Raw genomic sequence first — 134,823 nt, forward strand, 5'->3', positions numbered from 1 at the left:
TTCAAGAAAGTGTTATTTTTATCACGTTGTAAGTTGAAAATTCAAAACAGTCATACTCAGAGCCAAAAACGCTTTTTTGACACTTTTGGCACTTTTGACTGACAAAATGATTTTTTAGCAAAAATGCACCCAAAAGTCAAAGTTCTCATTTGCAGTTCAAGAAAGTGTTATTTTTATCCACATTGTAAGTTGAAAATTCAAAACAGTCATACTCAGAGCCAAAAACGCTTTTTTGACACTTTTGGCACTTTTGACTGACAAAATGATTTTTTAGCAAAAAATGCACCCAAAAGTCAAAGTTCTCATTTGCAGTTCAAGAAAGTGTTATTTTTATCACGTTGTAAGTTGAAAATTCAAAACAGTCATACTCAGAGCCAAAAACGCTTTTTTGACACTTTTGGCACTTTTGACTGACAAAATGATTTTTTAGCAAAAAATGCACCCAAAAGTCAAAGTTCTCATTTGCAGTTCAAGAAAGTGTTATTTTTATCACGTTGTAAGTTGAAAATTCAAAACAGTCATACTCAGAGCCAAAAACGCTTTTTTGACACTTTTGGCACTTTTGACTGACAAAATGATTTTTTAGCAAAAAATGCACCCAAAAGTCAAAGTTCTCATTTGCAGTTCAAGAAAGTGTTATTTTTATCCACATTGTAAGTTGAAAATTCAAAACAGTCATACTCAGAGCCAAAAACGCTTTTTTGACACTTTTGGCACTTTTGACTGACAAAATGATTTTTTAGCAAAAAATGCACCCAAAAGTCAAAGTTCTCATTTGCAGTTCAAGAAAGTGTTATTTTATCCACATTGTAAGTTGAAAATTCAAAACAGTCATACTCAGAGCCAAAAACGCTTTTTTGACACTTTTGGCACTTTTGACTGACAAAATGATTTTTTAGCAAAAAATGCACCCAAAAGTCAAAGTTCTCATTTGCAGTTCAAGAAAGTGTTATTTTTTCACGTTGTAAGTTGAAAATTCAAAACAGTCATACTCAGAGCCAAAAACGCTTTTTTGACACTTTTGGCACTTTTGACTGACAAAATGATTTTTAGCAAAAAATGCACCCAAAAGTCAAAGTTCTCATTTGCAGTTCAAGAAAGTGTTATTTTTATCACGTTGTAAGTTGAAAATTCAAAACAGTCATACTCAGAGCCAAAAACGCTTTTTTGACACTTTTGGCACTTTTGACTGACAAAATGATTTTTTAGCAAAAAATGCACTCAAAAGTCAAAGTTCTCATTTGCAGTTCAAGAAAGTGTTATTTTTATCACATTGTAAGTTGAAAATTCAAAACAGTCATACTCAGAGCCAAAAACGCTTTTTTGACACTTTTGGCACTTTTGACTGACAAAATGATTTTTTAGCAAAAAATGCACTCAAAAGTCAAAGTTCTCATTTGCAGTTCAAGAAAGTGTTATTTTTATCACATTGTAAGTTGAAAATTCAAAACAGTCATACTCAGAGCCAAAAACGCTTTTTTGACACTTTTGGCACTTTTGACTGACAAAATGATTTTTTAGCAAAAAATGCACCCAAAAGTAAAGTTCTCATTTGCAGTTCAAAAAGTGTTATTTTATCACATTGTAAGTTGAAAATTCAAAACAGTCATACTCAGAGCCAAAAACGCTTTTTTGACACTTTTGGCACTTTTGACTGACAAAATGATTTTTTAGCAAAAAATGCACCCAAAATTCAAAGTTTCATTTGCAGTTCAAGAAAGTGTTATTTTTATCCACATTGTAAGTTGAAAATTCAAAACAGTCATACTCAGAGCCAAAAACGCTTTTTTGACACTTTTGGCACGTTTGACTGACAAAATGATTTTTTAGCAAAAAATGCACTCAAAAGTCAAAGTTCCATTTGCAGTTCAAGAAAGTGTTATTTTATCCACATTGTAAGTTGAAAATTCAAAACAGTCATACTCAGAGCCAAAAACGCTTTTTTGACACTTTTGGCACTTTTGACTGACAAAATGATTTTTTAGCAAAAAATGCACCCAAAAGTCAAAGTTCTCATTTGCAGTTCAAAAAGTGTTATTTTTTCTCACGTTGTAAGTTGAAAATTCAAAACAGTCATACTCTGAGCCAGAAAACGCTTTTTTGACACTTTTGGCACTTTTGACTGACAAAATGATTTTTTAGCAAAAATCCACTCAAAAGTCAAAGTTCTCATTTGCAGTTCAAGAAAGTGTTATTTTTATCACGTTGTAAGTTGAAAATTCAAAACAGTCATACTCAGAGCCAAAAACGCTTTTTTGACACTTTTGGCACTTTTGACTGACAAAATGATTTTTTAGCAAAAAATGACTCAAAAGTCAAAGTTCTCATTTGCAGTTCAAGAAAGTGTTATTTTTATCCACATTGTAAGTTGAAAATTCAAAACAGTCATACTCAGAGCCAAAAACGCTTTTTTGACACTTTTGGCACTTTGACTGACAAAATGATTTTTTAGCAAAAATCCACTCCAAAAGTCAAAGTTCTCATTTGCAGTTCAAGAAAGTGTTATTTTTTCACATTGTAAGTTGAAAATTCAAAACAGTCATACTCAGAGCCAAAAACGCTTTTTTGACACTTTTGGCACTTTTGACTGACAAAATGATTTTTAGCAAAAAATGCACCCAAAAGTCAAAGTTCTCATTTGCAGTTCAAAAAGTGTTATTTTTATCACATTGTAAGTTGAAAATTCAAAACAGTCATACTCAGAGCCAAAAACGCTTTTTTGACACTTTTGGCACTTTGACTGACAAAATGATTTTTTAGCACAAAATCACTCAAAATCAAAGTTCTCATTGCAGTTCAAGAAAGTGTTATTTTTATCACATTGTAAGTTGAAAATTCAAGACAGTCATACTCAGAGCCAAAAACCTTTTTTGACACATTTTGGCACTTTTGACTGACAAAATGATTTTTTAGCAAAAAATGCACCCAAAATACAAAGTTCTCATTTGCAGTTCAAGAAAGTGTTATTTTATCCACATTGTAAGTTGAAAATTCAAAACAGTCATACTCAGAGCCAAAAACGCTTTTTTGACACTTTTGGCACTTTTGACTGACAAAATGATTTTTTAGCAAAAAATGCACCCAAAACTCAACGTTCTCATTTGCAGTTCAAAAAGTGTTATTTTTCTCACGTTGTAAGTTGAAAATTCAAAACAGTCATACTCAGAGCCAAAAACGCTTTTTTGACACTTTTGGCACTTTTGACTGACAAAATGATTTTTTAGCAAAAATCACTCAAAAGTCAAAGTTCTCATTTGCAGTTCAAGAAAGTGTTATTTTTATCACGTTGTAAGTTGAAAATTCAAAACAGTCATACTCACAGCCAAAAATGCTTTTTTGACACTTTTGGACTTTTGATGACAAAATGATTTTTAGCAAAAAATGACTCAAAAGTCAAAGTTCTCATTTGCAGTTCAAGAAAGTGTTATTTTATCCACATTGTAAGTTGAAAATTCAAAACAGTCATACTCAGAGCCAAAAACGCTTTTTTGACACTTTTGGCACTTTTGACTGACAAAATGATTTTTTAGCACAAAATCCACTCAAAAGTCAAAGTTCTCATTGCAGTTCAAGAAAGTGTTATTTTATCCACATGGTAAGTTGAAAATTCAAAAAGTCATATCAGAGCCAAAAACGCTTTTTTGACACTTTTGGCACTTTTGATTGACAAAATGATTTTTTAGCAAAAAACAGACTCAAAAGTCAAAGTTCCATTTGCAGTTCAGAAAGTGTTATTTTTTCCACGTTGCAAGTTGAAAATTCAAAACAGTCATACTAGAGCAGAAAACGCTTTTTTGACACTTTTTGACTGACAAAATGATTTTTTAGAAGAAAATGCACCCAAAAGTCAAAGTTCTCATTTGCAGTTCAAAAAGTGTGATTTTTTGTCACGTTGTAAATTGAAAATTCAAAACAGTCATACTCAGAGCCAAAAACGCTTTTTTGACAGTTTTGGCACTTTTGACTGACAAAATGATTTTTTAGCAAAAAATGCACCCAAAATACAAAGTTCTCATTTGCAGTTCAAGAAAGTGTTATTTTATCCACATTGTAAGTTGAAAATTCAAAAAGTCATATCAGAGCCAAAAACACTTTTTTGACACTTTTGGCACTTTTGACTGACAAAATGATTTTTTAGCAAAAAACAGACTCAAAAGTCAAAGTTCCATTTGCAGTTCCAGAAAGTGTTATTTTATCCACATTGTAAGTTGAAAATTCAAAACAGTCATACTCAGAGCCAAAAACGCTTTTTTGACACTTTTGACTGACAAAATGATTTTTCTAGCAAAAAATGCACCCAAAACTCAACATTCTCATTTGCAGTTCAAAAATGTGTTATTTTTCTCATGTTGTAAGTTGAAAATTCAAAACAGTCATACTAGAGCAGAAAACGCTTTTTTGACACTTTTGGCACTTTTGCTGACAAAATGATTTTTAAGCACAAAATCCACTCAAAATCAAAGTTCTCATTGCAGTTCAAGAAAGTGTTATTTTTATCCACATTGTAAGTTGAAAATTCAAAACAGTCATACTCAGAGCCAAAAACGCTTTTTTGACACATTTGGCACTTTTGACTACAAAATGATTTTATAGCAAAAAATGCACCCAAAAGTTAAAGTTCTCATTTTCAGTTCGAAAAAGTGTTATTTTATCCACATTGTAAGTTGAAAATTCAAAACAGTCATACTCAGAGCCAAAAACGCTTTTTTGACACTTTTGGCACTTTTGACTGACAAAATGACTTTTAAGCACAATATTACTCAATGGTCAAAGTTCTCATTTGCAGTTCAAAAAGTGTTATTTTTTGTCACGTTGTAAGTTGAAAATTCAAAAAAGTCATACTCAGAGCCAAAAACACTTTTTTGACACTTTTGGCACTTTTGACTGACAAAATGATTTTTCTAGCAAAAAATGCACCCAAAACTCAACGTTCTCATTTGCAGTTCAAAAATGTGTTATTTTTTCTCACGTTGTAAGTTGAAAATTCAAAACAGTCATACTCTGAGCAGAAAACGCTTTTTTGACACTTTTGACTGACAAAATGATTTTTAAGCACAAAATCCACTTAAAAGTGAAAGTTCTCATTTGCAGTTCAAGAAAGTTATTTTTTATCACGTTGTAAGTTGAAAATTCAAAACAGTCATACTTGGGCCAAAAATTCTTTTTTGACACTTTTTGTCACTTTTGACTGACAAAATGATTTTTTAGAAAAAATGCACCCAAAAGTTAAAGTTCTCATTTGCAGTTAAGAAAAGTGTTATTTTTTGTCACGTTGTAAGTTGAAAATTCAAAACAGTCATACTCTGAGCAGAAAATGCTTTTGACAGTTTTGGCACTTTTGACTGACAAAATGATTTTATAGCAAAAAATGCACCCAAAATTCAAAGTTCTCATTTGCAGTTCAAGAAAGTGTTATTTTATCCACATGGTAAGTTGAAAATTCAAAAAAGTCATATTCAGAGCCAAAAACGCTTTTTTGACACTTTTGGCACTTTTGACTGACAAAATGATTTTTTAGCAAAAAACAGACTCAAAAGTCAAAGTTCCAATTTGCAGTTCCAGAAAGTGTTATTTTTTCTCACGTTGCAAGTTGAAAATTCAAAACAGTCATACTTAGAGCAGAATACGCTTTTTTGTCACTTTTGACTGACAAAATGATTTTTTAGAAGAAAATGCAACCAAAAGTCAAAGTTCTCATTTGCAGTTCAAAAAAGTGTGATTTTTTGTCACGTTGTAAATTGAAAATTCAAAACAGTTATACTCTGAGCAGAAAACGCTTTTTTGACACTTTTGGCACTTTTGACTGACAAAATGATTTTTGTAGCAAAAAATGCACCCAAAATACAAAGTTCTCATTTGCAGTTCAAGAAAGTGTTATTTTATCCACATGGTAAGTTGAAAATTCAAAAAAGTCATATTCAGAGCCAAAAACACTTTTTTGACACTTTTGGCACTTTTGACTGACAAAATGATTTTTTAGCAAAAAAACAGACTCAAAAGTCAAAGTTCCAATTTGCAGTTCCAGAAAGTGTTATTTTTATCCACATTGTAAGTTGAAAATTCAAAACAGTCATACTCAGAGCCAAAAACGCTTTTTTGACACTTTTGACTGACAAAATGATTTTTCTAGCAAAAAATGCACCCAAACCTCAACATTCTCATTTGCAGTTCAAAAATGTGTTATTTTTTCTCATGTTGTAAGTTGAAAATTCAAAACAGTCATACTATGAGCAGAAAACGCTTTTTTGACAGTTTTGGCACTTTTGACTGACAAAATGATTTTTGTAGCAAAAAATGCACCCAAAATCAAAGTTCTCATTTGCAGTTCAAGAAAGTGTTATTTTATCCACATGGTAAGTTGAAAATTCAAAAAAGTCATATTCAGAGCCAAAAACACTTTTTTGACACTTTTGGCACTTTTGACTGACAAAATGATTTTTTAGCAAAAAAACAGACTCAAAAGTCAAAGTTCCAATTTGCAGTTCCAGAAAGTGTTATTTTATCCACATTGTAAGTTGAAAATTCAAAACAGTCATACTCAGAGCCAAAAACGCTTTTTTGACACTTTTGACTGACAAAATGATTTTTCTAGCAAAAAATGCACCCAAACCTCAACATTCTCATTTGCAGTTCAAAAATGTGTTATTTTTTCTCATGTTGTAAGTTGAAAATTCAAAACAGTCATACTATGAGCAGAAAACGCTTTTTTGACACTTTTGGCACTTTTGCCTGACAAAATGATTTTTAAGCACAAAATCCACTCAAAAATCAAAGTTCTCATTGGCAGTTCAAGAAAGTGTTATTTTATCCACATTGTAAGTTGAAAATTCAAAACAGTCATACTCAGAGCCAAAAACACTTTTTTGACACTTTTGGCACTTTTGACTGACAAAATGATTTTTTAGCAAAAAAACAGACTCAAAAGTCAAAGTTCCAATTTGCAGTTCCAGAAAGTGTTATTTTATCCACATTGTAAGTTGAAAATTCAAAACAGTCATACTCAGAGCCAAAAACGCTTTTTTGACACTTTTGACTGACAAAATGATTTTTCTAGCAAAAAATGCACCCAAACCTCAACATTCTCATTTGCAGTTCAAAAATGTGTTATTTTTTCTCATGTTGTAAGTTGAAAATTCAAAACAGTCATACTATGAGCAGAAAACGCTTTTTTGACACTTTTGGCACTTTTGCCTGACAAAATGATTTTTAAGCACAAAATCCACTCAAAAATCAAAGTTCTCATTTGCAGTTCAAGAAAGTGTTATTTTATCCACATTGTAAGTTGAAAATTCAAAACAGTCATACTCAGAGCCAAAAACGCTTTTTTGACACATTTGGCACTTTTGACTAACAAAATGATTTTATAGCAAAAAATGCACCCAAAAGTTAAAGTTCTCATTTTCAGTTCGAAAAAGTGTTATTTTATCCACATTGTAAGTTGAAAATTCAAAACAGTCATACTCAGAGCCAAAAACGCTTTTTTGACACTTTTGGCACTTTTGACCGACAAAATGACTTTAAAGCACAATATTTACTCAATGGTCAAAGTTCTCATTTGCAGTTCAAAAAAGTGTTATTTTTTGTCACGTTGTAAGTTGAAAATTCAAAAAAGTCATACTCAGAGCAGAAAACACTTTTTTGACACTTTTGGCACTTTTGACTGACAAAATGATTTTTCTAGCAAAAAATGCACCCAAAACTCAACGTTCTCATTTGCAGTTCAAAAATGTGTTATTTTTTCTCACGTTGTAAGTTGAAAATTCAAAACAGTCATACTCTGAGCAGAAAACGCTTTTTTGACACTTTTGACTGACAAAATGATTTTTAAGCACAAAATCCACTTAAAAGTGAAAGTTCTCATTTGCAGTTCAAGAAAGTTATTTTTTATCACGTTGTAAGTTGAAAATTCAAAACAGTCATACTTGGGGCCAAAAATTCTTTTTTGACACTTTTTGTCACTTTTGACTGACAAAATGATTTTTTAGAAAAAAATGCACCCAAAAGTTAAAGTTCTCATTTTCAGTTAAAGAAAAAGTGTTATTTTTTGTCACGTTGTAAGTTGAAAATTCAAAACAGTCATACTCTGAGCAGAAAATGCTTTTGACAGTTTTGGCACTTTTGACTGACAAAATGATTTTATAGCAAAAAATGCACCCAAAATTCAAAGTTCTCATTTGCAGTTCAAGAAAGTGTTATTTTATCCACATGGTAAGTTGAAAATTCAAAAAAGTCATATTCAGAGCCAAAAACGCTTTTTTGACACTTTTGGCACTTTTGACTGACAAAATGATTTTTTAGCAAAAAAACAGACTCAAAAGTCAAAGTTCCAATTTGCAGTTCCAGAAAGTGTTATTTTTTCTCACGTTGCAAGTTGAAAATTCAAAACAGTCATACTTAGAGCAGAATACGCTTTTTTGTCACTTTTGATTGACAAAATGATTTTTTTAGAAGAAAATGCAACCAAAAGTCAAAGTTCTCATTTGCAGTTCAAAAAAGTGTGATTTTTTGTCACGTTGTAAATTGAAAATTCAAAACAGTTATACTCTGAGCAGAAAACGCTTTTTTGACAGTTTTGGCACTTTTGACTGACAAAATGATTTTTGTAGCAAAAAATGCACCCAAAATACAAAGTTCTCATTTGCAGTTCAAGAAAGTGTTATTTTATCCACATGGTAAGTTGAAAATTCAAAAAAGTCATATTCAGAGCCAAAAACACTTTTTTGACACTTTTGGCACTTTTGACTGACAAAATGATTTTTTAGCAAAAAAACAGACTCAAAAGTCAAAGTTCCAATTTGCAGTTCCAGAAAGTGTTATTTTATCCACATTGTAAGTTGAAAATTCAAAACAGTCATACTCAGAGCCAAAAACGCTTTTTTGACACTTTTGACTGACAAAATGATTTTTCTAGCAAAAAATGCACCCAAACCTCAACATTCTCATTTGCAGTTCAAAAATGTGTTATTTTTTCTCATGTTGTAAGTTGAAAATTCAAAACAGTCATACTATGAGCAGAAAACGCTTTTTTGACACTTTTGGCACTTTTGCCTGACAAAATGATTTTTAAGCACAAAATCCACTCAAAAATCAAAGTTCTCATTGGCAGTTCAAGAAAGTGTTGTTTTATCTACATTGTAAGTTCAAAATTCAAAACAGTCATACTCAGAGCCAAAAACGCTTTTTTGACACATTTGGCACTTTTGACTAACAAAATGATTTTATAGCAAAAAATGCACCCAAAAGTTAAAGTTCTCATTTTCAGTTCGAAAAAGTGTTATTTTATCCACATTGTAAGTTGAAAATTCAAAACAGTCATACTCAGAGCCAAAAACGCTTTTTTTGACACTTTTGGCACTTTTGACTGACAAAATGACTTTAAAGCACAATATTTACTCAATGGTCAAAGTTCTCATTTGCAGTTCAAGAAAGTGTTATTTTTTGTCATGTAGTAAGTTGAAAATTCAAAACAGTCATACTCTGAGCAGAAAACGCTTTTTTGACACTTTTGACTGACAAAAAATAACACTTTTTTGAACTGCAAATGAGAACTTTAACTTTTGGGTGCATTTTTTTCTAAAAAATCAGTTTGTCAGTCAAAAGTGTCAAAAAAGCGTTTTTGGCTCTGAGTTTGACTGTTTTGAATTTTCAACTTACAACGTGACAAAAATAACACTTTTTCGAACTGCAAATGAGAACTTTAACTTTTGGGTGCATTTTTTTCTAAAAAATCAGTTTGTCAGTCAAAAGTGTCAAAAAAGCGTTTTTGGCTCTGAGTATGACTGTTTTGAATTTTCAACTTACAATGTGATATAAAATAACACTTTCTTTGACTGCAAATGAGAACTTTGACTTTTGAGTGGATTTTGTGCTTAAAGTGTTATTTTATCCACATGGTAAGTTGAAAATTCAAAAAAGTCATATTCAGAGCAAAAAACGCTTTTTTGACACTTTTGGCACTTTTGACTGACAAAATGATTTTTTAAGTAAGCAAAGAGAGGCGCTGTAGCTGTGTTCTTCAGACATTTTATCAAACAGTCTCTTTCCAAGTACTTCACCGTGCATGGCAAGCACTCTCATCAGGTTCCTAGCTCTGCGCAGTGTTGCCAGAGAGTACATGGACAAAGGTAATCGGAATGGAAAAAATATGTTTTCTGTCTTATCTTTTATCATGTTGAAGTTTTAATCTTCAGTGTTCAGTGTGTTGTAACCATCTTTTATAACTTGTAAAAGCTCATTCCCCTTTCACATTCCTTTAGATAAATTTATGGGTGCAGAGGCAGACCCCCCCTTCCCTCATATGGAAAGACATCAATCCTTTGTTTGCCAGTCAAGGAGCTGTGCTAAGAAACAGTAAATTTTGTCATGGACCAGATTTAAACCACTTGTGCTGAAGATCGGATCTGTGGGAACCAAGCTCTATTTACGTTCTGTAGGAAAGAAATCTTCCGCTTTTAGATCTTTCCATCCATGCGTGTTCAGATGTCGAGAGTGGTAAAGCAAACCAGGGATTCAACCGGATTAAAAATACACGAAGTTTATTGCCCTGACAATAGTTCTAACACAGATTAAAGACATTGTAGCAGATATCTTGATTCTCAAGTTAAAAGACCTACAGACGCACAAGTTACATGCGCATTACTTGTAGGTTTTTCTGAGAACAGTAGAAAACTTTAAAAACAGTCCTTTTAACATGTATTTGAATCTCCGCCCCGGAACACTCTGATTCGTCAGCCGGTATCCCTCGTGCTTCCACCGGCCAATAGATGAAGGTTGCCAACTCCAGATCCGCTCCGCCTTTCCGGGGGTGGGGGGCCCATTCACCGGTGCACACAATCCATGATCAAAAGAGTCCTCATCTAGTCCAAAATAAATCATACCAGCCAAACGAATACTCCATCACCGGCACGAGATCAGAGGTCAGCTTCATCCTCCACATGAGAACACGAATCTGAACACTTTCCCAAGGATAAGATGTTCAACCCAGATAGTAGAAATGTAGTCCATGACATATTTATTGCGTCTCTGAAAACTCCTAGATTTGCACAAAGAAGTCCTAGTTGCTGCTGCAACTACAAAGCACAAGTGAAGGTCACTGGAGAATAAGTCCTAAAAGAGTTCAAAATGAGTTCACTTTACACTAAAGATAAAACTGCAATATAATAAAGAATAAGATCTAAAAACATACATTTTATATAGTTCTCAGGTCAAGAAGAGGCTGACGTTTTGCTCCAGTGCCTGCTATGTAATTTCTGTTCTCCAAGCAGATGTGGTGGCCATTTTGCAGTGTGGACCTCCAAATATGGGCCGGCGGAAGCGGACGGTCCAGCTGTCGATGAATCCATGCATGATAAAAAACTTTCTTTTTAAAAGAAATATATATCTGAGATTTATCTGTTTTAATCTGTTTTAGAAATTCTGTTAGGGAAATAAAACTTTGTGGAACTTTTTCCAGTTGAATCCTGGTTTCACTCTCCTGACTTTTGAACACGCATAGGAAATCTGCAAAGCGAACAGATTTTTTCCTACAGAATAAACGCCTGATTGGAAGAAAAATGCGTCCTGTAAACATATGCTGTCAATGCAGCGGCTAATGTCAAACCGTAAAACTGCAAATCAAAACCCCAAATCAAAATGCATCAATTGAGAACCAAAACTGTCATGTTATGAGCGGAAAGATGAGACCAACTGTCGTTCATAACACTGTTTTAATCTCAACGGCAGCTTAACCATGTGCAGCAGGTACCGACACAATTCTTCTGCATAAAACATGCAACGTCTGACCCCTAGTGGTCAGTCCTCCACAGGTATGGTAAGTGCAAATGGGTAGACTGCCCTCAGTCCTAAAAGGGGTTTATTTTGCCCTTTTAATATTAGTCTCTAAATCTCTGAGGCACTTTGATCTCACGGCCCCTGGAGGTCATCTTCACTGGAGTAGCAGGCTGAATGGAAGGGCCTGGAGAAAGGCTCATCGAAGGTTGGCTCTGCGGCGGCTCTGGTGGAACCACTGCAATACCGCTGCTGTCCTTCTGTGGTGCAGTAGGGTTGATCTGAGGTTGATCCACAGAGTTCTGTCACTGGAACAGCCTGGAGATGTCGTCTGTTCCGACGGGCTATGTTTCAATTGTCCATCTCCACAATGTAAGATCTCGGCTCCTTGGAATTGCTGATGACCTTAGCAGGAGTTGTCCATCCTTTCTCCCCATCAAGCTTCACTCTAACATCTTGACTTAGGTGAAGTTCTGAAAGTGGTTGGGCTGAGTGTCTGCGGTTGTAGAAGAATTGATAGGAATCTTTGGCTGTTATGTCCTTCTGGCGGACATGATTTGGATTTATTGGACTTGGTATTAAAGTCTTTTCCAACACCGGAACGGTGGTTCGGATTTGTCTACCAGTCATGAGCTGTGCTGGACTGGCACCAGTCGCTGCGATTGGAGTAGACCGGTAACTCATGAGTACTAAGCAAGGATCTGGCTGTTTTAAAATATACTTTGCAGTTTGAACAGCCCTCTCAGCAGCTCCATTGGACTGTGGGTAATGGGGGCTCGAGGTGATGTGAGTGAACCCATACCTCTGTTTGAAGTCTTGGAACTCAGCGGACGTAAACTGCATCCCATTGTCACTGACTAGTTCTAACGGAATCCCCCATCTCACAAACATGTGCTTGAGCTTGTTGATTACTTGCTTACTGGTGATAGAGGTGAGAGAACTAATCTCAATGTCTCTGGAAAAATAATCAACTGCAACCAGATACATTTTACCTTCCAGCTCAAACAAGTCCACTGCAATCCTCTGCCATGGACCACTGGGGAGGGGAGTCGTAATCAGTGGTTCACGTCTCTGTGTAGGCTTATGTTCTCTGCAAAAGTTGCATGACTTTACTTTACTGGTGATTTGTGCTCCGATGCTAGGCCACCACACTGTTAGTTTGGCTCGCTCACGACATTTAGTAAGGCCCTGATGACCTTCGTGGAGCTGGTCCAAAACACCGGATCTGAGTGCTGAGGGAATCACTTGGCGATCTTCATACAGCATTAAACCATCTGACTCTGAAAGGTGGTTGTAGCTGCAAAGAATCTGTACAACGTTGAATTCTTACCCATCTTGCGGGGCCACCCTGTCCTCATGAATGTGATTACCTTCTGAAGGTCTGTGTCCTCTTTTGTTGCTTCACGGATTTCCTCCAGCTTGTTTGACTTGATTGGTTTGCTATCCACTACTGTGTTTACATATGCCTTTACTTGTTTTTCAGTCTGTGGCACAGAACTGTCTTTCAGTGGGTGTCTTGAGAGTGCGTCTGCAACAACCAGCTGTTTTCCAGGAACATGTTCAGCAGTTACATTGAATCGCATCAGACGCATTAGCAGTCTCTGGCATCTCAGTGGTGCTTTGTCAAGGTCATATGAGTTGATCAGTGGCACCAATGGCTTGTGATCAGTTTGTAAACGAACACTTCCCATGCCTTGGATATAGCGAGCAAAACGTTCACAGGCCCAGACTGATGCAAGACACTCCTTTTCTATCTGTGAGTATCGCTTCTCCGCATCAGTGAGAGTGCGCGAAGCAAAGGCAACAGGCATTAACTCTCCATTGTGGTCCTGTAACAACGTAGCGCCAAGACCATAGCTGCTGGCATCAGCGCTGACCACTGTAGGCTTGTTAATATCATAGTAGTGGAGTGCAGGTGCAGCCACCAACATTGTCTTTGCTTTCTTAAATGCTCGTTCCTGTGGCTCATCCCAGACCCATGCAGGGGAGGTGAGTGGATGTAACACTGTCAACAGGCCAGGTAGGAACTTTCCAACATAGTTTATGAGTCCAAGCACCTGGCGCAGCTGCTCCACATTTGATGGGCTGGACATCTTCGCGATCGCTTCCACTTTGCTCTCATCTGGCTTCACACCATCCGCTCCAATGAAGTGGCCAAAGAACTGCAGTTCAGTTTTCCCAAACACATCATGTGGAGGATCACTTTTCACCTCATTGACTCTTGTGACTAGTCCCATGCGCTTTGCCCCCCCCCCCGTTGGGCGGGTTTTTGCGGGGTCTGGCGGTTTTTAGATCACTTTTGGGCTGGAAAACTGTGACTCTATCTGGCAACACTGATCATCAACATCCAGAAACTCATTGGCTACCAAATAACTCTGAGTCTTACGTCAACATACCAGTTTAGAAGGTGAGTTTTTCAAACCTTTTACTATATTAAATGATCCAAGGTGTACTTTATGTAACCGGAGGACGCCAGCGCAGTCAGAGGAGCTCCACCAGTAGCTGCTAGGGAAAAAAGATGTTGGAAAGTAAGATTTTGCATGAAACACTATAGTCATTCATTGTAAACAATGTTCTCCTGTGCTAGCCATGCTAGCTAGCTCTAAACTAGCAGGGTTTCCGGCTCATTTCAGGACTTTTACGGATTAAACAAAGTCCATTTTTTACGACAGTGTCAGCATCGGTCATGTCAATCCTGGGAAAATTACCTGTGAATTGTCACTAGGATTAATCAAATATTTCATTCAAGAAGTAAATTAATGTATAACCTCAAAGGTTTCTCAACATTCCCCTTAGGGATTATAGAGGGAATTGAACAACATAGCAACATATTGCTGTGCCAAAAATTAGTAATTGTAAATGAACAGTCAATACCCCTGAACATGATACATATAGCAAAAATGGTTAGTCATATTCATGAGATGCATGTTCCTGGTAATTTTTATTTTTTTATGTTATGTTCTTGGAGCTAAGAAAGTGACATATTTCCTAGTTGGGAATCAAGTTAATCCCTATTTTTAAAAAAAAGTACAATTCTTTATGTTTTAGAAACATTTTTTATTTGAGGTACCAGAACTGTATTCCAAAACCATTTTATTCTCAACCTTAAATATTGCAGGTTCACAAAAAGTTAACTGTCACAAAATGCAGCTACTGAATATCATTTAAGGTGTGTGTGTATATATATCTGATATCAAGAAGTCCTACCAATGGCTAGAAAGGGCTGGCCTACAGGACAGCACTGAAGCACTCATCCTGGCAGCCCAGGAACAAGCCCTGAGCACCAGAGCAATAGAGGCTCAGATCTACCATACCAGACAAGACCCAAGGTGTAGGCTGTGCAAAGAGGCGCCTGAAACAATCCAGCACATAACTGCAGGGTGTAAGATGCTGGCAGGGAAAGAATACATGGAGCACCACAATCAAGTGGCTGGAATAATATACAGGAACATGTGTGCAGAATATGAACTGGAGACCCCAAGGTCAAAATAGGAAACACCTCCGAAGGTTGTAGAGGATGAGAGGGTAAAGATCCTGTGGGACTTCCAGATCCAGACTGATAGGATGGTAATAGCGAACCAACCAGACATTGTAGTGGTGGATAAAGAACAGAGGAAAGCCGTTGTGGTGGATGTGGCAGTGCCAAGCGATGGGAACATCAGGAAGAAGGAACATGAGAAACTGCAGAAATACCAGGGACTCAGAGAAGAACTGGAGAAAGCCTGGAAAGTGAAGGTGACAGTGGTGCCTGTAGTAATTGGAGCACTCGGGGCAGTAACCCCCAAGCTGGAGGAGTGGCTACAACAGATACCTGGAAAGACCTCAGACCTCTCAGTCCAGAAAAGCGCAGTGCTAGGAACAGCTAAGATACTGCAGGACCCTCAAGCTCCCAGGCCTCTGGCAGAGGACCCGAGCTTGGAGGAGAAAACCACCCGCGGAGGGTGAGAAGGGCGTTTTTTTTTTTTTTATATATATTCTCATTTTAGCTTTCTTAAATACATTTTTCTTTGTGTGCAGGATGCTGTGGACGTTGGATGACCAGGTAGAGGAGGAAACTGTTGGAGTTGTTGTTCCCTATGTGGCTTATCCTCTCTCTCTAAATCAGACCTGTCCCAACTGTTCAACCCTTGTGGGACATCGGAAAACCATGGACAATATATTTACATTTCTGTACTGATCTATGCATGTCATCACATGCAACAAAAACTAACATTATGAACAGATCTTCTCTGCCGTACAAAATACTGCACCCCCTTAAGAATATAAATGAGTACAGAGGATCTGTCTCCTCTGGTTCGGAACCATGTGTGAGGGACAATCAACAGGTTCTAATCCACAGATCTCAGTGCACAGGATGGTCCTAAAATTCAGCACTGATATTTTATATTGTAAGCGGCAAGCAACCGGGAGCCAATGAAGAGCTTTGAGGATAGGGGAGATGTGATCTCTTCTCTCGGTGCGGGTCTAGATCCTCGCAGTAGAGTTTTGGATCAACTCCAGATGAGACAGCTCCTTCTTATTCAGACAGGAAAACAGACTGTTGCAGTAGCTGTGTAGAAACAAAGGCATGAATAAGAAGTTCTAAATCTTCACATGACACCATTTTCCTAAGCTTTGAAATGCTCCTCATCTGGAAGAAATGGTTCTTGATCAGCTGTTTGGAGTGCTGCTCCAGTGACATCTCTTTGTCAAAAGTGTCACCTAAGTTTCTAAGGCTGGGTTTGACAGCCTGGACAAGAGAAACCAAGTGCCTCTTAATCCCTGGTAAAGCATCATCAGGGGCAATCATTAGTTTTTCTGTTTTCTCTGAGTTTAGCTGAAAAGAGTTTTTACAGAGCCATTGTTTTATCTGCATCAAGCAGTTCATCAGAGAATCCAGCTTGTGTGTCTCGGAGGGCTTAAAAGAGCAATATAGCTGGATATCATCAGCAAAGAAATGGTTGGAACCATCACTAAATTCCTGGATGATCCTTCCAAGGAGGTTCATGTTCAATAAAAACAGAACAGAGCCCTGAGGAACCCCACTCAGTAAGTCTGCTGACTGAGACATGTGGTTAGCCATTACAGTGAAATTCTGAGCAGATAAGTAAGAGAAAAACCAGTGGAGAACTGACCCTAACAAATCAGTCAGGTCCCTCAATCTTTCTATCAAGATCTGGTTGTCAACTGTGTCAAAAGCTGACGAAAGATCGAGTAAAACTAGGGAAGTGTATTTGCCAGAATCAAAATTCACTGGACACTTTCAGCAGAGCTGTTTCTGTGGAGTGATGTGTTACGAAAGCTTGACTGAAAAGCGTCATTGATACTGTAATTACCGGACTAATAAGCGCACCCGATTACAAGCCGCACCCATCCATTTCCATGTGTTTAACTTCTTTTGTACATACACAAGCCGCATGCATTACGCAACACGGTCAGCTTGACAAATCACATCCTGACTCCCAGACCGAGTGTAATTCATTAGCACACTGTGGGAGGAGACAGCTTTGCCTCAGGCTCATGTATTTGAATACACCCACATCTGCCAAACAGCATGCAGCTCTATTCTGTTCACAAGTTCCTCAGTTATGGTTTTTTTTATTTTAATTTTTTTAAGTTTTTTTTACTTATTGACAATCTAGGTATCATACATAAAATTACAAACAGTAACCATATAATCAACATTACATCCCTCAGTTATGATGAGGAAATTTACATCCGCGATACCCCATTTCCCATGAGTCTTAGGGGCTAAAGGCGGGTCTAACCCGGCTCGCCACACTGTTGCACGTGTTTAAGAATGAGCAAGGAACAGCAGTGGATGGAGGGGCGAACGGAAGAACAGCTCTCCTTCCGCTTGTGTCGCGGCAGCATTATGGGAGTAACAGGGCTGGTTAAAAAAACACACCAGTAAAATAATGCAGCGGCGACTGAAAAGCGCGCGCCTCAGCGTGATACGCGTGCCTCAGCGCTGCGCGTGCGTCAGAAGTTTCCTTCCGCTCCGCGGACGCCTCTGCGCTCCCCGCTCGCCAGGCGGGCTCTTTGTCTCCCCTTCCTATGTTCTCCGACACCCCTGGCCAGGGCGGCTCCAAGGAGGAGCGCTTCGTCCCCATTGCGCCGGTGGACCGAGCAAATCGTGTCTGTGCAGAGCAATCGGACTTAATACTGAACGTTTGTGGATGAGGGGCGGATGCGTTGTTACGTGTGGGAGCCATCAGACTGCCATCGGCAGTGTCTCCAGCTCACACACATGTCTCCAGCTCACACAGAGGCTGTGCACTGCAAATTTTGTCAATCTACCTAAGATTATTAATCTTAAAACTAGCTGTAAAATCTTATTGATCTTAATTTTAGATAAAAACAGCAGCACGTGTAAGATTATTAAACTTGTTTTAAGAAAAATATGCATTACCTGTCTTGATCAGTTTGTAAATCTAGAAAGTAGTCATTTTACATGCAAAACAAGAAAAAAACACTGCAAGCCTGATTTAAGGACAGGAAAACGTCCTAATTTAAGTTTATTAAACTTGTTTTAAGACAAAAATATGCATTACCTTTCTTGATCAGTTTGTGAATTTAGAAATTAATCATTTTCCATGCAAAACAAGAAAAAATACTGCAGGCCTGATTTAAGCACAGGTTAAGGTCTTAAGTTTATTTTAGATGTAACCATATTATCTGATATCCAAAAATGTACTTGAATACTGATGTTCAATAGCTCATCCAATATTTATAGGATAAACAATAGATACGTATTTTTGTTTTTAACTGCAATATCGTCATCAACATCATATTTGATCAAAACACTAATTTTGAAATGATATGATAACCAAGCTTGTTTACAGCATTTATAAACGTAAGCAAGATTAGGTATAGCTAGTTCATAAGCAAGAAGGTCTCTGTTAAAACAGTGTTTCATTAAACCTGGCTTCATGACAATGTTGTCTGTCTTGTCAACAATCCATTGTTACCACAAAATCTTTTGTGTAGGTCCAAAAGTAAGTATTGTTTTATTTGCAGAAATGATAATTAGTGACCTTTCACATACATATTTGTTAATATTGAGAACAAGCAACTTCACTCTAACAGCATGGTTATCTGATTTAAATTTAAATTATAAACAGTACTTTGCAATCCACAGATGATGCAATCATAATTCTACCGCGCTTGGTTTGGGCAATACCAACTCAATATTTTGTGCAAAGATCTATTTTGAATCGAAAGATTGTACAAATCAGACAATGATTATCTTCCTTAATAAAATAAGTTATTTGTTATATCAACCAAGGTTTACGTAGAATATTTGATCTTTTAAAATATGTATTTTTCATGTTTTGTCGTAATTTTTCAATGGAACATTCCGGCGGACATTTTTGCACAAGCAAAAATGGAAAAGTCCATTGTGACCAAAGGAAGGGGCATTATTTATGTTCAGAAGACTTGCTTAAGATAAACTAGTAGAGCCAACACGTTATATGCTGTTTTATAACTTATTTATTTTCATAATGATGGCATAAGGAAGTGTAACACAAAAAGATTAATTCTATTTATTGCATTTTTGGGATACCCTTTGAGTATTTTCATATTGTGACCGACCCAGCGCGAGGTAAGCTATATTAAATTATATGACATAGAATAAATCACCATTACGCTCCACGCAGCTGGTAAAGATTATAAAGTGGGTTTAAACATCTTGAGAAGCAAGCTAACGGAGCAACTAGCTAGCTTGCGCTAGCACTATTTTAGCTACTCCATCACTTTTTTGTAAGTATCCTGTATACATCATAAATATACTTTAAAATACAATGAATGAGATTTTGGTTCAGTTTAAATATGTTAAATTAATTTTTTGTTTAGTAAAAATGTATTTCAGTGTTAAGAAGTATGCTATTGTAGTAAGCTAACTTGAGTTATCGCTAGCCCAAAAGTGCTCAACTGTAACTCAGTTTTATGCTAGGGTTGCTAGATTGGGCAGTTTCCCACCCAAATCGGCCAGTTTGAAAGACTGTTTGTCATGTATGCTTGATGATCTTAAAGTTAGAATGAAAACTTGCTGTTATTAAAAATTGTGACTTTAACATTTTTAAGTTTGAGAGTTACTATTGTTGGCAGAAATTAAAACACAATTTTTGATCACTTCTAGTGAATAAGGATAGTATGCAAGTACAAGCTAGGCATTATAAAACTCTGCAGGAAATGTACAAAAAGTAGAAGCCCAAGCTGATCTTAACAGTTTTTTGATCTGGAGTTTCAGGCCAAACGAGCTTACATTGATTGTGGAGCCATAAGAGGAGATACCAGAGCTTCATCCATCGTGGATGTTTATCCAGAGAACTGCATCATGTAAGTATTATGTAAAAAGTATAAAGTAAAATTTTAAATGTATATATATTTTTCATCTCTTGGTTTGTCATTGCAGGTGCCTAGAGAAATGCATAGAGTCCTTGCTCCCCACTATGAATTCATTGAGGAAGTCAGAATGTGATGGGAGGATTGCTGCGCCAGGGTCATTTTACAGAGTATGAAAGAAGGCAATAAAGCCACCAATCAAAAGGGATAAAAGTAAGTTTATGCCTTTTTGATACATGTAGTTAGATGCGTGAATGCTTCTTCTCAGAAAACACTAGGTTCTATGTGTTTGTTCTTCAAGAAGTAAAATTTATTTTATTGTGTTTCAGTGGAAGCCAACTTTGCTCTGGTGAAGGCCCTTCCCATTCTCTTTCCCCCAGTGGCACCTCCATCAAAGAAACTGGGGTGTGCTAGTGAAGCTTTACTGCATGTTCAGTAGGTAAATTTTTATTTTTGCCCTAAGCAGATACATAAAGAAATTACTACATTGGAGATACTAAAGGAAAAACGTTTTTTCTGCTTTATAGTCAACAGAAGATCCAAACGTCTTCATCCAGAAGAGAGGCCTGTCAAGTCCAGTCTTGGTGTTCGATGGCAGCAGATGCACCGTTGCTATTGGTTTGATGCCAGTGACGTTTGAAAAAGAAAAGCTTCACGAGGGTCTGATTTTCTAAATGGCATATTATTACACACTACATCTGACCTACACAAATTGCATGGCCACCCTTCTGTCATTCAGACAGAGATCCTTCAGGATACAATTCACAAGTGGGACATCACCACCACATGAAAGAGCATTAAAGTAAAGAATTTGTTGGAAGATAAACTGCTTTTGCAGTTCAATGTTTATGTCTGTTCTTTAGATGAGTATTCTAATTGTGTTGTTAAAGAAATAGTTGTATTCCTAGTGCCTTTGGGTAAATTTGTATCACAAATCTCAGTTTGTAAGTTGAATAAAAGAATCGAAAAGTGAATTTGTTTTCATTCTTTTTAGTATTGAAACAAGAAAAAATATCTTTTGCAACAGCTTGTTTCAAGATGTATTTTCTGAATTTTAGTAGGCAATAAATTTTAATCAAGCCCCTATATCCTAGTTTCTAGTTTTTTTGTCTTAAATTACTGCTTAAAATAAGTGTTTTTGCCTAATTTCAAGATTTAACCGATTTACTATGGCTTAGATATTTTTACTTAAATCAAGACATCTTGTTAAGTAAAATTTACTAGCTGCATGGACAGATAATTTGACTTATTTTTAGTCAATTTCTACTCAAAACAAGTACTTTTTTCTTGAATTAAGATGGTGGTTTTTTGCAGTGTGAGCTTTTCAAAGCAACATTCCGTTCAGTCCTTAGAAACAGTTAAAACGACCACGTCAATTTGTGTTTCCAGTCGTGTCCCGACAAAATAAAGGCTGATGTTATTCCCACATATTTATGTGCAGCCCAGCTGCAGATTGCAGCTTTTCCGTCAGCAGCTGACCGGCTTTTCCAAACCCGTTGGTGATGGTGGATTCTTTCACGCTGCTTTTAACGATTGCTTTTAACTTGAAAGCTGCATCATATTGTAGTGGCGATCACGTACACGTTGGGTCTAATGGCACCAAAGGATTCTGGGATGCGGCTGGGCATGCGTGTTTCTTTTTGTTGAACTATGACTGAAATGTCTAAGACCTGAAGTTAGGTGCATGCTGTTTGGCTGATAAGAGGTGTGTTGAAAAATAAATGACTTGTTGCTTGGAGTTGGATAGAGAATACAAACCATGTACTGAGTCCGAAAGTACGTAAATGGCGGCCGCCAACTAAATCCATAAATTTGCCGCGTCACTGAAAAAGCCGCAGGGCTGTAAGGGCAGGAAAAAAGTAGCGGCTTATAGTCCGAAAATTACAGTACTCCTTTTATCCAAGAACTCTGACAATTGTTCAAAGACCACCTTTTCCAGAATTATTGAAAGAAATGGAAGCTTTGAGATAGGTTTATCAGGTCCAAATTAGACTTTTTCAGCAAAGGCTCCACTGTGGCATGTGTAACCCTTGTGTTATCCTAGGCACTTTAACATTGGGAGTTGGGTCATCTAGACCCACTAGACAGTGCTCTGAACCTTTTTTCTTCAATGATTTGTGATCTTCACTGGTGTCCATGGATTACATGAAATCTTTCCACCTTTATCCACCTTTGTCATGGTAGGGAGAACACGTCAATGGAAGGGGGGGGTCATCTAAGAAAGCACAAGGGTTAAAGCTTGTGCTCTAGCTAAGACCAGAGGAAAATTCATGGTTTCTGTGCATGTACATTAGAAATTATTTTTGAAGTGTGTGCATTATGTCCATAGGAAAAAACCCTTGAAGATGTGAGGCAAACAGTCAAAAACATGGATGTCTCACTAGCGTGAGTATTTTGTTTTTACAGAAGTGACTAACATGCTCTTATAAAACCAATGAAACAAAACATTTCTGTACTTTATTCTTTTTACTAATCCTGTTGTGAATCCGGCCCCTTCAGCCAGCTGCAGGGCGCCTTAAAAAGCCGTGATTTGTGATTTGTGATCTTCACTGGTGTCCATGGATTACATGAAATCTTTCCACCTTTATCCACCTTTGTCATGGTAGGGAGAACATGTCAATGTAAGGGGGGGTCATCTAAGATAGCACAAGGGTTACAAGTTTTAATAATAGTGACCAGGGAGTGTTGCGGGCAGAGAGGACGTTGCTCATGTCATAATTCGTGTTTACTGTTATGTTTAGAAAATACCACAGTTTTCATGCAAGTCATAATATTTTGTTGTACTGTAGTGTCGGTCACATGGACGTTTGGTCTGCTGTCGGAGTTCCGCAGGCTGCAGGGGTCACTGTCGGAGGTGGCGTCACAGGGAATTAAATCAATCCCTTTGCCTGCTCTGGTCAAAATAGGGTTGAGCATGGGTGTTTCTATTTGCCTACAGGTCCTTTCATCTGGCCGTTCTGTTGTTTCACCCTTAGTTATTTCTTCCTGTTGTGTTTACTTCTTTTTAGCACCATGAGTGTGGGAAGGGGAGAGGATTGTGTGCGATGTACAATGTTTAGTGTGTCAAACTAAAAATGCAGAGTACTTCTAATCATGTGTTTCTGCCTTTTTTGCAGCGTTGCTGCAGTGTGTGTCCGCCACATATAACATACCGGTCGGTGAGAATTTTGTCAGACGTCAAAGGTTGGCACAATAAAGGTTGGGGACCGCTGCTCTATCATACACTATTACTAAAGAAACTTTACTAACTCAACAGTTGTATGTTGATACATTGAAAGAGAATTAAGGGAATAATAAGTTGAATAACAGAAAATAATGACATAATGAAATAATAAACTTGTAACATAACATCGTCTGAATGGTTTTACTGATCAGAGTTATCCGGTAGTCAGGGATCGTTTTTAACATTCCCTGTGTCCGAATTACCGCCCTAACCACTATATAGTGCGGTCGCCATTTTGTAGGGCTGTCCAAATCCACAGTTCAAAAACTGAGTGGACTAGAAATTTCCCAGAAGTCTCTACGAAAAACCAGTGTGGATCGATGCTCAATCAATTGGCGAATATTGACCAGAATGCAGTGCGGTCGGACCAGAATGCACTGCATATGACCCACGATACATTGCGTTTGAATTATTCTAAAATAGCAGTTGGTTGGGCAAGGAAAACAACTGAAACAAGTAAGTATATTAAAAAGTATCTTGTATCTATTGTAAAATATATTTGTAAACACGTAAGATGATGTGTTTAATATGTTATATTCCTCAATCGACAACCTACATTATTTTGAAGCCCATCAATTTCGGTAATGCTAACGCTAACGCTAGCGTGATTTAGCGCCGAAGGCTAAAAACAAACGCTAGATATTACATCAAAAAGCAATGACTTCTAACCGTAGTCATAAGTTATTAACACATGTTTTAAATGTGTTTATATATGTAGGGACAGACGAGGATGAGGAAAATCTGATCCATCTGTGGATGGAGAAAGATAGCCTGTTTGCTTTCAGGCAAGCTCGTGCCGGATGGGAGTCAAGTCACTTGATGATCATGATCAGATTTGTCTTTGTTAATAAACAGTTAATCGTTGTCATATTGGGGTAAAGGTTTTTGTTGAAAGAGGAGAGGAGGAAAGAGCAAGAAGGGAGGAAGAGCGACAGGAAAGTCTGTTCAGCTTACTTGAGTTGAAAATATTGTTCAAAAATGTAATGTTGCCGTTGTTTTTCCAATTTGTTTAATAAATGCATTAACAAAAATGAATAATTTACATGTATTATTTAAATCTGAGCCATTTTTAACAATCTCAAAAGGATTTTCATATAAATATCAAATGTACATATTTACAATTTCGTTTTATATGTTAACATTTATTTTTACACATGTTAACAATAATTGTGGTCCTCCAGAGTCATGTGTGTCACAGTTGGAGCTGAAAGGAAAGCAGAGATTTGTCCTTGCAGACAGACGTGACTCTGCTCGTCCTGCATGTTCCTGGTGTCGTCCGGCTCAACATCTGTGGCTCCCAGCAGTCCCCTTTGCTGATGCACAGATTGTGCAGAATTGAACTTCAGGCAATGATTTTCATTGAAAAGGTTGGTTTTACTCCCAGTGCCCCCAGAAATATTGCTCTCCTCCTCATCTTTATAATGCCAAATGTTGTCTCTCCACCACAGAGCGTCTTCTGGAGTGGTTCTGGTTGTAAAAGGCCTCAACCACATTCCTCATGGGTTCCCTGTGGGGTGTCAGCAGCGTGATGGGATGTGCAATGCAGAGATACCCACCATCACCCAAAAGGATCCTTCAGGTGGGTTTGTTTGATTTACATAAATTGGGCTTTTACGTAGAACCCGTGAATCATGGATTGATCTTGGATTCCCAACAAAAATATCTATAAATTTGGCATTAGAGTCACAACCAGCCTGCATTTGAATGGATTAAAAAAGCTTCCTGTTAAAATAACAAGCTGCATTTTCTTTTAGGGCCTTTATTCTTATGTGGCAGCCATCGATGCTCCCCACGACCTTTTTTCGAAGGTGGAAGACCAAGCAAGCTGCTAAAAAACCAGACGTGACTAATGGCACTTCATTCCCACTGGGAAGCTGGATGACCCTGCTCCTCAGCTGGAGGTCCGCCTTCCTGTGGACAATGTCCCTCACAGTGGACCGTAGCATGTCAAAGGCCCTGGCTACCACACTGTAAGATGTGCCACACGCCAGCCAGAAAAGGAACCCGAAGCTGCTCCACTAGATGCTCGATGGTCCTGCGGGTCAACTGAAAATCCGGTCTTGTGTCGGACTGACCGTCAACGTGAAGAGCTAGGACAGAAACCTTTATGTTGGCAAAGCAGTAGAGACGTGGAAGACCCTGTAAAATGGAAAATTAATGTATTTCATTGAGGAAATGAAATCTAATTTTTTGAATGTTTCTATTTATTTTTGATGTCTTACATTTTAGTTTATGAAGTATTTTTAAATGCTAGAAAATCTTGTTTTTTTTTTACTGTGTGAAAAATGAAAGTATTTAATAAAAGAAAGTATTTTTGTTTTAAACAAGTGATATGGTTTGACTCTGAATAAAAAATACTAAACTTTGAATTCACAAGTGTTTCATGTAGTTAGACTATACAACTCATAATCCAATGTTGAAAAAGAATGTTAAAGTCTTACCCAGCAGATTGTGTAACCTTGAGCACAATTAGTGACAAATGCTTAAGTTTAACTTAAAAAAAACTTTAAGTTTAACTCACAGGTTGTTCATGTCTGGCCAGGGCATCCAGAGGAAATCTTCTGAGACGTCTGCTTCTCCTCCTTGCTGTCCTGTGATGCTGCATATCTGCTCGTTTTTGGTTTGATCTCACGAAAAACGTTTGAATTATTGCCAACAGGAACACGGACAGATTCATATTCAAAGCTATTTTCAGTAAGGCAGAAGAAAAAACTACTGAAAAAAATGCCTCCTCACAACAGCCCGTAAAACGTTCAGCGGCACAGAAATAAATATTGCCATGGACTAATGACTTGAGGTTTATTTCTGAACAAATACATTAAATCAACACCAATGTGTTTGTAATTTTATTATTTATAAATCAGCCACGTTTTCCATGATAAGAACACAGCAGATTCATAAACAGTCTTCGTAAAATGTTCATATTTATTATGTTTTTACTTTGACAAATAGGTGTCATATTCTCTGCATTAAATAGAAGTAGTTCGTCTCGAGACCAGGTGGTGGCGGTAATGCGCCACTTTGTTTCCGTGTCAAGCGCCTTATGAAAACACGTGAAAGAGAAAAGTAGTGAGCATGGTGTCCGAATTGCTTTGAAAATTCAGAGAACTATATAGTGCTGCACTATATAGGGTTTTAGTAGTTAGGGGTTAGGGTAGGAATTCGGACACGGCTATTGACATCATTTAGAGTTGTTTTATTTTGAAAATCTATCAGTACAGTTGTTTCAATGAGTTATATCACTAGAGGAGACACGCCCGCTTTAGAAGCCTGGCCGACGGTGGCGGAGCGTGACGCCATCTTGGTGAGGTCGACGACGCCCACATGACAATGATTTCTATTGCTTTTAGTGGTGTCTAAGTAGCTTTTATATACTATATATGTTTTTACAATTTATATATATTTATACATATATGTAAATATATTACATTTATATATATAATATATATATAGATACATAATTTGTTGTTGTTAAAGAAGAGAAACAGTCAGCCTTAAAAGCTCAAACTTTAATGAAAAGGCATTGTTGCAGGACTTCTTACTTTAAAAAAATTATTTGTAAAAATTTAGGAGTTTTAGACCTCTTTGACACGTAATTTAAATTATTTAGAAAAACCCAACAATAAGTCAATAATAATAATAATAATAATAATAATAATAATAATAATAATAATAATAATAATAAATCAATAGTAAGTCAATACAAACAATAAATAATAGCAATACATACATAATAAGTCAATAAATAATAAAATATAAGTCTGTTAATATTATTATTAATAATAATAATAATAATAAAATAAATATTCAAAAGAAGTCCAAAAGTGAACAATAGATTTACCCTAAAATAACGACAACAAATAAAAACAATAGATTTATACTGATTCATGTGAGTGATCAATTTGTGTAACACAGATGTTATGGTGTCGGGTTTCAAGCAAACAGTCTGGCCTCTCATCAAAATGTGTTTCCACAAAATGTTTTGAACAGTCAGACTGTATTACTGGTTGGTACCACAGTGATTCATCTGGGTTAGCTCTTTTTATTGCTAAGATCCACTTTTTCCTTAAGTCTGAATAGTGAACAGTTCAGTCACTGAGTCAGAAATTTTTAAATCTATATTACTATAATAGCCTAGTATGCTGTATACAGGTTTAGCAAAATAAAATGTACATTTATGTTGACAGCAAATTCTCCGTACATCATGCAGCATGTTGATAATAGCCCTGCAGCATCATGCATGTCAACATGTGTTCTATTAATGAAGCCCCTGCAGCATTAAAAGAAAAAAATTATAGTACTTATCTGTGAAATGATATACTTCCTCCTTCATGGACTCAGTTCTCTGATTTTGGCAGTTGAAACACAAACAATGAACTGGTATTATGCAAAAAATGTGTTCAAATGCATTCACTGCAGAAGTAACTTGACCTCACCAAGATGGCGGTGCTCTCCTCCCATGAGGAACCACGTGATGTCTCCTCTAGTGATATAACTCATTGAGTTGTTTAATTGAAAATGGAAACGGGAATTCAAAAAAAATTTTTTTCCAATAAACTTTATTATACATTTTTCTATTTCAGACATTCACAGTCACTTGCACAATAAACAATTGTTACTATCAAACACACATATAAGAACGAAAAAACAGTAATATTTTTAACAATGTGTGTACCTCTGTTTTTTTTATAGATGCTAATATACAAACCAAGTTAGGGTATACAAACGTTATAAATGCACATATAGAAAAAAAAGAAATAAAAATGAAATAATAGGCAAAGGCAAGGCAAAAACAATTCAAAATAATAATACTTTTGATATATTTTGATAAATGACTGTAGTTTTCTTGTTTTTGTTAGGAATGCATTTAAGACACTTATAATAATCAGAAAAATAATTCAAAAAAATACTAAACAAAGGGCATGTATTTTTCCATTTACATAAATGAATGAAATGTTTGCATAAAATAATAACAACATTAATGACATCAGAAATTCCCGGGTCCAGATTTTCCATATAGAAAAGAACATATCACATAAGGAAAAAAAGGGAATATTTAAAATTTTGAGTGACAACCAATTGTGTATATCAGACCAAAATATTTTAACCTGGTTCCAACTGTAAAAAAGATGTTCTAATGTTTCAGTTTCAGATGAACAGAATATGCATGGTTCCAATTTCAAAATTCAAAGATTCAAATTTGAATCTTTTATGTAAAAAATCTCCAACAGGGTAAATTTAAGATATTATTTTAAAATGCGTTTCTTTCATTTTAGGTGGAAGTGGGTACTTTGTGTAAAAAGAAAAAGATTTGTTCATTTGGGTGGTTTCTAAGTCGCATCTATTGTTTATACTAAAGTTGCAGAAAATTAATTGTTTCAAGGTTAGAGTTATTAATTTATTGTTGCACGGGAATTCAAAATACAGATCTAAAATACAAACATAAATACATAATGAAGACTAAAATAAATGCCAGACAGAAAAACATTTATCCATTTTCATTTTAAAGCAGATTAGTTGAAGTATTTTATTATGACAGTTCCAACAGGAAGCAGTTTGGCCGCCTCGCTGGCATTGATCTTGGTTGAACTTGTAGTATGTGGTAGTAACAGTTACTTTCAAACTGTTAGAAACTACTTTCTAACTGTTACCCGAGCGGATCGATAAAAGCTGCGGGCGGGAATCGAACGATGCATCCGCGCAGACAAGCCTTCGGGCTGAACCGGCCGGAGGGAGGCCGCCGCAGCTCAGCCACAAACTTTGGGAGCGCCGTGAGCTCCCTGCGCCGGGGCTCCACCGTGCTGCCTTCCGTGCTGACGTTCCTGGTGATCGTCGCGTCCGGAGGCCTGCTGATGATGATCGAGAAGGGAATGCTGAACGGCATGGAGACGCCTGCTCCGCGGGGCAACGGCGGGCGGCCGGACCTCATCCGGCAGAGACGCGGTCCGGGTGGCGTGGACGTGGAGTCGCAGGTAAATCCAAACTTCGACGTGCAGCGGGGATCCATAGCAGCGAGGAACAGCAGCTAAAGGGACCGTTCAGTGCCTGATAGCATTTACTGAGGGAAAAGAGAGTTTTAGCTACAACAAAAGTTATCTTTTTTCATGTTCTTGTCCACACTGCTAAAGTTACACAATTTATGTAACTAAATCATTGCTGTCATGCGATCAGTGGCGGTTCTACACTGACTTACTCCCTGGGCGAGTAACCCCACAGGCGCCCCCCCCCCCCCTCCGTACACCTACAAAATTTGACAACATCCTGTTGTGTTCCCTATCTTCTATTTAGCTATTTTACACAAAAAATGCATGACTTTTCTAGACTCGTATTACAGGGGGGTCAAACTAAGTCACACAGGGGGCCTAAGTTAAAAACACGCTTAAGGTTTTGGGCCGAAGAAGATAAACATTTACTGAACACACTAAAGCTAAACTTTTAAACCTTTTAAACTGAACTTTTTGAACATAAATATAAATAAAAGCAGGAACACAAGTTAAACCTTAAATAATATTTTGCTCCCCATAGAAATATATTCTGTCAAAATTATACAAATATGAACATGCTGCAGAACAAAACAAAGAAAGCCTGGAAATATTAATAAGAAATTACAAATCAAATAATTCCATTTTTTTTGCTCTTTTATCATTTTTTAGAGCATTTTTTTTATAGCCGGACTCCTGCTTCATTTTTAGCAATTATTTCTTAATGTGTGACGCCCTGTGTGTGTCTTTGTGAAACATATCAGAGGGATTAGATCTAAAAAAAAACTTATTGTGATTAATATGTTTAGGTCTTATAAAACATTAAAGACTAAATCATAAAACTCGTCAGTGGGATTACTCCAAAAATATTTGGCATTTCCCTAAATTTGTGCAACACCAACAGCAGAAATCCACCAAAAAAACTCAATCCATAAAAAATGGTCTGCGCTCATCCCCCCTCCCCCTCCCCTTCCCTCTGACACATGCGGCTCCGTCTCTATGACGGGAGGCGCAGCTGCGGCCCAGAGTTGATTGTCAGATAGAAAAAGACTCCCAATCACCTGTTAGTGTGATTCAGCCAGCCACCGGCGAGTTGCGCCCCCTTCTCGAGTTTTTTGACTAATGTTCCAAAGACTACCGCAAAGAGGTGTGGCCGCAAGCGTCTTGCAGCAGAGGGCGGTGGTCACGTGCGTGTCGGGTCTTTCTTTTTATAAGAAAAAATTTCTTATAAAGTTGCCACATCCAAAACTAACTGAAAAACTGCGCAAAGTATTGTGGGAAATAATCCCCATTGCCTGCTTTTGTCGAAATTGAGTTGAGCACGGGTGTTTGTTCTGCCCAATTCCTTTTCATGTGCCTGTTTTACGTTGTTTCACTCTGAGCTATTTCATCTAATTTTTTTTTTTTTTTTTTTTTTTTTGCACCATAAGTGTGAAGAGCAAATAGGATGAAGACATTCTTAAGAGTCTGATGTGTCAATGTAAAAGTGCTAAGTGTCGGCAGCTGAAGCAATTTCAAATTAAAAGCTACAAGCTTCCTCTTTGAATATCGTAGCACAATATGTAGCACAATATGAGTAACGCAAGCATCGGGCACAGCAAATGCCGCCCCCTATGAAGTGCCGCCCTGGGCGACCGCCCATATCGCCCATATCTAAAACCGCCACTGCATGCGATTAATTATTTATAATATGTAATTAAGGAATGTTGAAGTCCAAATTGACTTCCCTGGGTTCTTTAATTTGGAGTCAGAAGGACCCTGTAGAATTCAGCGCTGCCATTACCCCTTCTTTGGAGGCAACCTGCTCAATTCTGCCCCAGTCAGGCTCTATTTATCCCTTGTGCTATCTTAGATGCCCCCCCCCCCCCCCCTTCCATTGACATGTTCTCCCTACCATGACAAAGGTAGATAAAGGTGGAAAGATTTCATGTAATCCATGGACACCAGTGAAGATCACAAATCATTGAAGAAAAAAGGTTCAGAGCACTGTCAGGGACACACTTTTTTCTGCAATACTGCTGCGTCATTCACTAGCAGACCTTATGTGCAGAAGTGATTGGTTCTGGACACATGACTCCTATTGTGAAAATCATAACCTCAGCTGCAAAGCAAAACAGCACAGGATGTTCAAGGTGCTATTGGAGATGTCTGCTGAATATGGTGAATATGAATATGGTGAATCTGAACTTGCATTTTTGACCGACATTACTGGAAAACAAAACCAGTTGAACTGCAAGCTGCAAGGCTATGACAATAATGTGCTGAACAGCTTCATGTTGTCTAGTGATGTAAGTTTTTAACCTAATTAAACCTAAACATGCCACCCTGTTACTAATCCAGTTGATATGGTTCTTCATCTGTGTCTAAGTGATATAGAAGAATTGTTTTTATATTTAAAGCTCTAAGCAAACAAACAGTTGTCTATATAAAAGACCTTTTCACAATTGTGCACTTTTAGCAGGTCTCTGAGTACATATGACCAATGTATGGTGGATGTTCACAGACTTTGTTTAAAATTGAAGGTGACAGTCTTTGGATGCAGTGATGCTTTTTTAAGTTAAGCAGTGATGCTCCAAGTCAAACATGTCATTTCCTGTTGCCATCAGGTGGCGCTACACCTGTTCCGGATTCTTCCACTGCAGATGTGTTCAGAGTCAGACTACAATCATGCACATCAATTTTAGATCAGATTAGATTATACATGGCTGAGTAATGGCCATTTGTCTTTTCGTGGCGTGTTTTCGAAATGACCTCCTATTTCGACGCGCTGCCACGGTCACAAACATCTTAAAAGCTTCGCAATTTAACATCGGACATGGGTCTAGTTTACAAAACCAAAGTTTGGAGTCATTATTCACAAATCTCAAGGAGTAGTTCGTTCTAGAATGAGGCCTGCAAATGACCAAAATACAGACAATGACATATTGACATCAATATAGCAGACTTCCTGTGCGACTGACAGCTTGGTACCAAGAGACTTTTCTGTAGGTATCCATCTGATGAACATGCCCTGAAAAAAATCAAGCTTGTATGTTAAAGCATGTGGCAGGGCTTGCAAAAACAAATTTTTTAGGTGGCGCTGTCAAGCCATTTTTGTGTATCCATGCCGATCTCCTATAAAATACAAAATTTTTCACGACTCCTGATGTGTGTGCAAATATTGTTGAGTTTTAGGGTATGTTAAAGGCCTCAAAAATGTGAAGAAAAAAATATAGATACAATAGGGTCCTTGCACTACGTGCTCGGGCCCTAATTACAAATGTTTCTATTTTTACATATAGTTTAGTCACTGTATTCTTTTAAAATCTTACTAACACAAAGTTAATATCATACAGCTGTGAGGATGGAGAGAAAGAATCAGGACAGATGGAGGAAAGAAACAGGTTGGTCTTTTAGTGGACGTTCAGGGCAAAGCCAGTTCATACCAAGTCAATCATTTTCAGATAGTATTCTTCATTTTAAAAAAAACATGCATTAGCAAGATGTTTAATTTATTTAAAACATGAAATAATTGTTGCTTGGCCATGTGATTAAGTGGAGAAGAACACAGGCAAGAGGTGAAGGAGACAGACATGAGGTTGTTGATGCATCTGATAGAAAAGAGAGCAGAGATGACTTCAGGGAGGATTAATTAAACTATTAAAGTCACAAAAACCTAGATGCTCAATCTGGTTTAAACTTCTGCTCACCACCTGTTCACTTATTTTGGGAAAACAAGTGCAGACATACATGACAAGTCAGTCCCAACAGAGAAGAATGAGGAGAGATGATCAGATGATGATGATGATAGAGAGAAAGAGAGACGATCAGCTGATGATGAAGAAGGAGAAGAAAACAGAGGTACAGAGGAGAGGGCTGGGGCCAGGCATTACTCAGAAGATCCTTCTTAATGGCCTTCACCTCACAAATTTGGGTAATCATTGAGGCAATACACGGTTGACAATGGCTCATAAAAATGTTCTGCTACGTCATATTCACAATCAGATAGTAAGTAAGTAAGATAGTAGTAAGCAATGAGATTTATACATTTAAACAATAAAGGTGTTGTGTGAATGTTTAGATAGCTTTAGGGGGGGTGGATGGGACGTTTTATTATGTGCATTTATGTCTGTGTGTTTGTGTGTGTGTGGGGGGGTGCGTTTTTAATGTGGCCGCATACCCCTATAAAATTAGGTAGTTGCGCCCCTGCCACGGGAAGGATATGGTGATCTGTGTGTAGGTGCGATGGAGGCTGCAGAAACAAGTCAAACATCCGAATCGCAGGTGTGCGTTTCCCCTCTTTAATCTTTGTATTTTTTATGGTACAACTAAGCCAGCACAATTAACTCCAAATTTATCGTCATCTTATATCGTAATAGACTGTGTTAACAGCGATAAATGGCTAGCTTAAATGTTTACACACATGCTAAAACAATCAGATGACTGCTTGACGTTTTAAACGAATTAAAAAAACGTCCTGTACGTGTTTGACCAATTAGATGGAGCCTTCTCATGCTAGGTGTCTGTCTCCTGTAGTGGGTGCATGAGAGTAAACAAGCAACTACCCTTATTTCCGGATTATAAGATGCTACTTTTATCACACATTCTCAACCCTGCGGCTTATTCAATGATGCGGCTAATTTATCCCGATGGAGAGACCACCATCGTGATGCTACGCCCTCGCCACGTTGCGCGTCAACACCATAAGCCGCGGTTACATGTGCAAAATATCTTGATGGGATCAATGGTCGGATTAGAATCCAACCGTGTACATGGGCCCAGAAAAATGTTTTCAGAATATAAAAACGTTCACTAAGGTCACACTTTCCGTCGGAATAAATCATTCGCACATGCGCAGTAGGGTTTGAAAACCGGAAGGGGATATAACTTCCGCCGAGCGGCTTTTTTTTTTTCAAACTTTATTGAATGTAACAATTCAATACAAAACAATGTTAAACAGCGCCGAGCGGCTATATACATTGACATGTCAGCTCGGTAAAATACGAGATGATCTTCTAAACGTGCTTTTAATAATGTTACGGTTATTATGAAACACCTGTTCGCTCATCATTTGAATTTTAATCCGTGTGGTCAGTGCTTTTTCTGAACGAAGCCAGGATTAACAGTATGCTAACACGGGCTAACAACATTAGCTTTGGGTGGTGCTGCTTGCTGGCTGCACGTAAACATGTAAGAATAACATCAGCCTTTATTTAGTCGGGACACGACTGGAAACACATCCGCGTGATTGTTTGAATGTTTTCTAAGGACTGAGCGACATTTCTGCTTTGAAGCTCAAACCCCTGTGTGTGCTGACGATCCGAGCTGTGCTCAGACACGTTTAGACCCGGTTCTGAGTTCGGTAGGTAGTACCCCTAGAGCTGCGGGACGGATCGCAGTCTTAAATCTCCCACACATACCGCTCATGTACCCCCCCCCCCCCTTCCCATCAAACATAAAGCTGTAAATCCGCCCTCCGCCGGTCCACTTCGCTTGTTAAGTGCGGGAGCGGACTACTTCTTTTCTATCTTGCTTGTTACTTTTTCTGTTAAAGTCATTTCCCTCAGTTTATACTGTATCATCGCGGATTAACCATTAGTTGGGAAATAAAATGAAAAAAGCAAAAAAACGAATAGCAGTTATATAAGAACGAAAAATGTAAAAATACCCCCCCCCCGACGATGTCATCGTCCATCCCGATGGTTGACAGCAAACATCGTCAACGGCCAATTTAAGGGACATCGCCCAACCCTAGGGGGAATACAGTATATGTGTCGGGGAAGACGCAAGTTTAATGTAAATTCCTGCTTTGTGAATGAATAGCACGAACAGACGCTCATCATGGAAAATGCAAGAAGAAATGCAGATGACGCAGCTTTCAAGTTAAAAGCAATCATTAAAAGCAGTGTGAAAACATCCACCATCACCAACGGCTTTGGAAAAGCCGGTCTGCTGTGTGACGGAGGACAGGCGAGCTCAGGCGTGAATTTACCTCAGGATGAGAGTGACACTGACAGCGACAACGAGGGAGAGACTGAGAGTGTATGGCGAAGAATGTCTGACGCTATTCCAATCCGACACTAAGGAAGAAGACTTCCATGGTTTCAGTGCACAGGAGGAAGATGAAGAAAGCTCTCAGAGACTTTTACATTCATGTTTTTTAAACTAGCCCTGTTAGTGCTGTGTAATGGTGTGTCACTGTTATGGAAGAAAACTTTCGGCGCATGAGCGCCTATAAGTTACTGCTGCTCTCCATGACTTTTTTTCCTCTCTCTCTCAGTGACTTTTACCACTAGGTTTTTTTAAACCAGCCCTGTTCCTACCATATTGCTGCCGTGTTACTGCCGCGTCACAGGCACTGTTTGGAAAGAAAAGCTCAGGTATATTATTACAACTATAAAAACTCTTTCTGTGTACCGTCTTTCTTTGTAAAAATATCATGTGTTGAACATGGGGTAGTGGGCTCAGGGTGCCAGGTGAAGCGGGACACACGGAGAGCAAGCGCTGCCTGGATTGTGCAACACCAGGATCATCTTGTGCCTTTAGATTACTCAGCTCATGCTAATAATGTTGTAGACATTTTTGTTATATGCCTTTATTTTGCATAAATGTATTCTTTGTCTGCCTGTCGTTTAGTTGGTGTCAGAATTTGACATACAAACAGCAGGTAATGCAGGAAAACAGCAGCACTTTATGAGATCATGAATAAACAATCCATCATTCAGAAAAAAAATCAGCACAGCGTTTTTTACCTATTTCTTAAGACTAAAAACGTTAAATATATTGCTGCTGCTGTGTTAATGTTTCAGATCAATTTACATTTAATATTGATTGAATTATTTTTCTCAGCATCAAATGGTTCAGTTGGTTAGAATGTATCTAGTTTAAATAAGGACTGACAGATTTTTTTTATTTCAGGCACTTTAAGCTTCTTTTCTGTTTTAGACTAGAACTTTTACGCTCATGTTTTTTTAACCAGCCCTGTCACTACCATATTGCTGCCGTGTTACTGCCGCGTCACAGGCATTGTTTGGAAAGAAAAGCTCAGGTATGTCATTAAAACTTTGAAAACTCTCGTAAATTTATCTTGTGTTGAACCTTCCCTGCGATTACTTTTTTCCTTTCTTTCCTCTCCGCTGAAGGCTGGATCTTCCTTCGGTTCTTCACTTCCCTGTTCAGACCCTCCATGGTGGGTTAATAAAGAATAATTCATCTTCTTCTGGGGGAAAGTTTCTTTTATCCCTTGTGCTATCTTAGATGACCCCACCCTTCCATGATGTGTTCTCCCACCATGAAAAAGGTGGATAAAGGTGGAAAGATTTCATGATATCCATGGACACCAGTGAAGATCACAAATCATTGAAGAAAAAAGGTTCAGAGCACTGTCAGGGACACACTTTTTTCTTTGATAAATTGGATTTGACAAAAGCCACCTGATCCAGAATTGTGACACAGTGATCACTTAAATGATCAATCAGATTATTAATATCAAAACATTCTTTAAATAAGTGGGGGTCAAACAGCACTGAAAAGCGTTCATCAGTTTTGGCGGTGATAATGCGCCTTTGAGACAATATGCTTAAGGAAACGGGTTGAGGAGTGCTGTTTAATTCAAAGAAGACACCACTATGACCCCTCAAACTCATATTCCCCTCTGAAAAGATGCTTTGTAACTTATGACCATAAGCATTTATGGCTCTTTCCTCCTCTGCTGCAGACTGAAGTTGGTGTTGGCTCTGCAGCCAATACCATGACAGCACAACACACCCGACTATTTGATAAGCCAAATAGTAATTCCAAATAGTCCGGATTTCATTCACTCATTTTCTATTCTGTTTTCCCCTTTCGGGTTCACGGGGCTGCCGGAGCCTATCCCAGCCACTTGTGGGCGAAGGCAGGGGACCCACTGGACAGTTTGCCAGTCTGTCGCAGGGTAGAACCCTAACCCTAACCCTCACTCTCACACCTACGGACAATTTAGATTAACAAATTAACCTATGAAACATGTTTTTGGACGGTGGGAGGAAGCCAGAAACCCAGGAGAAAACCCACGCATGCGCGGGGAGAACATGCAAACTCCACAAGGTCCCCATTGATATTCTGTTTCAGGTCCCCCAGCTGGCACTTGAACCGGGGGCCTTCTTGCTGTGACACAAGAGCGCTAACCACTACGCCACCGTGCAGCCCCGGATTTCTTTCTATTTTTTTGTTTTTTCCCCCGGATTTCATGAAAAATTATTTACATCTAAAACATATAATAAGGACCTCAATTCTCTGTTATGTAATGTTAGATCCATTTACGCATGTATAAGGGCTGTCAGATTTGGTATCTATTTGTCTTTTTTGTTTTGCTGGTTTGTTTTGTTTTTGGTATGTCTTTTCTAATTTTCTTTTGTTTTGGTTTGGTTGTTCGAAAGTTGTAGGGTTGTTGTTTTTTTCCCACAGTGAACTGCATCTCAGTTCTGTATTCTGTCCTTGTGTGGAATATTGTAATTTTGTCTTTAAAAATGAATAAAGTTTAAGTCATAAAATAAAAAATATAATAAGATTAAAGTAGTAATATTGTTGTGATTGCATATGTTGGATTTATATTGGACTCTATATTGTTTTATTTTTATTACTTTTGTTTTAGTTAAATAATATGATGGTGTTTTTAACATGTACTTTTAGGATTTTTCTCATGTTGGAGGACATACAAAAAAGAAAATTAAGATTAAACTGCATTTCTGAGTATTTCTTTATTCAAATTGTGGTGAATCAGGAGCAGATGAAAAAATACATTTGAACAAGCTTGTAGTTGTTACGTACAAACTGCAATTGGCAGGCCACAAGCTCCCTGCTCCACTCCATTCTGATACATCCACTTGAAGAAAAATCGATCCATGAATGTCTTTGTTTTCTTTGTCTGAGCTAGAATCTGGATGGAAGCTGTACGGCTGGATAGCACAGATATTGCTTGGCATTTTTGTTGCACAGCCAATGTCAGGTTGGGGGTGTGAGGGGCTATAAACTTGCAGGAGAGTGTAAAAAAAGGGATACACTTCGACAATAAATCAAAAGATGATCAGAGTGGGACTTAATGGCTTTAATAATCGATTTTGATATAAATAATTAGCCTTGTGTGAAACACCTAAAAAGCTTTGTTGCTAATGTCTCAAAGTCTTTTTTTGTTTCATCTGTAATGAAAATTAACAAATGATGACCTGCATGTAGTATTTAAACAAATGAGAGATCTAGAAACATTGTCCATTTATCTACAGTAAAACTCATATCGGTTCAAAGACGCACCTTACAAACACCTGTAAACTTACTGGTTTTTGTTGACTTTTAGATCCTTCAGGAGATCCGCAACCGGACCATCAAGACCATGTGTAAGCAGAGGAACATGCCTCACAACATCTGGTCACTAAGCCCGCTACAGAGGAAGACACTGCTGCATCACGTTCTGGTGAACGACAGGTACCGCTTCCTCTACTGCTACGTGCCCAAGGTGGCCTGCTCCAACTGGAAGAGGGTTCTAAAGGTCCTGAATGGAGCGCTGGAGAGTGTAGACGTCAACATTAAGATGGACCACCACAGCGATCTGACGTTTCTGTCCTCTCTGAAGCCAGAGGAGATCCGGTACCGCCTCAAGCACTACTTCAAGTTCATGTTTGTACGGGAGCCCTTGGAGCGGCTCCTGTCGGCGTACAGGAACAAATTTGGAGAGATTGAGTCCTACCAGAAAAAATATGGGGTGGAGATCGTAAAGAGATACAGAAAGAGCCACACCAAGGTCCAGTCTGTGAGAGGAGATGATGTGACCTTCACAGAGTTCATCCGTTATTTGGTGGACGAAGACGTGGAGCGCATGAATGAGCACTGGATGCCTATGTACAACCTCTGCCAGCCTTGTGCCATGTCCTACGATTTCATTGGCTCCTATGAACACCTTGAAACCGATGCAGACTTTGTGTTGCAACTCATCAATGTGCCTTCTTCTGTTCACTTCCCCGAAAGGCAGACGTGGTACAAGCCAGTTACTACAGAGACCTTACACTTTTACCTGTGCAGTTTGCCCCAGAAGCTTCTGAGAGAACTCCTCCCAAAGTATATCTTAGACTTCTCCTTATTCACTTATCCTCTTCCCAACATGACCATGGACCACTGCAGGCATTAAGGAGTGCCTCACCATTTTATAGACAATCATCTGTGTTTGCAGAGGGGTGCAAATTATTGCAATGCTGCTGCAATGCTGTTTGACCAGACTTCAACCCACTAAAGCTTGAAAAGGTTTTAAACCAGCCTTAAAGTATCTGTTACAATAGTTGTTTTATTACACAATGACAGATATGGTCAAAATTGTTTTTGTATTTGTTCATGGGAAGATTTAAAAGTGAAAAAGACTTAGCAGGCAAAAGCACACAGCATGTAATGGAATTGGACCATTTACTGAGCTTCATGGTTTATGTACACCTTTATTTTGTTAATAACTTAACATAATAAAAAAAAAATACAAGTTTTGCCACATAATGCATGTTTTTCTAACATGTAAGAGATAAAAATGTTGGAAATGAAAGGATTTTTCAATAACTCGGAACATCATACTGACAGAACAAGCTGCTTATTCTGAAAGGAAAAAATCTAATTTCAAGCAGTAGTTTCTGCTTATTTCTTTCTAAAATTTGGATGATTTATTGAAGAAAATAGTACGGTAATAATGGGGAGTGCTAGAAGCGATTTCATTCAGCATGCATTTCTGGAAGGATTTGTGTCCAACTCACTTTTCAATACAGAATTTTTCTCTGCTGTCCTTGAAAAAGAGATGGGTAATATCCAGAGTGCATGCAGAAATGAAGGATGTCAGGTCTCTGACACTCAAATTCAGGTTACTTGTCTGCTGACTTGTCAGAAGAGCGCTCAAGAGTTTGGAAGATAGAGTGTTGGGAGGCACCGTGAATGCCGCTGGAGGCTGTGAGGGAAGAGTTGCTGTCCAGGGATGAGAAGGAAAGACCCTGTCTGCGCATCTCCTGAACCACCCTTTCACTGAAAACACACAAATGTTTACATTTAGTCAGTTTTTGCATTTGCAAAAAGCAACATCATTTTTCACCTGCGGAATATTGCTAAGATCAGAAATATACTTTCTAAGAGTGATGCGGAAAAACTCATCCATGCATTTGTTACGTCGAGGCTGGATTACTGTAACTCCTTGTTAGCAGCGTGTCCTAAGAGTTCCTTAAGAAGTCTTCAGCTTGTTCAGAACGCAGCAGCTAGATTGTTAGCTGGAACTAGCAGAAGAGATCACATCACTCCTGTGTTAGTTTCACTTCACTGTTAGCCTATAAGGCCTTACATGGAATGGCCCCGTCCTATATTAAGGACCTCATAGTCCCTTACCACCCAATAAGAACACTTCACTCACTAAATGCAGGACTGCTTGTGGTTCCTAGAATTAGTAAAAGTACGGTTGGAAGTAGAGCATTTAGCCACCAAGCCCCTGTCTTATGGAATAAACTCCCAGCTCATGGAAGAGAGGCCGACTCAGTTTCTACATTCAAAGTTAGACTGAAAACATTCCTCTTTGGACAGGCTTATTGTCAGACTAGTTAGTATTCAGAGATTATTTAACTTAATGTTAATTTGTTTAAATTAAACTTAATAGTAACTATTTCTTTTAAAAGGCTGCTAGAAGTTGAAGCTGGGGTAACTATGGTGCTCTGGGGTTCTGTCCTCTTTTCTCTTCTACTTCTACCCTTCCTCTCTTCTCCATTCTTGATCATTATTCATCATTTAGTTCTCCATGCCTCTGTTTGGTGCAGTGCGATTCATGTATTGTCCCTCTTTTCCTCTCCCCTCCTGGGGAGTGGGAGTGCTTCCAGACTCCTGTTGGCTCATCCGTGCTCCAGTTGCTGACAGTCTACCTCGCCTTTGCTCCTGCTCCTACACCTGGCTGTGGATCCTGTCTCAGGCTCATCTCTGGCTCGTCTCTGCTCTGTACCTGACAGAGTACCTCATCTCTGCTCCTGCTCCTACACCTGGCCGTGGTTCCTGTCTCCGGCTCGACTCGCGCCTTTGACTGTCCCCCCGACCACAGCTGGATGAAGCTCGTCTGCTTGATTTTATATATGTAGTTGTAGATTTAGATAAGTTAATTCTTCTCTAAGAGTTCTGGTAAATCACCTGTCCGTCCTGGGGGAGGATCCCTCCTTCATGTGGACACCCCTGAGGTTTCTTTGTTTTTTCCGGAATCCGTTTTTTTTTGGGAGTTTTTCCTTACCGCGAAGGGGGGTCTAAGGGCAGGGATGCCAGTATAGCTTAGTCAGTTTGTTAGTTCATTTTAGTATTTTCCTATTGAACTCTTTGTATTCGTGATCCTTTTGAGTTCATGTTTCACTTCGAAGCCCATCGAGACGACTGTTGTTGTGATTTTGGGCTATACAAATAAAATTGAATTGAATTGAATTGAAAATTGAACATCAGTAAATGCACTCTAAAAATACTTTAAGTTCCAGTTTTAAATAAGTACGCAAGTACTGAAAATGGACTTTATTAACCTCATTCACAACATCCAACTGTTAAACATAAACTGGGCTGGGGTCTGGCGGGCCTGGTGCTGTGCTAGTCCATCAGGAAGGTCAGGGGCATGAGTGGTGGTGCTGGACCTACTGCCCGTCGGGTGCGGACTGGGCTCCTTCCTTGCTGGCTCAGCCTCTGTCTGCGGCTGGCTGGCCGCCTCCTGGCTGCCTGGTTGCCCTGGGGGTGACTCTCTTTGGGTTCACGTTGGCACCCGCCTTCCATTCCACTTTTTGTCGCTGGTAGACACCTTGATTCATTTGGGGCAGGGGTCGGCAACCTGCAGCTCCGGAGCCCCAGGCGGCTCTTTCATCCTTGAGCTGCGGCTCTCTGTGGTTTAGTAAAATAACTATCATATTGTAAGATTGTAAAATAGTGCGGAGGGGGCGTGTCTGCACAGCTGTGAACGTCGACCAGAGTCTATTATGGGATGGAAAGTTCTTTAAAAAGACAGTCATTAGCAATTAAATTTGCGCCACAGCGCCCCGACTGTCGTGTCAACTTGCTGCTATGATGACCGTATGTTGCGCTGTGTGTGTAGATCACACTGGGGGGGTTACGCGGGAGGTAAACAACTTGGAGCTCCAGAGGATGTGAACAGGTAGAGAAGCGCAGGCGGGGCTCAGACTCACTGCTGATGATTCCAGACCGGCAACAAACAGCTGCTTCCTAATAAAAAATAGTTGTCATCCATAAAATTGAAATAATTTATTGGTTTTCTGTATTTGAAGTAGAAAAAATGGAAACAAGTGTACAAAAGATCAAAAGAAACGCTCATAAATAATTAAAATAAATTAATTATGAAATAAATATCCTGACAGCATTTGCGATATTTCAGCAAAATGATTTTTTTCTAACACCCTTAGTGTTGCGGCTCCCTGTACTTCATTTCTGTGGGAAACTTATCTAATTGGCTCTTTGAATGGTACAGGTTGCAGACCCCTGATCTAAGGGCTTGTGGGGATGGTCTTGTGGACGGGGGCACAGTGAAACATCCGGGCTCATCTCTCGCCGGTTCGCCCCCAATTTTAACTTTCACTTTAGACACCACACAATGCTTGCCACCACACACACAGCAAATACACACTACACTTGCAGCAGCGGTTCTGCTGCTTGGCAGCACTGATGCCCGCCACCCCACTGGAGACCCCCCCATTTTACCTGCAGCACACACACTGCACCCCCACACCACAATACATAGGTGGGTTTGGGGAGGGGCGGCCGGTCTTCACCCGCCTGGCTTCGTCCTTTGCCCACGTCTCTGTGTCCGGCGCCCGGATCTGGTTCCCCATATGATCACATGATTCACTTCGGCAGCGTGCATGTATCTCCTCCCCAATGTGCACGTGCACACTGCTCCCTGTCTGCTTTACCTCTCCTGCTAACCCACAGTGTATTGATGGACAGATATCTTCCATTTATCTTAGTGTCAGAATTTCAGGTTTGGATATAATATTTGCCTTTCTGCAGATCTAGCATAAATATCACACAGCTTAAAATCATAACCTATTCAAATTTGCCACTAGGCACTTGTATCCCCTCACTTTCTCCCCCGCTCTCTTTTTTTATTTTTCTTCTAAACCAACCCCCACCTTTCCCCTCTCACTCCCCTTTAATTAAATTATTTATATATAGAGTACAAACCAAAGGTTTGGACACACCGCATTCAAAAAAGTCTTCTTTATTTTCATGACCATGAAAATTTTAGATTCACACGGAAGGCATCAAAACTATGAATTAACACGTTATACATAACAAAAAATAACAAAATGTCATCTTGTAGGTTCTTCATAGGAGCCACCTTTAGCTTTGATTACTGCTTTGTTCACTCTTGGTATTCTCTTGATGAGCTTCCAGAGGTAGTCACCTGAAATGGTCTTCTAACAGTCTTGAAGGAGTTCCCAGAATGCTTAGCACTTGTTGGCCCTTTTGCCTTCACTCTGCAGTCCAGCTCACCCCAAACCATCTCCATTGGGTTCAGGTCCGGTGACGGTGGAGGCCATGTCATCTGGTGCAGCCCCCCATCACTCTCCTTCCAGGTCAAATAGCCCTTCCACAGCCTGGAGGTGTGTTTGGGGTCATTGTCCTGCTGAAAAATAACTGATGGTCCAACTAAACGCAAACCGGATGGAATAAAATGCTGCTGCAGGATGCTGTGGTAGCCATGCTGGTTCAGTATGCCTTCAATTTGGAAGAAATCCCCAACAGTATCACCAGCAAAGCACCCCCTCACCATCACACCTCCTCCTCCATGCTTCACGGTGGGAACCAGGCATGTAGAGTCCATCCCTTTACCTTTTCTGCGTCGCACAAAGACACGTTGGTTGGAACCAAAAATCTCCAATTTGGACTCATCAGACCAAAGCCCAGATTTCCACTGGTCTGATGTCCATTCCTGGTGTTCTTTAGCCCAAACAAGTCTCTTCTGCTTGTTGCCTTTCTTTAGCAGTGGTTTCCTAGCAGATATTCTAGCATGAAGGCCTGATTGACACAGTCTCCTTTGAACAGTTGTTGTAGAGATGTGTCTGCTGCTAGAACTCTGTGTGCCATTGACCTGCTCTCTAATCTGAGCTGCTGTTAATCTGCCATTTCTGAGGCTGCTGACTCGGATGAACTCATCCTCCACAGCAGAGGTGACTCTTGGTCTTCCTTTCCTGGGGGGGTCCGCATGTGAGCCAGTTTCTTTGGAGCGCTTGATGGTTGTTGTGACTGCATTTGGGGACACTTGCAAAGTTTTCCAGATTTTTCAGACTGACTGGCCTTCATTTCTAAAAGTAATGATGTCCACTCGTTTTTTTGTACTTAGCTGCTTCTTTCATGCCATAATCCAAATTCTAACAGTCTATTCAGTAGGACTATCAGCTGTGTATCCACCTGACTTCTGCACAACACAACTGATGGTCCCAACCCCATTTATAAGGCAAGAAATCCCACTTATTAAACCTGACAGGGCACACCTGAGAAGTGAAGACCATTTCAGGTGACTTGAAGCTCATCCAGAGAAGGCCAAGAGTGTGCAAAGCAGTAATCAAAGCAAAAGGTGGTTACTTTGAAGAACCTACAATAAGACATATTTTCAGTTGTTTCTCACTTTTTTGTTTTGTACCGTAATTAGCGGATTATAAGCCGATGTGGCTAATTTATGCATTTTTTTAATGCATTTTTTTCTAACGACCGCTAGGGGCGCTCGAGCAGAGAGGGTAAGAGTGAGACAGGGGGAATACAGTAAATGTTTCGAGGAAGACGCAAGGTTAATGTAAATTCCTGCTTTGTGAATGAATAGCACAAACAGACCCTCATCATGGAAAATGCAAGAAGAAATGCAGATGACGCAGCTTTCAAGTTAAAAGCAATAGTTAAAAGCAGTGTGAAAAAATCCAGGAGGCGCGTGCGGCGCAGAGGCGCCTATGAGTTACTGCTGCTCTCAGTGACTTTTACTGGTATGTTTTTTAACCAGCCCTGTTAGTGCCTTTTCTACCATTCTGCTGACGGTGTGGGATTTTTGATAACCGTGGTGATGAAGCAGCAGCTTCCAGTGTTCCGGTGTCGCGGTTATAAATTATAAAACAAAACAAAAAGGGGTTTATACAAATTTACACCCTGGTGACCCAAAAATACATAACCGGTTTTAGTAACAGTAAAATCTGTCCAACACAAAAGGCTTTCAGATCTCATCTATTTGCTCAGTTGTTGGACAAAACAAGTTGGAAAAAAAACAAAAAAAACAAACTGCATCATATGCAGACCACTACCTGCCCCATGTTATGGAGACGATGTTCTCACGCATCCACCAGGCTCATATTTGATTAAAAACATAGTAATTTCATGAGAATTCCATACATTGATAATTTAAAAACATTTTACAATAGACCATATCTCTTCAAAGCAGACGGTTTACACCCTTACAATATTGGTTCTCGTCTTCTCAGCATGAAAACTGATCTCACCCTTGAACCAGGACACCCACAACCCTGATATATCATTCTCTGCCTCACAGCACCGTCTACCAGTCCGCATCACCAATAGACATCCAAAAATTTTTATTAATCTCCACCTGCCTCTCAGGTTGTTTCCTCAGAGCATAGCAGAGCCAAGCCATGCATTGTATGCATTGTGTATGGGTAATGGGGGCAAAGGGGGGGGGGGGGTAATTTCTTTCTCTTTTTTGTATTTTCTTGTCTGTTTTTAAAGACTGCATTTTTAGTTCAAAGCATTAAAAATCAGGATCATTACAGCATAAATATGATTATTTGAAGGGAATATTTTGATCTTTTTGAGACTGCAAAAATAATGAATTAAAGTAATTAGAAAACAATGCTTTCTTCCACTCCTTAAATGAGCAGCTTCATTAGAGCATCACGGCGCTCACCGCTCAAAGCGCTCAGTGGTCACTTGTCTCTTGAGGACGTCCTTCTCTGTCTGGAGCTGAGACAGTCTGCCACGGAGCTGGGACACCTCCCTGGCATGTCACAAATACAATAAATTCAAAAAGAAATCTTAAGTTAATTTGGTTCAGAGCTGATGGAAGGAGGATTTCTTACGTTTTGTTGTCAGCCATGGTGACCATGTCACGAAGGACTTTCAGCTCAGACTCCCTCTCACTGGCAGCCAGGTGAGACTGGAACTCTTTCTGCCGGGTGGTGGAGATCAAAGTTTCAAGGTTACGTACGGTCAGCCGCTCGCTGGCGAGTTGCTTCTTGAGTAGCTCCACCTCTGATCGCAAATCTGCCAGTTCTCCTGTTAACTACGACAAAGCAGCAACATGGCGAGATATGAAACTTCAGCTGAGGTGTTCAATGGAAACCAACCAACAAGACCTGGGCTAAAGATGTATACAAGAAGACCTACAACAACTCCAGTTCTCACCTTTTCCAGCTCCATGCTTTTGGCGGTGAGTTGCCTTGCTGTTAACTCTTTTCCTGAGTCCAGTTTGACGCAAAGCTCCCTGACAGAAGCCAGATCTGAAAGTGCAGAGACCTTCTCCTGCTGCTCTTTGTGGAGCTCCCCCTCCAGCTTGGACATCCCATGAGCCAGTGAGGACACTCTGGTCTCGTAGGCCTGAAGTACTTGGATGTGCTTGGAGAAAACGTACAGTGTAAAGACACTGGATCTAATCCAAATCTAGACCACATGGAGGAGAAAACTTCCATTCTGAGGTTACTTTGTGTCTCACCTGCTGGATCTCAGTCTCCTGTCGTCTGACTGTATCCCTCAGTTGTCTACGTTCTGCATCGGAGGAGAGAAGCTCCAGCCGGATGGAGTTGTTCAGGCCTGCAGCTTGCTGCAGTTTTTGGTCCCGCTCCTCTACCTCAGAATGGGCCATCCGGAACCGCTCCAACAAATCCCTGTTCTCCTGCTCCTGTGGGTCAAACCTGACAGTGAGCAGAGGAGGTCTACAGAGGACAGCATCAAAGCTGGAAATGTGGTGATGACAGGATTCTATTACTTTCGTAGCTATTAGCTTTTCTATTCTTGACACTTCCGAAATGTATGAGTGAACCCTCAGCTTCATCTCGTCCTTCTCATGCAAGGCCTCCTCCATCTCTGCATGTATGGCCTGGAAAACACACACAATTTTTAGGAATATAACAGAGACGACTGGAACTCTGTAGGGACAATAGTTTATTGTTTACCTGGTTCTCACGGGTCATGGTGGTCAGATCATCTTGAAGTCTTTTGTTCTCTCTGATTATGATCCCTTTGTCCCTTTTGAGAGCAGCCAGCTCCTCCTGACAGGCGTCCAGCTGCCGTCTTTGACTGCTTATCTCCCTCTCACGGCTTTTTAAGGCGCCCTGCAGCTGGCTGAAGGGGCCGGATTCACAACAGGATTAGTAAAAAGAATAAAGTACAGAAATGTTTTGTTTCATTGGTTTTATAAGAGCATGTTAGTCACTTCTGTAAAAACAAAGTACTCACGCTAGTGAGACATCCATGTTTTTGACTGTTTGCCTCACATCTTCAAGGGTTTTTTCCTATGGACATAATGCACACACTTCAAAAATAATTTCTAATGTACATGCACAGAAACCATGAATTTTCCTCTGGTCTTAGCTAGAGCACAAGCTTTAACCCTTGTGCTTTCTTAGATGACCCCCCCCTTACATTGACGTGTTCTCCCTACCATGACAAAGGTGGATAAAGGTGGAAAGATTTCATGTAATCCATGGACACCAGTGAAGATCACAAATCATTGAAGAAAAAAGGTTCAGAGTACTGTCTAGTGGGTCTAGATGACCCAACTCCCAATGTTAAAGTGCCTAGGATAGCACAAGGGTTATAGACCCACTTCAATCATTTTTCCATCATCTTTCTGATCTGTCAAATCGTTCCCAGTGTCTTTTAATTATGTGATGCTGGTTTTTAGCCAAAATGAAAAAACCTGTGTTGTTTTTAAGGATATAGTTTCTGAAGAGTGGCAGGACGTCACTAGAAATTCACAAAGATTAAATTAGGAAATACTCAAAAAAGCAGTTCTAGTCTTAATTTTCTTTATTTAGGTCCTCCATCATGAGAAAAATGCTTGAAATAAGTGCGTCTTCAAAAACCTATGTTGTCACGATTAGTTCTGTTGTGGCCCTCACCTTTTTGGATAATTCCTCCTGGAGCACAACCAATTTTTCCGTTTTCTGATCCACATCATCTTGCAGAGCATCCTTCTCTCTATCCAGAGCAGAGATGGCCTTTTGAAGACTGGCTACTTCCTCTCTGTGCTTTGAGCTCTGCTGACTAAACTCTCCTGTGAGTGAAAGACATTTAGCCAACAGACCAACAGCCACAGCAATAAAAGACAGCGTGGGGCTGGTCATAAGCAGCATGGGGAAATGTACCTAATCTCTCCTCAAATTCCTCAATCTGCTGATGAGCCTTCTGCAGCTCACTCGTCTTCACAGAGAACCTGTGTTGGTAGTCAGAGATTAACTGTTCCATCTGTTCCTTCAAAAGCCTAGAAATAGGAAAAGAAAAACTCTCATCAGCTAATGTCTAAACATTTCAATATATGTTTTAGTCTGGTGTAAGCCTCAAACTTTAGCTGGACTTAATTATGAGCTCTTTCAGCCTTAAATGCACCAACGGTACATTCTTCTGGGAAGAGCTCTGCAGGGATAGAGATGCTACAGACAGGGTCACACCTCAGAGCGTTGGCTTCATCCCTCAGCTGTGACAGGTCCTCTGCATTTTGGAGTAACTTTGGCTGATCATCTGCAGCCTTTCCTCTCTCCTTTAGCACACACAGCTGTGACTGCAGGTTCAGTCTTTCCTGCTCCAGCTACACCTCATCGGCATAGGAGTAAAGGAAACCCAGTCAGCTCAAGTCTGAGGAGTGAACAGTTGGACGCTGTTGTGAACCTGTTTCAGTTCTCCTCCTTTGTCTGTGGGACTCACATTCTGGACGGTGCACTCCAGATCCAGAATCCTCCGCTCTTCTCCTTGCTTGTCTGTGAGAGCTGAATTCTGGGTAAGCATACATGAGCAATAATTACTATGGTACATGCTTCACATTAACAAGAGGACATTGATTTATTGCTTGAAGGAGGGAGGCTCATCATCTGATGGTTGACTAATAATATAATATTATATTAATATTCACGGTTTCAATAAAGCAGCAGCATCTGGCACTGAACGGCCACACAAAGCATCTGCTCTTCCCAGAAAGCCATAAAATCCGTCCTGCTAAAAATCCTATTTATAATTAAATTATAGTCAATGACAAAAGTGTTTCCAGTTCCAGGAGAGCTGGGATTATACAAGAAAGTAATTAAGTGAACTCTCTATGACAAACTTGCCAATTAATAGAGTCAATAGGTCATGTACATGTATGTATGAGGACAAATATGTCTATTTAAAATTAAGAGTAATTATAATGGTATCATTTACATGTGTATGTGGATGCATATACAGTCAGGACCATAAATCTTTGGACAGAGACACATTTTTGCTAATTTGGTTTCTGTACATTACCACAGTGAATTTTAAAATAAAACAACTCAGATGCCATTGAAGTGCAGACTTTCAGCTTTTATTCCATGGGTTGAACAAAAAGATTGCATAAAAATGTGAAAAACTAAAGCATTTTTAAACACAATCCCTTCATTTCATGGGCTCGTAAGTAATTGGACAATTGACTTCTATGCTATTGCATGGGCAGGTGTGGGCAATTCCCTTGTTATGTCATTATGAGTGAAGCAGATGAAAGGCCTGGAGTTGATTAGAGGACTCGTGCTGCATTTGGAAGATTTTGCTGTGAACAGACAACATGCGGTCAAAGAAGCTCTCCATGCAGTTGAAAGGAGCCATCATTAAGCTGAGAAAACAGAAAAAAACATGCCAGAAACTGCCACAGTATTAGGAGTGGCAACATCAACAGTGTGGTACATCCTGAGAGAGAAAGAAAGCACTGGTGAACTCAGCAACGCAAAAAGACCTGGACGTCCATGGAAGACAACAGTGGTGGATGATGGCAGAATCATTTCCATGGTGAAGAGGAACCCGTTCACAACAGCCAACCAAGTGAACAAAACTCTCCAGGAGGTAGGCGGATCAATATCCATGTCTACCATCAAAAGAAGACCTCATGAAAGTAGATCCAGAGGGTACACTGCAAGATGCAAGCCACTCATAAGCCTCTAGAATAGGAAAGCTAGATTGGACTTTGCTGAAGAGCACCTAAAAAAGCCAGCAAAGTTCTGGAAAACATTCTTTGGACAGATGAAACCAAAATCAACCTCTACAAGAATGATGGCTAGAGAATAGTATGGAGAAGGCGTGGAGAAGCTCCTGATCCAAAGCACACTACATCATCAGTAAAACACGGTGGAGGCAGTGTGATGGTCTGGGCCTGCATGGCTGCTAGTGGCTAATATTTTTAAAGAGTAAACAAAGATCCATATACAGTGATCCCTCGCTATAACGCGGTTTACTTTTCACGGTTTCGCTACTTCACGGATTTGCATCGTGCATTGTGTTCTGCATTCTCATTGGCTAAAAAGTCACTCTGCTTCTTTTCTACCTGTGCGTCAATGGCGTTGCAGTTTAATATGTACACGTACGTAAAACAGCTTGCCAAGTTTACATTACGTACGTGCATAGAAAAAAGAGCGACAACAACTGCCTATCACTATGTTCTTCTCCTGAACAAACACAGCTGCACCGCGGGCTTAAAAAGAAGAAAACACTGCAGAGCGGAGTCAGGATGCAGCGGCTCAGTCTGAAGAGCAGTGAAATACACCTGAGTCACTATTTGTCCGACTGTACTTTGTATTCTTTTTCATAATCATTTTAAATTTTCTCCCGTTTAATCCAATTACTCGGGTCGCGGTGGGCGGGGCTAAGCCTTCTGTTCACATCGATGATTAAAATAATTATTTGACAGTAAGGGAAAAAGTTATTTGTTGAAAAAAAAAAACGTTTCTAAAGTACTTTTATTTGAGAAACAAATGCTTGAGCCTGTGAAATGTTTTTTTTCTTTCTTTTCAATTTAAAATAGAATATTTAATTGTTTCAGGGTGTTGAAACATCAACACCCTGAAACAAAAAAAAAATGAATTTCAACTGAAGTTGCAAAATCGCTTTGAAGCCTTGCAAGAAGAGGAAAGTTTGGAGGAAATGGCACTTAACATCACAAAGACCGTTAAGGACTGTGCTATGGAAACACCAGGAAAAGAGGAAAGACGGCGAGAGGAGAAGCTCAAGCAGGAAACTGAAGAACTGCTGAAAGAAAGGAGAGCAATGGCTAAAGAAAGATCTGAACGACCAAGAGAGTACAACAAATTGTGTCAAACCATCAGGAAAAGACTGAGAGAAGATCTTAGAGAGCACAACACCAGGCGAGTGAAAGAGGCAATTGAGAGTGGGAAAGGATTGAAGAGAGCAAAAGAAAAAGAAGGCTACAAGGTTCTTATATCAGCTTTGACAGAGCAAGATGGAACCGTCATCACCAACAGAGAGAGAATTCTTGAGAGGTGCGCAGAATTCTATGAAACGCTATACAAAGATGCAGCCCAGAACATCAGAAAAGAAGAAGCAGAGGATGTACCATCAATCCTTGATAGTGAAATTGAGCATGCCATAAAAGGTATGAAGAATAACAAAGCACCTGGAGAAGATCAGATTGTGATAATGAAAATGCTCAAAGCCGGAGGTGAAGCTGTGAGATCGAAGCTGACAACACTCTTCAATAAAGTGATAACTGAAGAAAAGGTACCCAACGAGTGGAAAAATGCCATTATAACACTCATATTTAACAAGGCAGACAAGAAAGACCTTGCTAATTAAAGACCAATCAGCTTACTCTCCCAAGTCCACAAATTCTTCATGAAGATCTTGAAGAATAGGATGAATAACAATCTGAGTGACCACCAGCCGCCAGAACAAGCTGCCTACAGAAGAGGTCATTCAACTATCGACCATCTGTAGTCAGTCGTGCAAATACTCGAGAAAACCAATGAGTATAAAATACCCATTTATATGGCGTTTGTAGACTATGAAAAAGCCTTTGACTCTATCCTGCACAAGGCTGTTTTTGAGGCGCTAAAACAACACAGCGTAGTGGAGAAGTACATCAACATCCTGAAAGAGACATATGATGGAGGCACTACTCAGGTTCGGAACGAATCACTTAGCCGAAAGATTAAGATCATGAAGGGAGTGCGGCAAGGAGACACCTTGTCACCAGTGATGTTCACAGCAGCGTTGGAAGAAATATTCAGTAGAATGGAAGCTGAAGCGGAAATTAACATCAATGGAGAGAGGATGAACAACCTGAGATTTGCAGATGATATAATCTTATTTGCAGAAAAGGAAGAGGATCTCAGCAAGCTGCTCAACGATCTGAACAAGGAAGGGAGAAAAGATGGCATGAAAATGAACAAAAAGAAAACCAAAATCATGTGCAATGAAATAGCAAGGAAAAGGAGAAGGAAAGGAATAATTGTGGATGGAGAACAACTGGAGGTGGATGAGTATAAGTATTTGGGAAGACTGCTAACACCAGGAAATGAGATGGCGAAAGAAATAGACGAGAGAGTAACATCCGCTTGGAAGAGATTCGGACAGTACAGCACGTTTCTGAGATATCAAAAAATGCCAGGGCTCCAGACTGCGAGCAATTGGTCGCATTTTGCGACCAAAATTTGAGAGTGTGCGACTGAATTTTACATCCAGTCGCACATGCGCGACCATTAAATTTGCCTCCCCCACCCTTCGTATTTTTTATACATTAAACGTGGAAGGGGCACGTCAATGATCAATGAAATAATCAATGAGACGCGAGCGTACACGCACGCAGGCAGACAAACACACTCGCGCACATACTCATGAAACGCGAACACGTACACTCTCGCGTGATACCTGTCTGTGAGGCGGCCACTGCGTGTGAGAAGAATAGGGAAAGCCACTGTGAGTGGCTAAAATGCGTGGAGGGGCCTAGAGATAATCGAGTGCGCGTAAACATCTGTGGGAAGGAAACTGAGACAAATATCACAACCTGATATGTGCGTCTGAACTATGGGTAAGCGAACTATTGATTCGTTCTTCCGACCTGCGGCTAGTGTATCAGTGCCAGAGTGTACAGCAGGGGTCTCAAACTCGCGGCCCGCAGGCTATTTGCGGCCCCCAAGATGATATTTTGAAGGTTTAATGTTTAATATGAAGGTTTAATGTTACTGCAGACCGCCAGTTTGTATGAATGACACTTTTTCATTGTTGTGCGCGGAGCTGACCAACCAATCACAGTGGGGTAAATGACTCTTGGGGGCGTGACAATGACAGGGTTTGAAAGCAGGACACCTGACAGCCCCCTCCCTCCCCGGACCACATTAAGGAGTTCCTTACTTTCCTTTAGAACGTATCTATTCGCTCGTAATTTTCTAAATACATGCAGTCCGTGCTGAACTTTTCTCTGGGTCACACAGAACTGGTTTAGGTTTTGGTTACGGTTACGGCGGCGCATCAAACGGTTATGCACGGCCGTTACGGCAGCACACCGCTCCCGCGGGAGTCGGGTCAGCTGAGGAGAATAAATGTCCCACACCTACATGCGTGACAGCTAACGGGGCTTGAACTTTAAACACGCTCGAGCAAAAACAACATTAGTTTTAGACACACTGAAAATACGTGGGGAAAATGCAACGATAGACGTGTTTGAGATGAACCGGCGGCTCGCCTGGATCGTTGGGGAGACCGGGGGGGGGGGGCTGTGAGATGAAGGCGAATCTGCAGCAAGACTGAAGGAGGACAGGAAATTGGAGTTGTCCTTAACATTCAATTTAGTTTCAATATTCTTCTCCCCCTTAGTATGATCTGTGTTATTACATATTTTATGATTATTTTAATGTTTTGTGATGTATGTAGCCTTTTTTAATGAATTGGTATTTTAAATTATTTTAATTAATCACTCCACTACAAAAACCATCAGGACACATGTCCCATAATGCATTGTTTTGTAGTCTGTAGGGCAGCTTTCAGTCAGTTCAGTTTCCAGCTGTGTCCGGGTAGGTTTGCCCCTTGCTCCCACCCCTTTGTCGCGATATTTTTGTGATGATTGACAGTTGATGTTGGAGCAAAAACAAAAATATATGTCACACACCAGGTGATCTGCGCAGCGTTGAGTTCACCTGGGTGATCTGAAACACGCTTATTGTGCATCTTGGCTGCACCTATTTGGTGTCACAAAGATAAATTTCCATCCGTTTTCTTTACTTATCTGTACTGTCATGACAGCGATGGTGCTGTCATTTTACCTTCTTGTTGCATCTTCAAAAGTGCAGAATAAAATGTGACACTGAATTAGAAACAGCACATTGTAATTTCTGCATCTATTATTAAAGTATTTATTAGTAATACAGTGGAAATTAGTAGATTTGATTAGAATGTTGATTTACGGTATGCGCCCCTAAATTTTCTGGTTGCGCCCCTAAAATTTTCAGTTAGGGGCCACTGTGCTCCTAGTGAAAAAAGTTAGTCTGGAGCCCTGAATGCCCATGTGTCTCAAGAGGAAGATCATGAACACTGTCATAGTGCCATCAATGACGTGTGGAGCTGAGACATGTTCACTTCCCAACCGCCAAAGAGAGAAACTGGCAACACCCAGAGGAGCATGGAACGATCAATGCTGGGTGTTACGAGGAGAGATAAGGTCAGGAACAAAAACTTAAGATCAAGAACAGGGGTGAAGGATGTCATCGAGAAAGTGATTGAAGCCAAAGGCAAGTGGGCAGGACATGTAGCCCGAATGAAAAACCACGAATGGGCTAAGAAAACAACAGAATGGACTCCGTGGGACAGGAAGAGAGGAAGGGGACAACCGAAGAAAAGATGGAGAGATGACATTGAGCAGAAGGCACGCAGCACGTGGACCCAGAGTGCCCAAAACCGTGATGAGTGGAGTAAGATGTGGAGGCCATCCGCCAGCAGTGGCATGACAGGCTGATGATGATGATGATTTAATTGTATATTAAATGTAAGAAAAAATAAAGGTTTTTACTTCACGGATTTTGCCTATCACGGGTTCTTTTGGAAAGTAATCCCCGCGAAAAACAAGGGTTTACTGTATATACATCTACATACACATGTAAATCCTTTCTTTGTATGTATTAAGGGTCTAACCATCAATCAATGAATCAGTTAATATTCCTACGATCCAACCAGATCAATCGGAGGCAAGCCAGTAATCAAATCGACCTATACTATTATAAAATCATTTCAAAATTAAAAAAATCGATCACAATTGATTCTGAAAAATACCATTTGGATTTAGACATGATAGGTTTATTTTACTATAAAATAAAAATGACCAAGTGCATCACAACACACGTGATGCAGCAAAAACGGATCAGTCCATCATTCCAGTCCAATGTGTGGAAAGACTTTAAAGAATGTTCCCTTGGGATTCTTTGGATGTGGAAAAACAACAGTGGGCTGAACTTTAGGAAAATAAAATGTAAATAGATTTGACATTCATTCTTGTTTACTTGTTTGTTTGGACACATATTTATTTAAAACTTTATTATCTTGAAGAAATCCAAAGAGTGTGAGTCACCCGGGTTGAAGTTTTGCCTACTAAAGATTTCCCGGATCCATTTTAGGTCAGACAATCGGATTGTTCAAAATGAACGAATATTGACAATGAATCGGATCAGCGACCACAAATTATGATATGAATTCAATCGTTAAAATGAATTGTTATTCCGCTACTATGTGTAAACAGTATATTCAGTCACTTGCCACTTTATTAGGCACACCTGTCCAACTGCTCTTTAACAGAAATTTCTAATAGGCCAATCACACGGCAAAAATTTAATGCATTTAGGCATGTTGACATACAGTGATGTGATTTAGTTGGTTTGCCCACTAATAAATACATGATCCATCTATACTTTTAATGGTAGATGTATTCAACCATGGAGAGACAGAATATTAAAACAAAAATTCAGAAAATAACTTTAAAGAATTTTTTTTAATTATTTTTTATTTCATTAAGGGAAACAAGTATTTAATTCCCTAGAAAGCATTAGGAGTTCTGGCTCTCACAGAACAGATAGACACTCCCAATCAACTTGTTACCTGAATTGAAGACACCTGTTTTAACTAATCACCTGTAAGAAAGACATCTGTTCACAAACTCAGATTCCAAACCCTCCAACAAGGGTAAGACCAAAGAACTTTCTCAGGATGTTAGAGACAGGATTGTTGACCTGCGCAAATCTGGAATGGGCTACAAAAACATTAGCAAGATGCTGATTATTAAAGTAACAACATTAGTGCAATTGGGAGAAAATGTAAGAACTATAACATGACGATCAATAGACCTCGGTCTGGTGCTCCACAGAAGATTTCACCGCGTGTGGGGGCAATGATCATGAGAACAGCGAGAAATCAGCTGGGACCACAGTCACCACAAAAACAATTGGCAACACTTTGTGCCTCAATTGATTAAAATCTTGCAGTGCCCAAAAGGCACCCCTGCTTAAGAAGGCACATGTGGAGGCTCACCTAATATATGCCAATGATTACTCCAAAGATGCACAAAGTGATTAGGAGAAGGTTCTGTGGTCAGACGAGACCAAAATCGAACTCTACTCGTCATGTCTACTCGTCATGTCTGGAGGAAGAAAAATACTGCTTATGATCCCAGGAACATTGTGCCCACCGTTATAAACATGGAGATGGAAACATCATGTATTGGGGGGGTTCCTCTGCCAAGGGCACAGGCCAACTACAACGCATCAGTGTAAAAATGGATGGAGCCATGTACCTTGCAGTCCTGAGAGACAACATTCTCCCCTCTGCTAGGAAGCTGAAAATGGGTCGTGGGTGGGTCTTCAAACATGATAATGACCCAAAGAATACAGCAAAGTCAACAAAGGAGTGGCTCCAGAGGAACCATATTGTGTGGCTGGGTGTGGCTGGGTGGTTGGTAAGGTGACAAGCTACCATGCAGGAATCCAGGGTTCGATTCCCGGAGGGGAATAAGCAATGGTACTGGGGGGTAATTACCATATCAATGGCGAGCAGTTAACATCACCCAGTGGGGGTCCTTAGGCAAGGCCCTTAACACTACTGCCTCCCGAGCGCGGTTCAGCTGCAGCTCACCGCTCCCCCAGGGGATGGGTCAAATGCGGAGAAGAATTTCCCCATTGAGGGATGAATACAGTATAAATTTAAATTTATTTTTTATTTATTTATTTATATTAAGGTCATGGAGTGGCCCAGCCAGTCTCCGAACCTCAATCCAATTAAAAAATTAGCTGAAGGTCCGAGTCCACCAACCTTAATGATTTAGAGAGGATCTGTAAAGAAGAGTGGGCCAAAATTCCCCCCGATATGTGTGCTAACCTTGTGGTTAACTACAACAAACATTTGACGGCTGTGCTTGCAAAGAAAGGCTTTGCCACCAACTATTAACCCTTGTGCTATCGTAGGCACTTTAACATTGGGAGTTGGGTCATCTAGACCCACTAGACAGTGCTCTGAACCTTTTTTCTTCAATGATTTGTGATCTTCACTGGTGTCCATGGATTACATGAAATCCTCTTCACCTTTATTCATCTTTGTCATGGTAGGGAGAACACATCAGTGGTCATCTTGGCCCCATAGGATAGCACAAGGGTTACGTGCTTTTGAATAGAAGGATCAAATACTTATTTCCCTGAGTGAAATACAAATAAATTAATACAAATTCTTTAAAGTTTATTTTCTGGATTTTTGTTTTGATATTTTGTCTCTCCATGTTAGAATACATCTACCATTAAAAGTATAAAATTATCATGTCTTAATTAGTGGGCAAACCATCTACAGTGGTGGACAAAATAGTTGTTACCCCTCAGTTAAAGAAAGAAAGTCCACAATGCTCACTGAAATGACTTGAAGCTTTCAAAAGTAACAATAAATTAAAATGTATTGAAAATCAAAATCAAAATCATCTTTACTTTTGAGTTGCTGATTTACCGAATTATTTAAAAAAAAACTAATGAAATAGGGCTGGACAAAAATGATGGTATCCATAACTTAATATTTTGTTGCACAACCTTTTGAGGCAATCACTGCAATTCAACGGTTTCTGTATTTGTCAATGAGCCTTCTGCACCTGTCCACAGGTATTTTGGCCCACTCCTCATGAGCAAACTGTTCTAGTTGTCTCAGGTTTGATGGCTGTCTTCTCCAAATGGCATGTTTCAGCTCCTTCCACTGATGTTCAATGGGATTCAGATCTGGGCTCATAGAAGGCCACTTCAGAATAGTCCAACGCTTTTCTCTGAGCCATTCTTGGGGGTTTTTGGCTGTGTGTTTTGGATGGTTGTCCTGTTGGAAGACCCATGACCTGCGACTGAGACCAAGCTTTCTGACACTAGGCAGCACATTTCTACCCAGAATGCCTTGATAATCTGGAGATTTCATTTGACCTTCACAACTTCAAGACACCCTGTCCCAGATGCAGCAGAGCAGCCCCAAAACAGTACTGAGCCTCCTCCATGTTTCACAGTAGGGACAGTGTTCATTTGGTTGGATGCTTCATTTTTGAGTCTACCAACATAGAGCTGATGTGCCTTACCAAAAAGCTCCAGTTTTGTCTCATCTGTCCAAAGGACATTTTCCCAGAAGCTTTGTGGCTTGTCAACATGCATTTTTGCAAATTCCAGTCTGGCTTTTTTATGATTTCCTTTCAACAGTGGTGTCCTCCTTGGTCGTCTCCCATGAAGTCCACTCTGGCTCAAACAACCACGAATGGTGCGATCTGACACTGATGTACCTTGATGTAGGAGTTCACCTTTACTGTCTTTGGAGGTTGTTCTGGGCTCTTTGGATACAGTTCCAACTATCCGTCTCCTCAATTTTTCATCAATTATCCTCTTCCGGCCACGTCCAGGGAGGTTGGCTACTGTCCTGTGTGTCTTAAACTTCTGAATAATATGTGCCACTGTTGTCACAGGAACTTCAAGCTGCTTAGAGATGGTTTTATAGCATTTACCTTTACCATGTTTGTCTATAATTTTGTTTCTAATGTCCTGGGATAATCTCTCCTTCGCTTTCTGTTGTCCATGTTCAGTGTGGTACACAATAGAGCCCTGCGCGGGACTATTTTCTTCGTCCTGCTCCCGCCGGCCGAATTTCTGACCAATCCCGCCCGCTCCCGCAACGTATGCGTTACACTCCCGCCCGCACCGGCAAAACTCTGAGAATTTATTCCCGCACAGTAATAGAGATGAATTGATTTTGTATCGTCTCCCGTCCAACAGAAAAAAAAACACGTATTTGTATTGATATTATTAAAGAGCTTTATGTCCCTCCTCCAGCCTCATCTTTTCATGCATTCTTATTTTGTGTAATGTGCAACTTAATTATTAAATATATTTCACTAATCCTGTTGTTCACTGAAGGTCACACGTTCCCAGAGGTTTTTGCCATAGGGAAAGTGGGTGCTCAGGGAGGTTCTGATAGTGATGTTAGCTTTTCTGGTTCTGATGGTTTTGGAGGAGGTTTTACCTTTGGTTTGGATTTACGGAGAGTTTGGTCATCTCACAGCTTTGCTATGATAGGTGAAAGAGAAGAAAATTCTTCTTCATGTTTGCTCTTTACACCTTTTTTAATTTCTCTCCATTCAACAGCAGCTCACCGATGCTTAGACTTTTGAGTTGTGACATCTCCGAGAGATGGGATTCTGCTTCTTGCAGTAAAATGTGACGGTCTTTAAAAATGATCCTACCGTGTGTGCGTGTGTCCGCGCGCAGACAGACGGCCTGAAGCGCGCTGAACCAGCTGGTAAAGATTCAGGTCAAAGTCCTTTGAATGTATGGAGGAAAAAAATATTGTAATGGTTCAACAGAGCTGAAAATCTTTGAAGCAATTTTTTCCTGATGGAAAAAAACTTTTTTTAGCTTCAGCCTTTTCCAGTTTTTGCTGTTTTGCGCCTCAGTGGGGCATCAGCACGCAGATCTGAACACCATGCGTGTCTCACGATGAACCTCGATTGTGGTTCTTTTCTGCTTCATCTATTGACATCATGTCCCTACCAGGTAACCTGCTCCTTCCTTGTCCCGTGCAGTGTTGCCAGATAGAGTCACAGCTCTTTCATCCTTGTGCTTCGCTTGCGCTAGAGCGCCCCGACTATATTGTCAACCTACGATGACCGTATTTTGCGCTCTCTGTGTACAACAGACTGAGGAGCTCAAGGAAAACAACTCTCAGCTGCAGAGGACATGAACAGGTGTACAAGTAGAGGAAAAGCAGGTGGAGAGGCGGGGGAGGGGCTTAGGCTTCAAACTCTGTCAGAGAGATGGAAACACGGGCGTCAGATTCAGACGCAGCTTTCACTGCGGGAGTTGAAGCAGAGACTTTCTCTGGCATGATTTTATGAACTCAAACATGGAAACATGATTACCATGCAGAACTCTTCAACATAACAAACCTGATCTCTCCACATTCTCCGGGTCTACCATGCATTGATATACACAGACGCCACTCCATTTAGCGATCAGACCATAACTTTAGCTGGTAGCTCCTCCCACACGCGACCGCGGTATCAGGCTTTAAAAAACACAATTTCTAAGAAGCGGGGCGTTGCACACCCCCAACAACAGGTTAGATGACAGAGGCCATTAGGCGTCTCTACCTGGTGCGTTCACGGAGCTTCAGTACATAAAACAGCAGCACAGTCTAACGTAGTCCGCTATTATATGTTCATGATAAAACTGCTCAATCTGGCAACACTGGTCCCGTGGGGTGTTTTTTTTGCCGCCCGCTCCCACCCGCAGCACAATTCAAACCGCCCGCTGCTGTGAGACTTGCGTTGGGTCCCGCAGGACCCGGAGGGACCCAATCCCTAGGACACACCTTTTCACCAAACAGCGACGTGACTATTTGTCTCCCTTTAAATAGACAGACTGACTGATTATGGGTTTGAAAACAGCTGTTATGCGAGTTAAAGGACAAACCTGGGTTCATCAATAAATCTAAACATATATTAGGATATCCAAAAACAGTTCTTAGAAAATGAAGGAGGCTACAAACTGAGGGGATGTAGGCACTTCAAGATCAAATTGATAAGAACCATGAAGAAAAGTTTCTGTGTGTCGGTGTGTGGCACTAAACTTTGGAACGGGTTAAGTAATGAGCTCAAACAATGTTCAAATATCCAAATATTCAAGAAAATGTATAACAGGGGTGTCAAACTCATTTTCACAGAGGGCCATATCCGCATAGTGGCTGTCCTCAAAGGGCCGGATATAACTTTTACATGTAACTGACTGTAATGAAAAATAAATGTAACTTCTTCTTCATGTTGAATTACTGATTATTTATTTATTATAACTTTTTAAAGTGACAATTACAGTTGCATAGAAAACAAATGTTTGCTTGTTACTCTAGCATGAATCCTTTTAAATTTGATTCTGTCAGTTTAGGTTACATGGACAGTGTTTAAGTCCTAATGTATAGTTGCCCAATCTGATAGTTTAAGTTAAATTCCCCCTAGATATGAATAAATACACACCAATTTTTATTTTTCATTTTAAGAAAGTAAAAACTTTTATGCTCTTGCGGGCCACATAAAATGACATGGAGGGCCACATTTGGCCCCCGGGCCTTGAGTTTGACACATGTGATGTATAAAGAAACTCTGATTTCATGATATAAAGATAAGAGGAGTTAAGGATCAACAGGTGTTTGAATAATTCCAAATACATGTGTGAACTTGATTGTGGTGAAATACTCAAAAATATTTAAATTACAACCACTGAATATTACATTGTAATGTGCAATAATGATTACTGAAATTTTTAAATTACAATCAATAAGCTATTGATTTTGTTTACTTGATCTGCAATATGTAGCAATAATTTATGGTTTAATGTGATCATGTGTTCTAATGATAATCAATTATTATTACATATCGGTACCGTTAATTTTTACTGAAATCATGAATGAATGTTTTCTGAAGATCATCAATCATTTCTAGGCACTGGATTCCGTTACTTGAAGAGAATCTATCTGATCAGAACCGGATTTAAAACACTGTAAAACTATCAAATGAATGAACTCAGTAGGGGGGGGATTATATAAGCTTGCTTCTTCCCACTCCTTTTCAAGCAATAAATCAAACTCTACTTATACTTCAGTTAATGATCACTGTATTTAATTAAGCAAATGTGATTTAAGTAACGTTTTTGTTTTGATTTATTTTCTGTCTTTTTAATCTACGCATTTCATCATTTCTGTAATGAGTTTGATAAATATGTGTAAATTCTGTATTGCTTTGACTACAATGCTTGAAATAAATCAAAAAGTCAAATCAAATCAAAAACATGACCCCCTGGGCAATTAGTTCTGAGTCTTTCATTTTTGGCCAGCCCTATTTCATTAGTTTGTTTGTTTTAAATAATTCTGTTTATCAACAACTCAAAAGTAATGTCTGATTTTGATTATTTAATTCTCAATAAATTTTAATTTATTGTTACTTTTGAACATTTCAAGTCAGTATAGTGAGCATTGTGGACTTTTTTTAACTGAGGGGTACCAACTATTTTGTCCATCACTGTAAGTCAGCAAGGGTTTAACTACCTTTTACTGTCACTGTAGTCAAGATGATCTGCTCCACTTCAAACTGAGCATCAGAATGGGGAAGAAAAGGGATTGAAATGACTGAATGTGGCATGGTCGTTGGTGCCAGACGGGCTGGTCTGAGGATTTCAGAAACTGCTAATCTGCTGGGATTTTCACCCACAACCATCTCTAGGGGTTTCAGAGAATTGTCTGAAAAAAAAGAAAGTTTCCAGTAAGTGGCAGTTCTGTGGACGGAAATGCGTTGTTGATGTCAGAGGTCAGAGGAGAATGGCCAGACTGGTTCCAGCTAATAGAAAGGCAATAGGAACTCAAAGAACCACTGGTTACAAACAACTGAGGTCTGCAGAAGGGCATCTCTGAATGCAAAACATGTCTAACCTTGAGGCAGATGGGCTACAGCAGCAGAAGACCACACTGGGCGTCACTCCTGTCAGCTAAGAACAGGAAACTGAGGCTACAATTCACACAGACTCACCAAAACTGGACCATAGAAGATTGGAAAAACGTTGTCTGGTGCAATGAGTCTCCATTTCTTCTGTCACATTTAGATGGTACGATCAGAATTTGGCGTCAACTAGGGGTGTGATGATAACCGTATCACCACGACGATGAGGTCATCACCGCGGTGCGTGATTGGAACTATAATAAACACATTCATCTTTGCTGATAATTTACTTTTTCTGCTAGTCCTGTGTAGGACTTCGAGGGCTTCTGGGGGAAACCTTTTATTACTGTTCTCCTTCACTCCCTCTTGTGCTGCACTTGCTCCCTCTACTTACACACACGCGCACGGTTTCCGCAGCACATACACATTCTCATTCTACAACAGAAGTTTTCGTCTCGCGAGTAAATACGAAAAATTTACTGCTTTCTAATTATTAATTTCCATTGTATTAATTTCCATTACAAGCTGCGTGCGTTCTGGAGTGCGCGACACGGACGCCCACCGGAGGATTTTCAAAAATCCCACACCGTCACAGTTCTAATCCAAAGCAGTTTAATAAAGAATCAGTCAATGTTATTCTGGGGGAAACCTTTTATTACTGTTCTCCCTTCACTCCATAACACACCAGACATGAATGCACACTGTTAGAGTGCGATGGATATCACTACATGTTTTGTTTGGGAACTATTTTACGTTACGTGTCTGTATAGACAAATACAGATTTGCTTTTTTATGCATCACCTAGCTATATAGGTGATATGATCCTGTTTGCAGAAGTTTCTGTGTCCAACTCTGTTTCGCAGGAAGGAAGAGGTGACACCCTTGGGAGAAAATGATTATATTTGCGTTTTTCCAGCATTCTTCTCAGAACCTGTTAGCTGTGTCTAGAATGAATCGAAGGACGCTCTGTGTTAGTTTATCCGTGTGAAAATTTTTTGCAGGTCCAAAGATGATGTGGGGAGACTGCAAAAGATAGACATGTCGTAATTATTGTTTTCTAATCGTGCTACAGCTGTGCCTTCTTGTTCCCCCTCCTTAGAGCTCAGCGCATATGTAAATTAGGGAAACCCAACAAACTTATTAAAAGAGAAGGCGACAGGAATATGCGCCAGAGCGGAGGGAGATTGTTGCTGGGTATTATTCTCTGTTCGTTCTCCTCATAAAAGGTACCTTGGTCTGTTTGTCTTTCTTTCCTTTTTGAATTGTTCAGATGTTGCAGGTTGTTTAAACCCAACACTCCTGCCCCGCGTTCTTCATGGGTGTCAGGCTTCATGGCTACCGGAAAGGTGTCTGCAGTCTCGTTTATTACTGGACAATATATAATATGCTGAGAAGATGTCTGTACCAGAGAGCACAGGTGAAGCCTCGCATGCAGCTCCAGAGCAGTCTCCTGCAGAAGAATCAACACGCACCAACACAATTGTGCACGCTCCTTCCTCCTACACACGCAGCGCTGACACACATACACAGTCATTCTACAACAACTTTACAGTTAGTTCATTAGTTAGATAGGTAGTAGTTAGTTTTTACCAAAAAATACTGGGTTGTAATTGTATTCATTTGCGACTCGGCCGCCGGGGGATTTTGTGTTTGGCGGGGGGAGTGGGGGGTTAACCGTGACACCGCGCCCCCTGCTGGTTCATCACCGTTGTGATCAAAAATCGCACACCGTCATAGCCTTAGCGTCAACAACAAGAAAGCATGGATCCATCCTGCCTTGAATCACCGGTTCAGGCTGGTAATGGTGTGGGGGATATCTTCTTGGAACACTTTGCTTTCCTTTGTATCAATTGTGCATGCTTACGGAGCCACAGCCTACCGGAGTATTGTTGCTGACCGTGTCCATCCCTTTCTGACCACAGTGGACCATCTTCTGATAGCTACTTTCAGCAGGATAAGGTGCCATGTCATAAAGCTGGAAGCATCTCAGACTGGTTTCTCGAACATGACAATGAGTTTTCTGGGCTCAAATGGCCTTCGCAATTACCAGATCTGAGCCCAATAGATCGCCTTTAGGATGTGGTGGAACAGGGGATTGGCATCATGGATGTGTAGCTGGCAAATCTGCAGCAACTGCACTGTCCAAATGACCTTTTTCCTATATTCCCTTCTTAAATCACTTAAAATCACATCACTTTTAACTTTTAATTTTATATTTTAAAATTCTAAAGTGATCATTCTGTTTAATATTTGTTTTATATCGTAACTTTATTCATGCGACATGTGCTGCTGACTTCTTGGTCAGGTCACCCTTGAAAAAGAGATCCTGATCTCAATGGGGTTTCACCTGGTTAAAAGGTTGAATAAAAAGAAAAACTGTGTGATGCTGTCATGTCAATGTGGACAAAACTCTCCGAGCAATGTTTCCAGTACCTTGTTGAATATATGCCACCACGATTAAGGCAGTTCTGACGGCAAAGGAGAGTCCAATCTGGTACTGGCAAGGTGTACTGAACAAAGTTGCCAGTGAGTGTACACTTATTTTGTCTTCTTTTGTACTTTTTTTTTGATTGCTTAAAGTAAATCAATTCCAGGTCCAAATCCAAATTGTTTTGGACTAAACTGCAGTCAGTCTTCATGACTCATTTACGAAAGGTCAGAATCACAAGAACAGACAAAAGGGAAGCCTGGGCACTGACCTTCAACCTCTCCATCAGGGCGTCCCTCTCAGTGGTCAACTGTTCCAGTTTCACTTTTGCTTTTTCCAGGTCCTCCTGCAGCTTCAGGACGTCGGCGGACACGTCCACGCTGCTGGACAACTGAAGGTCATGTTGGGCCTGATCCAACAGAAACTTTCAGTTATCATGGAGTGCAATCATGATCAAGGGGACAATCAGGTAGATGTGATCATACAGTATTTAGTCACTTTAAGCTCCTCTTCATTGCTGCCTCATCACACTACAGAGTTCTTTCACAAACATGTTTAACACGAGTTTGATCTCAAAGAGCTCATTGTTTAAGATTTTCCAAATGAAACATTCTATTTGCAGGAATTCTGGTCATTCTAAAATGTCCTAGACTAGTTTAGGGGGCAGATTCTTTAACAATCAGGCTCCTCTCTGTGTTACAAACAGCATCTCCATCTGTAAGACTAAAGCAGGGGTGGGCATTTTTCATTCATTTCATTTTCAAAATGAAGCTGCATTTGTTTACTTAAAATTAAAAAGAAATTGCAATCTGCCAAATGGCTTTTTCGTTTTCAACACCGCTCATTCTGTCACTTCATTGAAATGATAAAGAAACTAGGATTTGACATTTCACTTTACAAAAAATTCTCTGGTTAATGTGCAGCAAAATCCAATTAGAAATATGTAATTTGACAATTAAATTATTAACAGGATTAACAGAAATGCTTCTTCATTTTCAAAATGTAACTGCATCAAAAATAAAAAATAAAAATCTATCTTCCAAAATGCTTTTTCAATTATTTCTTCAACATTTTCGTTTTCACATCCACCCTGCGAAAAGTGTTACATAATTCATTTCCAAGGGGGAGGCGGGGCGATGATGTCAGTGTGTTGCTGGTCAAACCAACAAACAGCAAATGTTTAGCATGGTGAAATCTGTTACAGAGCTGTTGACGGGGCTGCATCTGTCTTCGCATAGCAAAATCAGCACCAAGCTGCAGGAGATTATCTTCTAAATGTGCTTTTATTACTGTTGTGATTATTATAGGCCTGTTCGCTCATAATTTTTTCAATTCTTGCAGCCAGTGCTTTTTCTTTGCTGCAAGAGCCTGAAAAAGGTTTAGAATTAGGCTAATACGTGCTAACAACATTTAGCCGTGGAGGAAATTAAACTCTGTGCGGGCAATGCCCCAATGAGCATCAAGAGTGTAAATATGTGGGAATAACATCAGCCTTTAATTTGTCTGGACACCACTGGAAACACAAATTCATATGATGGTATCTCAGGTCTGCGTAGCAGCATTTTCGCCTTCTGCGGCCTGGAGCTTCGGACCGGCTGCGGCTTCGGACTAGCGGAGCGGGGAGGGTGTTCCCTCCGTCCAAAAGAGGCTTCGAACCGCGGGGCTTTCACAGGAGGGTGTGAGAAGGTGGAAATGCTGCTACATAGTCCTGAGAAACCGTTTACAATCATCAGGAGTGCGCAACCCTCATAAAGCAACATCCCCTGCCGCTAGTTCGAAGGAGGATCCTGTCCGCAGAAGGTGAAAATGCTGCTACACGGTCCTGAGAAACTGTAACAAACAGGAGCGCACAATGTAACAAAGCACACTGCGGTGAAGTTGGTTTTAGGTTGGATATTCGACAGACATTCAGCGCCCTCTCCTGCAGCTAACACGAAGCTAAAACCCTTGCCGCAATCCTCCTCCGTATGTGTCTCTTAGCAGCCGGTGTAGGTACCACTACCATTTGGCCTGCGATAACCATTCGGGGTCCTATCAACTGAAACTCAAACTACGTAGCATGGAGATCTGCTTGGGCTCTACATATTTTCATTTCACGTTTCCTTTTGTAACCTAAAGTTCTTTCCCTTCATAAGTTTTGTCTGACATTATTCTTTGTAGTGTTTACAGAGAGATTTTGCCACAACCCACTTTGTAAAAAGATCTGTGGCTGTTAGAATGAACCTGCTGCTCCACACGGGTGAACCGTGTCTCTGATCAGAGCAGCTAGAGTCTCGTAGCTTCATGCTCACAGGGAAGTGAAAAACATTTCAGGTGACTACCTCTTAAAGCTCATCCAGAGAATGCCAAGAGTGTGCAAAGCAGTAATCAAATCAAAGGGTGGCTACTTTGAAGAGCCCACAATATGACATATTTTTAGTCGTTTCACACTTTAAATTCTATATATGTACGGTAATTCCACATGTGTTAATTCATAGTTTTGATGGCTTCAGTGTGAATCTACAATTTTCATAGTCATGAAAATAAAGAAAACTCTTTGAATGAGAAGGTGTGTCCAAACTTTTGGTCTGTAAGTACAGCTCAACTGGTGCTGGAGGAAGTGGCTGGGGCGAGGGAAGTCTGGGCAGCTCTTCTTAGACTGCAGCCCCCGCGACCCGGTCCCAGACAAGCGGAGGAAGATGGATGGATATAAGTGACGTCACCTCTCAGCGCCTGGCCTAGAGAGCTCTGTCTGCAACATGGAGCAGCACTCGCCCGTGTACGCCTGTTTTACCGTATCTGAGACCAACGACTCACAAAACGTGTTCGAAAGATAGCACAAAAAGGAAAAAAAAGTCAAGCTTTAACACTACAGATCTCACAAGCCATTTAAAAATTTACCACCGCAATGTGTGCAAAGAATATGAAGCTGCCGTCTTTGCTAGCACTCATTCTGGAAAAAAAAAAACACACTGCGGCTTGCATGGAAATAGCCATTGGTGCCCTGCACTAGCATTGATAGTGAGCGTTCTTTTCTTCTGCTGCAAGATGCTACTTGTTGTTTTATTGGTGATTGGTTTATTTCATTTTGTCATTCTTGTTTGTAAAATGCTTGAATGTTTATGTTTTTAAAAGGTTAATTCTATGAGCAACCATTTATTTTGCACATAAAAAACCTTTATAGTTGTTATTTGGCACTTCATTGCCAAATAACAACACTAGGGAGTGTTTAAGAACACTAGGGGGGTATGGAGCGGCTGAGAGCCATTACTGGCTTTAAGAAGAGGGGATGGACTGTGCCTTGTGATGTGGCCAAGGCGGATGAGTTCAACCATTTTTATAATAGGTTTGACTCAGTAATGTGTGCAGCAATATAGAGATGGATCACTGTATCACTGTTGCAGTTAAAGCCTCGTCTCTTTGGTCTAAATATGGATGTTCCAGAGTTTTAAATTTGTCTCCTTCCTTTCCTCTCACACTGCAAACACTCACAGCATATGGTCCCTGTTACTCTGCTTCCGTTGGAACTTACTTTAAATCTTTCCCTAAATAGAGCTTTCCTCTCCGCAGTTGCCCGACTACAGGCTCAGTAAAAAGTCTTTAAAGTCTCCAACTACTAACATGGCCAAGGAGACCGAAGAGTCTTACTGTTGGTCGTTTAAAATGAACGATATTAAATAACATTTAAGAGATTTTGTTAACATTAGAACAACCAGGATGGGTCTAAAGAAACTTGACTTATTTGGATTCAAATAACCATTGTCACAAACTTCCTTTCTAGGGTTGAATGCCTTAAAGACCCACTTCAATGAAAATTGTGTTTTTGGTGTTTTTAACATGTTCTTGTAGCATTTTACTCATGATGTATAAAGAAAATTGAGATTTAACTGCATTTCTAAGCATTTCTTTAAATCGTTGTGAATCAGCAGCTGACGAAAAAATGCTGTTTGAAAAAGAGATAATTTGTGACAAAGAAAATATGCTGGGCGGGTCACAAGCTCCCTGCTCTGCTCCATTCTGATGCATCCACTTGCAGACAGACATATCCCTGAACGTCTTTGTTTCCCTCATTTTAGCTGGAATCTGGATCTAAACTGCACAGCGGGATAGCTCTAATAGAAACTATGTCCTAGACAACTACACAGGCGAAAAACAGCAAAATCCTAATTTAAAGACCATTGGGAACTATTTGATAATAGATCAAAAGATGATCGGAGTGGGACTTTAAAAACAAGCTTTAACAAATATCTGCCATAAAAACCTTCAGTGCTAAACACTGCAGATCTGTCATACTCACTTGTTTAAAGAGGGCCTTGAAGTGGTCTTTCTCGTTGCTGAGGACCTTGACATCCTTCTGAATGTCCTCCATGTGCTTCTCAAAGTCCAACAGTGCTGTCTTAAGTTCGTCCCTCTCCTTTAGCGCGCGATACAGTTGTCCCTCTATATCATGTGTGGAATGAAGCAGGATTACCTTATTCCCTCTGGACCTTGAAGCACTGCCTCTGTCTGGACTTCGGCTGGGGCTCAAAACCGGGCCGCTGCCCCTTTTAGCTTGCTGGTAATTCTCAGCCTCTCTGCGGTAGCAATCCCTCTCCTCCTCTAGACTCCTGATAAAAGCATCTAAACGCGATGGGGAGCTCTCTCGACCACAGACGCCATGTTTGGCACGCATTTTCTCCAGCTCCAGAACCAGCGCTTTTTCTAACCAAAAATCAGAAACAGAGTGACAAATATACACAATCCCAAGCTGATGTGATAACGCTTCATGAAGAGGTTTTTACTCACCAGCTGACATCATCTTCTCCACTTTGTCCTGGAGCTTACTTTTCTCCCCCTCCAGAAGGTTAACTAGTCCCTCCATCTTCTTGTTCTGACCTTTGAGCTCCACCAGCTCATCTTGGAGACGGCCTCTTTCAAATTCACCATCAGACTGCTCCTGAACTCCATCAGTCCAGGAAAATACACTTTAACAAGAACTCTTCTTTCATAGAGGACAAAGCTGTTTCTCTTCATCTAATACAGTACACACCCTTCTTGTCTTTGTAATAACTTCCTCCAAGTCCTCAATGGTCTTCTGCTGCCTTTGGATTTCTTCCTGTTGACAGAAAACAAAACTAAGCATTGGTTTTCATTGTCCTACGTAAAAACGTTCAGTCGTGAGTATTAATCTTCTAACTTTAGCTTCTTGAAGCTCCATGTCAGCGGTTTCCAAATCCCCTTCCTTCTCCATCTCCAGATGCTTCGCCAGGTCGTCAATGTGTGTCAGCTCCTCACATAACTCCCGGTTCTTCAAGGACAAATTAACCATTTCTGCTGAGACATCCTTCTTTTTCTCCAGCAGGCCCTCAATTTTTTCCTCCAGACTTCTGTTGGTTTCTTGCAGGTACTCAATCTACATGACAACAGGAGTACATGCCGGTGATGCATCATTTTCTACCATATGAGCATCATTAAAATAAGTCTGCAGCGGCGCTCACCTGAAGGTTAAGGTGGGCAATCAGCTTGTTATTGCTGATGTTTCTGGCTTCGAGTGAAATGACGTTGTGTGGACGTCCTCCGTGAAGAACGTTATTCAGTCGACTGATCTCTCCGTCCCTTTCCTCCACCTGTGTCCCAGTCATTGTTTTATCCAGGCTGGTTAAACATTGCATAGATAAACATAAGCAATCATGTCCTCACCTGAGTGTTGAGATGTTTTATACAATCCTGAGCATTTTCCATATCTACTTTGAGTTTGACGATGTCTTCCTGAAGTTCGTGAATTCTGCATATCAAAAATACTGCGAGTTGAGATGAAGAAAAAAAGAAAGAAAAAAACAGAAACTGACAGATAAAACAAACCTTCCATCTGCCAACTGAAGTAAATCGGCTATGTAAGGATCATCAGGCTGCATTACAGGATAGGCTAATCTACCAGAAAACGGCAGAAGCTCATCGACCTGCATTTTCTGTCGTCTGAAAGGGATGCTGCGCTTCTTCCCTCCTGGGAGGGCGTGGGGGGAGAGACCAGAAACCAAAGTCAGAAATGACTATCAGAACACATCAGTGCACCACAGGCTGCTGTCCGTTACCTGGTGTCTGCACAACAGCCTGCAAGTTCTTCTCCTGCAGCTGCTGGATGCGATCCACTTTGGCCTTACCATCCTTCTCCAAACACCGAACCTTGTGCACGTACTGGTTGTTTAGAAACTTCAGGTCCAATGTTTCATGGTCCAGTCTCCTGATGTGAGCTTTGAGCTCTGAGAAGATGGGATTGAGAGGAGTTAAACCAGCAGTCATGTTTCAGTGTTGGGATGAGGACCTGCTGTTCACCTCTGGTGACTCGATCCTTCTCCTCCCTTAGTTTGAGGAGATCGAGGTGCAGCTTGTTGTTCTCCCGGACCACCCTGGCGTTCTCCGCTCTGTAGGGCTCCAGCAGAGCATCCACGCTCCTGCTCTCCTCCTCAGTCTTTCCAGCTGATGATTTGGCATTGCGTAAGCTCTCGGTGGTGTGGACCAGATCACTGAACAACAGAGCATGCGTCACGTGTGGCTTGGGGTTAATGGACACAGATGGAGGAGAGGGCTTCACCTGAACAGTTTATCCACCAGAGGCAAGGACTCGATTCCGACCGGCTGTCGGTAGCCCAGCTGATCCAGACGTTTCCGTAAATTAACGAACTTCCTCTCTGCGCTGCTGTTCATGGCTGCATGAAGAAGACGGGATTCATTCGAAAACCTCAAACTAAGCTAGTGGACATCCTAAAAACAAAGTTTTTTTGTTTTAATAAGTAAATAAGCTACCGCATTTTTTTTAAAAAGCCACTTGCTTTTAAACCAAGGAGAAACACAATGAAGTTTACAGGTTACCTTCACCTTGTTTGTTAGAAAGCGAGTGTCCACTCTGGTGGCTAATGTTAGCTAGCAACGTAAACCATCCACAATTCAAACATCCAGGTTAACTGCGTCGATAACTAGTTCCATCCTCAGTTCATGAATCGATGTAAACTTCCCAGCCAGTTTGAAGAATTCGGTGTTTCCGCGGTAAAGCGGTTTAAAAAGAGCGCCGTCGTTTTCGCATTCGTCACCATGTAATTCAAAAGGGCATGGAAACCGCTTGTTTTGTCATTCGGCATTGCCCGCGGGGGCGGGTTAGTGACAACCCATACACTCAGAACTTTCACGCTGATTTGCTGACGATTAAAACAAACATGTATCCAGTGGCGACGCTTCACTTGTAAAATTTATTATATACTAAGTGATATACAGGAACGGGACAAACAGTTTCATGTGAAGCAGAAGCTTTTAAACGTGGAAAAAACAGGCGAGATAAGAAAATGCAGTATCTCCACCACAGTCCAGTCTACAATTTCTTTTAAAGACAGAATGAAATATTCATGCTTGTATAAGAAAGCACCAGTTTTTAAGTTGCTCTTGTATTTCTAGCCAGTGAGTGGCAGTAGTTACTCATTAATGGACAGCAGCAAAACTAATGTGACTGAGCAATGCTGGAGAAGTACTCCAGCACATCCTGGATGGTGAACTCCATGGTGATCCCAGATCCAGGGTAGCATCTGCCAATCAAATCCTCAAAGTGCTTGTACTGACGGATGAACTCATCTTGCATGGAATGCCACACCACCTGATGAAATTAATCAAAAAGTCTTTTGGAGTCACGAAGAGAAAACATGCCAACTACAAGTTGGATCTCATAGCGTTCTGACCTGGAGTAAACTTTCTTCTTCACATAGATGTTTATCCACCTTCTTGTAAAGGTTATCCAGGCCTTTCTTCACCTCTTTCCCAGGATACTCTTTGATGACTTTGCGCAGCTCTTGCTTGTTAAATGCCAGCTGGTAGCTCACCTCGTCCTCACGAACGCCCTGAGCAACGCGGGATTCAACCCCCTCAAAGAAATGCTGCAAATCAACCATAAAGATACCCTCAGATAACACACTTTTGACCATCAGAACCTGTGATGAGGAAAATTCTTCATACGTTGAGTTTTTCCAGAGGTTGGCCCAGCGAGTTGATCACATAGGACTGCAGATGGTCAGTGTATTTATGCTTTGCCTCTCGTTTCTCTGCATCCAAGCAGGAGATCTTCAGACGGGACAGAGTGGAAAAAATGTGGTGGAAATTTTCCATCATCACAACATCCCGCGGCGTCTTCTGGCTCTCATTTGCCACCTTTTCCACTAAAAGAGAACCACATGATGTCACTTGCAGCTCACTTGCTTTTGTCTGTTTAAAGCTATGTTCACGCAGTCCTCTGCAATCCACGTTCAAGCAACCACTTTCAATGGAAAGTCTATGTAAACACGAGTAAATGCGCGTTTCGGGGTTCTGCGTTAACGCACATTCAAGAATGCGCATTTAGTGCATTCAAGAATGCATGTCACATGCCTGGTGTGAAAGTAGCATCAGACTAGCGGTCTCACCGTTCACAAAGACAGCCTTGATCAGCTTGACATAAGCCTTATCCAGGTCGCCTCTGCGCTCTGCGTTTCGAAAGATGGTCTCAGCAAGCTCTGCAAACTCTTCAAAAGCTGTAACAAATGGGAGGATGCCCACTTTGGTTTTCTTAGGAATCTTCACCTCCTCCATCTGTCTTATTTGACCCAGCTGCATATGAGAACATATTCAAACTTATAACAATTTATTGTAAAACAAAATGCAAGCAGTAGGAATATAGAAAAATAAGTCGACCCCACTCACTATGCATTTGTCAAAGTTCCTCTTGACAGTGACCAGCACGTTTCCCAGGGTGGTGCTGAGAAAAGAGGCAGGGTCCACGTTCTCCGCCGTCCACACATGGTGACTCATCTTCACCAGCATATACAGAGAATGGAAGCTGTCAATCTTGTCGCCCAGAGCGATGAGGCTGTTCAGCTCTGTCTCAATGCTTTGGAAGATTTTATTCATCATCAGCCGCACCATGTCCTTCCTTCAGTCAAAAAAGCAAGTGAACAAGTACTGTGAGCACAGTTGAAATTTTACAGCAGGTCAAATTGACATCAGAGACGTTGGTAGCAAAGGGAAAGCACTGACTCTGATGATGAGTGTCTGTGATCGTTCTGTGGGGGGATTCTTGATGCTGTGCTTCCGTCTAACTCCTCTGTCTCAGGCTGATGCAACAAATAAACATGAGGGCAAATCCTAGTCTCTAATAAAGCAGATTAACATATTAAGTTGAAACTAGGGATGTCTGGGTCAAGTTTTTTTGGCCCCAATTCGATTTTGAGTCTTTGATTTTGAGTACCTGCCGATTGAGTCCAAATCAGATACTTTTGTAACACATTAAAAAAATGAACAAATTTAATAAGCAGATCCAGGTTTCCCACTATTTTTAATTGTATTACCCTTATTTTATAACCTAACACCTAAACAGAACAGTTATATGAAATAAAGTGAACAATCAAGTAAAGAAAAATCAACTAGAAAAATGGTTAACTATTTAACTTATTAAAGTGGGTGAGATTTAGTAATGTAAGAAGGTTTTGTGACTGTAGCTTTAAGATCTTCACAACTATTAAATATTTTTGATCAGATATGATTCATATCTTCATTAAAAAAAATTTAAAATGAATTTTGACTTTCTCTCAAAATCATTTAGCATGGAAAAGATGATGAGTTTTCATAACTAGCTCCTATCAATGGAACTGTTTATTAGTTTTGGTTGTTTTTGAAGGATTTGGGATTTTTCTGTTTAATTATTTTTTTCCTGGAGCTTGCACTTTGGAGACGATCCCTTGGCAGCCGTCTTACTGCTGTCTTTCGGCAGAATGGAGAGCAATTCTCATTAAAAAGAAACAAAAACCCAATCTTTTCTCTTTTGAAATGCTTTTGTAGGTTGTTTAAGTTAAGGCCAATCCATAGGAACACTTGCCGTCAGTTTAAATCATAAATTAAAAAAGTTATTGAGCCTGGAAGTCTGAATCTGTGAATATCTTGCCAACTTTACTGAACATTTTGAGCGTTTACTGCTCAAACTAGTGTCATATAAGGTGGACGGGAGAACGAATACAGGGAGCTTGTGGATGAATTTGTGAGATGGGCTTGGAATAAATCACCTGCTGCTCAGTGTGGACAAGAGCACAGAGATTGTGATTGACTTCAGAAAGAATCGACCAGCTTCCCAGCCTAATATGAATTAAATATTCTAATCCCTAATCGGGATCAGATTCCGATCGAGTCTAAAACCACATGATCAGGCCCAATATCCAATCAAATGATCGACTTTAGACATCCCTAGTTGAAACTGTTTTAGTAATATATGATAACTGATGTACCTGTGCAAGAGGGGGCATAACCGTTTGGTGCTGCTGAAGTTTAAAGAACTTGCTGATGAAGTCCTGCTCTGCCAGACACAGTGGCTCCAGCTCACTGAGGACCTGCTCAAATATCTGCACAGACGAACAAGCCCACACTTATTCTTCTGATTACAACAAAAATTTTCTAATTCTGCTTTTAACGCTATGTTGCCTTGTCAAACTTGGTCCTGTCTGCCACATCCAGATCCGACGCAGACATGTTGCCCATATCCAGCAGCGAGGAAGACTGGGAACGCCGGCTGTTGGAGCCCTGCACTGTAAGCTTGTTCAGACTCGAGGTGGAACCCGTCAGCTTCCCAGAGCTGCCATGCAGGCCTGACGTGGCACAGCAGAGATCAAACATGAGCATCAGTATGACAGGAGCATAATTCAAACTACACAGGAATTTAAGTCACTGCATGTTTAGTTCTGAAAAAATTCAAAATAAAGTTGATGTAAACCGTTTGCTTTTTTGGTGTTTAATGTGGAATGAAATGAAATGATCAGCTTTACATCAAACACAAAAAAAAAAACAGTTATAAGTAATGACTTATGCAGCAATGTATTAGAGCAAAGACGAAATTTCAAAACAAATTTGAGCAAAGGAATGAGAAACAGTGAGTAACTGACAGCTGGATCCAAGCGTTGTACTTACTTTCTGGTTCCTGTTTGAGCGTGCTCTCTTTCCGCGGAAGCGTGGCTACAGCCAGTTAGAAATGCAGGCATCAAAGACAGACACAAGTTAGCTTTAAACATGCAGCATGGAGGAGAGGAAGACAGATATTAGACGCAACACATGCATTGCCATGCATTGCAGGGGCTTTAGAAGGAGCTCAGGAAAAACAAATGGCTTGGTTTTCATAGTCATTGTACTATAATTTTGCAAAAAAAAATAGAGCTCAACTAAGGGTCAAATTTACACATTAAAAAATGATATTTGAGCGAGTAAAGTGCCTGTGCAAGGGAAAGAAGAAACAGAAATGAAAAATAAAACAAGACAAAAACACTTTAGAAACCCAAAGAAGTTCTGTCAAATATATTCAGCCAAGAGAAGTGTTGCAGAAAAGGCAAATTGAAAAAGAAGAATCAACTTGAATATTACACTGATTTTTGATTTCATACATCACATAACATTAACAGCAATACAGCCCGGTGGGCAGCAGGTCTTACCAAACTTGTTTTTTGCTTCTTTGGACGTTCCTGCCATCTTTATCTTGGCAACTTCAAAGAAGTCTTTGATTTCTCGTTCATATAGTCTGCTCATATAATCAACATAAGTCTGAGAAAGACAAATGATGTTACATATAAAAAAATTACAATGGCCAAATACAAAAACAAGCCAAAATACTGCAGGAATGATGGAAAATCTGAATTTCAGTTTAATACTTCTACAGGGATTATTTCAATTGATGACTTTGATCATCAACAAGATTGAGTACTTACATAAAAGCTAATCAATTGTTGGCATCCTCCATCTGGCAGTGTAATAATGCCAGGGAGCAAAAACATTGCCACGCCCATAGAAAAACAAATCTTGCCAATCATCAATTGAAGAGACATGTGAGGCCGTTTGCACACATTTCAATGAGAAAGAGTGTAATTTGGCTAAAGGTTAATGGTCACTGTAAAACAATTACAAAAAGGCTAGGTGATTCTTTTTCTTTCTAAATTATATAAACAAATTATATAAATAAGATAGCACATTTTAGGTTTGCAAAGTTTTTGTCACTTGGTCTCAGTCACGTTGTCACTGTCACTTATAGAGGATGAACTTTATTCTGAAAAGTAAAGGGAAACTAGAGGCTAAAAGAAGGCCAGTGCGTGAAGATATTGTTCGACATTAAACCAGTCCACAGCCTGAAAAATCTGGGGACCACTGTTCTAAATGACACATTTTGGATTCTATGTGAATGAAGAATGTCATTGAAAGGGTTTTCTGCACTGACCCTTGACAGGCCCTCATACTTCTCCCTGTGGGTGTTCTTCAGCCACTCCATGAGCTTAGCGTAGCGTAGCAGGTCCCTGTGGAGAGGGCTGTGTTTGGGCAGGGTCAGCTCAGCTGTATGCTGTGACAAGGTGGAGCTTTGATCGTGACCCTTTCAAAATAAAACATAACAGGAAAGTTAAAAGTTAACAGAATGTTCAGGATATAAAGGACTAAATGTGTCATTCAGCCACGTCCACACAAACGCAGCTTTTCTTCACAAACATCCAGAAACTGTGCAGAGATACAGTACAGACCAAAAGTTTGGACACACCTTCTCATTCAAATGAATGGGAAGGTGTGTCCAAACTTTTGTTCTGTACTGTATATCAAAGATGTTCTTTCATACTGGGAGTCCCTCACATATCTCAGGTCAGTAAAGAGCCTCCCCTCCCTTCAAATTTGTCCTCCCCCAGCCCCATCAGCATGTTAGGTCTCTCTTGTAAGACATGCAGTCACAGCAGTCAGGCACAGCTCTTCACAGTCAGAAACCAGACATGAAAGACCCCTCCTCCCCGTGGGCTGGTTAATGAGAGGATGGGCAGAGCCTCTTCAATTCCTCTTTCCTTAAGTGGAAAACGTTGCATTGATAAAAACATACCTCGTGCAGTAAAGGATGGCAGAGGAGGAAATGCATGGATGTTTGAGGTTTTCAAACATTAGCAAAGAAGAAGCAGGGGGTGGGAGGTACTCACTGGAAGTGACAGACAGGAGGACCTATACAACTGAGGGATGGACATTTTGAAGTGACTGAAGTGGTTGAACTGACATAAAAAGAGAGCAGAGGGGATGATTCAGAGTGAATAACATTAAAAGTCAAGAAAAGGTGGGACACAGTGAAGGAAACAACACGAGAAGACCAGAAAAAGTGTCTAGGCCACACAGGAAGTTCACAAGTAGAAAGAACAAAGCTGGAAAAGTCAGTGTCTCAGGATCTCCCAGATGATTCTAACAGAAGATTAAACGTTGGGCTTGAACTACAGCTCTGAACTTGAGATTCAAACTGCTTTCATGTTCAGTTCAGAGCCAGAACTACAGCGGAAGAAATAAGTATTTGATCTAGGGATGAGTGGTTATGATTTTTTCGGCCAATGCCAATGACAGACATTTCGTCTGCAACTGTGGCCGATAGCCGATATTTGCCGACAGCGATACTTAAGTGTCTGCATTAACACAAAGTTCAGATTTCCTTCTTGTTTCTTTATCAGAAATGGACACCTTTTCTTTTACCGGAAAATCACACTGTACTTGACCTTTTTAAACATACAGCAAAGGATTTCATAGGAACAAGCATCCCTTTAAAACTTTCATACAAATACATCTGAAATTATTTAAACCATTTATTGAATATTGGACATAACTGTAAACCATAAACTTACCATTGCCAGGGATCTATTGAGAAGAACATGTTCCCAATCCAAATTACATTTCCCAGAAAACTGTCAAATACTGACTATGACTGTAAACATAAGCTTCCCAATCTATTAGGAACAAGTACAGTCCCTGACAAAAGTCTTGTCGGTTATCCATTTTGAAGAAAGAAAAGCGTATAACCTCACTTTTAATGAATCCATTGGTTTTAGAAATGTCGCATATGAAAGCTAAAACTCTCCCAAATTATGTTCAATATACTAAAATAAAATTGCTTTACTTAAGAAAGATTGATCATTTAATGAACACAGAAAGATCACATTTTGGCAAGACAAAAGTTTTGTCGCCTACAGAGTTATGTGAAAATTTAATAAATAACCCTGCAAATGTTTCGCACACCCCATACTGGATGGAACCCCAGACCGTGATTTTTCCGCCACCAAATTTAACTGTTTTCTGGGTGATTCTTGGGTCCATGTGGGCTCCAGTTGGTCTCCTGCAATATTTGCGGTGGCTGTGATGTAATTCAACTGAAGACTCATCTGAGAAATCCACCTTCTGCCACTTTTCCAGCGTCCATTATTTTTGGCTGTGGGCCTTGGCAAATGCCACACGTTTTTTCAATTGCCTTTTGTTTAGTGCTGGTTTCTGGGCACTGCTTGGACCATGGAGGCCACTTTGAGACAGAATTCTACAAACTGTTCTGGTTGACACAGGGACTTGAAGTGACCAGGCCTGGTGGAGTTCTGCTGCAGGGGAAAAGGGGCTGGCCTTGAATTTTCGAACCAACAAACGGTCCTCCTGAGCAGTTGTCTTGCGGGGTCTGCCGGACCTGGGCTTGTCAAAAACATCTCCAGTCTCTTCAAATCTTTTTCTTCTTTGTTCTTGACGCTGAGACACATTAAAGGTGTCGGCCACCTCAGCAGTGGATCTGGTCTTCAGCCTCTTGATAATCAACGCTTTGGTCTCAGGGTGAATCTTAGGCATGTCGTCAGAGGTCAAGTTGCAGTTGATGTGAAGGCCTGATCAATCAACTAATTGATTGATCAGTAATTGATCACAGGTGAGGCTGTGATCTAGGATTGGGTGGATCATATGACAAGGCAACAAACTTTTGTCTTGCCAAAATGTGACCTGTGTTCATTAAATGATCAATCTTTGTTCATTAAAGCAATTTTATTTTAGTATATTGAACATAATTTGGGAGCGTTTTAGCTTTCATATGCGACATTTCTAAAACCAATGGATTCATTAAAAGTGAGGTTATACGCTTTTCTTTCTACAAAATGGATAAGCGACAAGACTTTTGTCAGGGACTGTATATATTTCAAAAGCAAAGTGTTGCTGAATACTGTCAGAAGTATATCGGTAGATTTTTTTATATCGGACCGATATGATAAACTCAAATTATGCAAATATCAGCCGATACTGATAGTGGCACCAATATATTGGCCATCCCTAATTTGATCCCCCTGCAGATTTAAGGAAAAACTCCTTAAAAAAAGGGATTCCATAAAAAAAGAAGAAACCTCAGTTGTGTCCACATAAAGGAGGGATCCTCCCCTGGACGGAGAGGCAATGTACCAGAACTCTTAGAGAGAATTAGCTTATCTAACTCTATAACTACATGTTGAAGCAGATGGGCTTCATCCAAGTTGACTTTAAAGTATTTATATACATATATTTATTTGCATTTCATGAAGGGAATTAGGTATTTGAACCTTCTTGCCAGAAAGACTTAGTACTTTGTGGCAAAACCCTTATCAGCAGCATAGAAGTCAGACAGTACTTGAAGTTTATGAGCAGGTTTCTGCACAAATCAGGAAAAGTTTTGGTCCACTCTTCTTTGACTTTTAAATCATTGAAATCTGCTGGCTTTTGCTTGGCAGCTCTGATCTTCATCTTCGTATCCAATTAGGGCTGGGTATCACCAAAAATTTCAAGAATCGATTTTATTCAATTCACCATAGCCTGAATTATTTTGAGTCACGATTTTTTCTATTCTTTTGATGCATTCGATTCGATTTTATTTTGACTTTACTGGGTTTACACATTTAGAGATATTTGTATAGAAATACAATAATAATCTATGTATGTTTTGAAGATATTCATATTAATCTGATACAGTTACTGTATAATACTGTAAATTTTATCAGTGAAATAATAAACCAGTGAAACTGTTAAGACCATACAGTGTTACATAATTTATCAAACAAAAGAAACTCCAACAAAAATGAGGAGATGAATAACATTGTAAAGGCTCTAAACTAGCTGATATGAAAGATAAATGTTCTGCCTCTCCTGGAGGGCATTTCAGATTGGCCACAAGGTGGAGCTAGTGCTAAAGCATTACAATTTATTCCAGAAGATAGAGCAAAAAATGCTGTTTTAGAACACAAAAGCTTTTTTTTTAAATGTTTCCTTAAAAGATTTTGGAAAATTCATGACTATGAGTATATAAAGTTGTTCATTTAGTCAGCAATGTATGTTTAGGTCAAACGAGCATTAGCATTAGCCATCCTATGGATAATTCCATTATGCATTAGCATCAAGCTAGCGGACTTTGGCTTTACTGTTGTTATGTGTTAGGTCACCGGAAAAGGCAAAATCAATGTCTAATTTTACGGAGCGATTATTGATTTATTAAGCTTGTATCGATTCAGATCGATTAATCGATTTTATCAACCCAGCCCTCTTTCCTATAAGACTGAGATCTGTAGACTGGCTGGATCACTCCATGACTTTGAAATGTTTCTTCTTCAGCCACAAGTTGGATTCCTTGGCAGTATGTTTTAAGGACATTATCTTGTTTAGAGGTGCATCCACCACCCATCTGAATCCCTATTGATGGCTATTTATGGAAGTGTGTATCAAACCACTTCCGCTCCAAAATGACCCTAATTATAGGGCTGGGTTGATAAAATCCAGTATTAATCTAAATAAATAAAGCTTAGTAGATCAATAATCAATACATAAAAGAGGAGATTGATCTTTTAGGCTTTTTCCTTTCTGATAAACAAGTCCGCTAGCTTGATGCTAACATATAATGGAATTTCCCATAGGACGGCTAATACTAAGTCGACCTTGCTGACTAAATGAACAGCGTTATTTACCCACAGGCATGAATTTTCCAAAACCTTTCAACCTTTAAATTTTTTAAAAGTAACCATTTGTGGTATAAATCACAGTTTTTTACTCAAATATTCTGGAATGGTGCAATACATTGACAGTAAGTGAGAACTGGACTGAACAACCCCTCTCCCCTCGCAATCCAAATAGGAAGTACCCATGGGTCCCAAAAAGCTGAAATTCCATAGACTTTTATTGACAAATAAACAGCTATTACTCAATCTTTGTGTACAGTATGTAATGTGTCTATTTGTATAAAGGGAAACATTACAGTTTTATTGGAGTGATTAAGAAAACAGACAGGAAGTGAGGTAAGGGAAAGTGTGTATGGGGAATTAAATTCAATTCAACAGCTTTTAATTCCGACAAGATTTTCTTTTCTATTTGTTGTAAAGACCGATAATCTAAACGGGACTATACACCTGCGCGGAAGAATACGCTGCCCTAGGCTGCATACATAGCAAATGAAGGAGAAGAAGCAGCGTCGATCTGAAGCTAACGTGAAATCTATAACAACGTATTCAAAAGTTTACATAAGTAATTGTTTTCTAACGAGGGAATAATAAGCCCATGTACAGTGGGATGTTGCAGCTTGCGTCACTGTTATGTTTGCTGTGAAATTCTTCCTTTCTGATGGTTCTCTTTTCTTTAATGTGGTTAGCTAGTGTTTCAGTTTTATTTAACCACTGAAACCTAATATAATTGACAAGCAATGTTAATTGGATAATTACATGTTTAGTTATACCTGCAGGAGAATAGTGGTTGCATATCATGTGCATATTCTTAAATGTTGTTAATAATCTGTAAAGCAATAACAGTGACATTTACTGTTGCTGTTTGAATCTACGTAAATTGCTTTATGGTTTAACATTTCATTTGTGGTTTCATTTCTTTGTGGAAGCATGTAAAAGTAGTTTACATTATTTTTATTATTTATTCCAGCTTCATCCTAAGGAGTATTACTTCTTTCCTTTTGGGCCACACACATATACAAGCAACAAATATTTATGTGCACCTGTGCGTCTCAGTTCTGGACCTTATGTGAATGGATGAGAATAGGTTCAAATAAATCTGCACTCAACTGTGGAAACTGTATTCAGGTTTCAGCGTGTTCTCACAAACTCAACCAAGAGACACCAACTTATCAGAACTAGTCCTCCCTTGCATTTCCCTCTTTTTTACTATTTCTATTTATTTTTTTCATTAAAAGGCAGTTTTAAAGTCACAAGTGGTTTTAGATTAAAAAAATTTCCCCTTATGCTATATGAACCGAAGGGTTTTAACATGAATAAACTGATATACAGCTATGCTACTCTGGAGAAAGGGTCGGGTAAGTACAAGGATTGTGCAGACAAAAAAATGATACAGCAACAAAGACGGGCAGGATTGTATATGGTATTGTATATATATGTATAACATTCAGAAATGTAAAATGGATAATAGGGATGTGTAGAAAATCTATTAACATTTACCTTTTTTTTTACTTTCTGTACACTCTGTACGTTGGCATGGGGGCCAAATGCGATTTCAGTGAGCTATCTGTGTAAATTGTGATCAGTTTGTGCCGAGTGAATTCAAGGCACTTTTGGGTGCTGGCACAAACTGACCTACTATGTATTTATTTCTTCAAAGGAAAACATGCAGCAAATAAGAAGATGGCGGTGTCTTCTTCTGATACCCAGCTTTTCAATACCATAAGTGCTCTTTATATGATCACACTTTTAAAACCTTTTTACTTTCCTACATGTTTTACTGAAAACTCTATGTTATGACTTATTAAAATTTTAATAGTGAACATTCATTGTCATTGATTTAGACACACATTTCAGCACCTCTTTGAAGGCTATTGTTAATCCCTCTGCCACTTTCAGGATGAAGAAGATGCTTCACTGAAAAAATGCTTTCCTAATCCATTTCATCAGGCACTATTGAAGGTAAATATTTTTTCCCTGCATGCTTTCATTATCTGTTGGATTACTTTGAGATGCCCCTTTAAATGTAATATAATATTGTATTTATTGTAAAAGTTGGGATGTCCAGGATCTTTTTTTAGTGTAATTTCTGTATTTTCATTTTCATTCTATTCCCTTCTATTCTATTCTATTCTATTCTATTCTATGCAGGAAGAAGATGCCTTACTGCATGACACCATTCAGGCAGCCAGATGGTGCAGAACTCAGTAATTTCAAGAAGGATATTCCCTGCCATATGTTGTAAAGATGGACAGAAGAGAACAAGAGGATAGTGAAGTTGAAGAGAATCATGGAACTTTTTCCTCCTTTCTGTTAAGAAAAGTCTGTGAAGTATTTTGGTCAGAAATGATGGATGTTCAGAAATTTAAGGTGTATGTGTGTTTTGAGGAGCAATAAATCCTGTGTTTGCCATTTGTTTCTTGAAAAGTTTTTTTGTCTACATTTGTAATCCTACGATGAACTCCTGACTCTGGACCACTAAATAACACTGAACAATCACAGAAACTGCCAAACTGGAACTACTGCTGCTGCATTTTTTTTGCCTTTTTTATTTTATTTTTATTTTCAATTTAGTTATGTTTATTTATTTATTTACACAGCCACCTTATATCTACCTTCTTTTTATTATTTATCCTTTTGTTTGCCTTACCCCTCACACTTTCTATATCTTGCTAGTTTGCACGAGAGCACAGGTCACTGAAGTAAAATTCCCTGTACATGCACTGTACTTGGCAAATAAAGTGATTCTGATTCTGATGTGACTGTAGCATCACAATGCCTTCACATTGTGCCTGTGGGACCATGGTTAGATGTCTAGCATGGGGTAAGGGGTTTTACTTTCCACGTTTAACCGACCTGAGACTATGCACTCCTTAAATTATGTGTGAACTGAGCTGAAATACACAAGTGCTATTACATACACCGTACAAAAGACTCAGATGATTATGTTAGAAATAAGTTCCTGTACCTATGCTTTGCAGCTTATGCCAAGGTCGTCACTTAAAGGTTCTCCATGATGTCAACACAAGTCCCTCTAAGAGGTCTTCAGAGACCACAGCACGCCAACCACAAGACGGAGGTGAGAAATGCACTGGGGTGTTATATCTCAACAGGCCAACAACAAACAGCCGTGTTCTTCTCAAAGTTTGTCCAGTTCTCATCTGGAACAAGGGTCAGATTCTGGATACGTATTCCATCCTAGATGATGGGTCTGAAAGGACTATGCTTCTACCTAGTGCTGCCCAGCAATTGGGGCTTCAAGGTGACCCAGAGACTCAACGCACAAACAGGCAAGATGTACAGAACCTAAGAGGCTCCTGCATATCCTTTACAATTTCACCAAAGGCTAAGCCCAAGACTAAGTACCGGAGCAGGAATGCCTTTACTGCTTCCCACATTGATCTAGCTGATCATGCATACTTGATTGAGTCACTACAGAAGAAGTACAAGCACTTGAAAGCACTATCTATTGAGCCCTTCAAGAAGATCCATCCGTTGCTGTTAATAGGTAGCGACCATCCACACCTTCTCGCTCCTATTGAGGCTGTTAGGTTGGGACCACCTGGCGGACCAGCTGCAATCCACACCAGGTTAGGCTGGACACTGCAAGGCCCCTCCAGTGTGGTTTGTCAGTTTAACGGATCACAGCAATGCCTCTTGACATCCATTCCACCCCAAATAGGTGAGCTGATGAAGCATGTGGAGAAATTGTTGTAAACTGACACCATCCCCCTCAGGACAGACAAAATAGTGTCTCGCTCCAAGCAAGACCACTTCGCTGTTTAGATGCTTGAGGCCAGAACAACAAGGGTGGAGGCCAGTGGAGTATCTCGTTATGCTACTCCTCTGCTCATAATGAAAAATATGCCATGCCTGCATTTAACCCCTGATCCTGCAAAGCCAAGCCTGAGAGCTATTGAGCGAAGACTCCTGAAGGACTCAGAAAAGGCCGAGATCTACTCAGCAGAGATGGATAAACTAATTCAGGCTGGATGTCTTGCCAAAATTGAAGAGTCAGAGTTGAGAAAAGAAAAGGAGGCTTGGTACATACCACATCACCTCATCAGTCACAACGGTAAGCAGCGACTAGTGTTTGACTGCTCCTTTAGCTACCGAGGCCAGACTTTGAGTGAATACCTCCTGCCTGGCCCCAATTTGGAAAACCTGAACCTTGATGAACCACCAGCAGTATATGAATGGAAAGTACTGCCCTTCTGCACCACATGCAGTCCGTGTTGTGCTACGTATGCACTGCAGCGTCATGTAAAGGATTACCACAAGCCAGAAGACCAGTTGAGAAACTCCATTGAAAGAAGTTTCTACTAGAGCTGCAACGGTATGGGATTTTTGATCACCGTGGTGATGAAGCAGCAACACAGGACTGACGGTCCTGAATCAACCCTGGGTCTCAGTTGGCACTTCGCCACTGATATGCTTGGTTATAAACATCGCCCAGTCCAGTTTGATGCTCCCACATTCTGTAACATTTACAGAGTACTTGCTAGTCAGTATGATCCATTGGGGTTCATTTTACCTTACGCAACCAGGGCCAAAATCCTAGTCAGGTGTTTGTTGGATAAGCAAAGAGGTTGGGATGACCCCCAGCTACCACCTGACCTCCTGAAGGAGTGGAAGACATGGGAGGCAGAGCTACAGTTCCTACCTCAGATTGTCTTCAGCCGTCCATACCTACCTGCAGGTGAAGCTGCGTCAGTAGAAAGACGAGAATTGCATGTGTTCTGTGATGTCTCCGAGTTGGCTTATGGAGCAGTGGCAAACCTCAGGATGGTCTGTGAAGATGATCGCACTCACATCGCCTTTGTGATGGCCCGCTCCAGAGTAACCCCAAAACTGCTTCATTGAGTTCCCATGTTGGAGCTCTGCGCTGCCCAAACCAGAGCACAGCTTGCCAAAATGCTCGAGGATGAGCTCACGTTGCCAATCACAGCCATCTTCTTGTGGATAGATTCAACCACTGTGCTGACCCTTGTCGCTATAAGATCTTAGTTGGCACACATGTAGCGGAAATCCAAGAGCTAACCCAACATCATCAGTGGCGTTATGTAGACTCTGCTCAAAACCCACCAGAGGAAAAATCCTGCAAGATCTTAGCAAAGCAAACAGAAGGAGTTTGGGACCCCCCTTCCTCCACACGCATCCAGATACATGGCCAACAATTCCAGCAGCTAAGGAGAAAAATGCTCCAACCACTAATGAGCTCAGGAAGTCCACTCTCTATGGGATGTTAGCTACACCTGCAAGTCCCAGGATAAGCGAGCTCAACCAATGTAACTCCTAGCAGGAGTTGCTTAGTACTACAGCAGAGAAGCTGCATGGGGCGGCAAAATAGCACAATTCTTTAAGTGCTGAAGATTATCATCAAGCTTAGTTGTTTTTACTCAAGGGCATTCAAGAGGATAGCTTCCCCATTGACGTAAAGCTTCTGAAGGCAGGCGAGGATAATCCACGCAGCAGTCACTTGCTAACGCTGTCCCCTGAGATACATTAGACTGGGCACCTAATCATAGTTTGTGGCTGTCTTCGTCTCTCAGAAACTCTGGCTTATGATACTCTCCATCCAGTGGTACTAGACCCTTCACATCTGCTCATCAGAAACTATGTCAATGAGCTTAGGTACCCGGGTCCAGAGCGTGTATTTGCTGAAATTCAACGCAAATACAGGATTCTGCGAGGCAGCAAAGTAATTTGGAAACTCCAGAGAACCTGCATAGTCTCAAAAATGAAGAGCAAAGCCATCAGTTCCGAAAATGGCTGACTTGGCACTAGCTCGTCTCCATTTCAAAGGTGGAGAGAGAAATAGTTGAATGAGGCATTTGCTGCTATGTCTCCAGACCTCCAGTGACTCTTTTTTTTTTTTTTAACTTGTCCTGTCCAACAGCTGGGCAAACAGATGAGGGCTGAAGGCCTTTTCTGTTGGACATATTTTATTTTAAAAACAGGGGTTATGAATCTTCAGACAAACAAGAGGTATGTCTGAATAAACCCCTTTTGTAATCGAGACCAAACTTTATTCATTTCCATCATATTGGAAAATCTTTTGTGTTGGACCGGACGGAAAAGGAAAGGGGGGGGGGTGTAAAACCATGAAGCAGCATAAAGCAACAAGTTTCTGGATGGTTATACTCATTACAGTGAGGTTCAAATGAAATACACATCTATAAGGGCGGGGCCTGTCTACACACACACTCAGATGTTATAACATACCTGCTTGCTCCAAAAAATATTCCCATGTCAACATATACACAATACCAATAATATTCACACAAGCGTACTTCGCATGCCTTCAAACCAACTAGTGTGATATTTCATTTAATCACGCAAACTATTTATGTAAAGGTGAGCTAACACCTGTGCTCTAGTGAGTGTTTACGTTCTTCTAAAATGGATGATGTAATGCGAAAAGAATAAGGGAGAGTGCCCAGCCATCCCCACACCAAGACCCCCACCGCAGTAGTAGCGGCAGCCAGAACCCCCCCAATGCCCGCACGGCAGGAGATAGAGCACAACCGCCCCCCCGGGCGACCACATCCCCCACCCAGGCCAGGACCAGCAGGACCGCCATGGGGGCCCCTAGAGCCAGAGAGCAGAGAGGCATGGGGGGACAGAGAGCGCAGCTCCAGCCCAACCAGGAGAGCAGCCCCCCCGCCGCACCGGGAGGGCCCAACCCAAGGCCCCGCCCCAGAGGAGCGCCCACAAACCCAGACGAGCACCTCATCACCACCCAGGAGTTCCCCCCGCCCCAACCCCAGGTACGAGCCAGGACCCCCCAAGGGAGACCCGCTCCGCGATCCAGGCAGCCACCCACCCGGCCCACGGTTGGTCCAGGAAGGGGCAAAGCAGGGGCCAGCCGTCCCCGCCCAGGAGGAGGGCACCCAGGAGAAAAGGGGGTTCACTCCTGGAGAGCTCTGGTCAGACCTCTACGGGCCGAGAAAGCAAACCAGCCGGGGCGAACTGCCGATTGCCTCAGTGGAGACCCCAACCCGTCAAACCTCAAGGTCCCGTACCAATAGTGGACCCTCCCCTTCCCCCAGGCAGCCCCCCACAGGACAGGGCCAACAAGGCCCCCAACCCACCCAGACCCTGTAGCCCTGGTGGATGTCACTCAGAGCAACCGCAGGCCCCAAGAGGGTTGCCCCGCCCCGTCCCAGAGCCAGGGAAGGAGTGATCCAACCCCCCAAGCCAAGACCTCCAGTGACTCTTAGCCCCAAGTAAGATTCAGTTCCATTTCAACCCCCCTGCTTCTCCTCACTTTGGTGGCGCCTGGGAACGGGAGATCAGATCTGTTAAGACAGTGCTGTACATGACAGTGGGGCACAGCCCATTCAAGTAGAAGTGCTCCGAACAGTGTTGATAGAAGTGGAGAGTATTCTGAACTCGAATCGTCTGGGCTATGTGTCTGCTAATGTTAGTGACCCTGATCCCGTGACTGTGAATCGTCTTCTGATGGGGCGGCCCAATGGAAGACTGCCACCACAAGTGGTCAAAGAATGAGCACCTGGGGCAAAGACTGTGGAAACATACTCAGATGCTTGCACACCATTTCTGGACCCGCTTCATCGAATTGTACCTTCCCAGACTTCAAATACGTCAGAAGTGGCAGTCCTCACCAGACCCAATAACGGAAGGCTCAGTCACCATGATCGTGGATCCCCAGCTCCCAAGGGCACTATGGCCTATTGGGCATGTCATCAAGGTGCACCATAGCCGAGATGGGTATGTCGGGTCAGCTGACGTGAAAGTGAAGGACAGGGCCTTATTCTCACACACCAACTAAAAGAAAAAGCCACATCCAGGCCTTGCAGTAGTGCTCAGGCCGGCATTCCTGTTTTGAGAGGGGTGTCACCCACGAACAGTGTTGTAATACACATCCTCATCTACATACACATAGCTTGGTGGAACCTTGGTGTAACATATTATATATTTTATATTGTGGTATAATTTTACATATAACAGTAAACCATTGATCAATATATGACAGGGACATTTCATACAGTCAGGACCATAAATGTTTGGACAGAGACACATTTTTGCTAATTTGGTTTCTGTACGTCAACACAGTGAATTTTAAATAAAACAACTCAGATGCCATTGAAGTGCAGACTTTCAGCTTTTATTCCATGTGTTGAACAAAAAGATTGCAGAAAAATGTGAAAAACTAAAGCATTTTTTAAACACAATCCCTTCATTTCATGGGCTCGTAAGTAATTGGACAATTGACTTTCATGCTATTGCATGGGCAGGTGTGGGCAATTCCCTTGTTATTTCATTATGAGTGAAGCAGATGAAAGGCCTGGAGTTGATTAGAGGACTCGTGCTGCATTTGGAAGATTTTGCCGTGAACAGACAACATGCGGTCAAAGGAGCTCTCCATGCAGGTGAAAAGGAGCCATCATTAAGCTGAGAAAACAGAAGAAAACATGCCAGAAATCGCTACAGTATTAGGAGTGGCAACATCAACAGTGTGGTACATCCTGAGAGAGAAAGAAAACACGGGTGAACTCAACAACGCAAAAAGACCTGGACGTCCACGGAAGACAACAGTGGTGGATGATGGCAGAATCATTTCCATGGGGAAGAGGAACCCATTCACAACAGCCAACCAAGTGAACAACACTCTCCAGGAGGTAGGTGTATCAATATCCAAGTCTACCATCAAAAGAAAACTGCATGAAAGTAGATCCAGAGGGTACACTGCAAGATGCAAGCCACTCATAAGCCTCAAGAATAGGAAGGCTAGATTGGACTTTGCTAAAAATCATCAGTAAAACACGGTGGAGGCAGTGTGATCTGCCGAACTTAGTCAGTGATGAAATGTACAGCCGCTTTTCATCATTTAACCGCTGGCTCTCTAGATGGTGCCCAGAAAACGGCGTTTGTTTTGTGGATAACTGGAGCGCGTTTTGGGGGAAGCCCGGTCTCATGCGGAGAGACGGCGTCCATCCCACTCGGGACGGTGCCGCTCTTCTTTCTAGAAACATTTCTGCTAGGATTAGTCTGTTAACCTGACAATCCAGAGACGAGACCCGGGCACAGAGCAGCAGTGTAAAATGCTCCTCTGCGCCTCCTTTAGGGTTAGTGCCGGTGCAAAACCCATGCAGGGAAAGTCAAGCAGGTCCGAGCTTCAGCTTATGTGCTGAAAGACAAATAAAAGGAGCGCGTCATAGAAACCTTACAGTGACAGACAGCAGTTCTCACAAGCAGAATTATGATGTCATTAAATGCGGTTTATTAAACATTCGATCCATTTCCTCCAAGTCCCTATTAGTCAATGAGTTAATCATTGATAACAACCTTAGTCTTTTAGCCTTAACAGAAACTTGGCTCCAACAGGATGACTATTTTAGATTGAATGAAGCAACCCCCCCCACTTATGCTAACTATCAGAAATCCAGGATTTCAGGGAAAGGAGGTGGTTTGGCAGTAATATCACAGTCTAGCTTACTTCTCAGCCCTAAAGTTAAAAATGCTTAAAATTCATTTGAAAGCATCATATTGTCTATAAATCACCCAAACAGGAAAACTCGAAAACCTGTTTTACTCATAATTATTTATCGCCCCCCCCGGCCCATATTCAGAATTTTTAACTGCGTTTTCCGACTTCCTATCGACTATTGTCTTAGATTCTGATCAAACTATAATATTAGGGGATTTTAATATTCATGTTGATGACCCCAGTGACTGCCTAGAAAAGGCTTTTGCAGCTTTATTAGATGATGTTGGTTTCACCCAAAGTGTGAATGAACCCACTCACTGTCATAAGCACACCCTGGACCTTGTTCTAACCCATGGTATAGAGATCAGCCAGCTGAGTGTCCTTCCTCTTAACCCCATCATTTCTGATCACTTTATGATTACCTTCCAGTTTACACTGGAACATCCTTCTGCCCCAGTGAATAAGAAACAGCTTAGAAGAACCTTAACTGACCGTTCTGTGTCTGAGTTTAAACACACAGTTCAGCCAGTACTTAGTGATATTCTGAGAAAATACTCTGAGTCCAGCTCCCATAGCATCAGTCCTAGTATAAATGACCACTTTGTTAATGATGCCTTACAATAAAGAAAAAAAAAAAAAAAAAAAAAAATGATGCCTTACAATCCCTCAGGAGTACACTCGATGTTGTTGCCCCCCTGAAACCTAAGTTTGTTAGACAAAACCTAGTAGCACCGTGGTTTAACGCTGAAACTTGTTCTCTTAAACAAGAAACCCGTAAGTTGGAAAGAGAATGGCGCCACTCCGGTTCAGAGCAGTCTCTGGATATCTGGAAACATAGCCTATTAAATTATAAAAAAGCCCTGCGTAGAGCTAGAAGCCAGTACTATTCAACCTTAATATCAGAGAATGGCAACAATCCAAGATTTCTTTTTAGCACTATTGCTAAATTAACTCGCAGTCAGAGCTCATTAGAACCACAAGTTCCCGTTTCTCTCAGCTCTGATGATTTTCTTACATTTTTTGATAGTAAAATCTCAAATATTAGACATAAGTTAAATCAAGTTATTCCTACTATCAGCCCAGAACAGGCTGAAGCGGTAGAAATGGAGGCATCCATAGAAACCTCTGTAACATTAGACTGCTTCACTATTGTGGATCAAGCGGAAATAACATCAATTATTACGTCCTGCAAATCCTCAACGTGTCTGTTAGACCCAATTCCCACTAGACTTTTTAAAGAAACTTTTCCCCTAATTAATGATCCCATATTAACAATGATAAATACCTCTCTGGAAATGGGTTACGTGCCACAGTCTTTTAAATATCCAGTTGTTAAACCTCTTCTGAAAAAGCCCAGTTTGGATCCTAGCATCTTGGCCAACTATAGACCAATATCAAACCTGCCCTTTATTTCTAAAATCCTAGAAAGAGTTGTAGTTAAGCAGCTTTACTGCCACCTACAGCCACTTTGAAGACTTTCAGTCGGGGTTTAGACCCCACCACAGTACGGAAACTGCATTAGTTAGAGTCTCTAATGACTTGTTATTGGCCTCAGAAAAGGGACTACTTTCTATTCTGGTCCTGTTGGACCTCAGTGCAGCCTTTGACACTATCGACCACAGTATGTTACTCCATAGACTAGAGCAGGACATTGGGATCAGAGGATCTACTCTCCAGTGGTTTAAATCCTATCTGTCCGATAGGTATCAGTTCGTTAATGTAAATGGCCATTCCTCTCAGTGCACTCGAGTCAACTATGGAGTCCCACAGGGCTCAGTCTTGGGACCGATCCTGTTTACGCTTTATATGCTACCCCTAGGAAACATAATCAGGAAACACAGCATTAATTTTCATTGTTATGCCGACGATACGCAGTTGTATTCATCCATGAAGCCTGACCAGAATGACCAGATAGAGAAAGTGAACGCCTGCATCAGTGACATCAAGACCTGGATGTCAATTAATTACCTCCTCTTGAACCCAGAAAAAACTGAGGTCATTATACTTGGTCCTAAAAACCTCAGAGATGCTCTGTCTGCTCAGATAGTCTCCTTGGATGGCATAAGTATAGCCCCCCAATTCCACTAGACTGGATTACTGTAACTCCTTGTTAGCAGCGTGTCCTAAGAGTTCCTTAAGAAGTCTCCAGCTTGTTCAGAACGCAGCAGCTAGATTGTTAGCTGGAACTAGCAGAAGAGATCACATCACTCCTGTGTTGGTTTCACCTCACTGGATCCCAGTTGATTCTAGAATTAAGTTCAAGATCCTCCTGTTAACCTATAAGGCCTGACATGGAATGGCCCCGTCCTATATTAAGGACCTCATAGTCCCTTACCACCCAAACAGAACACTTCGCTCGCAAAATGCAGGACTGCTTGTGGTTCCTAGAATTAGTAAAAGTACGGTTGGAAGTAGAGCATTTAGCCACCAAGCCCCTGTCTTATGGAATAAACTCCCAGCTCATGTAAGAGAGGCCGACTCAGTTTCTACATTCAAAGTTAGACTTAAAACATTCCTCTTTGGACAGGCTTATTGTCAGACTAGTTAGTATTCAGAGATTATTTAACTTAATGTTAATTTGTTTAAATTAAACTTAATAGTAACTATTTGTTTTAAAAGGCTGCTAGAAGTTGAAGCTGGGGTAACTATGGTGCTCTGGGGTTCTGTCCTCTTTTCTCTTCTACTTCTACCCTTCCTCTCTTCTCCATTCTTGATCATTATTCATCATTTAGTTCTCCATGCCTCTGTTTGGTGCAGTGAGATTCATGTATTGTCCCTCTTTTCCTCTCCCCTCCTGGGGAGTGGGAGTGCTTCCAGACTCCTGTTGGCTCATCCGTGCTCCAGTTGCTGACAGTCTACCTCGCCTTTGCTCCTGCTCCTACACCTGGCTGTGGATCCTGCCTCTGGCTCGTCTCTGGGTCGTCTCTGCTCTGTACCTGACAGAGTACCTCGTCTCTGCTCCTGCTCCTACACCTGGCCGTGGTTCCTGTCTCCGGCTCGACTCCCGCCTTTGACTGTCCCCCCAACTACGGCTGGATGAAGCTCGTCTGGTTGATTTTATATATGTAGTTGTAGATTTAGATAAGTTAATTCTTCGCTAAGAGTTCTGGTAAATCGCCTGTCCGTCCTGGGGGAGGATCCCTCCTTCATGTGGGCACCCCTGAGGTTTCTTCATTTTTTCCGGAATCCGTTTTTTTTGGGAGTTTTTCCTTACCGCGAAGGGGGGTCTAAGGGCAGGGATGCCAGTATAGCTTAGTCAGTTTGTTAGTTCATTTTAAGTATTTTCCTATTAAACTCTTTGTATTCGTGATCCTTTTGAGTTCATGTTTTACTTCAAAGCCCATCGAGACGACTGTTGTGATTTTGGGCTATACAAATAAAATTGAATTGAATTGAATTGAATTGAATTGAATTGAATGGTCTGGGCGTGCATGGCTGCTAGTGGCACTGGGACACTAGTGTTTATTGATGACGTGACACAGGACAGAAGCAGCCCAATGAATTCTGAGGTGTTCAGAGACAGACTGTCTGCGCAGATCCAGGTGAATGCAGCCAAACTGATTGGACGGCGTTTCATAATCCAGATGGACAACGACCCAAAACATACAGCCAAAGCAACTCAGGAGTTTATTAAAGCAAAGAAGTGGAATATTCTGGAATGGCCAAGTCAGTCACCTGATCTTAACCGAATTGAGCCGCATTTCACTTGTTGAAGACTAAACTTCAGACAGAAAGGCCCACAACAAACAGCAACTGAAAGCCGTTGCAGTAAAGGCCTGGCAGAGCATTCAGAAGGAGAAAACCCAGCATCTGGTGATGTCCATGAGTTCAAGACTTCAGGCTGTCATTGCCAACAAAGGCTTTTCAACCAAATGCCGAAATTTCCGGACTATAAGCTGTCATACGCTTTCGACCCTGCGGCTTATTCAATGATGCGGCTAATTTATGGATTTATTTGACGGCCGCCGGAAGTGCACGCACAGTCTCGTAGGAGAGGCTGAATGCATGATCCAACTTCCAGCAACAAGCCCTTTTGTTTTAGACACACCTACAACTAGCCAAACAGCATGGAGCTCACTTTAGCTATTAGACACTTGGTCCAATAAAAGAAACACCCATGCCAAGCCCCATCCCACAATCCTTTGGTGCCATTAAACCCAGCGTGACCGCCACTACAATATGACGCAGCTTTCAAGTTAAAAGCAATCATTAAAAGCAGTGTGAAAAAATCCACTATCATCGACGGGTTTGGAAAAGCCGGTCTGCTGCGTGACGGAGAGAACAGCGTATGCTCAGGAGGGAATTTAGGAGAGAAGTCAGAGTGACACTAGACCATCTATTTAGCAGATCCGTAATATACGAGATGATCTTTTAAACATGCTTATATATATATATATATATATATATATATATATATATTTTTTTTTTTTTTTTTTTAACTTGTCCTGTCCAACAGCTAGGCAAACAGATGAGAGCTGAGGGCCTCTTGTGTTGGACATATTTTAACAAGAGGGGTTATTCATCTTCAGACAAACCAAAGGTATGTCTGAATAAACCCCTTTTGTAATTGAGGCCAAACTTTATTAATTTCAATCATGTTTGAAAATCTTTGGTGTTGGACTGGACGGAAAAGGAAAGAGGGGAAGAAGAGAGAGGGACGTTAGAGAGAGGGGGGGGTAGGAGGGTGATAATAGGAGGGGAAGGGGGGTAAGACCATGAAGCAGCATAGAGCAGACAGGTTTACTGGTTGTTTATCGTTACGGTACGGTTCAAATGTAGTACAAAAAGGGCGGGGCCTGTTCACACACACTCAAATATTATCAACACACCTGCTAGCCGCAAAAATGTCCACATGTCAACATGCACACAAAACAGATAGTGTTCACGAACGCATACCTATGCCTTTAAACCAACTAGTGTGAAATCTTTCATTCATTCAATCATGCAAACTATTAGTGCAAAGGTGAGCTAACACCTGTGCTCAGGTGAGTGTTTATGTTCTTCTAAAATGGATGGTGGAATGTGAAAAGAAGGAGGAGGAGCGCCCAGCCACCCCCACACCCAGACCCCCGCCGCAGCAGCAGCGGCAGCCGGAATTCCCCCAATGCCACACGGGAACAGGCAGGGAACAACCGCCCCCCGGGCGACCAAGACCGCCACCCAGGCCAGGGCCAGCAGGACCGCCGCGAGGCCCCCAGAGCCAGAGAGCAGGGAGGCGCAGAGGGAAAGAGAGCGCCGCCCCAGCCCAGCCAGGAAAGCAGCCCCCCGCCGCGCCGGAAGAGCCCAACGCAGGGCCCCACCGGAGAGGGACGCCCACAGCCCCAGACGAGCACCCCACCACCACCCAGGAGTTCCGGGCATCCCCCCGCCCCGACCCCAGGTACGAGCCAGGACCCCCCAAGGGAGACCCGCTCCGCACTCCAGGCAGCCACCCACCCGGCCCACGGTTGGTCCAGGTAGGAGCAAGGCAGGGGCCCGCCGCCCCCGCCCAGGAGGGGGGAACCCCGGGGAAAAAAGGGCGGCCCACAAGGGATGTTATAAATATGGCCCGACCAGGCTCGGCCATGTTGGAAGTTTGGCGGGGCCCAGCGCCCAGGGGCAAGGACCAGGACCCACCCCCCAGGGACACGAACACCCCCGGCTCAGGTGTAATATGAACCCCCCCACCGCATGCTTATATTATTGTTATGGTTATTATGAAGCGCCTGTTAGCTCATCATTTTATTTTTTATCCGTGTGGTCAGTGCTTTTTTGCGGCAGAACGAAACCGGAAGAATGGTTAGGTGAAGGCTAACATGCGCTAACAACAACATTTAGCCTGGATGAACATAAAATTGATGCAGGAAATGCCACAATCTGCAGCTTGGCTGAACGTAAATATGTGGGAATAACATAAGCCTTTCTTTTGTCAGGACACGACTAGAAACACAAATCCACGTGTTTGAACGGTTTCTAAGGACTGAGCGGCATTTTGCTTTGAAGAGCTCACACACTGCCAAAAAGCCGCTGTGTGAGATGGAGACGTGGTTCTCCTGAATTCGGCTGCTCGTTCACATAGTGCTGCGGGACAGATGGCAGTCTGTAGCCTCCCTCCCGTAACAAAGCATCCTCCCCGCCCCTCGAACACAAAAAATTAAGTCCGGCTGCGCTGCTCAGAGACACGGTTCGCTCCGTCCACCAGCAGCCGCGCCCCGCGTGCAGGGACTGGACGTCAGGGGGCACGAAGTGCTCTTCCCTGGTGCCCCCCTCGCGAGGGGTGTCGGAGAAGATAGGAAGGGAAAGACAAGGAGCCCGCGGGGCAAGGGCGGAGCGCAGAGGCGTCCGCGGAGCAACGGTGTGACACTGTTGTGGAAGGAAACTTCTAGCGCATGCCGCGCTGATAGGGGCGCTTTAAAGTCACTACTGCTCTCTTTTACTGGTATGTTTTATTAACCAGCCCCTTTACTACCATATTGCTGCCGCGGAAGGAGATAGGAGCTGCTCTCCCGTTCTCCCCTCCTTCCGTTGCAGCTCCCTCCTCTTTTTTAAACATGCACGCGGTTTCAGCACATATACAGTGAGGTCAATAAGTATTTGATTACCCTGTGATTTAGAAAGTTCTCCCACGTTCTCCCAGAAAACATGGAGGGGTCTAAAATTTTTATCATAGGTGCATTTCCACAGTGAGAGACAGAATCTGAAAAAACATTCAGAAATCATGTTGTACAATTTTTTTAAACAATTTATTTGTACATTACTGTGACAAATAAGTATTTGATCACTTGGGTTAAACAACTTTAATATTTGGTACAGAAGCCTTTGTTAACAATTACAGAGGTCAAACGGTTCCTGTAGTTCTTCACTAGGTTTCTACACACTGCAGCAGGGATTTTGGCCCACTCCTCCACACAGATCTTCTCTAGATCTGTCAGGGTTCGGGGCTGTCGCAGAGCAACACGGAGTTTCAGCTCCCTCCAAAGGTTCTCTATTGGATTTAGGTCTGGAGACTGGCTAAGCCACTCCAGAACCTTAATATGCTTCTTACGGAGCCACTCCTTGGTTTTCTTGGCTGTGTGCTTCGGGTCATTGTCATTCTGAAAGACCCAGCCATGACCCATCTACAACGCTCTGACTGAGGTAAGGAGCTTTTTTCTCAATATCTCACAATACAGAGCCCAGTTCATCCTCTCCTTCACACAGTGCAGTCGTCCTGTCCCCTGTGCAGATGATACTTCCACCCCCGTGCTTCACTGTAGGTATAGTGTTCTTGGGATGATGCTCCTCCTTTCTCCTCCAAACACGCCGAATGGAGTTAAGACCAAAAAGTTCTATTTTGATATGCTTCTTACAAGGCTTCTTACTGACCACAAGACTTTCTCCCATGACTCCTCTGGATCATCAAGATGGTCATTGGCAAACTTCAGACGGGGCTTGACATGGGCTGACTTCAGCAGGGGAACCTTCCATGCGATACATGATTTTAAACCATGACGTTTTAATGTATTACTTATAGTAGCCTTGGAAACGGTGGTCCCACCTCTCTTCAGGTCATTGACCAGCTCCTCCTGTGTAGTCCTGGGCTGATTCTTCCCCTTCCTTAGCATCATCGATACCCCACAAGGTGAGATCTTGCAAGGGGCCCCAGTCCGAGGGACATTGACAGTCATCATTAGCCTCTTCCATTTTCTGACAATTGCTCCAACAGTTGTTCTTTTCTCACCAAGCTGCTTGGCAATTGCCCCGTAGCCACTTCCAGCTTTATGAAGGTCTACAATTTTATCTCTTGCGTCTTATGACAGCTCTTTGGTTTTGCCCATGTTGATAGTTAGACTTCTGACTGATTGTGGGGGGGGGCACAGGTGCCTTTATGCAAGCTAACCACCTCAAACAGGTGCCACTAATTTAGAATCATGAGCAGAGTGGAGTTGGACTATTTAAAAGCAGAACAGCAGGTCTTTGCTGATCAGAAATCTATCTGATAATCAAGTGATCAAATACTTATTTTTCACAGTAATATACAAATAAATCGTTTAAAAAAAAATCATACAACGTGATTTCTGAATGTTTCTTCAGATTCTGTCTCTCACTGTGGAAATGCACCTATGATGAAAATTTTAGACCCCTCCATGTTTTCTAAGAGGGAGAACTTGCTAAATCACAGGGTGATCAAATACTTATTGACCTCACTGTACATCCTCAATCTACAACACAGTGTGGCGACCTGAGGGATAGCCCCACCTTAAGCCCCCAAGACTCATGGGAAGTGAGTAATGACCATTTTGTTGTTCAGTTATTTAATTTGTCCAATTACTTACCAGCCCATGAAATGAAGGGATTGTGTTTAGAAAATGCTTTAGTTTTTCACATCTATGTCAACATATTTATGGTCCTGACTGTAGGTGGATTGATGGTCATGTTCATGTATTTTATACCAATTGCAGTTGTCACCTTAACCCCCAGCTTCTTGCTGATGGTTCTGCAAATCATTCTGGTCTTGTGCAAGAGTACAATCGTCGCCCTTTAATCCACTGAAAGCTCTTTAGTGTTTCCCATGTTGGAGAGTTTGGAGTCTGACTAATGGACTGATTCTGTGGACAGGCGTCTTCAATTCAGGTAACAGGTTGATTAAGCGAATCTAATTGGTCTGTGCGAAACAGAACTCTTAATGGTTACTTGGGCATCAAATACCGTACTTATTTCCCTCAGTGAAATGCAAATAAATGCATATTAATTCATTAAAGACATTTTCAATTTCTCACTGTTCAAATGAACCTATCATTAGGATGACAGGCTGTCTATTTTTAAGTAAGCAAACCTTCAAAATCAGCAAGGTATCAAAAAAGTATTTCCTCCATGATTATTTTAAAAAGAAAAGTTCGTACTTGAATTTTTTTTACATGGAAATACAACATTAAATCCACATCTCATAGCAGCTTTTAGATGTCTCTGACTGTATTCTTCCTTTTTTTGTAAACCTCAGCAGAAGTACTGGTAAAGAAGTTCTAATAATGGCGAGTGTGTTACCTGGTGGACAAACACGTTGTTGAGGTGATTGGTGAGGCGGCGGGCAAATGTGTCCCTCAGATCGGTAAACATCTGCTGCTGTTGTTTCACAGACAACAGCTTTTCATGGCCTGAACAGAGAAAGGTGCACAACTTTCCATTCAAACGAAGACAAAAAACAGACGATCACGATAACAAGGCTTCATGTAAATTTACCTGGTCGGAGGGCAACATTCATGCACTGCAGAAGGGCTTCAGAGGCGTTGATGCAGGCCTCAATTCCTTTAGAGGAGGTGAGGTCCCCATCCTGCAGAGCTCTGATGTGTCCCTTAGACAAGTCCATGTAATTCTGCATGAAAAAGTGAGTCAAAGCCCATCTGAGAAACTCAAGCTCAATTCTCTGACACCTCTGGACTGATTCAAAGAATTTGTTACCACTAAGAACTGGATCTCATCCAGAAGTTTGCCGTTGTTAGTGTTGCTGATTTGAATTAGGCGGTTGCTCTGAGAGATCTGGTCCATCTGCTCCTTGACGCTCTGAAGCATTTCCTCATAGCTACTCAGTTTCCCCTCTATGGTGTCCACCTCTCCAAGTGCCTCATCTAGCAGCTGCATCAGGATATTCACCTGCTTCTCTGACGCCATGATGGACTGAATGTTGGCCTAAAAGAGACAGAAGATGAATATTGACAAAGATGATAAATATGGCTCTGAAATAGTTGGTTGTATTACTCACCCCATCTAAGACCTGCAGTTCCTTGAAGAGCTTTTCTGCAAAAGCCTCAGCGTTAGAGATGGCATACTCGCACATCTCCATCATGCTCTCAATGTCCTGCTCCTCTCGGGTGCTGAGCTCCTGGTAGTCATCCAAAGCATCCTCATCGCCCCCTGCGACACTTTGACTCTCGCCACTTGGCACAGACTCTGAATAAACAAACAGAAAAACAAACAAAAACACAAGACGAAGGCTTATAAACATAATCAGAGATTTCAGGACAAACTTAAGTCTCGTCAGTTCTGGGATACCTGAATGTGCACTACCTTGAAATAGTTTTGAAGAAGTACATGTTTACAATGACTAAAATAATCACAAAATGGAAACAACCTACGGTAGTGAGATGAAGACAACAGAATAAAAATGTCTACTTATGAAATAAAACTAGAAAAAAGAATCAGTAACTTCTAAGGTAAAAGAAACTGAACTAGAGCCTTAGTCACATGCTCCCATATGGGGGTTGATCAGTAGAGGTGCTGCGGCTTTTTGGGTTATCCAGGCCCATGAAAGTCATAAAGAGAAGCGGCTGCATCTTAAAGAGAGTGCAGGTTCGTTTGGCAGTTCTCTTGAGGCTCATATCATTGTCTTGTGTGAAGTAAGTGTATTGTGAAGTATTTGTAAGGAGAATGCGAGGTACATGCATTTATGACGCACTGGTGATACAGTCGTACAGTGTACTAAATGCCACACTCCAGTCATTAGTAAGGAGCGAGTACTGGCGCCTTACCAAACGCACACCATTGCAGCACACATTAGGAGTGCAGCTGATATGCAACTGCCCATAGGACACCCACACAAATAACGCTCTAACCATTTAATTTCCTCATTTCTAACAGTCAGGTCGCATGCAAGGAGCACGCACTTATCATTTCTAACAGGCTCAGTGGAAAAGATTCAGGTGGGTTAAAAAACGTGTTGCATAAGTGTTCCCTACAACCTGTCGCCCACAGCACGTCCATAGAAAAAAAAGGTTTACAAACATTTTCTGTAAACGGGCCACTGAGCGGTCTACGATTTTGAATTTTCATTGAGCCACCTGCATGCCCCGTAAAGGTTTTCCCTTTTTTTTTTCCCTACAGACATCTCGTATCCACCCGTAAGGGCAGTTGTGACTAAGGCTAAAGATATGAGAAACCTGATGATGCATTAATGAACAGATACCTCTAAAGAAATTCTATAAACAAACCTGGAGTTTACAAGTAAAAAATATGTTTTAAGGGCCTAAAAGATGCTTTAGAGTAATCAAAAGCCCCCCCTCCCACATGTAATGAAATGACTGAAATGAGAGGAATCAGGAGGGCATGAGTCTAAATGAAATGGCAGTGACGTCATGAAAATACGACCGAAAGGGAGCAGAATTTGTCCTACCAACCTTCTGCTTTTGGAAGTTCTGGCCAGAGAAAGTTTTAGAGGGAAAAGTGAGAGTAAAGAAGAATTTAAAACAGAAAAAAATACCACAAACCATGATACAAAAAAGAAAAATGTTCTTCAAACATCTTGAAAATAAACAAAGTAATACAATCATAAATAAAAGATCATCAAGATATGAAACAGAAACATTGATGTGAGCGTGAGATTTTGAAAACATTCCAATGAACCAAGACCCTGTGTTTTATACACCGACCAAAAATATAAACGCAACACTTTGTTATTGCTCCCATTTTTTATGGTATGAACTCAAAGATGTGAAACATTTTCCACATACACAAAATAACCAGTTCTCTGAAATATTGGTCACAAATCTGTCTAAATCTGTGATAGTGAGCACTTCTCCTTTGCCAAGACAATCCATCCCACCTCACAGGTGTGCCATATCAAGATGCTGATTAGACAGCATGATTATTGCACAGGTGTGCCTTAGACTGGCCACAAGAAAAGGCCACTCTGAAATCTTCAGTTTTGTTTTATTGAGGGGGTCAGGGGACTCAGACAACCAGTCAGTATCTGGTGTGACCACCATTTGCCTCATGAAGTGCGACACATCTCCTTCGTATAGAGTTGATCAGGTTGTCTATTGTGGCCTGTGGAATGTTGGTCCACTCTTCTTCAATGGCTGTGCGAAGTTGCTGGATATTGGCAGGAACTGGAACACGCTGTCGTATACGCCGATCCAGAGCACCCCAAACATGCTCAATGGGTGACATGTCCGGTGAGTATGCTGGCGATGCAAGAACTGGGATGTTTTCAGCTTCCAAGAATTGTGTACAGATCCTTGCAACATTATCATGATGCAACATGAGGTGATGTTGTTGGATGTACGGCACAACAATGGGCCCCAGGATCTCGTCACAGTTTCTCTGTGCACTCAAAATGCCATCAATGAAATGCACCTGTGTTCTTCGCCCATACCATAACCCCACCACCACCATGGGCTACTCGATCCACAACATTGACATCAGAAAACCGCTCACCCACACGACGCCACACACGCTGTCTGCCCTGAACAGTGTAAACCGGGATTCATCCGTGAAGAGAACACCTCTCCAACGTGCCAGACGCCATCGCATGTGAGCATTTGCCCACTCAAGTCGGTTACGACAACGAACTGGAGTGAGGTCGAGACCTCGATGAGGACGACGAGCATGCAGATGAGCTTCCCTGAGACGGTTTCTGACAGTTTGTGCAGAAATTCTGTGGTTACGCAAAGCGATTGTTTCAGCAGCTGTCCGAGTGGCTGGTCTCAGACGATCTTGGAGGTGGACATGCTGGATGTGGAGGTCTTGGGCTGGTGTGGTTACACGTGGTCTGCGGTTGTGAGGTCGGTTGGATGTGCTGCCAAATTCTCGGAAACGCCTTTGGAGACGGCTTATGGTGGAGAAATGGACATTCAATTCCCTAGCAACAGCTCTGGTGGACATTCCTGCTATCAGCATGCCAATTGCACGCTCCCTCAAAACTTGGACATCTGTGGCATTGTGCTGTGTGTACAACTGAAGATTTCAGAGTGGCCTTTTCTTGTGGCCAGTCTAAGGCACACCTGTGCAATAATTATACTGTCTAATCAGCATCTTGATATGGCACACCTGTGAGGTGGGATGGATTGTCTTGGCAAAGGAGAAGTGCTCACTATCACAGATTTCGACAGATTTGAGACCAATATTTCAGAGAACTGGTTATTTTGTGTGTGTGGAAAATGTTTCACATCTTTGAGTTGATACCATAAAAAACGGGAGCAATAACAAAAGTGTTGCGTTTATATTTTTGGTCAGTGTAATTTACCAATATCAATTGTATTGGGGAAAGAAGAGGAGCAATGACATCAAACATTGTTCCAACTTATAGTCTACCTTCATCAAAAAGCAGTAAACAAGATTAAGCTTAATAAGAGTAAAGATGAACTGTCAACATGAAGCAACCATCTTAAATAATCTTAATGACTAAAACTGTGTCAGAGGTGATCATAGCTGTAGTTACACGCTCCTCCTCACTATGCAAATAGTTTAGCTGCTGGAATATTTCACTTATGAGTTTGGTCTTGGTAAAATCAAACTGGGCTGGATTTGCTCTAGTAGTTTGAAGCATTAACTGCTCTAAAGTCTGGTGTTCTGGATGCTAATCTCAAGAAAGAGAAACTGGTCTTTTTTTTACCTAACTTTATAAAATCTACTCATTGTTTGAGTATTTATGTTTACTTCTAAGACCAAAAAACATTTTCATATGAAAAAAGCTACATATAACTTAAAGGTCACAAAATATGAAGAAGACATATGGGAGGATCGAGGACAGAGGATTCACGCACCTTCCAGCAGCTGAGAACTGACATTCACAAACTCCACCTTCTTCCTTAGATAACGCTGATTCAGTTTCCAAATGCAGGATATAAAGCAGTTTTTCTCAGCTGTACTACTAGCCAACCACCGATAGATCTTCTCAAAATGCAGGTCAAATTCAGGGTTTTCCTAAAGCAGAGGAGCAAGACAGTCAGCACTGCTACAGATTATAGAAACACAGAGCATTAATGGAATTTAAATGTTAGACTCTCACCTTGCTTGCATCTTTGGCATCTACTACTGTCAGATCTCTAAGCTCCCAAGTTTGCTGTCTCTTGTAAAAGTCACCTTTGTCAGATTTTTTTACCTTTACTACTTTGACCTGAACAGGTCTCTCTATGGTAACTAGAAAAAAAATATGAAGCATTAGACTCCATAAAGAAATTCTGCCAATCCTATTTGTGGTGGTCATACACTCACCTGTGGCACACAAGAAACAGTTCTTCTTTTTCTTTCCAGCCTTGCAGACATTAACAATACCAAGGAGGCGCTCATCATTTGGAGTGAAGATGTCCCTCTGGAGAGCGTGTTTGATGGCTGTCATGGTGGGTGGACACTGTTGTACAAAACAGATGCAGATTCATGTCAGCATCAGGGATTCATATCAATAATATAGTCTCATCGGCTTTTCTTTTTACTTCAGTTAGCATCCACAACAGATGTATAACAATAAAAAAATCACTTATTACCACAGACTGAAACATTTCTTATCACATTATTTTAACAAATCAAACTGGGATAAGGCCATTTGCAGATGCACCATAATGTACATGTTTATTTGTTCAGAAACCCAACTGGTTTAGAAAGAACATTGATCAAGTTTGAATTTTGAAATAGCATGTTTGTGACAGGAGTGGAGCTCTAAAACTATTGATGGCATATTGAAAGGTGTTTTTTGCAGAGATTTTACACCTGATGACCTTCCTGAACATCTTTGTATTTTATCTGGTCTAGGGACCAGCACAGGAGGACACAGAAGTGGCCCCCCCAACTCCATTTGTTTATAATAAATGTAGATTTATTTTCCTCTTAAAAATAACAACACGAAAATAATCCAGGAAATTATAAACTTGTGAATCTACTAATTAAATGTCTAGGCAGCAATGCCCATTATGACTATTAATGTACACCAAATAATTGTCTGCATTATGAGACAAAAGTTCATTAAGCATTCACTTCTAATCTACAATACGTACCCAAACATCAGAATCTGAGGCATTTATTGTCATTATAACAGCAAAAGTACAGTACAACTAAATTACTGTTTTTGTAATCGGGAGATAGGGGGAAGACAAATTACATAAGATAAGGGGATCACCAATAGCAATGATAATAATAATAATAATAATAATAATAATAATAATAATAATACTTCTAATACTCTTGAGGGGGCAGAATAGGGGTGTAGAAAAAGGACATGATCATGTTAAAAAAAAAGTATGAAAACCCACCAGCAAAACAATGAATGTCAAAATGTTAATGCTTATGCTGCATTTATAAAAAATGCTCAAGTTCATCAATCGAAACGTAATTAAATTAAACATGTCAAAACGTACATCACTGTGTAAATAGGATTTATTTGTTTTTAACTAACCAATAAATAACATATTTCTTTCCGTTCAAAGAAGAGTTGACGTGTGGAAGGAAGGAAGGATATTTAGGGCCACAAAAAAAACGGAACAGTTCCTGATTTATTGTTACTGTACATCAGGGTTAGCTTAGCGACTGCTAACGAGCTTGCTAACAGAACATGCTAACGGTTGTAGCCTCTTTTTTTGCTAGTTATTAAACGAGATTAAAATTTTGCAACGACAGTGTAATTTGCACAAATGATTTGTTCCGTCGATTAAGTTAACATGTGAAAAAAAAATTTAAGTTAAAGAATTTCACCCAATACCTTATTTTCATCAGCCCTTCAAAACTCTGCACAAACACAAACACTTCCTGGCTTTAAGGAGGAAGTGTCATGTGACACCGCCTATGACTAATTAAAGCGACAGGAAACTCCACCTGGCAAACCGAATCTGTTTACCATAAAATATCGCAATAGCTTTGTTAGAATTCCCACCCTAACCCTTTACTACTAAAAAAACGATATATAGTGCGGGACAATGTAGTGTTCTGGATTTTAAAAGCAATTCGGAAAACGTGCACGCTACTTTTTACGGCGATTATGACGTCATCGATTTCACGAAGTGGAAAATCTTAATTGAAATGGACGAGTATCTTTTTTTCCCCAACTGTCATTTATGATTTCATGTGTTCAGGATTGTAAGTATCCAGCGTCAGGACAGGGGGTTGGTGGGAAGCCCACTTGTGCTACTAGGCCCTGGTTTGATCTCAGGGATTAGGTTAGGACAGAGACCTTCCCCTAGTCCTTTTTCTCCTAATTTCTTCTATCCGTGAGGAAGGTCCAGGGACAAGTACAGCAATGGGTACAAGAGAGGAGCTTGAAGAAACTAAGGAAAGAAAGAGTTAGCCACCTGCTGGAAGAAAAGAAGAAAGAATAGTGATGAACTTCTAGCTCTAGGAGGACATGAGGCTGCAGAAGAGCTGAGAGCACAAGAGAGGAGGGAGACTTTTGACAGACTTTTCAATCTCTTGGGAAAAAATGGTCAACAAAGAAATAACCTATCAATGCTTTCTGAGAAAAAGTAAATTAATCAATTATGTTCATATTTGATATTTTAAAATCATGTGAGTTTTTTTCATGCAAATAAAGAAATAAATCCAAAACGGCAGTTCTCATGAATTCATTGTAACACTTTTATTTACAACTATTTACAAAGTTGATCGACATAGATGGGGGGCTGCAACTGAGACCCAGGGCTGGAACTTTGTGGTTGGTGATTGGAACTTCTTGCAGGGTGGTCTGCTGAGAGAGTTTCAGGATGCAGCTTCACTGTACATCAACAGAGTTTGCAGAGCTTGCTGCCGATTCTGAATTATGAGACTGTTCTGACCTCATAGCCGATGGATGCTGCATGACCAAAGATTATCCATAGGTTGATTCTGCAGTACAGAGGTCTGGTCTGGTTAAAGAGAAATACACAAGAAATCCTTTTTTAGTTTAACCCTTGTGCTATCCTAGGCGCTTTAACATTGGGAGTTGGGTCATCTAGACCAGTGTTTTTCAACCAGTGTGCCGCGGCACACTAGTGTGCCGTGGGAAATTGCCCTTATTAACTGATCTAAAAACATTTTCCATCTCCAGGATATCAGCTCTGTGTTCATCCAAACAGGCCCTGATAAAACACTGAGTAGTTAGGAATATGAAAGATCATAAAATACTTTTTTCTTTGTGTTTATTTGATTCTATTAAAGACACTTTGATCAGAATGACGGTACCGCGATTTAGCCACAGCTTCAGCTCTATTTTTGGAAAAGTCCCGCCCCTTTAACTGTCTCCACCAATCATTCTTGGATTCTTAATCACATGTCATCAGTCTGACCAATCAGAAGTGGTTAAAGTCTTCACTTCCTTGTTTCAATTCTGTTCATTAAGTCTCTCAGTTCTAACAAAAATACCAGCTAAAGCTCGTCTTTACTGGTGTAGCTTTCCACAGAATCCGGTTTCAGAATGTGGAAAAAGTAAACAAAATAATGAAGCTCAGAGACGCTGGTCTTTCAGCATTCGGTGGAATTTTGCACTACATCTCCCATGATGCATCAGGTTAAAGGGACAGCGTCTCGGCGCACAATGAGTCTCTCCTCTTAACGTCTTGAAACCACAACGAACACAAATAAACAGTTTTTAAATCTTCTAACTTAACTTTTATTACATCTATTAGGAAAAACAGCTGCAGCTTCCAACTTTTTCTGCCACAATTATCACGAAAATGCTCGTGAGATCATGGAGGGACTGTAGATCAATACAGACTATGAGTTTCTCTTTTTTGTTTGTTTTTTTGATGCTGATGTGCCGCAGGATTTTTGTCAAGGTTAAAGTGTGCCTTGGCTCAAAAAAGGTTGAAACACACTGATCTAGACCCACTACACAGTGCTTGGAACCTTTTTTCTTCAATGATTTGTGATCTTCACTGGTGTCCATGGATTACATGAAATCTTTCCACCTTTATCCACCTTTGTCATGGTAGGGAGAACACGTCAATGGAAGGGTGGGGTCATAGGATAGCACAAGGGTTAAAGATGTTGTTTTCAGTTTTTATGAGGCTTAAAAACACGATTATACTCCGGGGGATATGATAGTAACAAAATACTTAAATACAAATATTACTGAATTCAAATAAGAGTAGGGTAAAAAAAATATTTCTGCAATTAAAGAAGTCACATGAAAAAATTAACATTTAACTCTATTGTAGTCTAAGTAATAAAATAATTTAAAAATAGTTTATAGTTATTACTTAATAATTTTTTACATTCTCAAAAGAGGATAGTTAAATTCTTATAACTTGTGAGAAGTAAACAAACTCTGGGTACTCTACAAACTCACAAATTTACTGCAGTAATTGTAAATTTTACAACCTGAAATGAAGTGATACAATATATCCATAAAACTAGCTAACGCTAAAATGTAATTCCTAAAAGCTTCAGCTTATGGAGTTCCTCTTTTCCTTTTTGAGAGATTGTATACAGTACCTGTTATCTCTCAGCCAGAAATACATGTGCTTTCAACCAGGATACAAATGATTCAACTCCTCCAAGATTAAAAGTTGGATCAAATAATCCAGGAAAATTTCTAGCTCCATGCATGGTTCACCACTTTTCTCTGACTCATGCGACACGTTACTAGAGGACAGTTTTGTGTTGGAGTTTGCAAACTCATTTATCTAAGTTCTTCTAACTCAGTTGGAAGTTGTATTAACTTAAAAGTTCAAGTTGGATCAACTTTGAATCGTAATTTTGACCAACTCAGATGTAAGTAACAGTGACCTAAAATGTCACGTAATCCTAACTGTGAATCTTAACCATTCCCAACTCAGGCATAAGATGTAAAGACTTAATTTTTTAAGTTGAAATAATCATAAATTCCAATTATTAGTAACTTAACAAAAGGTTGAAGTAACAAAAAATTTGTAATAATGTGAACTTCTAACTTTAATTTTAAATTCAATTGAAAATTACACATATGTTACTATATGTCCATTATAATTATAATTTCATGTCTCCACATGTGGAGCCAAATATTAACAAGATCATTAAGACACGAGTAAACAGTCACAGTTTACCCACACATGTGTTCGGAATGGCAAATCATTTGCTTTGACCTTATTCTGTAACTGCAACAACATGACCTCCACCTCTGTTCACATCTCCCTAACTCATGGTGTGGGAATCAACACTTCCCATGAGTCTTAGTTGCCTGGGTCCCCGAAACATTGTTTACAAAATGGCTGAAACCCTGGGGGATTTTCCAGGGGGGTATTCCAGAAAGCAGGTTATGCTAGCTCCCACAGTAAGTTTAAGCCTAAAGAAGTGTACAATCACAGCTTTCGGTTCCAAAAACAGAGGTATGCTAAGTTCCCCTGGCAACTCTGAACATTGCCTGGTCTGGAGCAGGTTTAGTTGAAGGTTAGTTTGTTTCCAGAGAGGTGAAGGAGCATGGCGTGTCCATTTTAGATTATTTAGTGGATGAAGAGGCTCAGATAATACTTTTTCTACCATGAGAGGGTGATAAGTACCACATAAGGATGTTGGAAAGATAAACTTTTTTACTTTGATCTCACTTAATTATTCGCTTTAGTTAAGACAAATCAATTATTTTTTAGTTAAGTCATCTTAAAATAACACATAGTTATCAGACATTTATTTTACTTTCATTCAAATCAATTCAATTAAGTAGGTGTAACTTCGGTGCTGCGGTTAAATCGGCACTGCAAGGAATTGTGGGATACCATTCCCTTTGCCTGTCTGGACGGATTTGGGTTTAAGTGTGGCTTTTCGACCAAATGTGTTTAATAGTTAATGTAATGACCCAGATGCTGTAACCCAGAAGGAAGACAGGTGAGTGTTTTGGCGAGAAAGGATTTATTATTTCTCCTGAGATGAAGATGGTTGAAGCTGGAAGGGTTCTGGTTCTGGACTTGAACGTGGCTTGTGGCGTTGCTGGAGGGCTTGATGCGGTTAGCGGGAGCCGTGAGGTCTTCAGATTTCTTGAGCAGTTGAATGGAAGGTCCACGCTGACATCACTCGTGAGAAGTAGGTAATCCTGAGACAAGGAGCATAAGATTAGTACGAGAACGGAGAAAAGGCAAGAGCAACAGAGCATAACTTAGGACCAGGGTTAGTCACCATAAGGGGCAACAAACTGGCGTTGAATTGTGACGTTGGGTCTCCTTTTGAGCAGCAGAAGAGATGAGTTGAGTGAAGTCAGCTGGTGGCAATCAGGAGGAGCAGAGCAGAGCTGGAAGGGGGGGGGGGGTCTGACAGGCACCGTGACAGTTTAGCTGTTTTACTGTGTTTTGCCTAGTTATTTGTACTGTTATATTTAGTTCTATCTGCACCATGAGTGAGAGGAAGGGAGAGGATGATGAGTTTTTATAGCTCCCCTACTATGTGCGGATTTAGTGATAAATTCGGAGATATGGTATATGGTGTCATGATGAAAATCCATTTTATTTCATTCATTATTATTGTTATAAAATGAGAATATCTGCAGGCTCAAACTTAGAAATATGAGAGTTCAAGAAGTACAATAAATGAAGATGGAAAAACATTTAATTAAATTGGAGTAATATGACATTTATTTAGAAAAATATGTAAATTTGAGTTGTAAAAGAAATATTGAGTTGGATAGACGTAAGAAATTAGATTGAATAAATTTAACTCAATTACTTGCTACCAATAGAATTGATTAATTTAAGTTGGATAATTTATTTATATATGTATATAAAAAAAAAAGGCCCTCTCACCCTCCGCGGGTGGTTTTCTCCTCCAAGCTCGGGTCCTCTACCAGAGGCCTGGGAGCTTGAGGGTCCTGCAGTTTCTTAGCTGTTCCTAGCACTGCGCTTTTCTGGACTGAGAGGTCTGAGGTCTTTCCAGGTATCTGTTGTAGCCACTCCTCCAGCTTGGGGGTTACTGCCCCGAGTGCTCCAATTACCACACTGTCACCTTCACTTTCCAGGCTTTCTCCAGTTCTTCTCTGAGTCCCTGGTATTTCTCCAGTTTCTCATGTTCCTTCTTCCTGATGTTCCCATCGCTTGGCACTGCCACATCCACCACAACGGCTTTCCTCTGTTCTTTATCCACCACTACAATGTCTGGTTGGTTTGCCATTACCATCCTATCAGTCTGGATCTGGAAGTCCCACAGGATCTTTGCCCTCTCATTCTCTACCACCTTCGGAGGTGTTTCCCATTTTGATCTTTGGGTTTCCAGTTCATATTCTGCACACATGTTCCTGTATATTATTCCAGCCACTTGATTGTGGCGCTCCATGTATGCTTTCCCTGCCAGCATCTTACACCCTGCAGTTATGTGCTGGATTGTTTCAGGCGCCTCTTTGCACAGCCTACACCTTGGGTCTTGTCTGGTATGGTAGATCTGAGCCTCTATTGCTCTGGTGCTCAGGGCTTGTTCCTGGGCTGCCAGGATGAGTGCTTTGGTGCTGTCCTGTAGGCCAGCCCTTTCTAGCCATTGGTAGGACTTCTTGATATCAGCCACTTCAGTTATGGTCCGGTGGTACATCCCATGCAGGGGTTTGTCCTCCCATAAGGATCTGTCCTCCAGCACTGTATCCTCTGTTCTCCATTGCCTGAGACATTCACTGAGCACACTGTCATTTGGGGCCTTGAGCTTGATGTACTCATGCATCTTGGATGTTTCATCCTGGATAGTGGCTTCTACGCTCACTAGTCCTCGGCCTCCTTCCTTGCGGCTAGCATACAGTCTCAGGGTGCTGGATTTGGAATGGAACCCTCCATGCCTGGTGAGGAGCTATCGTGTTTTAACATCCGTGGTCTGTATCTCTTCCTTTGGCCATCTTATTATTCCTGCAGGGTATCTGATAACTGGCAGTGCGTAGCTGTTTATTGCCCGGGTCTTATTTTTGCCATTAAGCTGGCTTCTCAGGACTTGCCTTACTCGTTGGAGGTATTTAGCTGTTGCAGCTTTCCTTGTTGCCTGCTCCAGGTTGCCATTTGCCTGTGGAATTCCAAGGTACTTGTAACTGTCCTCGATATCTGCTATTGTTCCTTCTGGGAGTGAGACCCCTCCTGTGTGGACTACCTTGCCTATCTTAGTCACCATCCGGCTACATTTCTCAAGCCCGAATGACATCCCAATGTCAGTACTGTAGATCCTGGTGGTGTGGATCAGGGAGTCAATGTCACGCTCGCTCTTAGCATATAGCTTGATGTCATCCATGTATAGGAGGTGACTGATGTTGGCCCCATTTCTGAGTCGGTATCCATAGCCAGTCTTGGTGATTATTTGGCTGAGGGGGTTCAGACCTATGCAGAACAGCAGTGGGGACAGAAAATCACCTTGGTATATACCACATTTGATGGACACTTGTGCAAGTGGCTTCCCATTGGCTTCAAGGGTGGTTTTCCACAGCTTCATTGAGTTTCCTATGAAGGCTCTTAGAGTCCTGTTGATGTTGTACAGCTCCAAGCATTCAGTGATCCATGTGTGTGGCATTGAGTCATAGGCCTTCTTGTAATCAAATATATATATATATATATATATATATATATATATATATATATATATATATATATATATATATATATATATATATATATATATATATATATATATATATATATGCGTTACAATGAAATTAGAAATGAGATAGAAACTCGTGCGTTCACTTTGTCCGTTCTTTTTCTTTTTTTTTTTTTTTACTTGTCCTGTCCAACAGCTGGGCAGACAGATGAGAGCTGAGGGCCTCTTGTGTTGGACATATTTTACTTTAACAAGAGGGGTTATTAATCTTTAGACAAACCAAAGGTATGTCTGAATAAACCCCTGTTGTAATTGAGGCCAAACTTTATTAATTTCAATCATGTTTGAAAATCTTTGGTGTTGGACCAGACGGAAAAGGAAAGAGGGGAAGAAGAGAGAGGGACATTAGAGAGAAGGGGGGGTTGGAGAGTGATAATAGGAGGGGAAGGGGGATAAGACCATAAAGCAGCATAAAGCAACAAGTTTACTGGTTGTTAATCATTATGGTAAGGTTCAAATGTAGTACAAAAAGGGCGGAGCCTGTCCACACACACACTCAAATGTTATAAACACACCTGCTAGCTGCAAAAATGTCCACCTGTCGACATGTACACAAAACAGATAGTGTTCACACGCATACTTATGCCTTAAAACCAACTAGTGTGAAATATTTCAGTCATTCAGTCATGCAAACTGTTAGTGCAAAGGTGAGCTAACACCTGTGCTCAGGTGAGTGTTTATGTTCTTCTAAAATGGATGGTGGAACGTGAAAAGAAGGAGGGAGAGTGCCCAGCCATCCCCACCCCAAGACCCCCACCGCAGCAGCAGCGGCAGCCGGAATCCCCCCAACGCCACACGGGAACCGGCAGGGAACAACTGCCGCCCGGCGACCAAGCCCGCCACCCAGGCCAGGGCCAGCAGGACCGCCGTTGTCCGTTCTTTTTCAGCAGAAACTTTTTCTTTTGCTGATTATGCAGCCGTATTACTTTATTGATGGGCGTATATTCTTGATACGCAGTCGTTAAAATCACCGAGTCCGTCTCAAAAGTATCAAAAGTATAGCGCTCTCTTTTGTTCTACACACGTTTCCATGGTAACTCCGGAAGTCTGCGATCCATTGAGAATGCCTTTATGTACTTGCTGTGCACCCGCATTAACCCAGGGTTACCAAGTCCAGCGTAACTACACAAATTCATATCCAGTCTTTTGGAACTGACATACCCAGAGTAAGCTAGGTCAGGCGGATTTCAGCCAGAGTTCAGGGTTAAAGTCACGGTAGCTTAAACATGCTTTCTGGAATAACCCCCTGATTCGTGTCAGTAAACTAACACACACACAAACACACATATATAATTGATTGTTATACTTATGTCATTAAATAAGAGTTAAAACTTACCTGCAGACGCTTTTTGATAAACCACTCACTCAGTGAACAATGCCAACTCCAAAAGTTGGCATTCCCGTGTTTCACAATTAAAAAAAAAAAGTTCACAGTGTTACAACTCGTGACCGAAGGAACCCAAACACAGGAAGGAATAACTCGAAACTCAAGGTAGACTGTCACAGGTTTACTCGAATTCTCAAAGAAGTCAAATATCCAGTTTGTACAAACAAACAGGACTCTGCGACACTGAAAACAACAAGGACAGAAACTTTAATACCAAACCACATGATCAGGAAACTGAAAACAGGTGAACACACAGAAGGGGGAGGAGGAGGGTGCAGCTGCCAGCTGAACCATGACATAACCCACCTCACAAAATCCAGCTCCCAGACGGACCCAGACGAGGCTGATCAGGGTGGTCACGGTGGAAACGGGCAATCAAGTTTGGGTCGAGGACGTGGCGCTCCGGCGCCCACTGACGATCAGAAGGGCCGTAACCCTCCCAGTCCACCAGATACTGGACGCCTCGACCAACCCTCCTGGAGGCGAGGAGTTCTCGAATGGTGTAGACAGGACCTCCATCCACAATGCGAGGTACAGGAGGGGGCACGGGAGGAGGCTGAAGAGGTGAGTCCTTTGCAGGCTTGAGCTTGCTGACGTGGAACACTGGGTGAACTCTGAGAGTACGGGGCAGACCAAGCCTGACTGCCACAGGGTTGATGATTTCAATTATGGAGTAAGGACCAAAGTAGCGTGGCATCAGCTTCCTAGAGCCCCCTTTGAGTGGAATGTCTGTGGAAGAGAGCCACACTCGATCTCCCACCTTGTATTCAGGCGCGGCAGTCCTCCGGCGGTTTGCAACAGCGGTAAACCCCTCTTGGTTTCTCAGCAACCGGTGTCGGAAGCCCTCCCAAAAACGACGACAACGCCTCACAAATGCAGCAGGACCCGAAACCGAGGCCGCCTGCTCCTGGTGTGGGAAGAGAGGCAGTTGGTAGCCGCAAGCTGCTTGGAAAGGGGAAAAACCGGTGGTATTGATGAGAGAGTTGTGTGAATATTCTGCCCAGGTGAGATGAGATGACCTTGACTCACAACATTTTACAGAACTCCCTCCAGAAATAAGCTACAAACTGAGGCCCACGATCAGAAACTATGTTCTGTGGAAGACTGTGCAGACAAAAAACGTGTCTTGTCACTAGTACTGCCATCTCCTTAGCTGATGATAACCCCTGTAGTGGTATAGCATGAACCAGCTTGGAAAATCTGTCCACTATCGTCATTATGACTGTTTTTCCCTTAGAGCTGGGCAGACCGGTGATGAAATCCATAGCAATATGGGACCACGTCCTGGAGGGTACAGGAAGAGGTTGAAGAAAACCAGCAGGGGGAGTTCTGGGAGTTTTTACACTGGCACACACAGGACAGGAGGCAACAAATGCCCTTATGTCTGAAGACATGGTGGGCCACCAGAATCCTTGGGCCACTAGGAAGGCAGTTCTCATAACTCCAGGGTGGCAGGCTAACCGGGACGAATGTCCCCACTTTAGGACTAACTGACAGAGGCTAGAGGGAACAAACAGACAGTCTGCCGGACAACCTGGTGGTATATTTGCAGGATTAGTAACCAAGGCCTTGACCCTGCGCTCCAAGAACCACCGTATAGCACCCAGAACCAAATGAGACAGGACAATGGGGCTGGCTGCAGTCGAGTCTCCACCCTCCTCTCTCTGATGTAGACGAGATAGGGCATCCGGCTTGGTGTTCTTGCGGCCAGGGCAATAAGAAAGGGTGAAAGCAAACTGATCAAAAAACAGAGCCCACCTAGCCTGGCGAGGGCTTAGGTGTTTGGCAGTCCTGATATACTCCAGGTTCTTGTTGTTCGTCCACACAAGAAATAGTTTCTCAGCACCCTCCAGCCAATGACGCCACTCCTCAAGGGCTAGTTCAGAGGTGGGCACTGAGGGCCGCATTCCTGCATGTTTTCCAGCATACCCTGCTCTGGCATGTTCTAATTGGCTGGACACACCTGAACCAGCTAATCAGCCATGAGTAGGGCAAGATTATTGGCTGGACACACCTGAACCAGGTAATCAGTCATGAGTAGGGCAGGACTATCTGGAAATCATGCAGACACACCGGCCCTCGAGGCCTGGAATTGCCCACCCCTGGGCTAGTTTAAGAGCAAGCAGTTCAAGTAGTTTGTCTGTTCCCAATGTTGTAATTTCTTTCTGCAGGAGAGAGCTTGCAGGAGAAATACGCGCAGGGATGGACTTTATTATCACACGCTCTCTGAGACAAAACAGCCCCCACCCCTGTCTCAGACGCATCCACCTCCACAATAAATTGTTTGGAGGGATCAGGCTGAGTCAGGCCGGGAGCTGCAGAAAAGCGTCTTTTCAGCTCGGAAAATGCTTTATCTGCGCCCCTATCCCAGATAAAAGGTACCTCAGCTGATGTGAGTCCATGCAGAGGTGCAGCCACGTCACTGAAGTTTCTAATGAACCGCATGTAGAAGTTGGCAAACCCTAGGAAACGCTGAACTGGTTTGCGTCCAGTGGGAACAGGCCACTCCAGAACGGTCCTCACTTTGTCCTGGTCCATGAGAACTGATCCAGGTGAGGTCACATGGCCAAGGAACTTTGTGTGTGTTGTGTGGAATTCACACTTCTCGGCCTTACAATGCAGGTGGTTCTCAAGGAGGCGCTGGAGTACGGCTCTGACGTGCTGCACATGGGTCCCAAAATCTGGAGAAAAGATCAAAATATCGTCCAGATGTACAAACACGAACTTATTCAACATGTCCTTGAGCACATTGTTAATAAGACTCTGAAAAACAGCAGGTGCGTTTGTGAGCTCGAAAGGCATAACCAAATATTCAAAGTGGCCATTAGGGGTATTAAAGGTGGTCTTCCACTCATCCCCCTCACGTATACGGACAAGGTGGTACGCACTTCGGAGGTCCAATTTGGTGAAGATCTGGGCCCCCTTTAATTGATCAAAGGCAGTCTGTAAGAGAGGTAAGGGGTAAGTGTTCCGAGCAGTGATGCAGTTCAACCCCCTGAAGTCTATGCAAGGACGCACCCCCCCGTCTTGTTTGCCCACAAAGAAAAATCCTGCTCCTGCAGGAGATGAAGAGGGACGAACGATGCCAGCCTGGAGACCCTCCTGAATGTATTCCTCCATAGCCTCCTGCTCAGGACAAGAGAGAGGATATACATGTCCCTTGGGTGGATGTGTTCCTGGCAGAAGATCTATGGCACAATCATATGGACGGTGAGGGGGAAGAGACTTGGCCAGAATCTTGCTGAACACGGAACCAAGGTCATGGTATTCAGTGGGAACAGTGCTGAGATCCAAAGGTTCAGGGGAAGGTTTTTTGACTGAGGAACGAATAGTGGCAGCAGTTAAACAGTTCAACAAATAAAACGAACTCCAAGACAATACACGTCCTGAAGTCCAGTCCAAATGAGGGGTGTGTCTGCACAGCCAGGGAAAACCTAAGATAACCTGTGGTTTCAGTGATTCCACAACAAAAAATCTCAGCAGTTCACGGTTACCTGACACAGTTATATAAATGTCAACCGTACGTGCAGACACTTTATGAATGACTGACCCATTGATGACATGAATATGTAAAACAGGAGACAAATGTTCGACGGGAATCTTGAGTGTTTTTACTACTTCATGAGAAATGAAGTCACCATCTGAACCAGAGTCAAGTAAAGTTTCAAGCTCCTCCTGTACTCCTGCATAGTTTATTAAGACCTTGGTTGAAGGCCTTGAGGGAGAAAAAAAAGACGAAATACTGCTCACCAGTTCCCTCCTTGCTGATGAACCCTGTCGTTTCCCGGGCGCAAAATGTCCAGACCGTCCAAAGTACAAACAAAGTCCAGCTCCCATACAGCGCCGCCACTCAGCAGCAGTCAGAAGTCCTGCACCCAGCTGCATGGGCTCCGGTGAAGGGACGAAATCCTGGTGAGGAGTGCTGGAACGGAGCAGAGGATCACTCACAGAAGGCAGCCGGCGAGGACGGGGGCTGGTGTTGCGGCATCGCTCACAACCCCATTCCCGCATCCTCCGATCAATAATAACTGCCAGATCGATCAGCTCCTCTAGGTCCTCTGGAATTTCCCTCGCCGCCAGCTCGTCCTTGAGGACGGTGGAGAGACCCTGGAGAAAAACGTCCACAAGTGCCTCATCCGCCCAACGGGTGCTGGCAGCCAGGGTCCGGAACTCCACGGCGTAGTCCGAGGCGCTGCGCGGTCCCTGCTGGAGGCGAAGAAGCTCAGACGCGCCTGCTCAATGGAGTGTAGTAGGGTGGAACACAGTGAGGAGTTGGGTTGAAAATGCTTGGAAAGAGCGGCAAAGCTTGGCTCCGCGCTCCCACTCTGCCAATCCCCATCGTTTGGCTCTACCCGTCAGAAAGCTCAAAGCAAAAGCAACCTTGCTCTGCTCGAAGGGGACTCTCCGGGGTTGAAATCAAATCGGAGGCGACAGGAGGTGATGAACGCCCGGCAGTCCTCAGCTGTTCCATCGAACGGCTCGGGATGACCCAGTCATGTTTGTCGGGTCGAAGGTGAAGGAACATGCTCCAGCCTGGAGAGATGATCATGGAGCTGTTGCATCCTGGACATGAACCCACGCATCTCCTGAGCCGGAACCAACATCTCCTCACCGGTGGCGGAGCCTCCTTCAGCAGATGATCCAGATAAGTCCCTCAGCTGGGAACCTCCTGCTGGGTTGGTCATGGTCGCAGAGTAATGTTACTGTAATGTAAAATTACAGTAACATGTTAATGTAAAAAAAAAAAGTTCACAGTGTTACAACTCGTGACCGAAGGAACCCAAACGCAGGAAGGAATAACTCGAAACTCAAGGTAGACTGTCACAGGTTTACTCGAATTCTCAAAGAAGTCAAACATCCAGTTGTACAAACAAACAGCACTCTGCGACACTGAAAACAACAAGGACAGAAACATAAATACCAAACCACATAATCAGGAAACTGAAAACAGCTGAGAGAAACAGGTGAACACACAGAAGGGGGAGGAGGAGGGTGCAGCTGCCAGCTGAACCATGACACACAGATATTTATCACACTGTAATGAACTGCAACTTAGATATACAGTATAAGTACAGACAACTCAATAAATAATGTTGGAGTGTACAACTACCTTAACTTGCTGAACTGACTCAAATAGTTGAATTTGATTAGTAGAACTTAGATTATAGAGTTATTACAACTTGAAAGATTTTGTTAAGTCAAAAAATTTAAGTTGGATTTATTACAGTGTGGTCCAGACCCCTCCAACCTCAACAATTTGCACCCAATATCAAACATTCCTTTAATCTCAAAAATCCTTGAAAAAACGGTCGTTGCTCAACTCCTTGCTCATCTCTCTGGCAACAACAGCTCCAATCTGGTGTCCGTCCCCTCCACAGCACAGAAACAGCCCTCCTAAAGATCACTAAGGACCTCCTCCTTGCCGCAGATGCCGGTACTGTTTCCATCCTCCTCCTGCTAGATCTGACAGCGGCGTTTGACACCATCTCACCCCATCCTAGACAGACTTTCCAATATTGGCATCACCAAACGACCCCTCAGCTCTGTACAGGAGCCCTTCCTGTTCATCATCTACCTTTTCTCCCTCAGTGACATTTTTCGAAAAACATAACATCCATTTTCACACTAGTGCTGATGACAACCTGCTCTACATCTCCTCCAAACCTGGCTCCACTTTTCCACCTTCTTCCTTTTTTCTTATTGAAGTCAAATCCTGGGTCACCGCAAACCTTCTTAAATTAAAGTGCAAAAAGAGCGAACTTCTCGCTGTTGGCACTAAATCCACCCTGAGTAAACTCTGTAATTAATCTCTCTTCTTCAACAACTCCTCCATCTTTCCCTCCCCTCAGGTTAAGAGTCTGGGTGTCATCCTTGACAGCACTCTCTCATTCACTGCCTACATCAATAACATTACCCGCTCCGCTTACTTCCATCTGCGTAACTTTCGTCGTCTCCGTCCCTCTCTCACTCCTCACTCCACAGCTGTCCTAGTCCACAGTCTCATCACCTCCCATATTGATTACTGTAACTCCCTTCTTTTTGGACTTCCTCAGATAACCCTCTATAATCTTAAACTGGTTCAAAACTCAGCTGCTGGAATAATAACCCAAACCCCCTCCATTCACCACATTACACCAGTCTTTAAGCAGCTTTATTGGTTACCAGTACCTCACCGGGTCACTTACAAAATCCTCATTTTAACCTTTAAAGCCCTCTAAAACCTTCGCCCTCTGTCTCTTTCAGAGCTCCTAGCTGTTGCTACTTCAACTCGCTCCCTCAGATCCTCCTCCTCCCTTCGACTGGCTAGTCCACATCTCGTTTCCATGGGGGGCAGAGCAATCAACAGCAATGCCCCACAATTCTGGAATTTCCTCCCCTCAGATCACTGAAATATGGACTGACTTTCTCAGTTCTCCAAGCATCTTAAAATTGACCTTTTTCATTGTGCATTCTGTATATGAGATTTACACTGCTGTTTTAACTGTTAACTTATTTCTGTTATGTTACAGCTAGTAACTAGAAGGAACCCAGGAGCAGGACGGACTAGAGTCCAAGGGACTTGAATGCCAAAAGCAATGAGTTCTATCGCTAGAGGAGACATCACGGTGTGGCGATCTGACAGTTTGCATATCGCCCTGATGAAAATCACCTGTGCAGGTCAGAGAGAGAGAGGCGTGCCCTCTAATCAGAGTGCCATCAGCTGTGGAAAAAGGGGACATAAAAAGACAGACGCAGAGGATCTGGGGGGGGGAAGAAGCCAGAGAGAGAGGAGGAAGCTGGAAGAGGTTCTAACGCCAACCCTGCGTGCTTCCACAACCTGAAGACTGACATCTTCTTATCAGATGAACCCTGATCCAATGAAGCAGAACTTTTTCCCGACAGTTTACTGCACAAGGCCTCATCTTGCACCATTATCCACAAGACATCTGTTTAAAACCTGGAATAAAGCTGCAACACAACAAACCGTACCAAGAAGCGCTAACTCTTCAAAGAAAACACGGAACGGCTCCTGTAAAATAAAGAGGGTTGGAAAACCTGGATCGGATCCCCTCCACAAAGGACTGGATACAAGAAACAACGTCCCAGGAACCCGGAACGGAGTTCTAAGGAGGACTGGACTGAACAAGAAAACTAAAGGTACTCAGAAGATCTGGACTGTGTGGCCTGCTTTCTCTTTTCATTTCAGCCATACCCTCCTAAAGTAACAGAGACAATAAAAGGATTTAAACGAACTTTGGACTTCTGTGTGTGTAAAGAGCAGAGGGTGTGGATAGCATCCTTTGTGACAGTGGATTTTATTTGCATCTTATATGTCAGGAGAGAGACCTGACTGGCACCTCAGAGAAAAGTCATCCACAAACTGTCACATAAAAAAGTGGCACCTCAGAGGGGACTCAAAGACACAAAGCTCTGACACACACAAGAAAAGAACCTTAGTTTACAAGCAAAATGGAGTCATCAGAACCTTCAGCCACAACTTTGTCATTATTGGATATGGATATAATCGAGGAGTTTGATCCATTAACTCTTCAAAATACACAGTCTGGGCAAAATGGAGACCCCCAGGACAATAACCCTGAATTAATACTGCAGAACCAGGAAATATCTGCCTTTTTGTCTTCCCAAGCACCACCAATGGATGCACAAATGGATCAAATCACAACTGTCATGATGGAACTAATAAAAACCAATTTAACTGCCATTCTACATGATCATCAAGCTCAATTCAGAAACCATGTGAATGCGCAGCTGGAATATACACGAACTCAAGTTAACTCAGCTGTGGGTTGGAGGTTGAAGAGTCATCATGCTGATCTTTTAAGAGACTTTCGCTCTGTTCTAACCCCTGTGGTTGAAAAAATATCAATCCTACAAGATGACATTAATTTCTGCAAAACCAGAATGCAAACATTAATGGATGAAAGACAGAACAGAGCCACAATTACTTTTGGTGATGCTGGTGTTCAAACTCTCCTGGGAGCACAGCCGGATCAAAGCCCTGTTGGTGTAGCCCGCGCACCTAGGTTGCAGTCTACTGTGCAACATGTATTCCCTGATGACCATATTGAAACTCCTGGAGTTTCTCTAATCCACGGAGAAACAAGATCCAGATTCATTGGAAAAAGTCCTGTTAAATTACAATTTCCAACTTTTGGAAAGATTGATGATTTTTCAGATCCACTGCAGTATCTGGAAAGATGTGAGGATTTTCTGGCTCTAAACCCACTATCAGATGAGGAACTTCGGAATGTGCTGCATGGGACAGCCAGAGACTGGTGGGATGTGGCTCGTCACAAGGTCCATACATGGAGAGACTTCAGTAATCAGTTTCGTACAGCATTCCTCTCTGAAGATTATGAAGATGAACTAGCAGAAAGGATCAGGAATAGAGTACAGGGTGAAGAGGAAAGCATTCGGGATTTTGTTTACATGTATCAATCTCTGTGTAAACGATGGAAACCAACGATTCAGGAACAGGAAATTATAAAACTAATTTTGAAGAACATTAACCCACAACTGGCCAGCCAGCTGAGAAGTAGCCAAGTAACATCTGTGGACGCACTCGTTAGGCTTGGACAGCAACTAGAGAAAGATAAAGAAAACCAACAACAATATGAGCAAAGAAAAAGCTTAACAAAGAAACCAACCAAAATTATGACCGTTGAACCTCCAAAATTATCTCCTAACAGAGAGATTCCAGCACAATTGCAACAAACCTATAGGCAATCTCCAGCTTTTTGTTGGCGCTGTAAGGGGAACCATCCTCCATCCTCTTGCCCCCAGATGAATGCTACCAGGAATAACAAAAATCCTGTTCCTCCACAACGCCCTCCACCCTCTCAGCCTTCTGCCAGTGGTCAAGGTAGGCCTCCTATACTGAATTCTCTTTCCTGTGGCTTTCCCTCTCTAACTGAAAATAATCCATCCCCCAGTCAGTTATTCCTGCCACTTCATACTGGGGCATGGAAAGGGGTTGCCATATTAGATACAGGATCTTCCTACACATTAGTAAATGAAAATGTATGGACAAAGGTTAAGCAGCCACATGACCAGTTAAAGGCCTGGATTCGTGGACCTTTATTCCTGGCAGATGGAGAAAGCAGAGAGCCATTAGGTTGGAGCCAGATGACTCTCACTTTACAGAACCAATGTGTGGTGTTGCCTTGTGTCGTCATGCCCGCCAGCCATCTTACCTTCCCTGCTGTCATTGGATTGGATTTCCTCTGGTTGTCTGGTTTACAGTTTTTTTTTTTTTTTTTTTTTTTTTTTTTTTTTTAACTTGTCCTGTCCAACAGCTAGGCAGACAGATGAGAGCTGAGGGCCTCTTGGGTTGGACATATTTTACTTTAACAAGAGGGGTTATTAATCTTCAGACAAACCAAAGGTATGTCTGAATAAACCCCTTTTGTAATTGAGGCCAAACTTTATTAATTTCAAACATGTCTGAAAATCTTTGGTGTTGGACCGGACGGAAAAGGAAAGAGGGGAAGAAGAAAGAGGGACGTTAGAGAGAGGGGGGGTAGGGGGTGATAATAGGAGGGGAAGGGGGATAAGACCATGAAGCAGCATAAAGCAACAAGTTTACTGGTTGTTAATCATTATGGTAAGGTTCAAATGTAAAAAAAAAAACAAAAAAAAAAAGGGCGGAGCCTGTCCACACACACACTCAAATGTTATAAACACACCTGTTAGTTGCAAAAATGTCCACCTGTCGACATGTACACAAAACAGATAGTGTTCACACGCATACTTATGCCTTAAAACCAACTAGTGTGAAATATTTCAGTCATTCAGTCTGTTGAGCTGACACCTGTGCTCAGGTGAGTGTTTATGTTCTTCTAAAATGGATGGTGGAACGTGAAAAGAAGGAGGGAGAGTGCCCAGCCATCCCCACCCCAAGACCCCCACCGCACCAGCAGCGGCAGCCGGATTCCCCCCAACACCACACGGGAACCGGCAGGGAACAACCGCCGCCCGGGCGACCAAGCCCGCCACCCAGGCCAGGGCCAGCAGGGCCGCCGCAAGGCCCCCAGAGCCAGAGAGCAGGGAGGCACGGAGGGAAAGAGGGCGCCGCCCCAGCCCAACCAGGAGAGCAGCCCCCCCGCCGCGCCGGGAGAACCCAACGCAGGGCCCCACCGGAGAAGGACGCCCACAGCCCCAGACGAGCACCCCACCACCACCCAGGAGTTCCGGGCATCCCCCCGCCCCAACCCCAGGTACGGGCCAGGACCCCCCAAGGGAGACCCACTCCGCACTCCAGGCAGCCATCCGCCCGGCCAACGGTTGGTCCAGGGAGGAGCGAGGCAGGGGCCCGCCGCCCCCGCCCAGGAGGGGGGAACCCCGGGGAAAAAAGAGGGCCCACAAGGGGTGTTGTAAATATGGCCCGACCAGGCTCGGCCACAGTTGGAAATTTGGCGGGGCCCAGCACTCAGGAGCAAGGACCAGAACCCACCCCCCAGGGACACGAACACCCCCGGCTCAGATGTAATGTGAACCCCCCCACCGCGCGGAGAGAGCACCGCCGGGCCCAGGAAGCCAGCACCCCGGGGACACAGCCGCCGTTGCAAAGGGGCCCGTACCCCCCACCAGGGAAGAGGCAGGGGACAGATGGTCCTAGGTCCCACCTTCCTTGCAAAATGTGTGTGCGTGTATGTGTGTTTGAGAGAGTGTGTGTGTGCATGTGTGTGTGTTTATGTTGGGATGTATATATTGAGGGGTATATATATATATATATGTATAAATATATATATATATATATATATATATATATATATATGTATAAATATATATATATATATATACCGGTATATATTATATAAAAGCTACTTAGATGCCACTAAAGAAAGCATTGTCATATGGGGGCCAACGACCTTCCCAAGATGGCGTCGTGCTCCGCCACCGGCCAGGCTGGCCAGGCTTTTCAAGCAGGCATGTCTCCTTGAGAGATATAACTCATTGGCCAAAAGGTTTTAATAACAGAAAATCCTCCACACATGTGGGACAAAAAAATATGCAGCAACACAACACTGTGACAACAAAAATCCAAACCACAACTCCATAACTACCTGAAATAATAATCAAAAATTGCAAACAGCTGTGAAGGCTGGAGACAGCACATGAGGTGCTGTCAAACAGCACTAATCATTACATGTTATTGTTGTGCTTTTATGCTTTTATTCAACTTATGTACTGTGAGGTGACCTTGACTGTCTAGAAAGGGGCCATTTAAATGACATTTATTACTATTATTATTTAGTGAAGGAATTCCTACCTTATTTTTTTTCCCGAATTTAATTTTTTTAAAAGGCTTTTATCTTGAAAAAAACGATCTGTGAGAAGCTCCCTTTGTCACGCAGCTAGTTCTGGTTCTGTTCCTTGTCCTCGGCCTGTGATTTTGGATACGTTTTCACCAGTTTCTCTGTCTGAGTTAGTCAGATTAGTTGGCACAAGACATCTTCTTGCTCTCTCGATGTGTTGCCAGCATTTTTGCCCAAAGATGTGTAGCACTTGTGTCAAACTTAACCAGCAAAAGCTACAAAAAGTTACCAGTTTCTATTTATGAAGAGAAGAAAAATGTGTTTAACTAACAGAGGGCAGGGGGGTATTCCAGAAAGCAGGTTATGCTAGCTCCCACGGTAAGTTTGAGGCTAAGGAAGTTGATAACCTCAGCTTTAGGTTCCAGAAATGGAGGTAGGTTTCAGGGTAGGTCAAGTTACCATAGCAACTCATGCTCTGAACATAACCTGGTCTGGAGCAGGTTTAGTTGAAGGTTAGTTTGTTTTCAGAGAGGTGAAGCAGTATGGCGTGTCCATTTGAAGATGATTTAGTGGATGAAGAAGCTCAGATAATACTTTTTCCACCATGAGAGGGTGATAAGACCACATATGGATGTTGGAAAGATAAACTTTTTTACTTTGATCTAACTTAATTATTTGCTTCAGGTAAGATAATTAAAAATATTTTTTTTTGTTAAGTCAGTTTAAAAATAACACGTAGTTCTCAGACAGTTATTTGGCTTTCATTCAAATTAATTCAATTAAGTAGGTGTAACTTTGGTGCTGCTGTTAGATCGGCACCGCAAAGGATTGTGGGATACCATTGCCTTTGCCTATCTGGACGGATTTGGGTTTAAGTGTGGCTTTTTGACCAAATGTGTTTAGTTGTTTAGCTGTTTTACTGTGTTTTGCAGCGTTATTTTGTCCTACTATGCTTACGTCTCTGCACCACGAGTGAGAGGGAGGGAGAGGACGATGAGTTTATATAGCACCCCTTCATCTTCTTCCAGTAATTATGATGATGGAAAATTCTTTGATGAATTTTTGCACTCCGTGCATTTTCTTCCGTCCTTTTTATTGTACAAAAATGAGCATATCTGCCGCCTCAAACTTAGACATATGAGAGTTCAAGAAATATAAGTAATTAAGATGATAAAAAGATTAATGGAGTAATGTGACATTTAGTTAGATAAATACTTAAATTTGAATTGTATAAACAATTATTGAGTTTTATAGTCGTAGTCATAAGAAATTAGGTTGAATAAATGTAACTAAATTATTTGTTACCAATAGAAGTAATTCATTTAAGTTGGCAAAATTGGATACATGGATACATTGGATATATATATATATATTAGGGCTTCACGATATGAGGAAAACTTGCGATATGCGATATTAGAGAATAATATTGCGATAACGATATAATTTGCGGTATATAAAAAAATAGAAAAATGCCAAAAACATCATTCCCATTTCATTGCAACAGTTTAAAATTATACTCCAAATGACCTTCATCGACATAGGTGACAAACATTTAACATAATAGGCCTCCATCTGATTGGTAAACAATGGGAAGGCGTCCATCTGATTGGTCAAAGCATAAAGGGATTTATTTGATTCGTTAAAAGCGTCAAGCTGCCGTAAGATTGTTTTAACACATTTTGGGTTTACGATTTATTGCGATATTCGCAGTCTTTTGCGATAAGCCTGTTGCAGAGCTGGATATTGCGATAATGATAAATTTGCGGTATATTGTGCAGGGCAGGCCTAATATATATATATATATATATTTATATGCGTCACAATGAAAATGGAAACAAGATCAGAAACTCCTGCGTTTACTTTGTCTGTTGTTTTTCTCCAAGCAGAAACTCTTTTGTTTTGATGATGCAGCCATGTTACTTTTTTGATGGACGTATAATCTTCATACGCCGTCATTAAAATCTCAGACTCTGTCTCACTTCCGTCTCAAGTGTCTTTATGTACCTGCTGTGCACGTGCATTAACCCAGGGTTACTAAGTGGAGCGTAATTACGCTAACTCATATCCGGTCTTCCTGGAATACCCCCCTGGTTTATTCCATTACCTTTCACAACACAAAATACAACAACAACATAAATAATAATTTAGTCAGAAAACTGAATTTCTTTTACAAAATAAATCAGCGTTATAAAAATAAAGTATAAAATAAATTGTCCTTTGTCTCGTTTGTGCACTCAATTTGTTCTCTAGCCGGGTAGGATAAGTGACTGTGTATGGGAATGTTCCTTATCTCTTGTCCTGTTAGGTTGGTATCAATCCTGTTGATGGGAATCAGTAACTGCTGGCCACACTGTACTTCAATCTTCGTTCTACGCCTGGCTCGCCATCCAATGAAGAATTGTAGTCCGAGCTACAATTGAGGGTCATCAAAACAATTCGGAGTTTCCAAGAATTCCTAAACACGACACGTTCACAACGTAGGCATTTTGAAAATGTTCTTTCGGCACACAACATAACCGATCTCAAAAAACAAAAAGTATCTTCTTTTAATTCTGTAACATATTTTTCTTCTTCCTTCTATACCACTGCCGATCTTTCTCTGCTGGTCACGCAGCAAGAAAAGAAACACGCAGACACAACACGGCACCCTCCACAGAGCCCTGCAAGGTATGCCTGGAGGGCCAAACCATCTCTAACGCAAATGGAAAGTTAACCCTTTAATTGCCTGTAGGGAAATTAACCCTTTAAATGCCTGGAGGAAAACTAAATCCTTTCATAAGTGGGCTACAGATATCCTCCAGTCCATTGGTCCTTGCGTCCTGCCATAATTAACTCGTCCCTGCTGTCTGGTCAAGTCCCTGGGTATGATCATTCCCTCCAATCTTCCTTTTATTTTTTAAAATCGTTGAAAAAGTTCTTGCTACACAACTTACAACTGTTCTCGACAATCATGGGATTTTTGGTCAGTTTCAGTCTGGTTTTGGTAGTGCTCACTTTATTGAAACAGCCCTTCTCAGAGTCCTGATGCAGGACACTGCTCCGTGTTACTCTTATTGGATCTGGTCTAAACCGCTTCTCCTCATATCTGACTGGTAGATCATTTTTTGTCTTCTATCTTCTAAATTTAAGTCCGCTGGATCCCTCACTTCTGGTGTTCCACAGGACTCTGTTTTGGGTCCTCTATTGTAAATTTTATATTTGCTGCCTTTAAAATTATAGAGGTTCATTTTAAAACAAATAATATTCATGCAAAGAATATGTCAAATTTAAGGTAATTCCCTTTCTGTAAAAACAATATTAAATATCAGAAAAACAATTATGATTTAAATTTGGTTAATATTTAATAATTTTTCAACAAAAAACAAGAGTCCCATATTTATGTAAAATAACATTTAATTTGGCTTTCTACACAAAGCCAAAAAATTGTTAATTTGATCATTTTAGGAACATTTTGTATTCATAAATGTATTTTTTTCAACTGAATCACAGTTTTTGGTTTTTCAAAAATGAGTATGCTTTAAATTTGTGCAAAAATTGGAAAATAAAGAAACTTAGAAAAACTCTTGGATTATTTGTCTGTTTATATAACCTATGTCCTTTTTTGTCATTGTTTTTATAACATAATTTTGGTTTATTTTTTAATATATACATATCTAGATACCGTTTGCGTCTTCATTTTTGTTCCAGTTGTAATTTTTTGGGAGGTTGCAGTTTCCATATAGTTTGTGATTTTGAGTGACTGCATGTTCTGTCACTAGATATGTTAATAAAGGAAGAAAGAAATCAAAACAAGTTTAGCTCAAATATTTAAATATGTCATTTCATAACATTGCAAAAATGAGCCGGAGTAAACATTTTTATTGTTTATTGGAAAATTTCAAATTCCAACAAAACTTAAAAGACATTGGCTTATTCAAGGCAGAGTAGCATAAAGTTGTACTAATGTGAAAAGTAGTGCTACTCCAAATATTTCACTGATTGGAGTAAAAAAAATGCTAATTAAATTGACTGCAGTGTGAGTGCAAAAGCTACTGGAAGAAAGTACTGAATAAAAATGTAAACAATTTGATTGGAATTTTTTACGACAAAAACCAAAAACTTGAAAACAAGCATAGGCTACAAAAAAAGCGAGGATTTTTGACACATTTCCCCCCCCCTAAAAAGTAGATTTAGTAACCCTGCTTTGACAAAATCATTATGGATAAGTAGAAGGTATGTCTCTACTGCCAAACAAATGTATCTTTGCAGAAAGATGTATACTCTGGCCAAAGCTCATTCACAGTAAAAGGCCCATAGATCTAGAACATCATATCTGGGGAGGGCTGGTGAGCAGGAAGAAACCAGAATGCAGACACGGGAAGCACACGGTTCCAGGGAAAGGGGTTTAATAACAAACAAAAGATGCTGCCGAGCAGGAAAACAAAACTAAACTCACTGTGGGCAAAACATGAACATGGCAGAAGGGAAGAGCCGTTAGAGACGTTAATGGACCAGCCCAAGAGGAAGGCAGAGACAAGACTTAAATACAGACAAGACAGACAAGACACAGGTGAACATGATCAGGGCAGATTGGGACCAAGGAAGTAAAACTCAAAAACATGACACAACAGGAAACCTTTCAAAATAAAACAAGAAACAGAACTCAACCATGACAGAGACCAAAACGGAAAGCAAAAACCAAAGAAACCCAAACCATGACATGTGTGACTGAAGCATTAGACATTTTTCCTGCACATCGGTTTGTTGCTGCTCTTATTTTGCAGGGAGCAATTTTAAAACAAACGTTTTTATGTAAAAAGTCTTTACACCCGTTTTAAAATCCCTGCATTGGCTCCCTCTGTGTTTCAGGATTCATTTTAAAATTCTTTTAACTGTTTATAAATGTTTTAATGGTCTTGCGCCTTCTTATTTAAATTATATTATTTTAAAATATGAGCCCTCGCGGACCTTGAGGTCCTCTGGCACTAGCCTCCAAGTTGTTCCTAAGGTGAGGACGAAGACCAAGACACACGGTGAGGCCCCGTTCCGCCATTACGGTCCTCGCCTGAGGAACAGTCTGCCACAGAGCCTCAGAGCCGCATAGTCTGTAGAGGTTTTTAAGAAGAAGCTCAACCTTTTTAGCCTGGCTTTTACATGACTTTGGTAATTGCTTATTTCTTTTAATATTTATCTATTTATTGGTGTATTTTTTTTTAAGGACTATTATTATCTTTGTGTTTTTATTATGCTATTTTTCTACTGTTATTTTAATTATGATATTTAGGTTATGTTTTAAACATTCTACGCATTTTTTTTTAATTGCTAACATTATTATATCTTATTTTATTTTTTAATCCTATTTTTATTGTTGTTATTTTATTATTTGTATTCTGGTGTTTCTTACTCCAGTGTTTCCTCTTGGGAATCCATTGCTCTGGTGCACCACCAGCTTCACCTGTAGGGGGTGCTGTTACTGCGGTGCCCGTTCTCACTTGGCTGGCTGGGGTCCCGCTCTTTGGTCTAATAGCTGTAGAGTGGGCCCTAGGCGTTGCAATAATGACCCACTGGGTCTTGGAATAAATTGATCCCCATGATATCGTTTCCACAGCAAAACCAAGCCAGACCTTCTTTAGGTTGCAGTTCTTTGTTTGTTCAGGGTTTTACTGGGGGAACTGGGTGGGTGGAGGTAGGAATCTGGTGAGGGAGGGGTCCCATCTGTGTGTGATTGTCCTGTGTTTTCTGTTTTTAATAATTTTCATTTTTTTCTTTTTTATGATTTATCTGCTTTTATGTTAAGCGCTTTGTGTTTTTAACTGAAATGAAAGGCGCTATATAAATAAATAAAGTTTGAGTTTGTGTTACCGAAACAGACTGAGGAATCAAGCAAGTGTCAAAGCAGTGAGTCAGACATATGAGGCATGTGATGAAGATTAAAGTCAGAGATTAAGTGCTCTGTTCACAATGCCTCGAGGTGCAGCTCCAGTGTTTAAAGTTATTGTGCAGAAACCAAGTTGGAATTCCCAGTTTGGCACTGTGACACACTCTGTCACCATCATTCATCATTCATGCTCCCTTGCTGCATCTAACAGAGGAATCAGAGAAGCTTATTTCATAGACCTGACATCATTGACTTATACACAGATAAAGTTAATTTGCTTTAGTTTTTAGGAGTGGTAAATCAAGTGAAGCTCATAGGAGTTGTATGCTGTATAAATGCAAATAGTTTCATACCTAAAGACTTATGGTTTTAATTTGGAAAGACAAAAGTGTCTTGCAAAAAACTGGGAGGGAATTTAAATCCACAGAGCATAAGGAAGATATATTGAGCAAAATGAAATTTGTTCAAATACTTAAGTTGAGAGTAAAAGTCAGTCTTTGTTAAGCTCTCTTGTATTACCAACAACAATGACCTTTTTTCAATAAAAAAAAATCAACACCATAGACCAGGGGTCGGCAACCTACTGCTCCAGAGACTCTTTCCTCTTGTGCTGTGGCTTAGTAAAATAACTATCATGTTCTAAGATTGTCGTAAATGGTAAATGGCGTGTACTTATATAGCGCTCTACCTACAAGGCCCAAGGCGCTTTCCAGTCACAGACCCGTTCACCCAGTCACACACACTGCTGGCGGCTCCGCTGCCGAACACAGGCGCCCTACCACCAGATGCAAGGTGGGGTTCAAGGACACTATGACACATGGGTGTGCAAGGCGGGAATCAAACCTGTAATCTTACGATCATGGGTCGACCGCCCTACCGCTGCACCCTGGCCGCCCCATGGTGGTGCCTTTAACACCGTCTGCTATACACAAATCCGCCGCGAAATCTACGGGCGCCGCCATATTGGCTATCGCCATTACTGCGTGGCTGTGGACTGCGACTTACCGCTGCCCTCTATTGGATTTTCAATGAAAGCATTTCTCACGCGAATATGACAGGTGACAGGTAGATAAACAATGGCAAAGGAAAGGGATGATTGGGTAGATGACGTCAGGCAGTGGCCAAAATTGACCAATGCAGGTAATTTAATGTCAAGATAATGTATTAAGGCGTATATTAATTGATGACAGCCATAAAACCGAACGCTATCATTACTAGCTGTGTTGCTAATATGTTCATTAGCTTGCAAACAACTAAAACACGACTATTTGTAGTAAAATAAATGTTTTTACAGGTATCCAGGATTATTTTATTAATCGCCTGGTATGTGATGAGCTTCAGAATCTGCTGCCAGCAGTAGGAACAAGAATTGAACATGGGGTTATGAAAAGTTGTGTGCTTAAGTAGTTAGTAATAAGATTAATGAGCATATAACAAAAGGAGTAATACACACATCAAGAGTAAAATATCTGTTCATTGTTTAAAAAAATTACATGTTAGTTATCGACACTGCATTGCTATGGTAACTTACTAAGCATCAAGAGTTTGACATTTCTTCACAATTTAAACATGTACAACCATCTACATTGTGGTTTGAAACAGTTGGTTGCTTTGTTGAACTTTTTGTTCAAATAAAAAGTAATATGACCTTCCTTGGCCTCAAAATTAATAACCACATCACACACACTCACTCATACTTCAGGTGTTTCCTTTTTTTATTCAGTACTGTTACGGATTAACAGAGGCTGAAAATTACATAGCCCTGCACAAATACTTACAATCTCATCAACACAAAACGACTCGCAAAAGTAGCCAGAAACTGTCAGCACATAAACCTGTATAAAATATAAAGTCTTTGTTATTTAAATTTTTCGCTGACACTGAAGGCGTTGGATCAGTCTGAGTGCCACAGTCCTTCATCGGCTTGTTACCGCAGCTGAAACTGTTGTGGTCCATGTGATCTGGCGACTGGATTCCAACATCACATGTTTGCAGAGGCAATGTTTCCAAATTTCCAACATCCACATCTGTTCCCATTGGTTCAATAGCTGAGTTCAGGTGTAGTGCCTGAAGACATCTTTTTTTGGGTGGAGGTCTAGCTGGAGTTACCTAAAGAAAAAAAAAAGAGCTGTGCATTAGTAAAACATGAGAATGAAACATATTTAAACTTACAATGTGACGCAATAATATGGCTCTGCTAAGAGACCTACTCACACGACAATCATA

At 41.2% G+C, this 134,823-nt stretch overlaps 3 protein-coding genes and 1 long non-coding RNA gene across 14 annotated transcripts; 2 read left to right on the forward strand and 2 right to left on the reverse strand.

Annotated features, from left to right (window-relative positions):
- Window positions 1-19,660: 19,660 nt before the first annotated feature.
- LOC105356130 lies at window positions 19,661-20,527 on the forward strand. Its single transcript, XR_002873126.1, has 3 exons — window positions 19,661-20,088; window positions 20,165-20,307; window positions 20,424-20,527. It is a non-coding gene; the product is annotated as an uncharacterized LOC105356130 (long non-coding RNA).
- Window positions 20,528-28,972: 8,445 nt separating this feature from the next.
- On the forward strand, window positions 28,973-39,916 carry chst14 (carbohydrate sulfotransferase 14). The gene is made up of 2 exons (XM_023953882.1): window positions 28,973-29,289; window positions 38,609-39,916. Exons 1-2 carry the CDS (start codon window positions 29,008-29,010, stop codon window positions 39,434-39,436), a joined length of 1,110 nt encoding a protein of 369 aa, XP_023809650.1. The 5' UTR covers window positions 28,973-29,007; the 3' UTR covers window positions 39,437-39,916.
- Window positions 39,719-72,782, reverse strand: cep135 (centrosomal protein 135). Of its 5 annotated transcripts, none has more exons than XM_011473118.3 (24): window positions 72,534-72,782; window positions 72,250-72,419; window positions 71,991-72,181; window positions 71,750-71,917; window positions 71,520-71,661; window positions 71,358-71,442; window positions 71,156-71,284; window positions 70,855-71,070; window positions 70,708-70,773; window positions 70,464-70,614; window positions 69,976-70,379; window positions 65,971-66,108; window positions 49,216-49,284; window positions 48,963-49,099; window positions 48,660-48,775; window positions 48,414-48,568; window positions 47,749-47,804; window positions 47,466-47,634; window positions 47,279-47,389; window positions 47,006-47,191; window positions 46,699-46,908; window positions 46,374-46,576; window positions 46,202-46,291; window positions 40,030-40,302 (listed from the first exon to the last, which is right to left on the reverse strand). In XM_011473118.3, exons 2-24 carry the CDS (start codon window positions 72,360-72,362, stop codon window positions 40,146-40,148), a joined length of 3,462 nt encoding a protein of 1,153 aa, XP_011471420.1. In that variant the 5' UTR covers window positions 72,363-72,419; window positions 72,534-72,782; the 3' UTR covers window positions 40,030-40,145. The 5 variants fall into 5 exon arrangements, with proteins under 5 accessions (XP_023809642.1, XP_011471420.1, XP_011471427.1 ...); XM_011473125.3 differs by having other exon boundaries at window positions 72,250-72,364; window positions 72,528-72,781; XM_011473106.3 differs by having other exon boundaries at window positions 72,250-72,364; window positions 72,534-72,780.
- A 100-nt stretch (window positions 72,783-72,882) lies between these two features.
- On the reverse strand, window positions 72,883-107,538 carry exoc1 (exocyst complex component 1). 7 transcript variants are annotated; one of them, XM_023953875.1, is made up of 21 exons: window positions 107,305-107,538; window positions 105,828-105,963; window positions 105,622-105,752; window positions 105,377-105,536; window positions 103,010-103,027; window positions 101,599-101,786; window positions 101,298-101,525; window positions 101,079-101,211; window positions 100,884-100,993; window positions 78,650-78,718; window positions 77,917-78,066; window positions 77,141-77,249; window positions 76,626-76,670; window positions 76,143-76,306; window positions 75,950-76,063; window positions 74,709-74,785; window positions 74,376-74,604; window positions 74,099-74,282; window positions 73,656-73,855; window positions 73,382-73,576; window positions 72,883-73,299 (listed from the first exon to the last, which is right to left on the reverse strand). In XM_023953875.1, the coding sequence occupies exons 2-21, from the start codon at window positions 105,949-105,951 to the stop codon at window positions 73,147-73,149; spliced, it is 2,781 nt and encodes a 926-aa protein (XP_023809643.1). In that variant the 5' UTR covers window positions 105,952-105,963; window positions 107,305-107,538; the 3' UTR covers window positions 72,883-73,146. The 7 variants fall into 7 exon arrangements, with proteins under 7 accessions (XP_023809643.1, XP_023809644.1, XP_023809646.1 ...); XM_023953876.1 differs by lacking the exon at window positions 103,010-103,027 and having other exon boundaries at window positions 72,942-73,299; XM_023953878.1 differs by lacking the exon at window positions 78,650-78,718 and having other exon boundaries at window positions 72,942-73,299.
- Window positions 107,539-134,823: the final 27,285 nt, after the last annotated feature.

The sequence above is a fragment of the Oryzias latipes genome, chromosome 4, assembly GCF_002234675.1.
Source record: "Oryzias latipes chromosome 4, ASM223467v1".
Classification (NCBI taxonomy): Eukaryota; Metazoa; Chordata; class Actinopteri; order Beloniformes; family Adrianichthyidae; genus Oryzias; species Oryzias latipes.

What these genes read in the sequence shown, in the direction of transcription:
- cep135 (XM_023953874.1), bottom strand. Translation starts at nt 72,362, where the DNA reads ATGAACAGCAGCGCAGAGAGGAAGTTCGTTAATTTACGGAAACGTCTG. An exon ending in CCATGACCCGTGAGAACCAG is followed by an intron (nt 47,390 to 47,465) that starts GTAAACAATAAA and finishes TGTGTTTTCCAG; the next exon opens with GCCATACATGCAGAGATGGA. An exon ending in ACCACTGAGCGCTTTGAGCG is followed by an intron (nt 40,303 to 46,201) that starts GTGAGCGCCGTG and finishes GTGTGTTTTCAG; the next exon opens with TGAAAGGGTGGTTCAGGAGA.
- chst14 (XM_023953882.1), top strand. Translation starts at nt 29,008, where the DNA reads ATGCATCCGCGCAGACAAGCCTTCGGGCTGAACCGGCCGGAGGGAGGC. An exon ending in GCGTGGACGTGGAGTCGCAG is followed by an intron (nt 29,290 to 38,608) that starts GTAAATCCAAAC and finishes GTTGACTTTTAG; the next exon opens with ATCCTTCAGGAGATCCGCAA.
- exoc1 (XM_023953875.1), bottom strand. Translation starts at nt 105,951, where the DNA reads ATGACAGCCATCAAACACGCTCTCCAGAGGGACATCTTCACTCCAAAT. An exon ending in GAATGTTGCCCTCCGACCAG is followed by an intron (nt 100,994 to 101,078) that starts GTAAATTTACAT and finishes TTCTCTGTTCAG; the next exon opens with GCCATGAAAAGCTGTTGTCT. An exon ending in AACCTCTGGAAAAACTCAAC is followed by an intron (nt 73,577 to 73,655) that starts GTATGAAGAATT and finishes GTTGATTTGCAG; the next exon opens with CATTTCTTTGAGGGGGTTGA.